Raw genomic sequence first — 135,000 nt, 5'->3', positions numbered from 1 at the left:
ATGTCAACTGTTCATGACAGCCGCGTCGGAGAACTGCATGCACTGTAATGCCGGTTTTGAGTCTGAAAACAAAGCCCATTTTGTAGGTCTTTCAGAATCAATGAATTCTAGTGCACGACGCAGAGCCATTAGTTCTGCCGCCGTTGAGGTTGTGACATGCGATGTCTTGAACTGCAGTGTTATTCCTCGCGTTGGTATAACCACCGCACCACCAGAACTGGACGACGTAGTCGATCCATAGGTATAGATGTGCACGTGGTTGCTGTACTTTTCATGCAAGAGGAGTAAGCTCAGTTGTTTTAGAGCAGGGGCCGGTACATCTGACTTCTTCTGTAGTCCTGGAATCGTTACGTGTACTTGTGGACGGCTCAAACACCACGGAGGAAGCACTGGCTTGGCCGCAGGTGCGTACCCTGAAGTAAACGATGCACGATGTGCACTGACAGTAGCGCTAAATGTCGAGCAGGTCCTTTCAGCAGTGAGGCTCGCCAGGCGGTGGGAAGGAGTCCTAGCATAGTGTCTGAGATGCGTACGCATTGTCCCAACGGTAATGTGTGTCGTGATTGGGTAATCCTGGGCAATGGCAATGGTTTCAGCCGTTGACGCACTGCGTGGTAGGCCAAGACATATCTTAAGGGCTTGGGCTTGAATGCTTTGAACCGTACGGAGGTTAGTCTTGCAGGTGTTGGATATTGCAGGCAGGCTGTACCGCAGGAATCCAACGAACAACACCATGTACAGCTGTAACATACCGTGTATGGATACTCCCCAACTTTTTCCTGCAAGGAACCTGAACAGGTGACAGATAGCAGACAGCCGCTTTTTCACGTAATTCACGTGCGGAGTCCAAGACAGGTCTCTGTCAATTACGACTCCCAGGAACCTGTGACTGCTACCCGGAAATAGGCAAAGAATGCTAACCGCATTAATATCGATTGAAAAGGGTTTCAGGCAAGTAGACACGTTCTCTGCCATGCTATTCACTGCATGCTTAGAAGATGTATTGAAGCTGTTAAACTGGAATGGGGATTAGAAATGATGATCAACGGGGACCATTTCAACAACCTTCGTTTGCAGATGGCACTGTCATAATTATCGACGTTCGGATATGGCATGCAAAAGAATGATTGAGGACCTTATACGTCAAAGTGTACGAGCAGGTCTGAAGATTGAAACAAAAAAGTCTAAGGCAATGTTCAATATCCTGGGAATAGAACGAGATTTGGTGATACGCTGTCAGCCTCTGGAATCGCTGCAAGAGTACGTTTATTTAGATCGGTCAGTTAGTCAAAGGGGATTTCGATCACAAGAAGGAAACGTAGAGAAGATTAAAAATTGACTGGGTCGCATACGGCAAGCATTGCCAAGTCATGACAGGCAGATTACCGTTATCCTTGAGCAGCGCAACTGTCCCCTTGGCATTGTACTGAGACGATCGTTCGCCACTACGCTAGCTCGCCTGGATCACTGACCATTATCCGTTCTAAACATATTAAAATGCCGATCACGTAAGACATCGCAGCACGAGCAACAAAGACACTGCTATATGTTTTTTTTTCTTCAGCACAACAGACCTGCAGGGGCGGTAGTAGCGAGAATATGGGTTCATTGTGTGACATCAGTGCTGTGATTATGTGCAGTGACTTTCTTATTTTCTTACAACTCCCCCTCCACCGTTCCCCAGTGTAGGGTAGTAAACCGCAATTTCCGCTCTGGTTAATCTCCTTGCCTTCCACATTTCTTTTGTTTCTATCTCTTGGACCAGAAAAGTGTAAGATCTTCCGTATACCATGAACATGTGTTATAGCATAGTTTCGCCGTGTTACTCACGCAGCGTAGACCAGAATGCAGGTGTAGAGGAAGACCCTCCGACTCCTCACAAGGTCCAAGCAGCTGGCCTTCTTCGCCGCTTGCTCTTGCTGAAAAGTTGCGCAGCAAAACAAAACCAAGAAAGAGCCAGCTCATCAGGTTTAACGAACGTAAGGCAGCTTCATCTCAATACACCTTGTTATTAGAAAACAAAACGGGAGATAAATTCTGCTTGGCGAGATAGCGAGAGTGAACGGTGTTGGAAAGACAGGGAGGTCAACATGGCCCACGACCAGTTTGCTACCCTACGAAGGGGGGTAGCAAACCCCCTTCGTCTGCTTGCCAGACACCCTTCTTAATCGGTATTAATAGTATTAATAGGCTTTAGGCTTGTTCCGGTACAAGGACAAGCGAGAACACTGGCCTGTCTTCTACAAAGGGCGAGTTCTTTACTGAACCATAATGACCTTCCGTCCTCGTCTGTGCTTCCCTACGAAGGGAAGCGCAGTTGAGGACGGCAAAAAACTAGGTGGGGCTATGAAGTTAAGAAATTTGCAGGCGCAAGTTGGAATCAGCTAGCGCAAGACAGGGGTAATTGGAGATCACAGGGAGAGGCCTTCGTCCTGCAGTGGACATAAATATAGGATGATGATGATGATGATGATGATGATGATGATGATGATGATGATGATGAAGGGGGAAAGTGGTTAATGGGTGGAACGAAAGAAACGGGATACAATACTTATGGTGCTATCACCCGAGAGTGCACATCGAGACAACAGCAGTAACCGAGCTCTATCGACCCCAGGAAGACCGGTATAGAGAGAGGGAGATAAAAGCAAAGACAGGGAGGTTAATCAGAGGATATTTCCGGTTCCCGAAAGAGTGGTATGAATGATAAAAAAAAGGAGGGAGGAATGAATTTTGTAGAACTGTCTGTGCGGGCGGCTGTCACACAGTCTGTGAAGCCGCCACATAGTCATACACAGTGCCAATGCCCCGTTAAGAGAAGGAAGTGCAGTAACGCAGGTATTGTTTTGTGAAGTGGGCAAACTTCAGAAACTTCCCGTGACTCTCACTTCAGGTGTTTTGGCCGATAGCTGACAAAATTTGCAAAAACATTAACCGTACCCGTAACTTTACGCTTCTACAAGGACAAGCGAGAACACTGGCCTGTCTTCTACAAATGGCGAGTTCTTTACTGAACTATCATGACCAAATATTTTGACCTCACTGCTAAATACGAAGAAAAACAATGTATATATAAGCGTTAGATCTTTTGAAGTTATTCGAATCACTCATTGGTCGAGTCACTTGTACGCGCAGTCACTTTACTGGACCGTACTCGCGTAAAACGCGAGTCAGTGTACTGAGCCGTATCAAAGTCGCAGAACAAAGAGAGTGCTGAAGAGTCCTCTTGCGGCTGTAACTACTTGCCTCATGCTCGCCCACCTTCAACTCTATCTTCTGGAACTTTCCTCACCTATTATCTATACCGAATTATGGTTTGGCACAAGAGCATAAAACACCTACAATACTATCTGCAGAGAGAGAAGAGAAACAGAAGAAAGGACGGCAGGGAGGTTAACCAGACGCGCGTCCGGTTTGCTACCCTGTACTGGGGGAAGGGGGTATAGGGATGAAAAGAGAGAGACAGGAGATAGAGAGAGCACAGTTACGCAGCACATTTGAAGTTTCGCACCAGGTCTATACACGGTCGCCTAGACCTGTCGACTTCAGGTACTTCAACAAAGCTTTCATCGCTTTCTGTGCCATCGACACGTACGTTGTGCAAAAGTACAGAAAACTATATACAGGGTGTCCCAGCTATCACGCAGCAACGATTAAAAAAAGAGGAACGGCGTTACGCGAAGCCAACCTATGTGCGTATTGTTTCGAGTACAGTGGAATAGCCGCCAGTAATTTTTCGTTACTGAGATTTAAATAATTATTTCTAATTAATTATCTAACTCGAGAAGTACTGTCCTAATTATCAAAGTGTCAATGAGAAAGTTGTACAGCAACATGAAAAACTCCCGATACAGCTTTCTGTTGCTCAACACGTGCTACATAAATGTGTTTTCCGAGTGTGAAAGAAGCCCGCGAATACACGCACAATTGCCGCACCACTGGCCGCTCGAGGCACTTTGCGTGTATTCGCGGGCTTCTTTCATGCTCGTAAAAACACTTTTATGTAGCACGTATTGAGCAACAGAAAGCTGTATCGGGAGTTTTTCATGTTGCTCTACAACTTTCTCATTAACACTTTGATAATTAGGACAGTACTTCTCGAGGTAGATAATTAATCACAATCATTAATTAATTATCTCAGTAACGAAAAAATACTGGCGGCTATTCTACTGTACTGGAAACAATACGCACTAGGTTTGCTTTGCGCAACATCGTGCTGCGTGATAGCTGGGACACCCTGTATGTAGCTGTGCCACATTTTCAACAGCCTAGGCGTAGTCGGTGTTTTATTTCTGCACCAGCACCTTCTTCTATCACGTCAAAAACATTATGGTTACAGAAACGCAACCTGCAAGATTTTTTTCCTTAGTTGTCCAAGCACCGAGTCGATGTCGTCGATTGGCAGTCCGTTGTCAGCGCAGGCCTTTAGTACGACCTTTCGGGCCGCAGTCATTTTCCCCGTGGCTATCAACCAGCGCGGTGACTCCGGCAAGTACCTGAAATCATTACGCAATTAAATATGTTATAGACAGTTTAGTTTAAAATATGTGCACCCAAACCTAGGGAACCCTTGCGAAGAGCGTCTCGTCACTACGCATGCGTTGAACGCGAACCCCCCATTCTTTGGGTTTCCGCTCATATTAGCGTCGCGCGCATGCAGCGCCCTTACGACAAAAGGAACGAACTCATAAATTATTGTATTACGTGCCCTTGTTACACTCTTTATAACTCTAGTTGAATACCAATCGAGATCGAAACAAAGTAGCTGCGGTCATCAACCAAGGCATTCCAGATTAGAGCACGCCAGCCAAAATCTTTCCATTTTCATCGTTCTAGGCCTCGCATTGAGAACCGGTCATGAAAAGAGCGGTGGTTTATTGCTTAAATATTTGTCATTTAGACCAGGTGAGTGAGAAGCGATAGCCCACATCATCATTTGTTTGTTACGAGCGCGAAGTGTTACTCAGAAATCAGATAAAGATTTGGTGCTAGACGGGAGCCGTTGATTCGATGAGTGCCGTTATGGATGTCACTGTAAAACGCGTCCGCGCCGGGGTACCTAGGAAATGCAAAGATGTTGCTGGGTGGGGGGCACCCTCATCTTGGTGGCCATACTCTAGAGCTCCCTATTACCTTTGAATGTATCACCTCTTATACGCATAGGTTTTCACAACCCTTTTTGTGAGTTAAAAATCACATGCGCATATCTATATATCGTAGTCTATAGCACGTAAAACGCGCGCATATTCTACAGCACGTAGCTGTCCCACCGAAACGTGCATGATCGATGACATAAATTCATTTGAACAACATCAAGAGTTCTTGTGTCTTCCCGAGAGCCAAAAACGTACTTTTCAACCAAGCTTAGTGGCACACTGCTACAATGCATTGAATTAGAAAATGTTTTATATAAATTCTTTAAGCCTGCAGGTGGAACTTTCAGGAGCGTTATTAGTTGCTAATAAGTATTCTGCAAGATTGCATTTTTATGGGGTGCATTGCAGTGGAGCTGCTTAGCGAACTCATTGAGTCAGGGCTGCTGAGTTGTTTATAAAACGTCTTCGAGATGTTCTCGCAAGACACCTAGTATTCCAATATGGCACTGCGTCAGCACATATTGAAAACTCCTATAGGACATTTTCACGTGAAGTTGTTGTTCTTGGTAAGAGAAAACAGACGGAGGTTTCTGTGTTAAACAAGATCTAAACGAAATCTAGGAGGCAATAGCCGTCAATTGCCGAGTGGATGCTAGACGACGCCACCATTACGCGTCGCAGCGAACTCGGATTCTTCAACAACTGCCTAGTATCTTCACCATGACACCTAGTATATTCGCCTCGCTTGCGCAAGTTGATCAACGAGAACCTCAATCGACAATCGGTGAGCAGAAAATTCGGCACAGGCACTTAAAACTGCTTACGTGTGGAAACGCGAAAGCATTATAGTACCTTTGGGACTATCCAGATTGCCGCGACGTAACGTGTGCAATCACGCACGCACTAGGTACACCTTTATTCAACCAGAACCGTGAAGCCGCCGTGACGTCGCGGCCCGGCTTGGATTCCTACCCAGACCGAAATATACCAAATTTTCTTTTTGAAGCCATTAATTTACTTTGTTTTGAGATACCTCCCCGAGAAATGTGACGTCAATCCGAGCATTTTTAGACGTGTTTTTACACTTTGCGGCGTCGGCTATTTTTGGTACCATCGCTCGGTCACGCCGCCGACGACGACAGCAGATTTTCGCGTAATGGGGCATATAATGCTTTCGCATTAAAAACATTAGTGTCAGCTACACCGTGTGCAAGGGCGACCCGACCTTTCTATATATAGCAAGTCCTTTCAGTCGCAGTTTTATGAAATGAGCATTTATATTTACTTTCCTCACCATGACCAAACCACGAAGACCAGGAGGGGCACGCTGATGGCGCCCTGCAGGGACCTCCAGTCTTGCAGCAGCCACGCGAAGCCCGGAAGCATGATGATGCCGATGGCGAAGCCGACGCTGAAAGCCACAGCCGTCGTCGTCCGCTTCTGCGGACCGATCACCTCCATCACTGAAAACGCATAAGTGATGCCCGTTTAACATGACACGCGCACGAGACGACGCTAGGATAATGCGATCGATCATGAGAGAGCTTTACAAAAAACAGTTTCTAATTTTTTCCACCTCTTATCGCTGAAGTCGGAGTAGACGAGCCTACGCTGGCAATAATCGGGTGTTTCTCTATCATTTGTTCGGCGCGATCGGTGCATGTGGGACGATCCGCCTCTGCAGTGTCGCAGTTCCGAAAACACTCAGTACGATATCGATCCCCGTCCAACGGCCTTAAGAGATATGGGCCAGACCCCTCTTTACCAGGACTACGTGTAAAGTGGCTGGATATAGACTTTAAAGGGAGATGGCGCACTCATCACTTCGAATGAGGACCTGTAACAGCGCTCACACGAGGCAAACGAATACCATCCCAAAATGCACCTTTACGACCAGCAGCTATCCTACCAGCAGCTCTTCTTCAGCAACTCTTACTACCGGCTCTTGCTACCAGCAGCTCTTCTTCCGACTCTTCTAGTATGAGGCCAGCTGACGTCCTTTTGTTCATTCTGTTCCAGGTAACATAATTTTTTTACCGTTTGCGATTTGCTTTCATCGCATCACAGGGTAACGCTTGCTGAGTGGATCACTAGCCTACTACAATGCTTAAGTGGCCTCTCGGTGTCGTCAAGCTACAGTCTACGTTGACAAGTGTAGTTCCCTGTAACCGACTTAATTTGCGTGTCTACTGATTAGCTTGTTTGCTCGCTTCATTGGTCAGTCAGTCAGCCAGTCAGTCAAAGTGAACTCAGTCAGTCATTCAGTTAGTTGGCTGACTGACTGGCTGGCTAACTAGCTAGCTTGTTTATTAGATCGCTAGTTAGTTTAGTTCGTTGGCTCTCGAATTGTATACACAACGGAGACGGGGAGCCCGTGTCTATGGTTCTGCTTAAGACAGAACCATAGCGTGAGCCTGCTTGTGTTTTCTTGATTGACAGAGCACGCTTGCTTCTGTAGGTGAAGGAAGCTTAGAAGTTAGCCTCGGAACGTTGGTGAGAGTGGGAAGCAGAAGTTCTGACAATGTTTTCTCGCCTGACCACCGCAGTTGACGGCAACGCAGGAGAAACTTGAAAGTGAACTCACGAAGGCAGAAGCACGCGGTCTGTCCCAGTCCCAAGCCGAGGCCCAGAAGGCCTCTGGAGAGCAGCAGAAGAGAGAACCACGGAGACATAGCGACGCAGACGCTGCCAATGAAGCTGGTCACGTAGCCAGCGACTACCATGGGTCGTCGTCCGAGCCTAGATAATGGCGCAAACCAAAACGCCCCTTAGACAAGAGCACTTTGGTGAATTTCAAGGGCACGTTTCTCAAAGTGCTTGTCCGGGCTGGCTCATATTAATAAGAATTCCAGCAATAGTGGTCGAAACAACGGCAAGGATTCAGTGGGGGTCACGAAAGTGCACATTGTCACCTAAACCATCGCAGTTCTCTCAGTGACGCTATTTATTTATCATTTATTTATTTAGAAAATACTGCAGGCCCAAGATAGGGCCCATGCAGGAGGGGTATCAAAAGGTTTACACAAGCAAAAAAAAAAACATCGAACAAAATTCATTACAGATCATGAAGATAGGAAAAAAATAATATATACATAAACGTACGTTACACATTAATGAGCGGGTACCTATGGCCGTGAAAACAATTATAAAGATTGCAACTTTAGTGAAAACAATGCTATGGTTCACGACAAGGAAGAAAGAAAAAGGAAAGAAAAAGGAAAGGCTATTAGAGTTTGTGGTACGTTACAGGTGAAATAAAAGCACAAGTATTGCGATAGCAAAATGCTCAGTCAGAAAATACAAAACGTTGACAAAACTTCGCAGCTGGAAGCTGAAAAAAGGTCGCAGTTTCGCCCGAAAGGCGAAGCATCGATAGCGATAGCAAATTAGTGGACACCTCTACGAAGTAAGGATAGTAGTTTTATCAGCCGTATTAGCTTATAAACATAGGTATACTAAAGAAATAAACAAGCACGGTGTCACGCGCGCACAAGCAAACATGAACACATCTCACTCGATGACCGCGGAAACTCGCTGTAAAAACGCTGGGGTGAGGAAGCGCGGCTGCCGCAGCGAGCGAATTGACCTTCGTGCTGCGTCTCGCTTCAACGCGAACCAAGTGGTGAAAACACAGCACACGCGAAGCTTTCAGCGCTCGGCGCACTTTGTCCCCATCGAAGATCGCTTTCAAGATCGGGCCCGCGCGGCCATGCCATACGTTGCCGCCACCGGAGTAGAACGACTCCCCTCTCTCCCCTTTCCTCGGTGCCTTGTGCGCGACGGAAGACGTCGTGCTTCCTCCGCACTTTCCTCCCTAGCGCGCGAGATTGAGTCACCATCGTCGGCTCATCCTCGCACAGTCTAACTGGCACATACGGCACACGGCGCGGGGCGAGCATGTTATCGCCCTCGGACTGTTATCGCGACGGCGACGACAGAAACATTTCGTTTTTTTTTTTCTTTACATAAAGGTGTGCGTCTATGTTTTTGTTGGTGATGGCATTCTTGTGTGCGAATCAGTGCGTGCGTTCCCATTGTATCCACGTATGACTGTAAAACTACGATACTTTTGGAATAAGTGCGCGACGATGGGCTAGTATGTTCAGCAGGTATTGTCCCAAAAGGAATCGTGCCAGGAAAACGAAAAAATGAGAGTATCTGGAGGATGTGTTTGCTGTTTTCCCGAGAAACACCCCATATGCTGACTCACTCACCGTACATGCCAGTTAACTTTGATATGGTAAAAATGTTTATTCGTATTACGTTTATTAGTGGATTGTTCGTGCGAGGGCTTCATTCACCCCCGTAAGTGTCTATTGCCCACTTTCGTGGCGTACTGCGCATGTCCATTGTTTTGACAAGCACTAACCTACCTATGCTATTGCGATCTGAGAGGCAGTCTCTGCGCCATTATCTCTCTTCTCTTTACGTAAAGACGTGACACTGGGGGCATATTCTTTGAGGGTCCACCTAGCTTACCCGTTCATTTCGTCTGCTGCTGAAGTGCTGATTGGCTGAAGGCGACTGTTTCGTTCTGACGCGTATCCCAGTCCAGCCAGTCAGAACTTCACCAGCAGACAAAATGGACATGCCCGTCCAAAGACTAACCTGTCTCCCAGTGACGACACCAGCGTGCCGATGAGCATTCCGCTCATCGTAGCCGTCTGCACCAGGCTTCGCGTCCATGCTCGATCACACACCAGGTCCCACTGCATTTAAAAAAGCAAGCCATTACTCAATAGATGCAGTAAGACTCTGTGCACCACGATCAATTCACCCCAACTGAATGGCAAGCTTTAGATCGGACCCACCTCCGATATCTCCATTCAAATACCCGCAAAACGCAGAAATGTTTTATAAGAAACTTGCTGGGCACCATTTGAGTGAAAGTTGTTGAAAATGAGAGAGCATGGTCAATTTTAGTGACTACATAAAGCGAAATTTTTATTTGTGGCTTGAATTTTTTAATTCCCCAAAATTGATCACAATTCATTACAATGCACCTAAGTATTCGTTGAAGCTAACAAAAGTGATATATTATACACCGCTCTGAAATATACCGTTAATTCGTGAGTAGAACTTCTGCAAAGACCTCGTAAGCATTGCAACGTTGTGACTGTCATGTAAACTTAAATAGCTATATCTCACATTTCTCTGCTTGAGATTAACAGATGTAACTTATAAACTTCGTTATCTGTCTTTTGTGCGGAGTTTTGTAAACGTTGCGCAGTTTTTTGTTTACCATACGAATTTTGGACAATTTTTGTAAAGAATTTCAGGCCCGAAGTTAATATTCTGGTACATAGATTCACTAGGATTAATTTTCTTTCTCGAGTACAACAAATTTCCACCAAGTGAGTCCAGCAGTTGTCTCATAACTGCATTTGTGCGTTTTACGGGTATTTCAAGAGGGAAATCAGAATTCGCCCTGAGCTAAAGCTACCGCTACAGAGAAAGTTTAAGCTTCTATCTAAATATATCTATCTAAACGGATAAATCGTTTTTCTCGGCAACCACTGCACCCAATTTGATGAAGGTTGTTGCATTTAAGAGAAAATGATAAAATGTCAGTAGGAATACTCGCCGACGATCACATAATGTATCATCCGATAAATAACAGCGATGATCATCTCGCGCTCCAACGAGACCTTGAACTTGAGTGAATGGTGTAATACGTGGCTCATGACTCTAAACGTACCAAAGTGTAAAAAAAAGTGTCGTTCACTCGTAAACCTATTACATCGCAGTTTTCCTAACACACTAACAGCCTTGTATCCCCTACTACACAGCATAAGTACCTAAGCGTGCTCCTCACAGCGAACTTATCATGGTCTGAGCACATTACGAGCGTCTCTGCAAACGCGTAGAAGTCATTAATATGTTTGCGCCGGAACTTGCGTGGTGTGTATCCTGACTTGCGTAACCTGGCCTATTTAATGTTCGTTCGGCCTCAGTTTGAATACGCCTCTCCTATCTGGTCCCCACATTAGAAATACCTTATTGAAGCCTTGGAAATAATTCAAAATAGGGCAAGTCGTGTTATCACAGTGCTTAGTCAAGCACAGCTCAAATGAAAACCGAACTATCGCTACAGTTGTTGAACACTCGTCGGGATAATTCCTTGCTATCGTTATTACATAAAATTATTCATTCACTCTGATGGTTCATTCCTACGAGGCTTGGAACATCAAGTCTTCAAATCGCGCAGATTAAAGAACAACTTCAGCTGTGCCAGCTTATATGGTGTGACATAGGCATTGAACTTTTCACCCCTGCCACATGCAATCCGCCTCTATAAAACAGCCTCTGATATAATGAAATTGTGAGGTTATACGCAGTGGTGTAGCTAGGTCGTCTGGCACCCGGGGCCCATAGGTCATCTATACTGAGCTCCTAGTGGTCACAAAGACACATAACCTGATAGAATATCGGGAAATATCCTTACAAAATTCACCTTTTTTATAAACTTCCCTACAATTGATACACGACACTGCACTTATAACACGAAGTCACACAACAACAACAACAAAATGATAAAAAGACAGTTAGCTGGAACAAGGAGACAGTGGTTTAATTCAATACCACGAAATTGATACAAAACTAATCGAAACGATAAAACACTGACAAATGAAACAATGTATTGACCCTTTTCGCGGAGCAGTTTGTTTTAGAGAAACGAGATGGCGCTCACGGCGGTGCGCCGTACCTCTCCTCAGCGACCGCGCACGAATATGAAACCATTACCGCTTCTACCTTGCTTCCGTGCGATCAGCTGTCAGAAATGCAACTGAGTTTTCGCTAACACACTGTGCTCCAATCATGCTAGATTGAATCGTGTGGATTGAGGACGTGTGCAGTAGTTGGCTGCAAAAGTAGTGACTGGCATGTTAAGGAATAGAATGAATCTGTGTGGCCAAGTTTGCGGACCGCTGCTGCAACTGCCCGAACGTGTTACCGGCACTTCGTGATGTACGGCTTTCTTCGAGGATACAGAAATTTGCTCATCCGCCAGCCCTGTATCGCTAACCTTCAAAGAAAGGGCTTCATCCCCAGAACGTCGGCAAGAGTGAGTACCGCTCGTTAAACAATTACAAATGGAGTAGCGCCACTTCCTGTCATAGTAAGTTTCGCGCACGTTATTTATACACATCTGTCCCAAATGGCAGGAAAACTTACGCCCACTCTGTCGCCGACGTATCAAGAATAAGTGAATGGGTGCACACTTCAATATATGCACACTGTATACGCACAATAAATGACGGACTACACCGATAGCACACGAATGGTCAACGCTGCATGTTTCGTGACGGTCCACAAGAGTAAGCGATTTACTAGCTGTAATATATATTTGCTACAAGGTATTACAATGTACAAAACAGCTACGTTTCAAGCCTTGTGCGCAGCAAGAACAAATCTATCGGAACTGAGCACACCCGCGAGCAATTAGGCAGCAAATAATCAGATAGTGGCCGCACAGAGGAACTTCACTGAGTCAGAAACTGGCAAGCCACTGCTTCAAAATATTTGCCGAATAAAGAACAAAGAGCAAAACACACTAATCCTGACTGAATTCATGAGCGGAATGTTTGCATAGCTTGGAATACATATTTAGCTCCGCTTTTAGAGCAAGCACCATATACGCTGCTTGCGCCGTTTGGGCATAGCTTAATCAGCTCCGAAAGTGATTTTGCATGTTCTTTGAAGCTGTGATCAAAGCTTCGTGTCGTCCACCTAGTCACCGTCTACGATATCTCAGAAAACAGAGGTTTTCTAAGCCGCGCCGGCGTCATACACTTCCATTGTAAACAAGGAGGGAACGGAGGCAGTTGAGGCAAGCAATGGACGCGTCACCACGTGATCAAACATGGCAGCGCCTACGAGATCGCCGCGAAAAGGGTCAATACGTACTGACGACACACAAACCATGGTGGGACATTGAGCGTATTACACTAAAACGTAATTAGCGGCAAGGACTCATTTTCTTCAGAAGTTCTATCCGATACTTTGCTTCTCCAAATCCATTAATTACGGCAGTAAAGTTTACATTTTTACGTGTTCTTTTTCTATAGTCAGTATCGCCAAGTTTGATAGCCTTTCATCACTCATAGCGGAGCGTGGAGATGTTTTGATCAGCTTTAACTTGGAAAAGTTCCTTTCTGATGATGCAACTGACACACAGATCGTGAGGAACAAGCGAAAGAGAACGGTAAGATTTTGGAGGGACTCAAAGATGTTCCATTTGCCGACAAATTCCAGCAACTGTTGTGCACTCCATATCCTCGTGGCATCAAGGTGCTTTCCGGCGGCCTTGAGGTGCCTTCGCAAGCGGAAGATCACTGTGGCGATTTAATCGCCTGAAAATTTGTCATATATTTCAGTAAGACTCGACCTCGACGTTTGAAGCATTTCCACAGTTTCAAACATCATGGAAACAGGCTCAATGGTGCTTACAACCAATGTCACCGGCCTTCTCCATAGCCTAAGTGCGCGGGTGTCCAGCTCTCTGTGGAAACGATCAAGGCATTCAAACATTACCCTTTCCGTCTGTTCTGTTAAGTTCAGGTCAGTGTCCCCAGCTCTTTCTCCTGCCACCTTCTTGCGATATCTAACCCGTTGTTGTACCGCAATCCCCATTTCCTCACATTTTGCTATGGCTTGGGCGATGGCCTTTTACGCGCAACTTCAACACGCTGCTTTTCCAGGAACATCCTTAACGATTTGGGCTTCAGAGTGCTGTGCTGGGGGCCGATTCCTACAGACTGCAAGTACTTCTGTGTTTCGTTGACTTCCTGTATATAGGACCTCCGACCAGAAATACATAAAACTTAGAAAAGTCGCATACAGCAGCAACCAAACTCAATGCACCCCTCCGTGTTTCCACGTTGAACTTGGCATCCTGCAGTGCTTCCAGCGTCAAGATTATCTGCTCATAGCGCCTTCGTGCTGCGCGCACTGCCTCGTAAAGAGCGCTCCACATCGTCTGGCCGCGCTTGTGATCTTTTCACCGTCGCTCTCGAGACACGCTTATCCGTAAACGCCAGCGCCCACAGGAGAATTTTATCTTGCTGCTGTTTTACAGCGTAAGCTGTGTTGGGCTCATTGCAATAGACGACGAAGTGTCTCTTGGCGGAGTGTTGTTCTTATACCTCTGGCTATTTTTGTGAAATCTCCAGTATATCGATCAGGCGTCGCGCCTTGTTCGGTGGCGATGGACGTGGACCGCCCAGGGCGTCTGCCGGATCCGGCGGCGTCAGCGACGGCCGCCTCCAGGAAGCGGATCGGGCTCCACACTGACAGCGACAGCGAAGGCACCCATATCTACTCGCTCAGCAGCGAGGACCTTTCCGACGACGAAGGCTTCCAACTTGTGCGGAGCCGCAAGGCGAAGAGAAGGAACACCAGGTCCTCTTCATCCTCCAGTACACAAACTGTTGAGCCCATGCGGAACTCCGACGCCAACACCATTCTGTTTATGCCTGTGATACCCAACGGTAACATGAAGCGGCTTAACAGGCAATCTGTCTCGATGCTGCTGGAAACCGTGGTGCCAAATGAAATCACGGACATTAGAGTGAACACCCGCAAAAATGTACTGGCGGTTGATGTTCTGCATGCGGGTGCTCTTAGCGCCCTACGCAAAGTAACAGATCTTGATGGCATGCAGGTGCGCTCTCACATACCACTGGGCTCTGATGTCATCACCGGTGTAATATATGATGTAGACTTGGCCATTCTCAACAATCACTTGCCGATTCTGGTAAAAGCAGCAAGTGATCGTGAAGTCATTGTTCATGTCTACCGCCTGGGCAACTCAAGTTGCGTGAAGATTGTTTTCAAGGGCAACTGCCTCCCGTCTCACGTTAAGGTAGGCCACTTTCGGCATCCGGTCCGGCCTTTCATTCCGAAGCCTCTACAGTGCCGCAACTGCATGAAGATCGGACACGTGAGCAGCGTCTGTGAGAATGCAACAGTGTGCCCCCGCTGCGCTGAACCACACGCCGCGGATGAATGTGCCGCCACTGTTATGAAATGTCCAAACTGCCACGGATCTCATGAGGCCTCATCGAAAGAATGCCCCAAGATTAAGAAGGAAATGGCTATCTTAAAAGAGATGGCAAGAGATCATTCCTCTCACAGAGAAGCCGCCGCTAAAATCAGGAAGCGACGCTCCCGTCGCCAATGTTCTTCAAGAAAAGCTTCTGCGTCGGTGATGCGTATGCCATGTCCCAAGTGACCTCCTCCACTGCCACTCAGGCCATTGACATTAGAAAGGCCTACAAAGGACAAGAGCACTGGGAAAAAAACGGACACCGAAGCCTGGCCTGCCTTGCCAAAGCGGCAGCCACCAGCAGAATCACTGCACACCGATGGAAGTCGGCCATCCCGGGTATCTCCTGCCGGTGAATTGACTGAACAGGATCGGCAAGTGGTTGTAATGGTGTGATCACTAATGAATACGATTCGCATGCTACTGAACAAGCTGCAGACACCATGCAGCTGAAAGCGCATTGCAAATACTGGATGCATTGAATCCAGTACTTGCACGCCTCCTATAAGCACCATGGCTCACCCAGCACTTTCTTTTCGCACTGAAGTTAGAAGTGCGACGATTTTTCAATGGAATGCCAGAGGCTTGAAGTCCCGCATCTCGGATTTGCGCCAATTTGTATTGAAGAATCGGTTCCCTATACTTGTTATTTGTGAACCGAACGTATCAAAGCCCTACAGACTATCTGGTTACGAAGCGTTTGCATCTTCCACATGCGAGGAACGGAGCAACGTTCTCATTTACATCCGCACGGACTTGAACTATGTTTCGCATGCTGTTCAGCCTCATGACTACAACCAATACGTATGCCTCCGCGTCAAAAAGAACAAAATGGCATTTACTCTTATTGGTTGTTACATCACCCCATCACGACGATTTGACCCTGAAAGACTGAAAGACATATTAAAGGAAAATGATGGCCCCTGGGTCATCAGTGGGGACTTCAATGCGCACCACTTGCTTTGGGGAAGCACCAAGATAAACTCCGCGGGAAGGAATGTTGCGTCGCTTGCCTCTGATTATGACCTCTGCATCATGAACGATGGTAGCCCGACGTATCTGCGGGGTTCTAGGTATAGCAGCTGCCTGGACTTGACTTTGGTGTCACGGAACTTCACATCACGTGTTAAATGGTTTTGCGACATCGAGACTCATGGGAGTGATCACATCCCCACCTACTTAACGATTAATGGACTCACTCGATCTTTCTCTCGTGGTATCTTGAAGAGCACTGACTGGACTAGGTTTACGTCGCTTATGGAAGAAGCATGTGGGGCAGATTTCGCCGGCGACATCGCCGACACCATCACAGAAGCACTTAAAGTTTCCAAGTGTTCATCATCGTTGTCATCAAGCCGAACGGATTTCGACATTGAACTTGAAAGACTTCGTGCGATTCGACGGCGTGCAGAACGACGATACAGACGCACTAAATCAATTTATGATCTGAGAGACGCTCGTCGCATTCAAAAGAAAATTCAGCGTCGCATACACAAACTAGAGAGTGAGTGATGGAGGACATTCTGCAAGTCACTGGACCCTCGCAAGCCGCTTTCACATATCTGGAGGACAGTACGTGGTCTTCGTTCATTCCCACAACAACGACACCCATTTGCAGCTTTGGCCCTCCATCTTGGCCAAACAGAGCTTGGTGTGGCGGAGGAATTCTGTGCGAGAGTCACTGGCGAGCCTGTCAGCATCAACGTTGATGTAAGGGACCTCCCAGCGGCTAAGGTACCGGAAATGGACGTGTCCTTTACCATGGAAGAACTCGAAGCTGCCATGGCAGTCTCTAAGTCTCTAAACGATCATCCTGTCCAGGCCCTGATGGCGTCACCTATCCTGCCCTGGGACACCTTGGACAAGAGGCAAGAAGAGCGCTTCTGAACAGCTTTAATAACTCATGGCATAGAGGTACAGTTCCCCAGCAATGGAAGTTAAGTCGGCTGGTACCATTACTAAAGCCGGGAAAATCTCCGTTGGACTTGGCGGCATATCGCCCTATTGCCCTTGCCAGCTGCATCGGCAAGGTTATGGAAAGGATGGTCCTTGCACGTCTAGAGTGGTATCTCGAGCGTTACAATATCTACCCCGCTTCCATGGCAGGCTTTCGTCGAGGTCGTTCTTCAATTGACAGCGTTATTGACCTCACAACGTTTGTGCAGCAGGAGAAAAGCCGTAAGCGCATATCAGTTGCGCTCTTTCTTGACGTGAAAGACGCGTATGACAACGTTGCACATGATGCCATCGTCACCTCCCTGGAGACTATTGGAATCGGCGGCCGCATGCTTCGTTGGTTATCCGACTACACAACTCGCCGGTCGTTTTTTGTGCAAACAGAAGATGGTCCCACAACTGAACATTACACGTACTGCGGCGTGCCTCAGGGAGGAGTATTGAGTCCGACGTTGTTCAATGTGACACTCATTGGACTAACTGACGTTTTACCTAAGACAATCTGTCTCTCGATATACGCATATGACACCTCCCTTTGGACTTGTGCAGTTACTCGGCTTCAGGTGCGTGCGCGTTTGCAATGGGCAGCAACCTTGACATCAGCATATCTTCAAGCACACGGCTTGACTGTGTCAACCGAGAAATGCGCATTGGTTGCATTCACAAGGAAACTTATGACACCATACCCAGTCTATATTAATGGACACACTATTGCCTACCGAAAGACCCATCGATTTTTAGGTGTAATAATCGACCGCAATCTTTCCTGGAGCCCTCATTGCTCGTACCTGAAGAAAAAACTGTCGTCGATAGCCCAGGTACTGAGATTCATGTGCGGGAAAACATGGGGCACATCTGTACGCTCCATGCTTCAGTTGTACAGAGCTCTATTTCTGGGATACCTACGCTACAGCCTTCCAGTGTTGTCCAATACGTACAAGTCAAATGTTCGCTCGTTGGAGAGCTTACAGGGCCAAGCATTGCGCACTTGCTTAGGACTTCCTCGCGCCACGTCAACACCTGCAACAATCGTCCTCGCCAAAGATCATCCGATCCAAACATACGTTGCAGTGGATTGTCTCAGGGCGCATATCCGCCATCTTTCCCGCGTCCCCGATCATCACTTGGCATTCTTGCCTTCGCAGAGACCTCGTTCCACGTTTTCTGAAGTTATCGTCACCAATCCAGATTGCCTTCCATCAGGATACACCCCAGCAGCAAGGCCTTCATTACCCTTGTGGTGCCTGCAACAGCCTCAGGTTCGCCTAAGTATTCCGGGAGTAAAGAAGAAGGCCAATCACCCAAGAATAGCTCTTAAACAGATGACGCTGCTATTAATGAATGAGACCTACTGGGACCGAATACACATCTATACCGATGGTTCCGTCTCATCTACCAGTTCTTCAGGTGCCGTTGTCATTCCGGCTACGAAAACCACACTCAAGTTCAAACTGTCACACGTGACAACATCAACAGCGGCAGAGCTTGCTGCCCTGCGTGCTGCTGTACAATACCTTCTGCAAGAGACACCTCAGAAATGGGTCATATTTTGTGATTCTAAGGCAGCACTTCAGAGTCTGCATTTTGCCATTTATCACAGGACTCATGAGCAGCTGGTATATGAGATAAGAGAAGACCACCATCAAGCTATCACTAAAGGGCATGAAATTATATTTCAGTGGCTACCGGGACATACCAGCATTGCTGGTAATGACCTCGCCGACGAAGCCGCCCGGTCTGCTCATCTGGAAGGCCGACCAGTTCCAAGCCCCTTATCCAGGACCGACGCTGCAGGAAAACTTCATATCGTGGCTAAAGCTATGACATACACATATCGGTCTTCTCTTAACCTCCCGAAGTGTCATCTCCACAAAATTGACCCATCCTTGAAGCTACAAATACCATCAAACATTTCCCGCTCTGAGGCGACAGTCTTCTGCCGCCTCTGGCTCGGGGTGGCATTTACAAAGGCCTACTCATTCCGCATTGGAATTGGGGATACGCCCATGTGCGACTCTTGTGGAACTACAGAAACAATTGAACATGTCTTATGTCTCTGTCCCCAGTTCGACGTCGAGCGTGAAGCTCTCCGGACAGCATTGAACCGGCTGGACTCTCAACCATTTTCTGAAATGAAGATCCTTGGGCCATGGGCGTATGCGTCGATGGCACAGAAAGCCACGAAAGCCTTGTTGCACTACCTCAAGTCGACAGGTCTTGGCGACCGTCTGTAGACTTCGTGCGAAGTTCCTTTGTGCGCGAAACTGTACTCTCTCTATTTCTTTCTCTCTCTCTCTTTTCATCCCTATACCCCCTTTCCCCAGTGCAGGGTAGCAAACCGGACGTGCGTCGGGTTAACCTCCCTGCCTCTCCTCTCTTCTATTTCTCTCTCTCTATTCCAATAGCCGTTTCGGTTCGCGATGGTGTCCGCCGCCGCCGATGCCGGTGTCCCTAACCGCTATCGCCGGAAACGCGAAAAGAAGTACCCGGGCCCCCGGCGGGATCGAACCCGCTGCGCGGGAGTCAGATACTTTACCATTGAGTCACGCAAGCGCTTGCGATCAAGCAGCGGAAAAATGCCCTATAACGCTTCCTAGGCAGGCGCGCCGGCGCAGACGACGAGATGCGGTTCAGACAAGGCGCGCATTCACCGCGATTCCGAACCTCCGCCAGTATGGTGGCACCATCTATTTAAGGCGCCTGCAAACGACATCGTGCACGACATGTAAGTTGCATATAGCAGTTGCATGCTGCATGTAACTGTACCTGGTATTCTGGATACCTCTTCGGTACACGTTATGGCGTCTCCTCGCAAGGTACGAACCACTGCTGAAGAAGCGAATCGTAGAGCTACCTGCGGGGCTACAACCAGGCATCATCGGGCTCAGCAGACTGCTGTGCAGAGAGCATTACAAGCCGCGGCTCGCCGTCGACGCCGGGCGGGCAGTTCAGATTGTTCTCGTCAAAACGAGGCGAAGAGACTGCCGCGAAGACCCTGTTGTGCGTGGTGCCAAAATTGGAGCTACTCTTGAGCCGCTCTACCAGCTTACGCTGTGACTGTGCTGCGTGTGCCGCGCAGGCCTGTGACTTTTTGTTCGTCTTCGCAGTGCGGACTGAACGGAATGGGGACCCAAGAGCCGCATCGCCAGACTGTATGTTTAGCGACGCCCGCTCCGAGCATGAGCGCACCGCACCAGCGCACCGTGCGCACATGAAACGTTCCGCTAATTCGAGTAGTTTAGCGACCACTTAGCGAATTAAATTTTTTAGCCCGCGCGTTCGCGCCATTATTACATAGGATGTTGATAAAGGTGCAGCCGACAATTCTGCAGCACTACACATCTGCTACATGGGTACTGTATACATGAGCTCGGGCTGCTGGTTATCGGGGCATTCTTTACCATTTACGCCCAGTCAAGGTGGCGGAAAGAGGGGGTCTTCAGACATATATTACACTGCCCCTCCCAACTGGCACCTGGCACCCAAGGTCCCCCGCCCCCCCCCCCCCTTTTACTACGCCACTGGTTATACGTGCCAAAACAACGACCTGATTATGAGGCACGCCGTAGTGGGGAACTCCGGAATAATTTGGACCGCCCGGTGTTCTTTAACGTGTACCTAAATCTAAGTACACAGGTGTTTCCCCATTTTGCCTCCATATAAATGCGGCCGCCATGGCCGGGATTTCATCCCGTCCATGTCACGTACTTTTACGTGACAAAACCTTGATCTGATCATGAAGCACACCATAGGAGGGCACTTCTAAGTTATTTTGACCACCTCGAGTTCTCTAACGTTCAACTCGCACCCGAAACTGCACGAGCGTTCTTGCATTTCGCACCCATCGGAATGCGGTCGCCGTGGCCAGAACCGAACCAACGAACTCGTTCTCCGCCGTGCAAGCCACAGCCTCTTAACTATCACGGCAGGTGTCTGGGATGTAGTTCACATTTATTAAAAGAAACGGCGAAGAATGCAGTGCTAATGTGCTTCCGCGATAGTATCTACAAACTGAGCACAATTTGAAAGATAAGCATTTATACAGTTTATTATGAAACACGGAAGATTAAACTTGCGAAGCTTAACGAGAAGTTCTTCGTGAAGGACGCGATCAAATGGGCTTTGCTGACGCCGAAAAAAAAGAATGCCTTTTTTTGCCGAGAGCATCGAGTGTCGAAGCAACATCCGCGCCCTCTTGTTACATCATTAGGTTCGCTGAATGAGTGTACTGCATAGTACGCTTGTACTCCTCATATATATCTGTGCGCGCTCTCCAGCATGAATGTTGACTTCCTTTAAACACATGCCATCGTGAGTTGTCTTCGTGAGTTTATATCCCCTTAACACCGTGAATCGGGTGAGCATTCTTTCATGTCCTCGCGTTTGGCTGACTAGAAATGTATATAACAGGGACCAGGTAGGCTCGGAACGTTTACTGGTACTAATGCCAGCCGTGCAAATTGCGCACAGTACCTTAAGAAGCATTAGTATTGTATAGCCCCGATGATATAGTGTTGTCCTCGTGCAATGCAAAATTAGGATTGTTATTTCTATAAATATTTTTCTCTCTAAACAAGTGCCTTCGTATTTTCGCTAGGCCTGCCGACATTGACATCATCGCATCGCAAATATTCAATTGATTTTTCAAGCTGCCAATAGTCTACGCGCCTCTCCGTCATCTGCAGAGGCGAATGTGACGCGGCGGTCACGAAGCGTAGGTCCGGTTCTCGACGACATGAATAGTCGGTTAGGCATTCGAATATTCACACCAATTGTTGATTGTGGCTGGTTCTTCTTATATTTCTTGTTGCAGGAACGCACTATTACTAAGTAAACAAGATTGATACGTGTACATTGGACATGCCGGTATTATATTTGCAGCTAAAATACCAGTAGGGAACGTAGACAAACACAACTCTGACTCTCTGCTGAAGGTTTTAAAAGGAGCACTCAAGATACTTCACGTCTCTAGCCCTCGTGATCATTTCGTTTTGTAGTGTTGCTCTTGTAAATATTTGCTATATGTAGTTCTACTTTCAAATAACACCGTCACCTTAGAACCAGCCGATGTGTTTTTATGTCTACTTTCTCGTATGGTCTATCTCGCTGGAAAAAAAAAGGCACTACAAACCTCAAATAGAATAGAGTTCGAAAACCTTGACTCAGATCTGTCATTCGTGTTGACAAAGTGAAACACACCAAGTCTTTTCGCACCTACTCACCTCTTGCACCAGAGAACTTCGGTAGTAGCTCCGACCGTACTCCCATTGGTTGCAGCGTACCGTCCCATTACCGAACACTGGAGTGCCGTTGCCGGAGAACTCGAAGTCAAACATCCGGCAACGACCACCGCGAAGTGACGACGAATATGCGTCAGAGGTCGAGTTCGACAGCACCAGCGATTTCCACTGTTCTGACGTCACGTTCGCGGCCAGGCTATCTGGCCTCGCGCACCAGTAATCAACCGCCGGCAGGAAAAAGCTGTAGATGACCAGGTGCAGACCGTTGGGAATTCCTCTGAGAAGACAGAAGAGGTAGACGTTCCTCTGGAACTTGCCGTAATCTCCGATAACAGTTGTGACGTCCATCTCGGTCATATTCTGGCACCGTTGTCTCGCCGACGTCTGTTGATCTACGATTCAACTCTGTATTTAATCGAAATGATTATGCATTGGCACCACTGCCTTGAACAGCAGGCTGTGCAACGTTCACCTTTGAGTTCCTACGCCTCCTGTAAGGTACGTGCTTCGGTTCTTCGCTCACAAGCCACAACAGGGATTGCTCTGTCTTGAAGGCCGAGCCCGCGTTCACACGGAAGCTGCGTGCAGCGAACGGGTCGGGCGCTGAGTTCGGCACGTACAGTCGAGGTGCGTCACACACTTGCCCTAAGCAATCACTCAAGCGCGTTATCGGCACAAGTTACTCAGAGAAGACGTCTAGTCGGCATCTCTTCCTTTGCAGATTTCTTATGTCAATGTTTCCATTCGTTCGAAGAAAAAAACGGAAATATGCACTCGATGCTACAATGCAGCAGCAATCTTCGATTTGTTTTTTTTTTTCCTGAAACACTCAAAGATGAGTAATCTGTTATCATTTCTTTCGGAAACAACAAACAAAAAGACAGCTTTCGTTTCACGTGAGCGTTTTAAACTGGTGTGAACGAGGTGCCTCCTTTTCTTGGCCACAACAAAATGCAAGTGTGACCTATACGGCTTATGGCCCGTCTGTGTTTACCCTAGAAATCTCGCAAACCACACAGTTTTTCTTCCTAAGGTTTTTCGTTCTTCTGTTCTTTCTATATATGTGAGCACCAGCACTTCTTTTACGTCCTTGGTTCCCGGAAGTGCCGAATCATCTCTTTCTTCTGCGCCAGGAAGCGCGAAGCCAAGCAGAACAATGTCAAAAAGGTTCCTCACCAGAAATCGGCGCAGGTGGTTCACTAGCCGGTTCTCCTTCCCTTGTCATGTCAATTACTGTCCTTGGTGAAAAAATTGGTCAGTTGCTCGAATGCAGAAGTTGAGCACGTAGGAACACAGCCGACCACTCTGTTGTCTATCTCTAACAAAACAGCGCCTTCAGAACACCTAGCTTTCAAAAATGAAAAGCTTCCCTCTGAAGTCACAGTCTCATGAGCCAGGCTTGGCTTTTCCTATTGAGAATGACCACAGGTATGAAGAAATCATCTTGTCCCGAGTCCTTTATGGCGTCTCGGTGCTTCTCTCGAGGACTCTACAAAAATTTCTTGGGCAGTCAGCGTCCTTGCCCCCCAGCTAGTCTTTGGGCAATCCTGCAACGCGCAGGCATCGTGTAAGTGCGCGGCCAGCTATATGGCATCGCTGTACCTTATCTCGATTAGGTTATGGCACTGTTCCACAAAGTGATGACGACGGTTCCGTCCATTTACGATGTCCAGGACTGTTATTCGGGTTTCTTCATACACGCTGCCAACGTGTACTTCGAGACGTGCTGCTCGGACATATTTCTGCAAGGAGTTCAAGGCTCTGACCTAGTTTAAGCTTGGCTGTGGTCCACACGAGCGTACCTGTGTGCACGCAGCTAGTGTGTTGGCCGTCAGACCGTATATGGCTGGCCGACTCTTGCCTGCTCGTCTGTAACGTTAACAATCCTTGTGCAGCACAAGGGCGTTGCGGGAGCCATCGATAATCTTTCATTCAGCCATTCGACCGAATCTCCGTTTTTAGACATACCTCGCTTGGGGTCACTGAAATGTTCGGCAGCAAGCTTGCTACTTACATAAGGCAACTGATGTTTGAAAACAAGCGCGGCATTTAAAATATGCCACGTTTATAAATCTCGTACAAATTATGCATTGCAAACGCCAACATACATAACACCACTCACATCGAATTAACACTTCGCGCTGCTTGAAGTATTAATGCATTATATGTCAGATGATCGCTATAAAAGGAGGATCCATAAACTTCTTAGTAATAGATGTACCGTATCTGAACGTAAATAACACGAGCAGGGACTTTCGGTCTGTCAGAAAAAATTATATATATAGTGATTATAACGCAATGTCATGCCTCAAAGAAACGGGTATAACGACGCATACCAGCAGGGCAATATTCAACGTTACTACAAACGGCCTTCTCGAAATAAAGTACAAGAACGAATGTGTGCACAATTCATTTATTGTCACTACTGAAGTATTTATTTGTGAGTGGGAACGAGAACTGCGTCGTCTTCCGTGAATGCAAAGTTATTGGACAGGCGCCACTTAAGAACTTCCCGAGGCACAATCATACATGGCAAAGCCGGGTTCGATTGTGCGTGTTCGAAGATGGCTCCTCAAGCGGTAGCGATTGCTGCCGTGCCAAGTTGTTTAGTTCAGTGTAGCTTGAAGTACCAGTAAAAAAAGCGCATTATATTCGTGTCATGAACCGAAATGTAGCGCAAGGCGCGTTCTGAGGATGGAAAATTCCCCCAGAAATGTACGGAAACAAAAACTGCGTCATATTCTAGCAATTGCGGTATTTTGTGTGACTGTAATTGTGCATACTACATTCTTTGCACTATTGTACATTTGCTGCACATTGATGTTTCTGTTTAGTCACCTATTACTGCTGCATATCTTTGTTCTAAAGTATGTAATTACCGTATAAACCTGAGTATACAGGTAGATCGGCCCGGAATATAGGCAGACTCCTGACCTTGAAGGGGAAAAAAGGGGCGATAAGTTTTTAACCGAAAAATGCCACAATACTCATTTTTATTTACCGCTTCGCCCCTACGTCATCCGAGCTCCAGTCCGCGTGTCCGTGTTCGTACGAACGGCACGGGTCTCATTCGTCGGATCAATCTCCACTTTCACTGGATGATGACGGCTTCTCGCTCTCCGCTTATACGTCGTGATCAGTTCCGTTCATCAGCTCTACTCCGGCCGCGGCTGCGCATGGCGCGGCTGAGCGCGACCGCGTGGGCCCTATCTTGAAAGCGATCTGCGATGAGCACAGAATCTAGGTGCGCCGAGCACTGATAGCTTCGTGTGCTCTGTGTTTTCGCCGCTTAGTTCGCGTTGAAGCGAAATGCAGCACGAAGGTCAATTCGCACACTGCTCAAGGTCGATCCAAATAGGTCGCGAAGCTTCGGACGAAAAGCGGTTTAGAACGAATTGTCACCGACATCAGCAAGGGTGGTTCTGGGAGCAGCGATTCAAGCGCGACTATGTTTGGAGGTAACAAACATTGCGAAAGAAAAAAGCGTTTCTTAATTAAAGCGAGACATTCATCCAACGGAAATAAAATTCCTAATCAATTTTGTATACCTATGGCGAGAAAAAAACAACTCTATTTTACTTGATAATTATCAATAAATACATTTTTTTCAGCGCCCACCGTAAGCGCGGCCACCGATAGCGGCGGGCGTTGACGCCGCTATCACTTGCAATGCATTGTAACTCTTGAAGTGGGCAGAGAGGCACGCTCGTAAAGTTCACCTGTTGCAATACGCCCCCCTCACACGTTGTTTTGCTTCGCTTATCGACGTTTGTCTGAATTTGGTGACGCGGGTAGTTTCGTTGTTTCTTAACCTGTTCAGTCAAAAGTAGTGAAGTGCAACCTCCAGATAATTGTTTACTTTAGTTGTTTTCGTGGGACAGCGCTGGCGGCGGGCTTGTCGTCCGACGAAAGGATGAGCACTCTACTCCCAAAGCTTTCGTCGGCCTCCAAAGAAAGTATGTTCTGTGCAGCGATGCGATTTCGACACCCGTACGGCTGAACTTTTCCTGCATCGCTTTCAGCGCTGAAAGCTCGAAACGCCCATCAAGTCGCATGGCGGTGCATTTAAATATACAGCTCTGACGGCAGGCTTCCGAAAACAAATTTCGCACCTTTGAGAACAAAATGACGTCACTTCTGTTTTTAACCGATATGACGTCAAATTATTTTTTTCCGCCGGAACAGTTCCCTCCTCACACAGATGGCGCTAAGTCCCATGAACCTCCGATGAACCGCCATGTTTTGAACGTATGGGCTTCTATGGAAGCTTCGGCTATACCAGGTATATGTTTTGAACGTATGGGCTTCTATGGAAGCTTCGCTATACCAGGTATATTTACCTTACACTGCTGCAGCCGCTCTTCTTCACGCCAGCGTTTTGACAGCGAGCGTGCGCGGTCATCGAATGAGAAGCGTTTATGTTTTCTGTGTGCGCGTGACACCATGCTTGTTAATTTAGTTAGTACGCGAGTGTTTACAAGTTTATACGGCCGATAAAACTGCTATCCTTACTTCGTATAGCTGTCTACTACTTTGATATCGCGATGGATGCTTCGCCTTTTGGGCAGTACGGCGACTTTCATGCGTGAGCATTCTTTGGCGAATACCCCAGCAAAAATCTGTCTGTCACGCGAAAAGTGTAATGCCTTGAATCTGCAGAAAAATGCGTAATTTGCGAAGTTAACACATTTAGTCGCCATAATAGTGTAAATGTAGGTGATTTGTAGCTTTATGAGTGATGGGGAACAATTTCAAAAAAAAAAGAAAGATTGATGACAGAAAATACCCATATGATCAGATTCATGCCTACCCATAGGGAAAGAGGCGAAACGGCTCGGAGGAGGAGGGTAGGCGGAGGCGCGCTGGGTTGACCTACTCTGGCCGTCGCTACGGGTACGTGCTGTGTGCGGATGGCGCCGCCGCGTGAGCCCTATCTCGAAAGCGATCTGCGATGCGGACAGTCTAGGCGTCTAGGCTCGCCGAGGGCCGATAGATTCGCGTGCGCTATAGCACCCATACGCTTGCGCGTCATCCGCGTTTATGAAGTAAAACGTCACTAACTTTTTTTCTCGTCGTTTATGTTGAGTATGACGTTGACGATGAGGAGACGGCCTGATAACGTACGTGTGATGGTAACGACGTCGTTGGTGTAACTGAAAGGCTTCACAGACGGACGAACACCCCAACCAGATTCGAGCTTCTAACTGTCCATCGCGGTAAAAGACGCGGGACAGACTACTTCGCACGTCTCGCCCAGTTTGAGACCGGGGGGGGGGGGGGGGGGTATTCTGTAAGAGTCTACTTCGGCTGTCGCCATTGGCTGTGCCACTTCACGAGCTTGAAGGTGCCAGCCAGTCTCCTTCGCGCTCGTGAAGCGGCAGCTAATGGGGACAGCCGAAGTGGATAGTACACTAGGTGGACTCTTACAGAATACCCCGCCCCCCCCCCCCCCCCTTTACATTGCGAAAGCGCACATTGGTTGGCAATGCTGATGCACAATACCTTTAAAGCAAAAGAAAAGGCCTAACCTCAATTTTGCTCGATTTGAAGTACAACCTGGTACAACGCTTTATATGCTCCGCGTCTTTTGCTTGCGTACTTCTCTATTCACAGAGGCGCCACAGGACGGAAAACGCTACTTTGTTAACTTCCAAGTTTCTGCCCCATATGTTAGCACCGGTGGAATGCAATGATTGTACACTTTTTTATTATTATACATAATTTAGGGAGGTAGAGGAGGGGGGGGGGGGCGCCCTTAAAGAGGTCCCAAAATAAGGGCAAAGTACTTAAAATTGGACGACTTTACTGCGTCACTTTGCGGACAGGAACGTGCATTATCGGAGGAAACGAGAGGCGGAATACACACGAGTGGCTCACAAGTCACGTGCGCGGGAGGGAAGGCACAGGATTGTATGCAGCAACGACTTCGTTATTTAATTTTCTTTATTGCCTGCTTAGAAAAGTACAAAACAGGAGCGGTAAAACACTTTCCATAATTCTATTATCGGTTTCCAGACAAGAGCTTCTTGAGCGCGATAAAATCGTCAAAGTGTATGCATATTTGAGCGGTTCTCCCTGAGCTTGGCAAACCTCGCGCACGTTACCTGACTATTTCCACAAAGTTTTTCTTTTCTGGCGTGACGATCGTTTACATCGGCGCTTCTTGCAGCCGTTTCATTTCATTCATTTTAAGGCGACAGCAGATGTATATGTTGGCGGTGCCCTCGGTGGTGACCTTGGCGAAACTGGGCCGTGACGAGAAATGGCCGACGCCGTAAAAAAAGCTCGGATTGACGTCACATTTCTCAGGGAGCTGCCTGTAAACAAAGCAAATTAGTGGCTTTTAAAAGAAAAAAAATTGTTTTATTTTGGTCTGGGTGGGAGACGAGCCCGGGCTTCCGGGGTGCGAGACGAGCTGGCTCCCCTGAAGCCACGGCTGCTCCACGGTTCTGGCTTACTAAGGGTGTGCCTAGTGCATGCGTGATTGCACACCTCACGTTGTAGCCATCTCGCTGACTACAGGTGTGGCCTAGTGCGCGAACTAACATGCTGCACTTTAGGTACTACGTTAAGTGTACGTATGTGGCGGTTAGGAGGTCGCCTTAGCGCCACACGTGTACTTCCCATTGCGGTTCGTTACGTCTTGCAAGAAGTCGAGCCACGATTGTATAACTTCATGCATTACCAATATGTGCAGCAGGCTTTCGCCTTCTTGTGCGACAAGAGTGTAACACCTGCCGAGCTTTTATCTCCCTAAAGGTCCCCAATGAGTGCGTATTACGTAAGGGTGGGGCACAAAAGTAATCAAATATGTATAAATAAAGCAAAATTATCTAATGCAAGCGATAAAGGAATACAACAATGCAAGTTAACAACCGCATCATGCAGCAAAATTACAAACTCTTTGGCGCGTTAGTGTCGCAAAATTCTCTTTAGCAAAGGAGAAAATCAATAAAGCCATTCTTTCATTCATTATAGAACGGAAGCCCAGCGCCATCATCAGCAAAATGGCACAAATCGTAAGGCACATGATTATTCTCTATACTGGCAAGTATACAGCACTTTCCCTGTGTTCTTACTGATAGCTTCATTTATTGTAGTTTTTTAAGGCTGTCCCAATGAAAGACATTACTGGACGCCAGCCAGCCTTCAGTAATAATAATGACTATTACTCATTTGCTTGTTCATCAACTCACCTATGCTCTCGCATCAAGGCGTTGTGAGCACTGTCTTCGTGTTCATGTGTGCTCTCTTTTCTTCACGTGTGTGCCCTTGGCTTCTCTACGTCACAGTTGTCTTCTTCAGGGAAATTCATTCTCCTTGGCACACCGGCATATTCGAAATTGACGTCGATCTGCAATGAATTTTTCGAGAGTGATCGAACCCTCAAACCTGAGCGCTCCTGCATCCCTCCTGCAGAAGCGCTCGCCTGCTCCCCCCCACTCCCTTAGCGTGCACTTGATCACGTGACCTCCAACATTTGGTGCGCGGGAAGACGGCGCTCATAAAGCCACCATCCTTCTCGGCTAACACTTGCAGTACAACACGGCGGCCGCAACGACGAAAATTAACCTGTAGTGTCCATGCATTTGCTATCGCAATAAAAACTGCAGATCCAACGCACATTTTGGAGTGTGTAAAAGAAGCGAAGCTTTCGTGAAACGGTTATTCAAATACATACCGGCCCGCACATCCGTGACCCACTCGACCTCGGATTACAGCCTCCGTGACCAGCCCACTTCTCATCATGCCCATCTCTGGGATCAACCCAGTTTACCGTTCCGCTATCTCCGGTACCAGCCCGCCTTACTCGGCCGGAAGCCGATCTAAGAGACGCACCAAACCCCGGGAAAGATATGTAGTAATGCATATATGCTACAGGAAGCTTCGCATTACCACTTCCGCGCTTAAAGGCGTATATCTGTTGCAGTGGATGATATTTAGGTATACCGCCTGTCGTTTCGTGGCGCAATTCTGTAGAGAACAGAGGTGGTGACCCGTACACTGTAAGGGTAGTAGACAGATGGATATTATATAAGCCGATTCGTTATATGAGTGCTGTTCTGTGTATAAACGATCTGTTCACCAAAACAGTGGCAACCACGGTCAAGAAGGTCAGAGATGGTTTGCAGGAAAAGCTGCGTTTTAATAGAGAGACAGAAAGAAGGGAGGAAGGAAAGCAGGGAGGTTAACCAGACTTAGTCCAGTCTGCTACCCTACACATTGGGAGAGGAATGGGGGAATGAAAGAGAGAGAATACACCAGTATTGATCGTACGTTCACGTGCACTAATTAAGCTAGGTGCAGCATGTCTACAGTCGGACACTCAAGTCTGTTGACTTCAGGTACTGAAGAACAGCTCGAATGGCTTTCGAGGCTGATGAGCTGTGAGGCCTGGCTCCGAAGATATTTGCTTCTGTAAATGGATTTAATAATTATACGTACAACATAACGGGCTGAGAACGACTGAATGGAATGCTTTAGCTAGGACACAATAACAACTTTCTCAGTGGAAAAAGAAAAGTAAAAAACGGTTTGATTATTGTTGAGTGATTAGCCAGATGATTATTACAAACAAATTATCCTGGTGGCGGAAGAGGACTGATGACCGAACACCGTAATTCTAACATTTGTGTAATGTACATGCCATCCTTTTTTATGTTTTACTAGAGTTGCTTGGTTATGATGTTAGCCGGGACCCTAGGTATTGGACCTTTGGTTATACCAGATTTCGTTTTTTTTTTCTTTTAGACGATACCGAGTTCTTAGAAATCTTCAGTGGCAGATAGCATATTGCTTGTGATTGAGCTGGATTGTCCAGAAAGGCGGACATTGTACTTGCACGAGAAATGCACAATGTGATAACGAATAAAATTTAACTAATAACCTTTTTAATTTTCTATTCGACACATATTGCAATTTACGAATTGAAGCCGGTCAGTTCGCAAGACGTGTCCACTTGGAATGGATTTTCAGTATGACATCAGTTTAGGGGCATTGATTACCAAAGTGTTCGACGAAATACATGGGCGTTCCGTTTACTTTTGTGCTCCAATGCATGAAAATGGTGGTTTGTTAAAAAAAAGGCGCAGTTTCGCCCGAAAGGCGAAGCATCGATTGCGATGGCAAATTAGTAGAGTAGAGGCGGTGACCGAAGAGCAGAGGCGCTATACGAAGGATGGATAGTAGTTTAATGGGCCGTATAAAGTTGTGAACATTCGCTTACTAACTAAATAGACAAGCACGGTGTCACGCGCGCACAGGTAAACATGAACACATCTCGCTCGATGACCGCGGAAAGTCGCTGTGAAAACGCTGGAGTGAGAAAGCGCTCCAGCAGCATCTGGCAAATTGACCTTCGCGCTGTCTCTCGTCTCGCTTCAACGCGAACTAAACGTCGAAAGCACAGAGCATACGAAGCTACCGGCACTCAGCGCGTCCACTTGGTCCCCATCGCAGAGCGCTTTCAAGATACGGCGCCCGCGCGGTGAGCAGCAGCCGATGGAGCATAACGAACCCCCCACCCACTCCGTCGCCTCGCCCCCGTGCATCGCGCGCGGAAGATCGCGCGCTTCCGGCCTGCCTTCCTCCCGTGCGCTACATCGAGCCGCGATTGCCGGCCGGCTCACCCTCGAGCGCTTTCACTCGCACACACAGGGTACAGCACGCGGCGACGATTTTGTCGCCGTTGGACTTAATACGGAACCTCATGGCGACGGCAGAAATGAGCTTGGAGTGTCCATCTAATTGCTATCGTAATAAAAAGCTGGTTTCACGGCGTATATCAATTGAAATCCGCGCGATCCTTACAAAGTGTTCAGAGTAGATATATATACCTCGGAAACTCACCGACCAGAATTCATAAATTGCAATATATGCCGTAAACTATTTAATTAAAAAGATAATAAGTGTTTTTTTTTTGGTTAATGGACTAATGCATTTAAATTTTTGTGCGAGTGATGTCCGCCGCTTCGAGTAATCCAGCTCAAGGTCTACAATTACGCTATATGCGACAGGTGATTTTATTAAATATATACATGGTGTAAAAAAAAAACACCCCGTGTACGTAGAGTGACTTTAGCATAGGCTTACCAGTCTTCAAAAATATACTCTACCTTAAAAGATTTATGCAACGAATTCCTGACCAGCCTATATAACTTGTAACGGAGAAAGAAAACGCAGTAAGACTAGTTAGTAGTAGTAAACGCAGTTAGTATAAATGCTAGTGCGCTGCATAATAAAAAGAAATGATAATAAATTAAGTGAAGAGGAAGAAAAAAAAAGAACGGGCTCGTCCGGGATTTGAACCCGGGACCTCTCGCACCCTAAGCGAGAATCATACCCCTAGACCAACGAGCCAACTTGCCTAGGCGAGACGTTATTCTTCATTATATTCACAACCGATTTCATTTCAATTTGTGTGTAATTGTTACATTAAAATATATATCATTACATGATTTCAATCTGCACGTCACGTCTTAAACTTGAAATATGAGCGTTCTCACGGGAAATTGGCCAGCGACTGTCGGACGACCCGCTTGGTGGCATGGCCATAGCAAAAATGGCGCCCGCCTGAAAAAAAGAAGCGAGCGACTGGAAAGCGCGACGACAACGGGTGGCCGTTTCGGTTTGTCGTTGATGCGGTCACACGAACGACCATGGAAGTGACTGCAAAAAGTGAGTGCAGTACAACTTGACAAACCCGCGAAACTTCCTGCCGCCGCTCTGATCGCCTTTTCCGAATCTCATTGGCGATACGCCGGCTCTCTGTCCGAACCGCAGATTTCCAGGAGCAATTCGTCGAGCTCAAGGATGCCGTCGAAAATGCATCGTTCGTCGCCGTTGACTGCGAATTTACGGGTAAGTGAGCCGGTTAGAGGCGTAGGGGAGATTTCTCACGGGTTGACGCTGTGATTTTGCGTTTCCTCTCAGGTCTCCAGTTGGAGCGAAGCACTCACGCGTATGACACTCCTGAGGAACGCTACCGAAAGCTAAGAGAGGTTTGTTTGCGTTCGTTGTGTCTGGCATGCCTATCCTGCACGAATTTTGCCCGGATTTTCTCCGCAAACGGCTTAACATCGGCATATACTCGCTTCGAGTAGGTCGTGACAGATGCGTAGAAACCGAAAGCGTGATCATATTGGACGCTTATGTTTACACGATCGATCTGTCTCTCTTTATTACTATTTCTTTTTTGTAGTCATCTTTAGATTTTCTGGTGGTCCAAGTTGGCGTGTGCACGTTCCAGTACGACAAGGAAAAGCGTGGGTGAGTTCACAAACGCGGCTTTACCTTCCCTGTTTGTTGTTGCTGTTTTTGCTAGCTTGTGCCTATTAAAGCTGGACGCATATTATGATGGGCTAGTAATCTAGTTGGCCCGGTAGGTCCAGGCTGAATATTTTTGCCCGAAAATATCGAGTCCTAGTCCCAACGATGGTACTCGGAAGACAAAAAAAAAAAAAAAAAAAAAAGTGCGTCAGTTGAAACGTGTGTCACTGATTCACACGATTGTGAAAAAATTTACTGTGTAGCAACGCTTAACTAGCGAGTCGTCAACATCTGGCCTACTTTGACATGCTGTTGTATGTCGCTCGTTATTGCTTGTTTGCTGTGTGTAACGTGTGCTTCACATGTTTGAGGTGGCGGCAGGTAGGAGCATTGTTTTAAACAAGTGCCCACAGTAACTTTCTGTGATAAATGGCAGCACAAATATGGCTGTACTCATTTACTGATCTGGGCATTCAGCTTGCAGTTCAAGCGGTTGACATAGAATATTGCCTTGTGTGCTGCATGTTTTTTTTTTTTTTTTTGGTTGAATTGCATCCTGTTACTGAATGTAGCATCAACATAAGTTGTAACACGAATGGAATGACATTCATAAGTAACACCTGTTGTGCCTAATTACATGAAAGTGCAATGTCCTGTTGCTCAGTAGTAGGTTTACAATCATGGCATAGTCTCAAATGTTCATTTCAGAGCCTGGATTAAGCCACGCTTACAAATGCAGTCGAACCTGAAAAGGCAACAACGCATTCTAGAAGTTGTTTGCTTGCTTGCATTTGAACTTATGATGGTAGTACATGTGGCTTATATGTAGTTAAATGCAGGTATGACCGTTTGGAAAAGTATATCCACTAGGATCTCAAATACAATCAGCTAGCTCGGAAATATGGCTGTTGTGATTTGCTGTTTGTCATTTTCTAGTTTCTGTATTCTGAAGCTTTACCGCTGGAATGACTGACATATATTGTATGATAGCTAGCGTAATGTACCGACATAAAATAACATAGTATTCCTCTTTAAGCTCCCATGAAATTCATCTTGGTAGCTCAGTGGCTTCTGCTGCAGAGCGTGAAGTTGGGGATTCAATTTGCGCGCACGTCGGCCACATTTCGATGGGGGTGTAATGCAAGAACACATCACGTTACATGTTGGGCGGTGTTTTTTAGAAATGGGAGAGAATTTTACCCTTTTAGTGCACAAAAAACACAAGGAAGGTGTATAAGGTGCTGAGAAAGGGCTCACTTCCAGCACTCATTTATTTTCACAAGTTTCACATATTGTCTTAGTTTTTTCTTTGTGCACTAAAAGGCTAAAATGGAATACCGATATGCCCAAACTTACACTCTTTCAAGGAGAGAGAAAAAGAAAGAAAACAAAGGGGGTGGCTTCACAAGGAGTTAGCTTGTGAAGGCTGGCTGCGTCGTGTAATGCTTCCTCCTAGTTAATTTCCTTCCTCTATGGTTAGGACATAAAAAGATAATTAGAGTTGAGAGTCGACAAGTAGTCTTGACTTTTCTCTTGTTCAGCCCCATCACTTGTGCTAGAAGTGTAGCACTATCGGCAGTGTATAAAACATGAATGCATTTTAAACACTGCTCAGCTTCATAGAATCGGTGCAAAGCTACTGAGCATCTGAGAAGTGAACTGAGCAGAAAGAACTGAAATGTCACCGAGTTGGAGGGACAAATCCGTAAATGTAGGGTGCCAGCCAACAAATGCCAATCCAAAGCCAGTACCTTCCACTGTTCCCACGGCGTTTGAATGACTCTAGCCCCAGGTTGGCCTGTAGCGAGTTTGTGAAAAGCACTGCGGCTTGTCTTGTTCTTCTCATGTGTATCTGCAGTGCGCTGCTTTTTATTATTACTAGATATTAAAGATCTCGTTGTGCCCCCCCCGGTTGTATCTCCCGAAACACAACTCAGACCATTTGGAACCATTTCAGACCAAAAAAGACCATGGCATTTTCGAAGTTAATGATGTCTCCAAACAAAATGTAAGAGCTATCAAATCTGATGTTTTGCAGTCACCCCGGCTTTTTAGAAGATCTCATAGAAGAGGTGCAATGGGCTGCCATCCGTCATTTCAAGGGACACTAAAGGCAAATGTTCAGTCAATGTGGACTGCTAAAATGCCATTCCAGAAGCCTCACCGTGCTTGTTGCATGCCAAGAAAAGGCTTAGATTCAGCGAGAGTCGTACCTGAAGGATCCATCGCATACCTCTAGCGCGATTCAAATCACCCGCCCCCAAGCAGGCAGGCATGATGTTGCATACGCCGTCTTGGCCCTTTAGTGCTGACGCTAAGTAAAATGGCACGCGACAGCTGGCACTATAGTTTCTTGCGCAGAACGCAAAAGTGCGGCCATAAATTGAGCGAAGAGAGAGCTGAATCATGAATACAATCATCGACACTCGTGGCGACTGGCCTCGTTCCCTGCTACTTGCACTTTCTGTGAATTTCGCATACCAGCAGAAACAGTGCAGCACTATGCCATGACATAACTACTGAAACGCGAAAGTGCGGGCGGTGCAGAGTGGAGAGAAAACGAAACCTTTCAACCATTCGCATTGTTGTCAAGGGTAACATCAAAAAGTTATTTTTTCTGAGAAGCGAATAGAAGTAGACAAGTAGCATTTTCTTCTGATATATAATGCAATGCAGTGGTCTTTTTATTATGAGTGATTGAGTACCAGGGAGAGAATTATAATCATGAGTCACTACGTCATCGGGCCAGTATTTGAATGTTCCAAAGAAGTCTCAAATCATGTCCTGCATTTACCTAAATTTCTTGATTACGAAAGCTCTGTTCTCAATAATATTGATGCCTTAGACATTCTTGAGCATTGATCAATCACTTTAGCTTGACTTAATATTTGCCTTTAATGTTCCTTTAACCACTGAGGAAGGAGCCAAGTTTCCACTGAAAAATCAAGTTTAACAGCTGGAGCATTTTGTTTCAAGATGTTATTAACTTCATAAATGGCCAACCAGCTTGTAGACCATGGCATACATTCACAGCGCGCTTTTGTTATGTGATTACCATTTGCAATTAGCTCTTGCCACAAAACTCTTCTCTTTATCACATGATTTGCTATTTAATGTGGTGTACATTCACATGACCAGCTTGGAAAAAAACACAGCTATGTTTAAAAAAATGTTCTTCAACAATGTTTTGTTTTTGGGGGCACACATGGTAGGGATGCAGTTAAGTTTCTCAGCTGCATTTAGGAGTGTGGAGTACTACTTTTCTTGCTGGTAACGTTTGAATTCTGTTGGTTACAGGTACAATTACAAGGCATTCAACTTCTATGTTTGTCCAAAACAAACAGTCAAGGGTGCGCCCGACAGAATGTTTCGATGCCAGGCAAGTCCTCGAGAATGTATCCATGTTGCTTAATTTTCCGTTTACCACTGAACCTTGCAGTAGTGGAGGCACGGATAGGGTTAAAATAGTCTTGAACAGTTCGATGGGTTAGTTTTGGTAGTCATTATTTAATTGTATTTAAAAGGATGAAAAACGGGAAGGAAAGGAAGGTCCTAAAAACCGTGGTCATCGCTACTGTCTCTCTTTTCAGTAAACACCTTTCCCGCTGCTTCCGTGCGAAAGATAGAGAGTGAGAGGACAGAAAGACGAGATGAAAGTTATACAACAAATGAGACGTTAAAAATAAAATAGAAATATACAGTGCTCAGCCATTCAAACTCGATAATCGGCCCACGTGGTGGCCGACGCTTCTTGCACCACCAGTGGGCGCTGGAGACTCCGAGCTGACATAATGTGGTATACAGTGAAAGCAAGGGCCTTTGTGATGCGTGGTGGCTGCATTTGGCCCCAAGTGATCACCCAGTGTTCGCCGGTAGTGCAGAAAGTGTCGGCTGCCATGCATGCCTATTATCGTGATTTAAATCGCTGAACACCGTACATAATAGTGAGTACAGAGGGACATAACTATAGCTACTTAACTGATTGCATCAGGAATTTGTTTAAGCAAAAACTTAAGCTCTCATGTTTTATATTCGAGTGCATGCGAAATGCAGAAATGTTTTAGCGACTGCTGGCTTAACCGATTTGTATTAGAATCACTTGTATTGGAAAGTGGTATCAAAATAAAACACATCAGAAATAAAAGAGAAAGGTAGGACCTAAATAAAGTAAGAACTGCAAACGACCTCCTTAAATTTGTTGCATTTATTAGCAAAAATTTCTCACAAGATTAAATTTGTTGCGTTAAAGGGGAAGTTGAATTCTAGTGACAGTTGCAAGCAGCTTTTTATTTGGTTCTCTTAAACGTTATATTGCATATTAAAGCTCATACACTACAATGTAGATAATCACAATTGCCCTTTATGGACAGAGACGATCAGCTATTTGGGATGCAGAAACGCGGAAGCCTTCACTTAGTATGTACTACTAAGATTTAAGTGATGTTAGAATGGTTGCACATACAACTTTGTTAGGGGAAAGTTCAACTATAAAGCTTTCTAACGAAATGCTTCTTTTGGAATTAACTTCTTTTGCTGCACTTCTACAACAAATTGTGCAACATTAGATGCTGACTTTTGCCATTTCTTACTGTTGCTTCTATGACTTGGTTTTTTTTTTTCCTTTTTTTCGCTGATTGTGTGTGCCTTTACCGCAATGCAGGCTAGCAGCTTACAGTTCCTGAGTCAACATGGCTTTGACTTCAACAAGCTCTTCAGTCAGGGTCTGAGAATCTTTTCTTTTATTTATTTCATGGTGGCATAAGCCTTGATAACAGCTGTAGTGCGGGGTCTGCATTGCAGCATTTGCTAAATTGATAACGTTCTTAATGTTGGTAGCATAAAAGGCGTCCTACCACCTAAAAGGAAAAACAGCCCATTTTCTTGATGACTGTGTAGCAGAGATGATAATGCTATTCTCAGCAACGCATTACTAGATAAGTGTGGGTTAATCGCTAGCTGTATTTCTAAATATGTAGTGAGAAATCAATTTTCTTTCTTTTTTTGCCGAAGCAAGAAATTACTCGTGTGAGCAGTTCTCGCGACATTTGCATATTAGCCTGCTCACTAAGGCTTGATAACATGGAAAGCTGAGCAAGTTGGTAACATTTCTTGATGCGCAGTAAATTTTACAAAGCTCTTTTTCATCTAAAATCCAAAATTAAGTACAGCAAAACCTCGTTAATTCGGATTTCACAGGACTGTAAAAAATGTCTGAATGTCGAATTATCGAGGGTGTCAAGAAAACAATAAACACATGCTTACTACATCAACACGTTTTCATTTACTGAATGAATCGGCAAATCCTGTTTCTATATTGCACAAAAGCAGTGCGGAAGCTGCAATTCTCATCATCTCATGACTGATTAGCGCTCGCAGCGGTGAAGGCTACGCGACTTCCTTCACAGCACGGCCACGGCACGCGTCTTGATCTGTGACATGCTTTTCACTACCGCGCACATATCCTGATAATTTTTTCGCTAGTGAGCTGGTCGCCAACACCATCGTACGTCCATCGCGATGTAGCTGGTGCTCTTCATCTTCGACAGTGTTGCACCGAATCGAAACGAAATTTTTTGCTGCAAACACTGCGGATGAAACCATGGCCGCTGGTCGACGCGATCGTGGACGGTGGCCTTGCGTCTCTGAAGGCACGCGGCCGACGCAAGCACAGTGTCATATCGAAACTACTGTTTCTTGCAACGACTGCAGACGAAGCCGTGGTTGCTATCGGCGCGAGCATGGGTATCAACTATGAAGGCTATGAAGGCACACGTCTGATGTGGTGTTCGTTACACGGCGGTAAATGCAAGAAAAGGCTTTATAAGCACAAATAGGGACGAAGCGTTCCAGCGTTGCCGTCATTCACGTACGATTTTAGTTCATGACTGTGGTGATGAGGACTCCGCCGCTTCGTTTTGGTTTAACGCTACTGCCATTTTTGCTCTGTTGCATCACACATTTGTGGCGTTCGCCGAGCTCCAAGAATTGTCCGATTGAACCGATGTGTGGCCAAATACGTCCAAATTAACGAGATTTTGATTGCATTAAATAATGCATACGCCTTCCAGGACCAGGCAACGAGTCTGAATTACCCGATTTCCCAAACTAATGCGGGTTCAATTAACGAGGCTTTACTGTATTTGCGATAATGATCATTGCCTTTATTACCTTTGCTGTCTCTGAGCTGTCTTCCTTTTCCCTACGTCCTGTTGCTTATGTGCTGCTCTAATGGATGGCTTACTGTTACATTTACACAGTATTACAAACATTTTAAATTATGAACAAACCTCCTCAGCTGGCAAAGAGTGGTCAGGCAGTATTTAGTCACATTGTCATTGGCGCCATTTGCTTGATATAAAATCTGGACTTGAAGCAGCATACTCAAGGTGACGAGATACGGTACCTTGAAAGACTGGACACTGGGTTCGTACAGCTCCTTTAAATCCTTGAAAACTCTTGAGAACCCTTGAACTTGGAAAAAAGACATTCAAGGGCCCTTGAAACTCTTTGAAAATAGATGCGCTCCTTGATTTTCTTGAAAACTGGGTTTGGGAGCGACTTTTAAAGATTCAAAGTAACGAACTCCTCATTTATGCTATTCTGTGGACACGGTCAATCGGGAAACGATCCTGTATGTTCTCTTTTGAGAGTTTCCCTAAGCGATTGCAGTCTGGCACGTCCGCGTGCAGCCGCTTATGACAGGCTTGTTCGAGTCGCCATTGCCATCGTTGTGTTACAACCATTTGTTCTTTTTCAAGTTGGTTTACATTGCAGCCATCATGGCTGTTGAAGTCATTTCTTGTGCTTGCATGGCAGGATGCATTACGTGCTACCCATGCCTAGCTTGTTCTTGGGAACACCTCCAGAAATTTCATCATGGTACTACTGAAACTGGTGTTTTTGGCACAGAACAGCAAAAACAGATGACACATACACATGCCTCTAGTATTTCGCTCTCCACCATATCTTGGAAGTTTTGTTTGCTTGAAAAGTGGCGAACATTTAGTACTTCTTGTACAATGGCCAAAGGGGAGTCTTTCACTTTCAACCTGTGCTTGTAGTCTTTTTCATTATGTAACATTTGCCCCTTTAGCACTTTCACATGCTTATAAACAAGACAAAAGATGCAGAAAAATGAGCAGATGACAGAAGCTCTGTGTGGACTATTATTGCACAGAACAAGCTTTGCAGAGAGTTTGACACGTAACTTCGCCAGAGAGCTTAAGCCAGCCTAACCCAATTAAGAACGAGAATAATAAATAAACTGGTCAGCATGCCACGCATAAAATAATCGCCGATGGCAGTGCTTGCGATGTGCATCCAGTCTTCTCGATTCTCTTACATGTAACAAAACTTTTCTTCGCGTTGCTGACAAGCGTAAAATGCGCTAACTTAGCCTAAACCAGAGAGCTTAACCCAAGCTAACACGTACTAACTCATCGTAGTGAACAGGAACCATTGAACAGACACTTACACAACAAAGAAAGGAGTAGACAGGCCAGGCACTGCACTTGCAACTTCATTCTTGAAGCTTTCACCGAAAAAACTCCAATTGGGGCACGCATATATAACAACAACAAAGTTGTATCAGACTGACCCATTATCAAGATAGTTACTCTCTTTTCATGTCGGAAACGATGATGGCGTGCTTACACATCTTTTGTGGCTCAATTTTTTTATGTTGTATGCTGCTTCAGTCTCGCACTCGAGCTGCATTAAAACCTTGTCCAGTGACAACAGCATCACTGAGAATGGGACTGCAACCTTTCGTTTTTTTTTTGTACGTAGACATTGTCTGTAACAGAGCATGAAATAAAGTGAAATGGAAATGAAATGAAAAAGCACGCTCTTTACAATGCAGCAGCGAACTTCCGCCTGTGCCTGACAGGATCAAGTTTCAATGCTCACACTATCTGTCACTAATACACCATCCCGTCTGACCCACATAAAGCTCATCATGAGTCAATGGGGTCTTGTAGACAACACATGTGTAACGTTTAATGTGTTTTGTGGCGCCTTGTCGCATCAGATTTTCTTTTTCCATTCTGCGGACACACGGGAGCACAGACTCGAAAGTTAGCATTGTGCAGTAAAAACTAACTTCGCGTTGTTTTGCGCAGCCATCCTCTTTAAATTGCATAAAACACCATGCAAGGAACTTTATGTACTGAACCCTTCTCACAGTCGATGTATCGCGCTTCATGATTCCTTTTAACATTGTTTCCTGCCGAAAGCCCGAAAGCACCAGGTGTTCCGAGCCTAGATCCTCTCCTGGTACCAGTTTTGTCAGGCGTGTCGTATCGTGCAAGCCTCCCCCATGTCGCAGGTGTCTCGTACCTGAGAGCCGAAGAAGCCGCACAGCTGAGCGAGGCGCTGAATGAACGGCAAGCCCTGCAGCTCAGGGAGGTCGGCTCCCCCAACAATGGCCCGGCCAAGATGTCTAAGGTGGACATTCCCAAGGACACCCAAGGCTTTGTCGACGAAGTCCTGTGAGTTTGACTCCTCGATGGAACCACCCTTGTCGGGGTCACTACAATCTCTTTGCCCTTACAGTGGCAGTTGGGGGGGTTCCTTAAGCCCTTGACATGAGCGCAAGCAAGCCGTGAGCCACACTTTCCAAATTTTCCAGACTTTCTGATTTATTATCGAAATGCATGTCATACATTGCGTATAATGCAAAATGCAGAAGGTCTCAAAGTCGCGAGAATGAGAGTGGGACCTCTTATTAGTCCTTAGATCCGATAATTACGTCTTGGTGAACAGTGGTAAACACGGAAAAATAAATTGTGCAAAATATTGATGGAAGCCGAATATAAACATACATGACAATATAAAACACGGAACAGTGGTTATCACGAATAACATGACAAGTAATGAGTTTAACAGATATAAACGCAAGTTATTTTTACATATAGTTCGATAAACGCCATCTTTATGCCTGCAGGAAAAGAATGACAAAATCATACTGATGAAAAATTTGCAGTCGACTTGCAATAATTAGTCCTGGGCTTAGGTAAGGGGAAGTTATTTCATGACACGAAGTCGGTCAATGGTACATTAGGCACAAAAAAAAAAGAATTACCTCACACAACCACTGTAGTTGCTTCAGGTACAGTCATGGACATTGTAAAAGTGAAGAAATGACAAAATGTAACGACTTTCGCAAGTAATATCTCGAGAACATGATCTCGCACCAATGCTTATCCGGTTGCCAAAGGTGGTATAGGCCTCGCACTAAGTGTACAAGCCAAAATTATGCTGATATGTGTAAATATTTACAAAAGCTGAAAAGAAAGAATGCGCTCATGTTTTCGATTGTCCATCACTTCTTGCATTAAGGTTGTCTTAAGAACTGTCAGAGTGGAAAAAAAAGGTTATGCTTGCTGTATGAGTGTTCTATGTTTGGTGGCTGTTCTTGTAAAAGAGAAGAACATCGTGCATCATAGCATGGGCATGTGGTTGATACACACTCTTCTAGTGGGAGGTTCGGTCAGGTGCCTAGAGGGCTGGTGCGAGAACCAGTCTGGAGCAAAGAGAAAGTCATGGTAAAGGCAAAGTAGGGATATTTGACATGTCTCGACATGGCATTAGACAAACTGGCTTTGACTTTTTACCATATGGCTTGTAATATATGCGAGTATCCTAAGAATACAAACCTGATATAAGATCGATTGTTTTAGTGGTTCATAGATGGTATGCAAGTTTGGATATATTGGAGGGCTTTACTAAGGTCAGCGTGGTTTAATTCCAATAAGTTAGCAGGCAAGCATACTCTAGTTAAAGTGTTTGCAGGGTTGCATAGGCTAGTAGTTAATAGCAGAAACCGAACTAGGGGTGGGTGGATGCATTAAAAAGCTAAAGGTAGTGCAGTTATGATCTTTATTAATGTTGATTGTGTGTAGTTGACTAGCTTAAATCAAGGAAAGTGGTGATACAGTTAAACCTGCTTATAACGAACCTCCATGTAACGAATTCCTGGATATAACGAAGTTTTTCTATTCCCCGCCATTACTCCATAGAAGCACATATATTTGAGACCTCTACGTAACGAAGTGGCAGCAGGAGACCCCCTCGATATAACGAATTTCCCCCTCCGACAACCTAGAGATTTCGCCCCAAATATTGTCATTTTTGCACGAGCGGCAACCGGAAGCACCTTGTCCGCCGCGACGGAATGCGAAGCGAGCGGATGTGTGCGTGCGTGCGTGTGCGAGGCAGGCCTGCATTCCTCGACCCGGCGATCTTGCCGCCGCGGGCGTGACCTTTCCCCCTCACTTCATTCAAACCTGATCCTGCCGATTCCTGCAGCTGGCCTAGCCCGCCAAGCCGGCACTCTCTCCTTTTCCAGTTGATGATGCCGACACGCTGGTACACGCTGTGACACATCACACTCGATGAGCGCGGACATGCACTGTCAAACGCTGGCGGCATGTGGAAGCGCCGCTGGAGAAGCGAGCGAAGTGACCTTCGTGCTGTTGTCTATCGCTCGCTTCAACGCAAACTGAGCGCCGAGAACACACAGCACGCACAAAGCTGCTAGACTCTGCCGACGCACCTACACTGCTAGACTCTGCCCCAACGCAGATCACTTTGAAGATACAGCCCGCGCGACCGCGCGCCGCCGCGCAGAACGCAGTTTATGCCAGAGTACAGTACAACGCCGCCCCGCTATCCCTCCCCCCTCGCTCGCTCGCTGGTGCCTCGAGCGCAACGGAAGAAGGCGCGCTTCCTCCCTGCTTCTCTTGCGTTCGCGAGATTAGACGCGGTCGTCGGCTCCCCTCGCACGTTTTCACTCGCACATACCGCATACGGCGCGCGGCGACTGCGTTATCGCCCTTGGACTTTATACGAGATATCTATGAGCCAAAACCAATTTTAGTGCCACAACGCGTCATAGACACCATCTTTGTATAGCAAATACGGATTTCAAGGGCCATACTTTTTCTGGCGGAAACCGAAAATACGTCATAATTGTCGCCCCCGGCACTTTGGGAGGCCAATGCCATCGTCAAGCCACCAAGCCAAGCGACATGAAAAGTCAAAATGCCACTCGGGCCGGCATGAGGTGGCAGTTCGCAACGTGTGATGCGGGAACGGTCCCACAGTTGCGACGCAACAGCGGGGTTACCAATGCATTGGGTTCTATGGGAGCTGTGCCGGGACCGGCCGAAAACGAACAGCCGGGAAAACGCAGCCCCTGGGAACGTAACAGCGGGGTTCTACTGTAACACTATACGACGCTACAACGCCATCGTGACGCTCGCTCTTCGTTTGCGATGCCTCACGCTTGTGCGAAACGACACGCGTCCACGCTTCCGGTACCTGGTGTGACATTCCAAGGATGAGTGCTTCGACGAAAACAGAAAACGGGTGCGCGTTACAATTGAGGGCGCGTTAGAATCGAGTAAATACGGTAAGCGTTTCTTTTTTCGAATTTTCGTGCCGAACCTGCATATAACGAAATCCTCTTTATAACGATGTTTTTCGGGAATTTGTCAATTTCGTTATATCCAGGTTTAACTGTACTTTAATATTTTGACTTATTTAGCTAAGATATAGCAGAACTGTGGGGAACATGTGAGCCTGTTATAAAGAAACTGTCGATGTTTTACAAAGAGGGAGTTCTAGAAATGGGGGACCAAAAGTTAGATTAGGTTAGAATGCAAGGAAACTGTAAAAGAACAGAAGCAAAATTTGGGTTTTTAACAGCGAAGATGTTTAAGCCAGCCTTAATTTGTGATTCGTTGTGCGTATCAAGAAACTACCAAGAAATAAAAGAAAATAACTTTCTTGCCGAGGCGGGAATCGAACCCGCGTATACACGGTCTCAAGGCGAGCGTCGTAACCACTAGGCTATACAGCCACGATTGCAAAACGTGTATTTATGCAAACCATATCATTGCGTTCAAGCGTCATCTTCATCTACAGCTGGTACGTTCTCACGCTCTGCGAGGTGAAGAAGTTTTGTGCGCTATGAGAAAGAGAAAGACGCAGTCATGGAGCAGGTCTGCTGGAACGCGTTGTCGGCATTGCAACGCGGAGTCGGTGTTGCAAGCTGCGCTATGCAATGCGTAGTGACAGCCGTAAGGCCGAGACGCGCGAAAAGAAATTATCATGATCATGAGTAATAAGATGAAAAGTTCGCGCGCACTTCCGGAAAATGCTGGGCTACGATCGCCCAGCTTCGCTGTTTCAAGCGTTGTGCGACCGAGTGCAAGGTTAAGAGTTTTTTTTTTCATATGCTGAGCCACCCGAGTGCACTATTTCCGAAATTTCGTATTGTCTAACACAATCACATGAGTCCTCAATTCTTGGACAGTTCATCATTCACCTTGGTGTCATTGTTATCAACACGTTGAGGATACAATCATCTTTGAGATTTTGCAGGACTAACACTAGATGTTTTTGCGTCTGCAGGTGACAGCGTCCTTGACACAATGCCAAGAATGCTGTCAAACGTACTTGTCGGGTGTGCTACATACTTGCAGACAGCTTTCTGTGGCAGCGAAAGAAAAGCTGCTGGGGCAGAGCTTCTGTACATTTGTTGATGGGCATAGTAGTCAGGCAGAGTTTGATGGCGCTTTTGGTTTCTTGGAACAGATACTGAAACAGTGTAGCTTACACATGCAGTAGTTTCGCATTTGCCGAAATGCCGAAGAGAAAAGCTGGAAAATAAGTCAGATTTTGCACTCAGTGATGTATTTTGTCTTTTTCTGTTATTGTAAATAAAGATGCGCATCTTTCTTTTGCCCCAGACGAAACTAACGCGAATGAGAATGTGGGATTCTTTCAGGAGTACTCTCACTCGTGTGCACTTTGCCTCCGTAGCTCTCCCTTCATTACCACAGGAAGTTGTCCGCAAGTATAGTCGCACGAAACCTCACAAACATTCTCGGAAGTGAACGACTGAGAACAATGCCTCTGAATTTTCGTTGGTCAACAGGGACAAGGTGCAGGAGTTCTTGGACAAAGGGTCCAGCGTAGACGTCGACATGGATGAGGACGGTGAAGACGTTGGGAACACCTCGAAGGACTCATCCAAAGACTCCGTCAAGGATAGCAGGGTCCTGCACCTGCCCGAGTGCACTAGCTTCAGACGCAAGCTCATCTACCAGGAGGTGTATGCGCGCTTCGGCGACAAGGTCCAGCTGAACACGGAGACGGACAAAGATGGGGTCCACATAGCCGTGCGCATGGCTGGCTCGCCGGAAGAACAGCGGGCAAATCTCGAGCTGAAGCATAAGAAAGAAAGGGTGAGGCCCTCCTTTCGTCCTTTTAAAGTGGAGCTTTCATAGCCTCTTCTGCACTTTGGATGTATACTCTAACCGCTAATGACTGCACGGGTGCACACTGATGTTAAAACGCAGCGCTCCCAGAACCCGTGGAAATAGTGCCACAAGCAATGGACCGTATTTCCTGGCGTATAAATCGAGTTTTTTCTTTTTCAAATATTTTTCTCCAGTGCGTTTTACACAATGGTGTGATTTATATATGCATAAAACCATGCTTGCTGGCACAACCAATATGTGAGCTTTCTTTCTTTTCTTTTTGCAAGTACAAGAAACGGTGCACGGCAGCATTCTAAAAGAAATTGAATCTTGTATTAACAGTTGAGCAATTGTTAGTACAGATGTTAGCTCCTAGGGAACCAGTAGGGTATCATGGCCTCCGTGATACTATAGGTGCCTCTGTGATTCGTGGTCTCACTGTAGTTGGTCATTATAGTTTGGTTTTTTTCTTTGAAAAAAAGTTTAAACCAACGAACTGGCACAATAATTTCAATAACTAAAGGGGGCCACAATATTTTATTGTTACGTTGTGGCTTCTGAGATATACCCGTTACAGAAAACCACCTCTTCATTATCATCATCAGTTGCTTGTGTGAGAAGTCGCAGTGATTTTGGCTTCCGGTCTCCATTTTCATATTTATATGCATGTGTTCAGGCGGGCTTGGGCATGTTGTGATTGTTCATGTGTTCACCCCATGCATTCTATGCCACAAAGGCAGTGCAGCGGTGGAACAGCTGTGCCTATTGCGCCAAGCTGCGCCGAGAGTGGAGCTTTGCGCCATCCTGCGCCAAAACGGCATTTTAGCGGAAAATTGCGCCGAGCTTGCGCCAAAGCATGCATAAGAACGAAACCCTCCTTTTGTCGATGTTTCGCAGCTAGCAAAACTGAAATCAATATCAACAGCACGTTATGATCATCATAGAAGGAAGTGGAGGCCCGTCGAAGTCGTCTGCTTCGTCAGTCGCGCATTTTTCTCTGACATACAGACAGTGTAGTGCGGGCTGTACCGTCTTGCTGGTGCTTTGGTGTTCATCAAACCCGCATGGTACCGCGGAGTTTGCTGAAGGAGGATGTCACATTCTAGGATTAAAAATGAGCCTTTTTGATGTTTATGGGTGATAGCAGGGCTTTGCAAAAGAGCCGTTGTGTGTGGTGCAGATTCGCACGTGTTCCATAATTTAGAATGGTATTAGCGAGTACATGTCGGTTTCCGCATGTCTTAGTTAGGGCATAGATTAAGATTTATAATAGTACCACCAGTTCTACTGCTCGCATGGATATGGGCCAGGTTGTTAATTTTGACATTGTAACCATTCAGCGTGAACCCATGGGGGCTGTTGAAAAAGAAAACAAGAACTGTGCGAGTATTCGACGCTGGCCTAATTGCGTTCCACAGTTACGTTTTGTATGTATTCTTGAGCTTATTTCCCATGACCATATATTGCGACCGATTTTCGCAGCGCTGAAACACTTGCGAATTAGCTATCTGTGCGCACCGAAGTTCATACATGACCCATCGGGGTAGCCTACAATGGCTGTGGCATTGCACTGCTGAGCTCGAGATTGCGGGTTCGCTTGCAGCTGCGGCGGCCGCATATTAATGAGGGAGAGATGCAAGAACGCTCTTAATGCGAAAATTGCAAAGGTTCCAAAAATAAAATTTGTTTGCACAACTATTTCACGCTGTGTCATTCTTTATTGAATCAAATGAGTCTTTTGAATCAAATGAGAGAAAGCAAAAACCTATGACTGTTTATTGCTTTTGATGGCCGTAGATTAACTAGGGTGGAGATTGAATGTGGTACACGGCGAGAGCTGCCAGTTCGATGGATACCGCCATGTGGCGCCTGTTGGCGCAGAACTGTTTCGTTGAGTTTAGGTCGTTGCGTTATGTCGGCGAAATAGTGTCGCCGATGCAAACGCAAAACCCTCTCTGCGTCTCGCGCATGCGCTGTTGCACTGACGCTATTTCCTTGCGGTTTTGCATGATGTCATGTTCAGTGCAGGTGCGCGTACTCGATCGGTCTTGCAGTAAGCCTTTGCCCATAAGCCATGAATGTCGCTCTGTATTGCGTCCTGGGTTAATAAACCCGCGTTTGTTGACGATTTATCCGTGGTGCATTCTCTGCGCCGTATCGGAGAGTCGACGAACCCGGCCGTAAGCGCCCTTTGTGCGTAGCGGTGTGAAGGAGCGACACATCCTTTCCTGACCGTGCTCGCAGGGTAAGCCTTGCGCAAACCCATTTCCACAACATATCGACTATATCGTTAAAATTTGCATGGTATATGGTAAGCATACGTGCGTTGGACCGTGCGCCAAAAGTGCTTGCTGCTGCGCCAAATCAGCTTTTTGCCTGTGCCAGGACCTGCACCGAAAGGTGAAATGGCTGTTCCACCACTGGCAGTGCCAGCAACATGCTTACAATGTTGCATAAATGTTATGCTGACGATAGTTGCCCTGCGATGCTGCCAGCCAAAGTGGCTGAAGTTCTTGACAGTGCGTCGGAATACGAAGCCTTTGATGGCTTCGAGTGAAGTACAATGAATATTGGTTTACTGGCATCTGAGAGGAGTGTTGGTTCGGTATTTTTTCTTCTAGAATTTGCAGCTCATAAAAATTTCGTTTACGAAACTTTAGTGCCCTGAAATGGGTAAGTTTGTCATTTTGCGATGAGTGTACGTGCACGCATTCCCAGTTCTTTCAATCTCGCGATAAAAACTGCACAAACCAGAGAATACGTGCAAATCTCGGGCCTACCGCTGGCCGATACGTACGTGCGAAAGCAAACCGTGCTTGTGCCACACACATTGACCCCGCAAAGCTCACCTCATTTTGCTGCGCATCAGTGCTGCTAGACTGCTGTACGGATCAACTGCGATGTAAAGAACTTGCCGTATTTATTCGATTATAAGGCAGTCATGATTGTAAGACAAGGGTGGGGGGTATCCAAGAAAAAAAGAACTTCAGTATGCACACCAATATAAGTGATGCAGAGTAGCCGACGGATTATCGAGACTTGGCGGGGATCGCCTGAAATACTGATTTACTAACACAGCAAAAATGCAAAATGGTGACTATGAAATAGGGGAGGAAGGGAGCTTTAGCATGCAGAGTGCGGCTTATATGCGAATTTTGCCTTTAGGTGTGGCTTCACGGTAGCACTGCGCATGCTGCTGTAAAGCCACACTGTAAGGCAATTCGCGAATAAGGCGGGAGGTGACTTGAAGCCTAAAAATTCTGGGAAAAAGACGCCTTATATTCGAATAAATACGCTAAATACACATTTTCTCCTATACCCAGTGAGCTCAAATTTTAACACCTTGCTGTGAGTCGTGTATGGTTTAGCATGTAAGGCATAATTCAAGCTCGAAAATTTGGTGTCCTGGCCCCTTTAGTAGACAAGCTGCTGGGCATGACTAACTGAAAGCTGGCATCACTGCCATCGCACCATCACATTCAATGCAATAAAAAAAATTATTCCGACAAACTGAGGGTGCATTCACACTGGCGTTCGACAGAGGTCGTGCGACTGACCGCAACTGGCAGCTAAGGTGTGACTTGCGGCAATTGATGCTCACACCGGCAAGGGCGACCTGCCCATCACCATAACGAAATGTCTCGCTGTTGATGTCATTCACGTCTGCTCGCTTTGTCATCAACAATGAAATAAGCATTAGGAAGCACTGACGTTCTGCTTCTGTGCCACTGATTGGTTCAGCAGCTTTGCGGCTACGGTCAGGCAGCGAGCAACTGAGCCGAAACATTTGCTTTTTGACTAAAGCAACCATTTGGGACCAACTTGGCCGCTTGGCCTCTGCAAATTGTCCTTGTGAATGCCATCTAATGGTGCATTCATGCTGGCAAATTAAAGAAGAGACCTTGCTATATGCCCGCACGCTAGCATCACAAACAAATGTTGAGACACCTGGGGGGCCCATCTCTTTTCAGAAGTTTCACAGGTTCATTGAGAAGTTTATTAACTTGTAGGCAGTGCATTTTAAAAGTCAATAGTAGTTTGATTAGTTGTGCCAATTTCAAGGCATTGTCACGGCAACAGTACGCACAGTACACCCGCCAATGGCCTTGGCATTGCGCTGCTCAGCTTGAGGTTGTGGTTTGATCCCAGCCGTGGCAGCCGCATTTCGATGGGGGCAATATGCATGAACACTCGTGTACTTAGATTTAGGTGTACGTTAAGGAACCCCAGGGGGTCAAAACTAATCCGGACTCCCCCACTACGGTGTGCCTCATAATCATCGTGGTTTTGGCACATAACACGCCAGAATTTTGATTTAGTACGCGCAGCACCAGGAGGGGCTTACTGTAGCGTTCATTCTACGATAAGGCTGCATTTGGCATCATTATTGACTGTACCGTCTCAACCACGCTGTATCGTCAAGAGCTTTTTTTTCCTAGACAACAGGCCGGCAACCCAACGTTGCGGTCTCGCGTCAAGTCGGTCGAGACGTCACAGCGGCCGAACAACGCTCGGGAGACCGACAAACCACCCGTCCGAGGAAAACGCGCCAGCAGGTGACAATTTTAATGGCAACAACTTCATTCGCAGCTGCAACATACCGTATTTACTCATGTGAGGCCTGCACTGTTTTTCTTAATGTTTAAAGGGTGCGGGCCTTACACGAGGCAGGCTTAAACCTCAAACTGCGCTCAGACTGGTATGCATAATAATGCACCCCCTGGCAACCAACAAGGAACGTTTGTATTCAGCTGTCCTTGTTGCTTCGGGTGCCCTCGTCATTCGACGACCTCGCCCGATTGTTGCCCTGCCAAAGCTGGTTGTCCTCAGTGCCGTCCATGCCATTTGAGATCCTTGTCACCTTGAAGATCTGATGACAGCCTCAAATGAAATTGCACACGTATGCAATCACCTGGAGCTTGAAGGTCAAAGTACATGCGGTCAGGTGCTTTCCGATCATCACCTGCAGAACATGCCGGATAGCATAGTGAAGCTATACAATGCACCACAACACAGGTGGTACCATTGAAGTGTGCTGGATGAGTGCCGCTACACCACGTGATTCGGTGCGATATGTGCGGACGATAATGAAGCCATCGTGGACACTTAACTAGTACTATCAAGTAGCGACTTGTGGAAATTCATGAGCACGCCAATATGTGCGCGATGCTTAGTGAAACGCTTTTCCAAATCTTCACGCTCCGAAGTTGGAGTGTAGGTCTTCAATGAAGGCAGGCCTTGCTCAAGTAAATAGAGTAAAACCTCGTTAATTCGGGTTTCACGGGACCGAAAAGAATGTCCAAATTAACTGAATATCGAATTAGTGAGGTTATCCCTAAAACAATAAGCAAATGCTTACTATGTCAACATGCTTTTATTTAATGAAAGAATGAGCAAATCTTGTTTCTATTTTGCACAAAAGCAGTGCAGAAGCTGCAATTCTCGTCATCTCGTGACACATTGGTTCTCGCAGCGCGCGCCTTCATTTGTGACAGGCTTTGCACTAACGTGCGCACATCCAGATTATTTTTTCGGCTGTGAGCTGATCGCCAGCAGATGTCCGTCCATCGAAATGTAGCCGGTGCTCTTAATCCTCGACAGCTTTGCACCGAGTCAAAACGAAACAATTGTTTGCCACAACCACTCGGAGGAAACCGCGGCCGCTGTCGATGCAATTATGAACGGCGACTTTGCGGTGCTGAAAGTGCGTGGCTGCCGCACGGACCAAGTCAGAACGAAACTACCGTTTGCTGCAACAACTGTGGACGAAACCGCGGTCGCTATCAACGCTATCAGGGATGGTAACTACGCAGTTTTTTAGTTACACGGCCGATGCGCGTATGAAGTCAACACGACACTACTGTTTGCTGCAACCGCTGCGGAAAAAACCTTGGCTGCTATCGACACAATCATGCATGGTGACTGCGCAATTATAAAAGCACGCTTCCAACGCAGTGTTATGTGCGGCGGTAAACGCAAGAATAAAGGCTTTAAAGGCACAAATAGGCACGGAGCGCTCCAGCATTGCTGTTATTCATGTACGATTTCCGCTGATGGCTGGTGATGCAGACTCCGCCGCTTCGTTTCATTCGGACGCTAGCGCCGTTTTTGCTCTTTTTTAGCACACCTCGCACATCTAGCTCCGAAAGTTGTCCGAATTAGCGAGAGTTTGATTACATTGAATAATGCATACGCCTGCCGGGAGAGAAGGAGTCCGAATTATCTGATTTTCTGAATTAATGAGGTTTTACTGGTGGCTTGCATGCTGGCCGTCTCTTGCCAGACATGATATATATTCTACAATACACGACATCATGTTCACAGTGACATGAAAAAAAAAAATTCTTAGGATAGTGTGTTGGCGTCTGACTTTTCGTTCACCGTATACGTGGAAGACAGCGTTGTCGCAGAATAGTAAAAAAAAATCTAGCAGGTCAGTTCAATTGGTCAGTGACTTTTACATGTTCAATTTGGCATCAGTCGCAGGTAATTCAGAACGGTTACTCCAACTCTGTGCAGCGGCTAAAATGCAGGTCATCTTTGTAGTGTGTGAGTGCTATCTTCTTTAGGTATAATACACTTGGTTGCTGCTGTATTAGCCGTGTTTGTCTGTTTGAGGTCTGCGCCACCAGGTGGCTGCACTGTGCAGGCCATTCACGTTTGCGCCTCCGCTCATCCGGTAAAACGCCCAGTCCACTTACACTTACCGAAAAGCAAACACGCTAAAACACACTTATACAACAAGACGCAGTACAATTTAATTGCAAAACTGATGTGTTGTTGTAGATAGGAAGCATGAATTGGCAAAGACATAGCCTCTATAAAGCACTTAATTTCTTGTGAGCCATGCCGAGAACAGTGCAGCACCTTTGTTAGGCCAAAGAAGGCACTTTAATATACTATCTGCCACATTGAGCATTAAAAATTATGTTAGCTGCCTGTTGCCTCAGTTTGCCTAATTTCATTGCATTCAGCAGTGGTGCTTATGGATCAGTTTATTCCATTATGTGTCTTCACGCTGACAGCCTAGAAAGTGGGCATTCTTACTTTAACTCTTTCTGGTCCAGATTTTATCACTGAAGTCAGAAATTTAAGTCTGGTGCATCCAAATGATAGGCGATACTAAAGAAAAATTTGTCAGTGCAGTTATTGCAGCATGTCAAAGGCTTTTCTCATGAAATGCTAAAATATCAAGATATTGGAGGCAGCCTATGGTCCTTCAAATTTTTTATTCCACAGGCGTAGGAATCTCGTGCACCGGGCATTGGGTGCACGTTAAAGAACCCCAGGTGGTCAAAATTAATCTGAAGTCCCCCACTACAGTGAGCCTCATAATCATAACGCGGTTTTGGTACGTAAAACCCCAGAAATCTTTTTCCACATGAATAACGGTGCGAAGTATATGGCCACAGATTATTTGAAGACCATGTTTATCCAAGACACTAAATTGACAAGTTAACGTAATTATAGTTGCCGATATAAACATTTGTAAGATTAGGTAGCTTTGGTGTTCATTTTTCTCCATGTCAGATATTTGTTAAACATCACGATTCTTACAGGAATCATTAGACAAGAAATGCCTCAAAGTTTTTGCTCACTATTTATCTAAATGCAGCTTTGAGGACCTTGTATATAGACATACATGGTAGGCTCAGCTGTATGTGTTGGCATTGTGTCTCCCTGTCGTTGAGTGCTTGTCTGTCAAAATTCATATAAACTCCTCTTCCATCCATGGCTACCCGTGAGCTGCCTTTCTGTTTTCTTCTTGTGCCTATCTCTTTAATTACCTTTCTATCTCTGTATTCTCTTGCTTTTCTGCTTTTGAGTTTCTATTTATCTTTCCATTTCCCTGTACTCTGTCTCCTCCTCTTTACGTCTGTTTTATCTGATACTATCTATGATGGCTTTGTATCATGTCGGTAGTCCACCAATAAACACCATGACTGCAGTCAGGGCAGGGCACATGTAATGTAAGCTTACACATCTGCCGACTTTTACAATTTTATCGTAAAGTGCCACATTTATAAAGCTTGTTTACGACTGTGGTATTGAGAAGGGTAAATTTACGCTTTTTCATTTCCGTCCAGTTTAGGGTAAAATTTATTTTAAGAAAAAAACAAGACAGAGTCGTCAACCGATTTTACAGCCTGATTAATCGGACCTACCCACCATCCACGTGTTACCGTAATGGAAATGAAAATATTGGCTTCATGAATTAATATGAACTTTTTTCGTTTCTCCATAGTGCAGATGATTTTTGCTGTGAAAATGCCTGTTTACAGCATCTCTGCAAAACACAGTTTCCAAATTTCTTAAATAAACAGTCAGCATCTTCAGTAATAAAACAAGTTTGAGCGATGATATTCACCAAATACTAGTGTTTTCTGGTTTCAAGCGCAGTATTTTTTTGAGCGACTAGAACTGGCAGGTCTAAAGCTTATGAGTGCTGATCTCTCGTACACAGAACAGTGACAACCAGCTCATGGCCTTCTCGTGATGCGCTCGCACTTTTGCAGGAGGACCTCGAACTGGCACGCGGCTTCAGCAGAGTCCTCGAGCTGCTGGCTTCGAGCGGCAAGCTGGTCGTGGGGCATAACATGCTGCTCGACATTATGCACCTCCTCTCACAGTTCGTGGATGACCTGCCCAAGGTAGGTAGAAGAATACAGTTGCCGACCGATAATTCGTTGACGGAGACCTCCTAAAAGTCAGAATAGTCGCAAGTGTGCAACATCAGATTCACCATAAAATTAGCGGCTTTGATCCGCAAGTGGAAAAACAAAAACTTGCAAATACGTTGCTGCGCATGCTACACTTCCCTACCACGTGGTCAGTTCGTATTTCGACCATTGTATCACTGTCACTACAAATAGACAAATGTACAGGGAACGCATACGTCGAATCTCCATCCTCTGGCAGCCTAAACAAGTTGGCCATGCTCCAATTGCCGAATGGTTCCGGATTTCTTGGCAACACTCATCGACCAGCACTTCCCTTACTTAATTGCCACCCTTGTCGGCGCAGACATTGAGAATGGAGTTGGCGCCACTTGACGCTGCTTGATTACCCTGACAAAAATTCACAATAGCAAACAAAGAAGCCATCCTAGATTTTGTTGCTATTTAACACATAAAGGAACAAACACTGGTCGGGTGGAACTGGCACCACTAATTGCAAATGCGGCCTTTACCACTTCGCTGCTTTGCATGACTTGTCCTGTGGCTTTAGTGCAGTTGACGACTTACTGCTTTGAATAGGCTTTGCTCGTTTAGCTAAGTTCAGAGACGCACCGCGGTGACCCTGCTCTTTCTGCTCGGTTCGATGGTCGAATTAGTATGCGATTGTGCAGGTGAAGTCCAAGTTAACGAACTGCACATGTAAGGTGTCCAAAATTTCATTCATGCTTATAGAATAAGTCTGTGGAGCCAGTGGCTGGGCTACAGAACATTCCTAATAATCAAGAATGTCCAAATTATCAGTTGGCCCATGCAATGTCTACAGACATTTTCTACAAGATAGTTGTAAACTTTTGGCATCGTGCTTCTCGCATGAGCGAGAAACTTTGGCCATAATTTTGCACTCAGGCCCATCGTTTCTCATTTTTAAGTTACAAACATGACATCAAAGCACATACGCACATGAACGGTGGAGCAAAGCTATGGTGCAGGCCACGTGTAGCTCTGTAACCTGCCTTCTGATGCTGCCGCATGCATTATCTGGCATCTCGTTGCTGGCAGCCAACACTGGGTTTCCATCTTTTTCTATGTTTACAATGCCATGGTGAAGTTCTAGTACTACACTCTACACTTGATTTCATGCATAGCAAGCAGAACTATGAAGGCTAGAGAGATTTCGCATTCACTGCTTGCATTCCGCAACAAAAATAGTGTGGCACATGTGAACGAAAGTTATAGGTATGTGTCCTGTAATTCTGTGCGAAATTAAGTCTCGCACTTTTATATTGCAAAGAATGCAAAGACATTCCCATACCATGCTTTCACTGCATGAAACATCAGGTAGACAAGATTAATTTGGATAGCCTATGTGTTGCTTTGGTATGTTAAACATGATCAGTCAATCACATTATCACGACACTTCACGCGCTACATGTCATTTCATAATGGCACTTCTTTTTTTCACCGCTGCTTCGTTCACAGACCCGAGAGCAGAGTTGCACTATGGGCAAATCGAATTTATTGCTGACTCACTGTTCGTTTGCAGGACTACAATGAGTTCAAGAGCATGGTGAGGGCCGCCTTCCCATGCCTGGTTGATACCAAGGTACTTGCCAGTGACAGCGCCATCAAGGTGAGATGAGGGCCATTGCAGGAGCACTGCAGTGATGGCGTTGTGACGACAATGAGGAGTGACATAATAGCATTAAGACAATTGCGATTATGCAGCGGCACTGCATCATTGTTCAAGGGGGGACGCGGCTTCTAGAATGGTAAAAAACCGCCCAAAAATTGATTTTTGGAAAAACGCATTTTAGGACTGTTTGGGCCTTCAAGCAGCTGCCCTCAAATTATTAACCCTGAATTCGATCGGTAAATAGGAAAAAATCGGCTTTCAAAACGCCACGGGAGACGCGAAACGACCTGCGGCAGGCAAAATTTCTTCAAACTTCCCGCGCGCGCCGCGGGCGCAGCCGCCAACCGACCGCCGCCATCTTGGGCTTGTTTTGTAGCTGTTTTCTTTGTGAGCATTTTGCGCCAGCTCAAAATGGCGCCGCTCAAACTGAACGACCGCTCTCGCCACTTTTCCGAAAGGTGGTTCCGGGCCTCTGATTGGGCAGAGCGCGCGCGCGCAAGGCGAGCCCCCCGTCTCGCGCCTCCCATTGGCTGGCGCGCCCACCGAGGCGGCCATTTTGCTTTTTTTTGTTTGTTTTGCGTGTGCCGCCGTGTCTCCGTTGCTCCCGGTTTCTCGCGGTCGTCTGCTACGCTTGTGTTCACGCGGCTCGCGCACCGTCTTTTCGTCTTGCGCTGGTCTGAAGATAACGCGTTAATCTTACGGAAAGAAACGAAAGCATCCATCGAACGCACGGCTGAAGATCGCGGACGAAGGCGCGCTACCCGAATGGCTGGAACCACCGCGTCCTAAGCGGCGCATCTAACGTGGCCGTTCATTCTACTGGGCGTATTCTACGGCCCATCTAATGTCATCGGATCGTCAGCCAGCGCATCCAGCGGCACCCAATACTGTGTTGATATGGCATACCATTCAGCGCAAGACCGCGTTGATACGGCTTACTATTCAGCGCGGTGCGCGAACGGTCGGCACGAGCGGAACGGCCGGAACCACCTGTTGCGTCCGAAGCGGCAGATTAACGTCGCCGTTGATTCTACTGGGCATAGCTACGGCCCATCTGATGTCATTGGATCGTCAGCCAACGCGTCCAGCGCAGCGGCATCCAAGACCGCGTTGAGTGGGCGAGTCGGCTGAGCGCGCGAGAAGTGCGGCGATCTTGAAGGAGTCTCTGGCATCATAGTGCGCAACGGACCGGAAATTCAAGTTGCTAGTCGCAAAAGCTTCGGAAGTCGCAAAATGAGCATCTAGACAGTAGTGATACCAAGGTTAGGCTTTCAAAACGGCACAAGCCAGCAAAGAACCCTGCATATACAGCCCTGGCATGCTGTAGAGCAAAGTGTTGTTGAATGACAATAATCAATTTTTGTCATTCAATAAATATTCCATAAATGCGTGATTTTGACTTGAACATTGTGTAAGTTTATTTGTCTAAGGAAAGGCTACTTTATTATACAATTTTTGTATTCATTTAGCTTGCAGGCCACTGGAACAGGCACACGAAGTGGTAAATGTAGTTTCTCATGCAGGTTTAGGGGCAGTACATGGCTTTATCACAAGCTTTTCCCAGTTTTCTGGCAGGGTACAGTCATATATTTAGTATAGTCATTCTCGTGAAGAATAGAGCTACAAAATGATGTCATTAATATTGCTGTAGCTGGATTCTAGAAAAAGTTTCAGCTGTCTAAACTTCAAATGCATTTTTCTCAGTTCGATGTTTTTACACACCGCACTCAGCCTTACGGGGCTTTTTTCTATGATGTTGTGGAGTGACAATAACAAGTTTGGTATCAGTGTATTCGTAATGAAATGATCTAGGGGGTGATGCTATTTATGTTACTCTAGCATCATTTTATAAATTACAATCAAAAGTAACAATGGAGTGAAAATAAGAAAAATACATTCACAGTCAATGTTGGTCTCCTTTGTTACCTTTATAATGCTTTCAAACAAATAAAAATAGCATCACCCCCTAGAGCAAGTCTTTGGCATTAAAGTCATGCTCTTACTTTTTGTCTTTGACAAGGATAAATTGCCAAAAAGCCCCGTAAGAAGTACTCATAAAATTTATTTCCAGATTTTGATACTTTCTGAACTAGAGTAGCTATCAAAAAACTAATTATAGATTTGAAATCAGTGTGAAAAATTGATCTAAGCAGGGAAGTTTAGTTAAGATAGAACCAAAACTAAAGAAAAAGTTTTTAGAACCCACGTCCCCCCTCAAGCCATTTTCCCTGGACACTTCATCAGTCATTATGGAGGCATCAATTTTCTCTACAGCGATATCGGCTAAATGTTCTTCCCCTCTTCAGGGATGGCTACTAATTGTACTTCAATTCTAAAGTGATAGTTGCTAAAAGTACTTCAGTCCTACAGGGATATCTGCAGAGGGTACTGCTAAATTTACGTTGCAAATACCAAAGCATTAATGTCCAAATGAGTGCTGCTGAGCGGTCTTTCAAGTTATGAACTCATAGGTGCAAGCGAGTGCGTTGATATGCTTAGTGTGTTTTGATTTGGCCTTACCGAGGTGCAGTTAGAATGCGGGCAAGAACTTGAGCGGACAAGGAACACGCGGATAACACTAGCAACCAGAGAACAGCATTTGCATGCGACGTCATGGCGATGTCCTCTCCCCTCACGCAACACCTGGCGTGCTACTGCAGCAGCAGGTGTTCTGATTCACTCGCTCTGCTTCATTGAGGTGCGCTCGTGACGTGGCGTCGCAGCCAATGGGAATTTAGGTGCCATTTCGGTGCTACAGACGCCGGCTTTTTTGCTCAATGGGTCATTGCATGCTTGCACATGAAAAATCAGTCATGCCATTGCCGTGGCCATCACACTATCGTAGTCGCCGTTGTAGCAGCCTTGCCGCTGTCTTCACACATGCTCACGCAACATACCCAGTTGCTCTCCTTACACAAACACGTTGGTCTATCTGATAAATGCCTAGCAGAAACCCAAACTATGGAGGTTAGCCAGGTACCTGCAAAATGCCTTGTCTTACATAGATTCCCACAGTGCGTGGGAGCTGCGTAATTTTTTCTTGTTTCCTTACTCTCTTCTTGTTCCTTGCAAAAGAGTGAAGAATGCCAGTGTTGGCTGTGTTGTATGCATCGTTACCTTGTCTTTTTTACCACTCCCCTGCCCCCCCTCTTTTAAGGATACTTTCGCGTGCACTGCCCTGGAGTTGCTGCTCAAGCAACTTCGCAGCAGGCCATCGTGTGTGCCACCTGTGGGTGAGTTGCGTGATTGAGCCTATAAGCCAGTACCATAGCATTCTTTTTTTCTTTTTTTACTAATATTTCCTCATAGTACTAAGACATCATGAGTCATTGACATTGTTGGGAGTCTGTTGCTTCAGAGAAAAGAGCAACAGAGGGTGCAGAATAGCCTACTTTAAGTGGAAGCTTTACAATGCGGAGGCTCCTAAGTACATGGGAAAAGAGAAATTGTTTTTTGCTTGGCAACTATTGTACCATATTCGATGAGGTTTGTCATGATTAAAAGAAAATGTTATAAACTCTGCCGACTTTTGGTTCTAACTACAAAGTTGATTTTTAATGTTGAAATTTGCCACATAAAAAAAACATCAAGATAACAACTCCATAACTGAGCAATATAAAAATGCTGTACAGTAGACTTCCCTTAATTCAACTCCCGTTAAATCGATTTACGCCGTTCTACGTTACTTCTGTCGAGTTGGTGGCGGTGCTTGAGGAATATTTAATAATCGAGCAAATCTGAAAATTTTGTCGGCGACTTACTTTGTCGATGTTTTTTTTTCTGCGTTACTTCGTTTGCTTTATGCGAAGACCACGAATGCTCGAACGTTAACCTTTCATCATTCGCAAATCTAAATGGATGCAAACATCCCAGTCACATGCTTTGATTCTCACGTATACATGGCTGCTTAGTCTACATGTTTTGCACATGTGCAGCCTTTGAAAAATGCTGTTTTAGTTATGGTGCGGTACCACTTATAGAGCGCATATTCGCGACTCCGGCCACCTATGCCATAAGCGGTCTATGCTGTAATGTATTTCATTACACCAACTAAGCTATGGTGTTTTTAAGGCATGTACGCATGGAGTTAATTTGGTGGGCCGGGCCCAATCATGGAGGTTCAGGCCTGGGCTTGGAGCCAAGGGCCCAGGCTGAAAATTTGAAGGACACTTTGTAAATTCCAAAGTGTGTTTGGCGAAAGCCTATGGCCATTCGACTGACTATGCCATGTCTTTTTTGTGATTGCTGAGTGAGTGTGAGGGGGAGAGGCCACAGCTGGCACCATTCCAGGGCACGGACAGACGGTCAGATGCCGCAAGTATGAGCCGTTAAAGGCTTTCGCCTTAAACATCAGGATAGCGCAGAGCTGTGTGTTGATCAGCTCGAGGATCGCGCATTGTGCACTTGTGAGCCTGGCGGCATCTGCGCAGCTAATGGTGCCACCAACTGCTTTGGCTGCTCCCCCTTGCCCCAGAGTCCAAGCCTGGCTATGGCTACAACCAGGACAAGGCCAAGTACCATGAGGCTGGCTACGACGCATTCGTCACAGGCATGTGCTTCTTGGGCCTCTGCCAGCAACTCGGTAAGTTTCACATGACTGCTATGTGCGCAGAATATCCCAGCTAACATGGGCCAAGCTACTAAAAAGGTGTTACAAGATACACAGGATATCCCAGCTAACATGGGCCAATCTGCTAAAAAGCAAGATGCTACAAGATACACAAGATATCCCAGCTAACATTGGTCATGGCTAAGGTGCTACAAGATGGGACCAACTGTGTTTCGTCAGCAGTGATCTTCCGGGAACTGGGATCCTTACTTAGCCAATTAGCAACAATTAATTAGCTATATTATTATTTTTCTGGTCTATTGGCATTGGGTCAAATGCCAAATTGTGCTCCGCATTTGATAACATTGAATAATCTCCAGCCCAAAATATTTTTCTTTAGTTATTGCTTCCATATGTGAGCCAGTCATCTATCATCCTAACAAAGCATAAATTTATGTTAACTTGATCACTTAACGGCACCTTGTCCCATGTCGCATTATTTTGCTTTTTTTGTCAGTTTTATAGCACTTTTTTGCTTTATTGCCAGTTTCGGTTTCAATTATTTATGTTTTTCTATTCGCCATTTCATCTGCCCACATTGTACTTGCCAATGGTGCTAGTGTTCTCCTATATATAAACCTCATCATTAAACTCTTGCTTTTCATCCGAATCCACTTTGGCCTCCTTTTTGGGGAGGTAGGGGGAGGGGGGTGAGCGGGTGAGTCTTTCTAGTTTCTTTATGCGTTTCATCCTGTATATAATTGTAACATGTTTCCAATGAATTCTTATTTCTTGACTCTACTATTTGTTTTCAGATCTTTTTGCACTGTACATTAGTGATTATTGTAAGCCAGGCCATGTCTATTGATCTATGTTGCCCCCCCAAAAAATTCAGGCAAATACAGTCTGTCACATTGGTGTTTTCCTGCATGAAATGTGGCAGCAATGCTGCTGTATCTTTGTGACATCACACTACGAATTTTGCCGATAGGTGGTGTCCACATTGCACTTTCAGGGCAAGGTCTCCCCTCTGATTCAATGGAAGCCAACGGGACATTCCAGCGAATGGGGGAGTGTGGGAATTGATAATGTTGATAATAGTAGCAAGGCTGGGCGAGTAGGTTCTGGTTCATATTCAGAAAGGGAACTTGAAAAGGGGATTAATGTATAGTCATCACTGCATTGCACTGCTGCTTGCTCATGGCATGAGAAGAAGGAGACACCATCCTCAGGCAGTGCATTACGGAAACATTGATCTCATATTCACCCTGCATGCCGTATTCACCCGTATAAGACCCGCAAACTTTACCTTTGTGGACAAAATTGTGAGGAAGAAGTTTCACCGAAGATTGGGCTTCGAATTGCATGACATTCGGTATCAGTTGATATTGTCGCATTTAGCTTTTAAGATGCTGAAACATTTAACAGCATGGACGGTGCTGTGAGTGATCATCTTTGGATGTGTGCTGACGAGGTAGTAAGCTGCTTTGACGACGGCAGTGCCGTCGAGAACAATGAAAAAGAAGCGCCACCTCATCAATAGGTTTAAATCTTGAGCAAATGGGCGTGTAGATTGAAGCCAGTTTACTTTATTGTCTACAACATTCGCAACGTCATCCGTAGTTTTAGCAGGTAGCCATGTACCCTGCTTGTGTAAACCACACCCTGCCAACACTCCGCAAAAGAGAAAGTGAATACGGTAACACAAGCGAATACGGTATGCATTACGGAAACATTGCATTGTGTGGTTTGTGACGACGCTCGTTGACCTGTATCGTTTTGCTTGCACAGGTAAAATCAAGGACCACAGTGTCGAGCTGAAGGAGAGCAGCCCAGTCCTGAAGCCGTATCTCAACAGGTACCTATTTTTCTGGGGGTTATATTATCATAGGCAAGATTGTGGGGTGGCATCAAATTAAAGGTGTTAGTCAGCGGCACTTCAAGGAACACTGAATGCAAACAGAGGAAGTTTAACTTGGGACCAACTCTGATTTCCCTATTCAATTATACAGTCGACTTGAGTGAAGTCGGTACTGACGGGTCCGACGAAATTGATTTAAATTATATCCCGCAGGTCAAATTAAACAGAAGGCAGAAAAAAAAAACAACGAAACACACCACCCATCCATTTGGCAGTATTTGCCTGACTCTTAATATGCTCCGAATAGAATGCTTTCTATGCGTTGAAAGCAGCAAACTTAATGTAGAAATGACGCTAGGAGCTTCTAAACAAAGTAGAGCACCCAATTTTGTAGCATGAAAAATGTATCATGCCTCCATACAGCAAACTTTGCTTTCACCGAACAGAAATTTATTTACTCCTAATGTCCATTGTCATCACTCTCAGACAGCACATTATCGCTGTTTATGAACCACAACATGTGCTCTGATGGCTGTGATGACAGGTTCTTTTATTTCAATGTTTCAGACGGTTCTCGTAGGCGGAGCCTCCGAGAACCCAATTTAGGATAAAGACATTTGTTGGAAAACACACAGAAACTTTTAATAAAACTAGAAACTAAAGGAAAACCCATAAAATAAACACTCAGGAACTCGTAGTACAAAACACATGTAGCTAGAACGCTAACGACAACAGGCAAGTTCAGGCAGGCCGCGAGTGTGTGGGCGCACAACAGTCTCGACGTGGAAAAGCGGATGTGAGACGACGAGAGAAGCGGCGTCAATCTCACCAATGGTCAGGGTGTCGGATCGTTGACCAGGTGACCAGAGCGTGGCAGCTCTGGCTTGGAGGGAGAAGGCAGGCGGCTTGGTGGCACAGGCAGATGGCGGTGGAGTTCTGGCCGGGCAGCTGGTCGTCGAACTCGGGCCCGTAGCCCGACAGCTCGCGTTCTGCCCACGGGCACAGACGCTCGCCGGCCTCGGGCAGCAGTTGACGATCGGGCATAGTGGCGATGCCCAGGAATGGGCTGGCAGGAGGCCCCAGTCAGGTGAAGTCCTGGTGGCTCGGGTCCGGAACCCGACAGCCTGTCTTCAACCCCCGGTCTGGTGGCCGACCTTCTCCTGGTGCCGCTTCTGGAACTCTCCCCCTCTTCTGCCAGCAAGGCTCGCTTTTCTGCTGCTCTGGCCGATTCGTCGTTTGCTCATTCGCCGCTCGAAGCTTCGTGGTTTCTTCGGATTGGATGCCTTTTCTTTTATTTTTTTCTTCTTGTGCCGCACGTTCATGTGCCGGATGCTCTTCGACGTTGTCATCTTCCATCCAGCACGGAATTCGCCTTGGCGCGCACACTCCTTGTCGTCTGCTACTTCTCTCCAACCACCGCACCGTATCGTGCACTACACATCACAACGGCCCAATGTGCATTTAATATTCTGCATTTATCAAATGACTCAGCAACTATCTCAAACGTGATGGTGGCCCGCACCTAGACTATAACCGCGTTGCTAGTTCATCTTGCGATCTGTAGAATGCCAAAAACACCTGACGCGACTTGTTCCCACTGGCCGTTGGCGTAGTATATAAAATAACCTATCTTTTGAATGAGATTTCATAGTCGAAAGCTGAAAGTGGAATGTCGTCACGCTACGTGAAAAACCTTGAAAACTACTTCTGTTGCCATCTTGTGATGGCAATGGTGATGATGCTGGCTACGCTGGCTCTGATGGTAGGCTGTTGCGAACACCGCTACATGGTTTTGGTTTCATATCCAATTGCACTGCACAGACAATTTGCAGACCAGTTTTCATGGGGATAAAAAAAAAAACTGCCCATTAGAATCGGGTACACACTGTAGTCGTTCATTGTGAGCTACCATTTTTCATTTAAATCTTCATAGAACAGGGAGAAAGCAAGCATTTTCAGCTGAGCGCACACACACATTTTGCTGTGTGTGTGCTTGATGCATTCACTGTCCCCTAAGCTCAGCTAAGACGGATGCTGTTGCTAATGAGGTCGCTATTGGGGTCACAATTGAGGCCGAGCAGTGTGCGTGCTGACCAGTCAAGTTCAAATGATTCAGCGAAGGCCAACTTTAGGATCAAAATAACTTAAGTTTGGGCTCATAGAAACGTATAGGCGCCAGCCGGCACCATTAGTCAAGATCAGTGTAGCCCGAGTCGAATTAACAGAAGTACAACAAATTAACGGATATAAAACTCAGAAATGCTTTTATGAGACCACCACTAGACTGATTTGAATGAAATCAATTGCATTTGAGAAAGAAATTGAAAATCTAGTGACTCTAGGGGGAAGCATAATTTTGATTTAAAGCCTGGAATTTTCTTCAAAAATTTTCAAAATTGGCATGTAAAAGAAAAATAGAAGCACAGAGTTTATAAATCTGTAACTCTGCACGAAAAACAGGTATGACAGTTCCGTACACTGCATCTATTACAGCATCTCAAGTGGACAAATTTCATGTATGAATTGAGTTTATGCAAAATTGTTACAATGTTTATGAGTGTTTTGCAAAAGTCCTACTCACAAGTTGGTGGTATATTTCAGTGCCATGTAATATATCAATTTGGTCTGCTTTAAATGTATTATTGGTTGCAGTTTACAGAATTATGATATAGTTCTTGTTTTGTTTCTGAATTACACAAGTGTAAATTTGATAATTGATTTTTTAATTTGGCAATTTTTAACAAGTTTGTAAAAAACAATTGATGGCCCAAAATAGAAAATCTGCTGCCTTACAGTCACTACGTTTGAACTTTTTATAACTGCGACAAACCTCACCAAATCGGCGCAGTGGCTGCTGAAAAAACCAATCTCTGTGGGAGATGGGAATGCCTTAAGTAAAGCTTCCTCTCAATCCCTTCGCTTCCGAGTACTCTCTGCAGAAAGGACCTGAACATACCAATTGTTTTTATTCATTGAAAGAAACATATACCGCAAAGGAAGAGCCAGAAATACACTGAACATTTTTGTTTTAGGAGCAGGCTTGAAAAACAAATATATTAAACAAAAAAATGAACTGAAAGTTTGCTTAACTGCAGGACTAATAAAAACTTGACTGCGGAGCTTCAAAGTTCTAAGGTTAGCTGAAAAGGTATGTTCTTATTACGAAAATAAAGGGGTGCTATCACTTTGACGAATGCCCGTTAACCTTGGCTTTGACCGTTCTAAAAGTTGGCCTCTATTGTGGTACACATCAAAGCAAGCAATAATGCACAACACCATGTGTCAGTCTTCGCACCAGATGCTGGTTTCCTTTCGGGTGCTTCTCTTCTGATCACTTGAGGACTGCTTTCAGCACACAAAACATCTCCGTGTTGGCTTTTCACTTCTAGCGGTTAGCGGAATGTACTTGGGGAAGTGACGAGCGACAAGCCATGATATTTCAGCAGCTGAGGATTTGCATCCTTTAATTGTGGCGAGGTCGAAGTTGGGAGTTCTCGTCAATCAGAGCCTGTACAAGACAATGACATTATTTTTTAAAGCTCGTTGCAAGTACAGAAACAAGCTGCTCTGTGGTGTCACCTGTAGTGGAACATCAAAAAAACACATGCTGTGAATCCGAACTACTTACGCGCGGTGAAGCCGAACTTGTGTTGGCAGGTTTTAGTTCGGAGGGGTCCTTGGTAGGGAAATTGCTTAAGGCTTTCTTTAGATGTTTACTGGAATGCACTACAGAAGTGACAGAAGGTACAAAATAAAGTTCACAGTGTACGTACATGTATGCATCAGTTTACTACTCTTCGTTTTATAGTTTCACAGTAATCATCCAAAGCTTTATTGGATCATGCTTGGTGACCCTAAATATGTTCCCAGTGTAAGAGCAAAATAATAACGATAAAATGCAAGTGTCACTTGGTGTCATGCGCTCACAGGTAAACATGAACACATCTCGCTAGATGACTGTGGAAACTTGCTGTCAGAAGGTTGGAGTGAGGAAGCGCGGCAGCAGCAGCGAGCGAATTGACCTTCATGCTGCCTCTCACTTCAACGCCAACTAATCGTTGAAAGCACAACGCATGCAAAGCTACCAGCACTCGGCGCACTTTGTCCGTATCACAGATCGCTTTGAAGATGAGGCACATGCAACCACGCACTTTGTCCACATCGCAGATCGCTTTCAAGATAGCGTGGTGGCGCCATACACAGCAGCCGCCGAAGTAGACCCCCCCTGTCTCTCCCCTCTCTCTGGTGCCTCGCAGCCAACAGAAGAAGACTGTGCACTTCCTCCGCACCTTCCTCCCTTGTGCACACCCGATTGAGCCGCGATTGTCAGCTGACCCTCGAAAGCTTTCACTCGCACATACCGCGGAAAATCGCTGTCAGAACACAGGTGTGAGAAAGCGCTCCAGCAGCAGCGGGCAAATTTACCTTCGCGCTCTCTCGCTTCAACGCCAACTAGTCATCGAAAGCACAGCGCATACAAAGCTACCAGCACTCGGCGCACTTTGGCCGTATCACAGATCGCTGTGGAAATGAGGCCCGTGCGACCACGCACTTTGTCCACATCGCAGATCATTACGATGTGGACAATAAAAATATAATCCTTGCATGGCGACGATGTTATCGTGCTTGGACTTTATACGGAACATCACGGCGATCGCAGAAATGTGCCTGGAGTGTCCATAAAATTGCTATCGCAATAAAAAAGAAAAAAAAAGACAAGAAGCGAGCTGCGCCTGCACTCCCTTTCTACAATTTCCCTCTCTCTCTGTCTCAGCGAGCGCGGTAATACGCCGCGGAAGCAGCTGTAGGTGTGCCGACAAAAGGCAAAGCTGTGTCGCTTGAGATGAAGCTGCAAATTTTGCAAGACTCAAAGAAGTACGGGCTCACGCAGTCGGTGATATCGACGATTCTGAAAATCGGGAGCGCTACAATCATGAAGGCTAGAAGCAGTGGCCATGTCGATCAACAGAAAAGGCGGGTGGGCTTTGTGCACCAATGTGAAACCCCCCATGGGTGAAACTAGCACAGTGGAAGCTGCTCACATTACTGAACTCTGGGAGCACGTCGCTACAGACGATGAAATAGGTGATGCTTCGATGGTGGAGTTTCTGATTGCAGATAGTGCTGCCTTGCTCTGTGAAGAGATCTCCGACGAAGCGATCGTTGTCACGACAGACGGTGGCGTTGTGCGACAGGAGGCGACGACAGCAGCGGCAGTGACGACGAGATTGACAATGGGCCCTCTTTGACACCGACCCCATTGTTCACCAAAAGTGCACTGTCGTCCATCAAGTCGCTCATAGATTTCATGCACGCTTAATTATAGCCGCCAGTGTTGGCACAGCAGCGGGACGTGGTGCACACCTCGGTTGTGAACCTGAAACTTTCGCGAAAGAAAGTGCAGATTTCTGACAATTTCAGCTTGCCTAACGCTTGACACGCCATTTAGAGGTATAAATAAACATTTTATTTTTTACGGCCTACTTTCTACAACGTAGATTTTTAATCGCAAGTGGCAAATTTGGTTTCGAAGCTGCAAAGGTATGTTCTGCAGCTTTTTTTTTTTTTACGGCAGTCCAGATATAGCGATCATTGGCTATAACAATCGGATTTTTCATTCTTGATATCGTTATAAGTGGACTGCACTGTACTTACATTTAGGTGCGCCCAGGCGGTCGAGTAATCTGGAGACCCCCGCTAAGGACATCTCTCATAGCACCACTGTTGCTCTGGGGCATTGAATTCCATGAATCCATCATCTAGTCTGTTGTCAATCATTCAGTCACTCATAAAGTCATTCAATTAATCAGTAATTTTTCTTGTTCCCTGTCAGGGTCCACATGATGCAGTCACCAGACATTCCCTCTCTAAACATGGCTGGAAACGAAGGTACGTGAATAAGTCCGGCCGTGGTGGTGTCTTGCAGTGTTGGGTGCAGAAAGTGCTTTTGAAAGACGAGACAGCAGTATGTCATCTCCTCTTGCCCGTTCAAAAGTGCTGTTTTTCTTGGCTAAGTATGTACCAGCCGGCCCAAATTAGCGCAGTTTTGATGTACAGTCTTTGTCAAAAGTATATGGGCTGCATTGCTTGCGGCCACTCACTACAGGCTGTTTAAAGGACTCTCTGCAGAATGGCAAAATTTTGAACATATTGAGGAATGAAGAAAAAAAAAACGTATTCACTATTTAGAGGTCCAGAGCATCAGGAGCGCCACGGAAACCGCAGCACACAGCCAAATGACATGTATGGTGAAGGCCAGAGTAGTCTGTGTTACTTTTGACAAACGCTGTACTGCATCTATTGTTCTTGTGCGACTTGCTGTTGTGGGTGGCTTCCAATAGCACTACAATGCCAAAACCCCCATGGACTGAGTATTTGATGGGTGTGCAACAGTCCTTGACCACTGTCTCTCCCACAGCCTAGGGGCGTTATACTTGCGAACTTCAGTGCTCAAAGAAAGCCATCTCTAGAGACGAAAGGAAGACTACATGGAGAGAGTGGTCCTTGACAGAGAAATATTTATTAATACTGCGGAAATGAGTACAATGCTAAAGCACATCTAGCATAGAAATCACAAGATCATAATCTTATCCCCTTCAAGTGCCATGTGCACAATTTGGGCACGCTAACATAAGTGCATCAAAAGCAACAGCACCAATGAAAATAATGATATTCAAAATCAGTCGCATATATCTTGAAACACTTCTGATTGGACCACTGCTGTATGATTGAGTAATGCTACGTTTAAAATGTTTTAGTATGAATTAGAAGGTAAATGGCTGTGTGTTTGCTCCCGGTGTCGGTATGTCGTCATGCAGCGGGTTTGCTTCTTTCATTGTTTTTCACGATGCTATTCAAGCGTGGCATAGTTTTTGAGTGGCTGGTTGGGTTATTTCCAAGTATGCTGATTGTTAAATACCGATGTTAAAGTCAAGGACAAATGTATGTCGACCTCTATGTATTGAACCCTCTAAGAAATGAAACATAATAATTTGAATACAGGGCAAGCCATATCACTTTAGAAAAAGCTTTGAACATGACACTTTTATTTATCGTAAGCTCGGCTACTAAATCTCGCTAGACGACGGCACGTGCTGCGTCTTCGTCAGAACTGCCAGAGAAGTCGTTCTTGGCACCCCGAATGACATTGTCCTCAGGGCTGTCGGGTGCATTTGATATGCAGCATTTATTGAAGCCATTCTGGATAATCCTCAATAACAGATCTGCTGGGCGAGATGGAGAAACTTCGTTAGCTCGGTACTTTTGCAAGCTTTGTTTATGAATACGAGGTGTCTTCAGAAAGAAACCAAACTTTTGAAATAGCAGCACCAACTGGCAGAGGGAGTGCGCTGCGGCTACTGAGCGCACATGACTGGCAGGTTTAGACAACAAACTGCCATTTGCCGCGCTTTGTTTTGACCGTTAGTTGGTGAGCTGCAGCTGCTGAAGTGAGCACGTGCACAGTTCGTTGGATTAGTGCCAAAGGGGCAATGAAAGAGGTTGAAGAACAACGTGTGTGTGAAAGTTTGCCTACAATCTTGGCAAAACTTTCATAGAGACATTTCCATTGCTTAGCCAAGCATACGGGGAGGACTGTATGCGTCGCACACAGTGCTATGAGTGGTTTAATCATTTTCAACACGGCAGAATGTCGGTCGGTGATGATTCGAAGCCCGGACAACCTTCCACATCAACAGAAGATGACCATGCCGAGACAATTCGTGCTGTGGTTCCTGGAAATCGTCGTTTAACTGTTCCAGAAGTTGCTGAGGAAGTGGGCATCAGCGTATGATCATGCCATCAAATTTTGAGTGACAAACTTGAAATGCGTCTTCTCAGTGCAAAATTCGTGCCACAGTTGTTGCTGGCGATGAGAAACACTTGTGTTGAAAAGCCAGGAACTGCTTGCCAATGACAGTGAAAACTTGATAGGCAATGAGGATTGGGTTTATGGCTATGAAATTGAAACGAAAGTGCAGTCATCGCAGTGGCTGGGCAAAGGGTCTCCTCGTCCAAAAAAACGCGCATGTCGGTAAAAGATCAAGGTGACGTTTGTGTTTTTTGACTGCGAAGGCATTGTCCATCAGGAATTTGTACCACGCGGTCAGATGGCAAACAAGGAAGTCTACCAGGGAATGCTAGCATGTTTGAGGGATGCTGTGTGCATAAGAGGTCTGAATTGTAGGAAAACCAGACTTGGACGTTGCATCATGACAATGCGCCGGCTCATGCGTCGTTCCTTGTATGCAGCTACCTAGCAGAACATCACACTCCCGTTCTGCCCCATCGGCCGTATTTTCCGGACCTAGCCCCAGCAGACTCTCTCCTGTTTCCCAAACTTAAATCCACGTTGAAAGGGCGTCATTTCCAAACCATAGATTAGATTCAGGAGAATGCGACAAGAGACCTGCGTGCCATCCAAGAAAGTGCGTTCCAGGAGGCTTTCCAAAAATGGAAGGAACGATGGGAACAGTGTACTGCCGGTAGAGGGGAATACATTGAGGGGGACAATGCTTAAAATGCTGTACAATAAGCAATAAAGATGTTATAGCAGAAGTTCAGTTTCTTTTTCAACACACCTCGTGTAGGTGGAGATTTTTCGCTCACGAATATTGGTCGGTCTCTCACTTTATCCTGGATAACGTTTTCAAAAAAGATGTGTTGACCTATATTCGAATCAATACGGTATTGATGTCCTCCTATCTGACATTACTGTAGAAAGTTCTTGCATTGAGTTCATATTCTGTATGCTTGACATAATTCTCTGAAGAATTGAAAATTTCTAATCCATCTGCAGCTGCATGCTTTTCATGATCCTGTAGATTGGGAAACTAAGCTTTCAATTGACAGAATTAACTGGTACCTGAAGGGCTTACATACACGTCCAGTTAATTATTTTCGTGACTATTCAGGGTTGCTAATAATTGATGCTAGTTTGCTGGTACCGCTGCTAATAATCACATTAACTACTTCAACATTTACTATGTGCAGGAGGTTTCAGTTCAGTTTAGGACTCGGGAAACCTCTTGTATTTAACAACCTGTAGTGACAGCATGGGGTGATTTGATTCCGATTCCAAGAGATGATCTCACAATACATGCCATACCCGACTTGTAGCGCAATCATTCTTTATTCACAAGTCCCATAGTACATGTATCGCAAGAGCTTCTCTCATACTGAATAGTTGTGGATATTATTATCTGGATGCAAATTTGTACAGATATTATCTTGAGCTTTTAGTGTCACATGTGCTTTAGTGACATGTTTATTCGTGTGGCAATAATAAAAGTTTTCCTGCTGTAAATTAGCACTCCTTCTGCGTAGCCTTTCTTTCGACCGTTGTGTTTATTATTATTATCTTTTTGTTTTCTCTACGGTTTACAAGTGCGGTGCAGCATACTATTCTTGCATCGGGGCATCTAAGTTTTTGAACCCCTTTTGTCAGTGCGGTAGCTGACTAAATTTTCAGGCTCCAGGGCCCGTATTTACAACAGCCGAATTGAATTCTTGCTATATCGGGCAACAGGAAAAAAATCATTTGCTGTGGCAGCCAGGAAAAAAAGAGACCTGCGGAGCTTACTTTCACAGAATAGAAATTTATTTACGCTTAATTTTCATCACTGTCACTTTTGGCCAGTTCTTTATTCTTTGAGCCTCTTGTATTTCCTGCGGTCCACTGCATTTGATATTATGCGGTTCTTGAACTCCGCAACTATCACAAATGGGATGGTGGCCCAAGCCTGCTCGAACCGCTTCGCCAAGTCATCCTGTGATGCTGTCACGTCTCCGAAGTACTGGAAACATGTGATGCAACTCTGTTGTCGCTAGCCTAGCACGTAAAACAGCTTATCGTTTGAATTAAAGATCCGTCATTGAAATTTCATGGCAGAGTGCATTGATGTTTTTTGTTCACGCCTTGGAAAAAGATGGACTGGCACAAGTTCGGAATGGTTTTGCCTCGGATATGATCAAATGGTATAGACAGCTGATTGAAGAATTGATTTCAAGCTCAATTTCATTTGTGACTTCTTCGGTGTCGCGAACTGCAGATGGAAGCTTAATTCAGTGCCTTTGTCTTTTGTTTGTCACAGTGATACCTTCTCGGAGCCACGTTTTGCACATGACATTTCCTGCGGAATGGCGTGCCAATGACCTCTACCAGGTGTTCAACAGCTTTGGTGAGTCGGGGAATGGTTGGGTAGAGTAGGAACCGCAAAGCCAAGACATCCCCCACCCCCTTTTTTTTCTGGCAATTTTTGATGTCAATATTTCCGACAACAGAGACCATAAAGCCAGTGAGAATGCTAGACTACCAGGTCTCACACTTTTTTGTTTGACGTATAAAAAAATACAAAAAAGAAAAACGCAGAATGAACAGTAACAAAAACCTTTGCAGGTGGGTGCTAATTGCTAACTGCGGCACCAAACGCGTATCTTGCAACAGGGTGCAAGGGTAACTGGCGACGCAATCTCCCACGCGAAAGGAGCAAAGCGGGAAGGCAGCGTGGGAGGGTGGGGGGGGGGGGGGCTTCTACTTTGCCAACAAATGCGTTCTTGTACTTGGCGCCTGTGCCGGCTGTCGGTGTTGTCACGCACACCGTATCTTGAAAGCGGCCTCCACATGGCTCTGACCTTTGTATGCGCTGTGCTTACGCCACTCAGTTTCCGTTGAAACGATAGACCGCATGAACCTTCACTCGCTGCGGCGGCCACGCTTCCCCACGCCTGCGTGGGGAAAAGCACAAAACCAACAAAAGCGCCACCGCTTCAAACTTTTCGCGCCCAGTCGCAGCCTCCGCGCTGTCCGGCTCTGCTTCCGTGCCTCCGCACCAAAAGAGAAAGGGAGAAAGCACGGGGCTGCGCGCTGTTCTCTTTCGCAGCCGTCGGTTGGGAGGCATTTATTCGTATCAACCAGCGCGGGTTGAAAATCGATTCGTAATAACCGTTCTCTAGCACATTGCAAAGTAATGGGGCTCGGCCAGGACCACAGAAAAATTCGTATCATCCGGAAATTCGTATTAGCCGTGATCGTATCATTGAGATTCCACTGTAATTACTAGAGCTGTAAACAAAGCAAGTTAAATAACATGTTCTGGTTAGCCCTAACTTGTTCACGTGTGATTTGTCCTCATGGTACTCATCTGAAAGGGGAGCATTGCATTACCCATGATAACAAGAACGGAGCCACATGAGCATTCTAGCGTCACTCTGTCCTCATACATAACCAGTTCCCATTCGGTTATGTGCTAAACTTTATTGTTCACCTGTGCTAACCATTGTGTCCTTCCCAGCAAGTACAGTGGAATCTCGTTGATACAATCTTCACGGGAACCGGAAAATAAAGCGTATCATCCGAAAACCGTATCATCCAACGTATTATCCAACCAAATTGTATTATCGGGAAACAAAAAAATAAACATATTATACAGAATCGTATCAACGAGATTCCGCTGTTATGGGCGAGTTCTCTGTCTCTCCCAACTGACTGTGGCGATAAAATAATCTTGAATATGCTATGCGTGTTCACTTTAATTGAGTGTAACTTATTGAAATGTTTCGTGATTCTGAACACCTTGTGAAATTCGCATTTCAGACATTGGTAAGTAGCTGAATTAGAGCATGCTTTGACATACCCCAATTCTTAGCTGGAATAAAGATAGATATAAAATCTGAACCGGACCTGGGGTGTTGTCGCATTAGTAGCATGCACCGGACCTGTACCACCCGGACTGCTGCAAAGTGATATCCTTATCACCCTTCCCAACCCTTATCACACTTACAGGCATTACATGTTCAACATCACCAGGAAGTGGAAATATGATCGGTATTATCGAGCCATCACTTGAAAGGGGTCTTAAACCACCCCTCCAGCTTGGTGAAAAAACAGTTGCTTTGAACATCTCAGCCAAGTTTTGCAGTCGTGCGCGACGCGTGGAGCTCGCAAGTGGAGCGCAAAGTCTCTTTGCTCTCAAACTCTCTCTTTTCAACAGAAGCCTGCTCGTCACTCTTTTCTGGACGCTTTATTTCGTAATAAAGCAGATTCCCATCTGCAAGCGCTATTGGCCAATAGCTGACGTCAATAAAGAAGGGTGTTTGAATCAGTGTGCTTCTTCCTACTGTTACTGTGTACAGTGGAATCTCGATGATACGAATCTCACGGGGTCACGAAAACAATTCGTATTAGCTGAAATTCGTATCATCGAAACACAATTAAAACTAGCTAAATTAAAGAGTCGAGAGGTGAATTCACTCAGGCACACGTACGTAAAAAGCATTTACAGTATAGACCACTTATAACGTAACCGTTTAAAGTGCAGAACTGGCTACAATGTGGCCTTTTCCGACTCCCGTTTACCCTCCCATAGAACTCCATGTATACGCATACCGCTTACACTGCAGTCGCATGAGACGAAATTGCGGCTTTCGCGGGAAAATCTCGCCGACAAGGGCGGTAGCGAGCACGAGGTACGCCCACCGATGGGAGAGGAGATCAACGAGGGCGATGCGGAGGAGGAGCATGACACGTGGAGCACGAGTCGTCACTGCGCGCCGTATGTGCGAGTGAAAGCGCGCGAGAGATGCGCGCCTTCACGGACAGCGAACGCACAGTGGAGAGCAAACGGGACTTCCGTTGCGTGAAAGGCCGTGGGGGTATGGGAGGGGAGGGAGGAGGGGGGGGGCAACGCTGTGCTGCGGCGCCAAATGCATATCTTGCAACCAAGCGCAAGGGTAACTGACGACGCAATCTCCCCACGCGCAAGGAGCAAAGCGGGAAGGTAGCGCGCGAGGGAGGAAGTTGGGGGGGAGGGGGGGGCGGCTTCTACTTTGCCAACAAATGCGTTCTTGTACTTTGCGCCTGTGCCGGCTGTCGGTGTTGTCGCGCGCACCATATCTTGAAAGCGATCTCCACACGGCTCTGACCTTTGTATGCGCTGTGCTTACGCCACTCAGTTTTCGTTGAAGCAATAGACCGCACGAACCTTCGCTTGCTGCGGCAGCCACGCGTGGGGAAGCGCGTCCGCCGCAGCAAGCGAAGAGACAAGAAGAAAAGCACAAAAGCAACAAAAGCACCACCGCTTCAAACTCTTTGCGCCCAGTCGCGGCTACCGCGCTGTCCGGCGCCGCGTCCGCGCCTCCGCACCAAAAGACAAAGGGAAAACGCGCATGACTGCGCGCTGTTCTCTATCGCGGCGATAGGTGGGGCGCGTTTATTCGTATCAACCGACGCGGGTTGAAAATTGATTCGTAACAACCGTTCTCTAGCACGTTGCAAAGTAATGGGGCTCGGCCGGGACCTCAGAAAAATTCGTATCATCCGGAAAGTCGTATTAGCTGTGATCGTATCATCGAGATTCCACTGTATATTTATTGACGAAGTTTAATAAACAGGCTCAAGTAAGTGAAAATTTGCTTTCAAATTTCGATTATAATTACGTACTTCTGGAAGAAGCCGACTATCATCTGCTCACACTCGGCCGCCTGTGTAGGAGTTAAACTTTGGCCACCTGGCTTATCGGTGTCATAGCCGTCGGGTCTCGCTAATTTCGATTAGTTTTGAATGCTCAATTAGCCTCGAACCACGTGAAACTTAAGGTCAGACCATACGCACGCTTGCCAGCGCGGGGTCACTCCTGGCCGCTCTTGGTTAGACGCCTTGGAAAACTTTGCTTCATACTGAACTATTCATAGTGTTTCAAAATGCACAAGTTGGATGTGGCTGCTATCCATCAGTCAAGCTGCTGAAGGACAACACCAGTCCGCACCACGTAGCACGGTAAGACTGGAGCAAATCAGTGCGAGCACACACTCAAGCCGTGTCATGCACAAAGCAAACGCTGCGCATATGCACTACAGTTGCATGTAGCTGCGGTCTGCTATGTAGCATAGCTACCGCGGTTGCCGCGGGGTGCCACCACGAGTTTACTGGCTAAGCGCACTGCGCCTCGCTGAGGACAACTGCATTTGGCTTAGGTTTAGCACATCGTAGGCACCAATCTGAAGTTGTGGCATCTGCGTTAGCATCCAAAATGAAATCTGAACTGCGCGCCACAATGTCATTTAGAAGGCAGAAGGTTGTGGTCATGCCCCACTGCACCGCAGCCTTCACAGTGCAAGGCATTGAAGAAGGAACGGGAGCACAGCGGAGGCCGTGTTTGAGTGCTTACCTGTCTATTTAGCCATCTGTGGCAGGTATTAGAACACAGCCTTAGAGTTGGACAGCGGGTATATTTGCCACGGTATATGAGCTGGGCAGGCCACGTAATGCGTAGGATGGATAACCGGTGGACCATTAGAGTTACAGAATGAATACCAAGAGAAGGGAAGCGCAGTCGGGGACGGCAGAAAAGTAGGTGGGGTGATAAAGTTACGAAATTTGCAGGTGCAAGTTGGAATCAGCTAGTGCAAGACAGGGGTAATTGGAGATCGCAGGGAGAGGCCTTCGTCTTGCAGTGGACATAAATATAGGCTGATGATGATGATATTTGCCACTGAATGCTTAGGTTGTCGCCAGCTATAGAGTTAAATAACAGGTGCCAAGGCAAAGGAAGCGCAGTCGAGGATGACAGTACTAGGTGCTATGGTGAGATTAGAAAGTTCGCAGGCACCTCACACGGATATACCCTGCAGTACACAAAGAAGAGGCATGCAAGATATGCAAACAGGCAACAGCTACACTCAAACACATGCTATGGGAATGTAACACCCTACACAAAAACGAATTAAACTCCGAGACCCTGTCGCTGAGGTGGGCCGCCGCTCTGCGCAGCTCCGACCTCGGCGACCAACTCTGGACTGTCCAGCAGACCTGCGAGGCGGCGCTGAGACAAGATCTCGACGTCCCGCCGTGGGATACCTGAGCCCGGGTCGCCAAAACTGCAGGACAATTCAGTAAAGCTATTACCAACCAATGGGACGGATGGGGTCTGCTAGTGGAAGACAGAAATAATTGGAGGTCGCTGGAGGCCTTCGTCTTGCAGTAGGCATAACATAAGGTGACGATGACGAAGACGAAAAACATTGGAAGCATGTTCTTTCTTTGTGTCTTACGTTATTTTGGTTTGCTTGTTATATCTGTCATGTCGTCCTTTAAATTTTGACCTTACATGATTCTTACAGTTATAGATGAACCGGTGGGCACACAAAGTAACTTTTTCCTATTCAATGTCATGACTAACACAATTCCACCACTGCAGTGGTTTTCAGTATATGATACTATGTTACTTTGTAGTACTGATGTTATTCTGTCTTCCTTTCTTCTCTCTTGATTCTGCCCCCCCCCCCCCTTATATTTCTCAGGTCAAATAGCCATCCATTGGATCAGCTCAACGCAGGCATTTGTGGCCATGGCTAGCAGCCCTCTTGCAACTCAGGGTAAGCTTTTGCTTCATCACACATGCAATATCTTCATAACTGTCTACACATCATTAGGACAATTGTAATAACCCACCACTGGGAAAGAAGAACATGAAGCTTATAGCAAATTTAACCATCATTCATAATTCCACATTCGCATTCTTTCTTTAATCTGTTAATTTCCTCTGCGCTTTCCTTGGCTTCATTGTGTGGTTTCGTGTGGTTGTAACTAAAAAAAAATTTGAGCCTGTCGAATTCACTTTCTTCTTTCTCAATGCATAGCGAGGGTTTCTGCTTTGAGCCTTGATGCCGTGAGGTAGAATTCCAGGGTCTGTTTGCCAATTGCCTGCTCCCATGTTTAAGTACAGTCGCCGACTGATAATTCGGGCACCTCCGCAGCACCGCCACTAGCCCCATAAACTTAATGTATAAGGACGACTGAAATTTTGGACATCTTGCAGCACCTATCTGTAGGCGCTGTATCAACAGCATGACAATGGTCAAGATAGTCTTGTCTATTTGTAGTAACAGCATGGCAATGGTCGAGATACAGGCCGCAATTTTGTAGAGACATCTTCCGCTTGATTCTGTGCCACTCTTGTCCACTGTTCATGGCTGGCTGATCACGTTGATAACGCGTGTGAAACGTCGTTCTCACTACTGACAAAGTGCAAAAAAGAATAGCATAAAAGGCATTGCTAAGAAATGACGGCTGCGGACTGTCTAGGCCAAAGGCAAGCCTATGTGCACGCAGCATCGCGTTGAGAAACTATGGCCGTATTTTCGGACTATCACTTTCAAGATACTTTTAATTTTCTCAACATTTTGCGTGGCTACTACTGGACACGTCGACGGATGGCAGTGTTTCTGCACTGGGATAAGATAGCGTGCTTGGCCCTGTGCCAAGAGTGCTGTCGCACATAGGCACCGATGCGTCATGGTATCCCTGAGTGGTATCCCCAAAAGTGACAGTCTGCGAATACGGCACACCTTTTTCGACCACTTGTGAAATGGCTTAATTTTGTGGTTAACCTGGTATTTCAGACTCCCAATTATTTGGACATTCAGGCGATCTCTGTCAAGTCCGAATTATCAGTCAGTGACTGGTACTACTTGCAGCCTGTGCTTAAAAGGATGTTCTATCTTCCACCATTGCTCTGAGTGGTGGTGCTGGCTAACACTCCCAGGGCTAGATCTTGCACATGCACACAGATAACTAAGAAACTGAACGGGAGGGTGGCCACCGCAGTATCTCAATTGGTAGACCATTGCACACTTAATGCGGAAGCTGTAGGGTCAACTCCCACTTGTGGCAAGTTCTCTTTTCACCCAGTTTCATTTCCTTTACCTTATTAGTATTTTCTATATTTCAATTAAATATAACGCTTAATTTCACCCTGTATGCTTTTCGCTAGCTTTGTTGTTTGTCAGCTTCGTGCGATAGTAACTAAAAGTAGAGCGCCTCGATTTCCCGGATTTTCCCTCATTCATAAGTCTATGCATGATGGCAGAGGGTAGTAGCAGATCCACTATTGAGCCAAATTCAAAAGTTATGGGACCAAAGAAGGGCACAAGCTATGACGCATGGATTTTGGGGTCTACATATCGAAGTTGCTTAGGCCATGGAGTAACGTGTCATTGCAACAATCGGCTCCAAGAGCCTTAATAAAACCTTCTCTAAAGAGATACTAAAGAGAAAAATAATGAGCTTTATTAGTGAATTACCCTTTTACAGTACCAAAAAAAGCTACTCTTAGCAGCGTGAAAAGACGCCTGGTGATCCAGAAAAGGCACAAAAAGAAAGATGTGTAGTGATGCAGCCTTCAAGTTCCCTGCATCAGCTTGCCATGACGCCATGGATATTCACGGTGCCTGCTCAGGCCTTCTTAAATTTTAATTTCGATAGCAATTATATGGACACTCCAAGCAGATTTCTGCCATCGGCGTCGCCGTCGCCTTGAGGTTCCGTATGACGTCAAACGCCGATGAAATCATCGCCGCGCACCGTATGCTGTATGAGCGAGTGAAAGCGCACGAGGGACGTGTGCTTTCACGGCGAACGAACGCACGGTGGAAAGCAAACGCACGTTCTGCGCTGTGCTCCCTGAAGGGCTGCAGAATTGAGTGTCTCTTTCCTCCTTTACAATCACCATATATATAGAGCAAACACGACTTCTTCCGTCGTGCGAAAGGCCGTGGGGGGATGGGAGGGAGGGGAGGCGACATTTAGCTGCGGCACCAAATGCGTATTTATATAAAAACGTTGCGAGGCGAGAAGGTGGTAAAGACTTCCGACGCTGCTCGACGAGTGTCCCATTCTGATCTTGTCGAAAACCTCCGAGCCGCCCCCAGAGGCACCGGCAACAGTCACCAAGCCGCACGCGTTCGGTGCGAACGCGGGCAAAATGCCGACGGCATCGACAACAGTTCTGCGCGTTGCTGGTGCTGCTGCATGTCCAAGTTTATACAGCTGATAAAACTACTATCCTTACTCTGTATAGCTCTCTACTAATTTGCTATCGCAATTAATGCTTCGCCTTTCGGGTGAAACTGCGACATTTATTTATTGGTAAAGACATACTATATTGTATAAAGCAGCCAAATACCTAACTTGGCAATGTTTCAGCACATTTACTGTGCTGCAACTGTCTAAACAAAAAAAAAAGACGACTTTGAAATCTGTGATGTATTGCATACCAAAATCAAGAAGGGGGCCAACAGATGGAAGGGCACACTGCGGTATAAAAGTTACCAACAGGGATAAGGCTCCTTAGTACTGATGTGCCAGCACTTTCAATGGGAAATTCGAAAAATTGAACTTTGACCTTCATTTTCTCTTTTAATGTTCAACCTATTGCTGCAAAAGAGACACAAATAGAGTCCTGAGTCTAACCTGATTTAGTGTATCTCGTTTGTGTCTCTTTAATGAGGCCCGCCCCCCCCCTTTTTCTTTTCCCTGACGACGATGCCCTTTGAAATGCCGACACTCTGAAACTGCAGCTCTGAAGAAACTCGGCTCGAGCAAGACCTCGACCCACGAGCCCTACCGCCTAGAGAGCTACACCACTTACATGACAAGGTTGTCGCGTCAAGCTGCAGCAGCAACGACGACGACAGCAGCAGTGCACAGAGTGACCTCGACGCGTGACTCTGAGGCAACAACGGAAGACTCGAGCGCGGCACGCAAGCGGAAAAGGTTCGTTTCCTGTCTTCCTTTTGTACAGCGGTAGCTCTTAGTATTCTTTAAGCTCTGAACGTATCCATATGTCTATCCATCCGTAAGCTGCTCTATAAAACTGCCTACCTTGCATGTTCTCAGGTAGTTGCTTTGCACTCTTGCATGAAGGGTGCCCGAGTTCTCCAACACTCGGTAACAGTTGCATGCCTGCGAACTCTTTCGAATTTTATGTAAAGTTTACAAATTTGGGGTTGTTCTGGGGTTTTTACGAATGTTTCTGTTCTGCGTTCTAGGGTTTTATGAAAAAGTATGTTTGCAAAAAAGGTTCACTTGTTTGTCTCTGAAGATATTCTTGGAAGTGAAAGAACAGCAGAGGGTATAGTTGCTTCGGGCAGGTTTATTCGGACAAGTTTCTTTAGCAGGCAAAATTGGCAACATCAAAGTCACTGCCAAAGTCACTTTTATCTCAAAAACAATGCGGTGGTTGTCAGTTTATGCTGTTCCACATTTGTTGCGGTTTGTTTGCTGCACCTAAAAGTTAATAAAATGTGTTTGTATCCCACAACAGCTATGCTCTCAAGGAAAACTAAGAAAAAATTTATATCCTCCATCCCTCTCCTCCCCTGGGGTCGTGTCTGCAGGATTTTTATGAATTTTAAGGTTTTTATTAATTTTAACGTAGGTAGGCAGTTGCAAAGCAAGAACAGTGTTGATAAAAAGATTCTAATGCATCCGTATTTTTGTTAATCCAACATTGTTGCAGATGAACCTGATTATAACGAAGTCACATACAGCACTAAAATGTCTTTCTGATATCTAGTTGTAAATGTACAGTGCTCATGGAATGAAATGCATCAATTTAGGGCTAGCTAATGTGCGTAGTTTCATTTCCACTGTGTGCAATTTGTGTGACATCAGCGTAATTTTGGCTTGTTCACTTGGATCGGAGTCTGCAACATCTTTAGTGACCATATTTGCACTGACATGACCTGAACTCTCAGGTAATTGCACATATGGAGTGTTCCACTTAAACCCACAGTGTCCAACATATTATTTTTGATAAGCTGAATTTTATGCCTAAAAACTCTGATTTAAGTGCTGGAAACCGATTGTAGAGCCCATACTAGCATTTTTGATATGCTGGAGGGAGTTTTCAGTGGTAGATAGTTCAGCAAACCAATTACTAAGTAATTACTGTACTATTTAATTTTTACTGAAATATAATTTCGTTTTTCTTCAAACCAATGTACTCTGCATGGTCAGAAGTAAGTGTGAACAAGTTGTTTTAAATTTCTTTGATGTGATATGGCGTTCAGACTTTGTGAGGTTAACGTGGATTCCATGAGCACTTTCAATATCGGGTGAAGAAAACAAAGTTTGTGATTGGGTCCACACGAAAGAAATACAAGTACATGTGATGCCTCCAAAGGGCCAGCAAAGGGTCTCCTGTCAATTTTGATAGCTCGTTGTTGCTGTGCTTAGATGTGGCATGTGAACAACATCAAATTAAAAACGTGCTTTGCACTATTAATAACATGCAACCGCGTGATCACGCCTGATTGGCCCATTGGCTTGCCAGCGGCTGGTCAGCCAAGCCAGGCTTTTGCTCAAAATGCACACGCACGTCCAGGGTGTGCTGTTTCTCAAGTTGCTGCTGTTGATTACTTCATATTTTTGCTATCATAATACGAACTTTGAACTGCCATGTGAACATATATTCGCTTCGCTGTATCCAACATTATCTTGGATCTTGCATGTTTGCTTTCATTACAGCTGCAGTATACCAGCTGAAATAGAACAAGGAACATTTTAGATTCACTTCATTATATATGTATATGTTGTGGAGGCATGCCATAGTCCTCCAGTATGGTGTGCCTCTTGGTCGTGTCATGGGTCTAGCATGTAAGAACCCCAGAATACAATTTGAATTTTAATCTGCCTAACTGTCAGGTTTTGTACACCTTCTTGAAATCCTTGAGGACCCTTGAATTTGCAAAAAAAGATTCAAGGGCTCTTAAAACCTTTTAAAAATGAATGTGCTCCTTGTATTCCTTGAAAACTGAGATTTGGGGCAACTCTGGAACATTCAAAGTAACAAACTCTGCATAAGGGCTATGCCATAGACACTCTTTATAAGGAAACAATCCCTAGGCATTTTTGTTAGTGTCGCTAAATGATTGCAATGTAACGTGCCCACAGCCATTAACGACAGGCCCGTTTAATCCCCATTGCGATCATGGAGCTAGACAAAGCCGAAGTGAACAATCTTGCCACTATTTTATCGTTTTGCTCATTGGTTCACACCCCAGCCATGATGGCTCGATTTTCAAGCCCCAGACTCTAGAAATGCCCGGAGGAAAGTAAGTTTCAGTCGACTTTAACATAGCGGGTATCTTTGGCCGAAACCGGACGCTATGCCATACGTGTCAACCTGTGGACATCAAAATTCGTAAAAATTTCACGGACAGACAGGGAGGGGGAGATAAAAGCAAGCATTTTATTCATGTTTACTCTGAGCAAACACCTTTTACGGGATACATGCGCACTTTATTAACAGTGATTTACCTTTAGGCTGAGAAGCAGCAGGCAATGTTTGTTGTTGGCAATTTCACCTGATTCAGAAACTTCTCTGAATAACCTTGCTTGAAGCAAGAACCCCTCTAATATAAGGTAGCGTTGACTATTGCTACCACAAGAGGGTGACAAAAATACTACCACAATTTTTTTCTTGTATGCATTTTTTTGTCTTCTGGTGCCAACACCATCCTTCAACATCTTGAAAACTTTTTTGCCAACTGAACCCATTTTTCGTAAAAATTGACGCAACATTCGTAAAATCGTAAAACGAGCTCAAGTTCATAAACATAACACCACGAAAAATTGGGGAGAGTTGCATAGGTATGGCTGTACTAACCATCATGCCAGAAGGCGATTGACATTATTGCAATGGGAAAGTCGACTTTGAAAAAACCCTACTTGAATTTTGGCTTTCGGAATCCTTGACATCCTTGAATGTTGAATTGAACGTTCTGTACGAAACATGCTCCCAAGTAACCAAACTGGAGCTGGTTTGTAGAAACAAGTATTATACTATTAAATTATTGAGGGTGCTCTGACACTTGTCAATGTTATTTTTTCTAGGGCTTGAGAGCTTGGATCTTCATTTAACAAAAACAAAATTGCAAATCAGAAATGTCATGCCCTTGACCTTTAATGGTGGCGCCGAGCTTCCGGTTGGGTGGCCTTTCGCAATTGTTTATTTTCAAAGCTGTGGCATTGCTTGTGCATCTGTTGAGCATGAATTGTACAATGGTTATTCTGCATAGATTCCCATTAATTAGTCAGAACTATTGTTGTAAACTATTGCGTGTACAGGACAGACAGATTCTATGTGAGACCTCACATTTGCAATGTGAGTCAATATATGATCCTCCAATGTGTCGTACAGCATCCACTTTGGTGTAATGTTAAAAGAAACAAAAAAAAAACAGAAACTAGGTCTGCTCTACCAACTGAGCTAATGAGGGCTTACAGACGGTAAAGTGACAAATTAATTGACAAACTGAAGTGCTGGAACATTAATTAAAGGCCAGCTGCAACAAAATTTCACTTTGCCTGAATTGGTAATAAATGATGAGTACATACTACTGAAGCAATCTTAGCAAAGCTGCTAGGCCGGTAATGGATTAATTTTCTTATTCGCACTTTCTAAATAGCGCCTAAGCAGATAAAGTGTGCAGCTGGTGGTTAACGGATATGACGGCAACTCCCAGCACGTCGGTTCCGAAATTTTTAGTGCAGTGCGGGCACCGCCCAATCTTGGAGGTCGTGCTGACGAGCCGTGTGTTCTAAATCACTTGTCACTTCTAGCAGTGGTAATGGCTTCTTCCAGTTTCAGTGTCAAAAAGTAAAGTTTTGCAAGTGGCTGCTCTGTATATCTACACTATCTGAAATTAGGTTTCTTGCGTGGCCCGAAATTTTGTTACCATTTGACCTTTAAATGATTCTGGCAAATTTCAGAGAGAAAGCTCAGCAGTTGATGAAAAATTTATCTTGGCTCCTTCATTTTGCAGATTGCTCCATGTAAAACAAGTATTGGTTGCTCTTAGCAATATTAAATTAGATTCACAGCTGTGAGAATCAAAGAGAATTTGTAGACCTTTCACAGTGAAGCGCCATCCCCAAGGGCACTGCCATATTTGGTCGTGTGACAGCGCCTGCCATTGAGCGCCTTCTGATTGACAATTGCTCGCTTGTTTAGTATGGCCACAGCGGCCACAGGCACAGGCTCAGACAGCCGTCATTTCCACCACCGCAGCGAGCATTGAGTGGGTAGACAACACAAAACTTTGGTTAAAGCTACATAGGCAGTGTGAATATACGTCCCATGTTCATTGCAATGGTAGTTTGTACAAGCTTACTGTCTGAAGGTGATTAAAGAAGCTGCCTGATGTTTGCTTTACTCTGTGCATATATTGTAGTCCTTACAGCAGTATATTTATAATTGATACGACCAGCGTGAAAACAGCCACGAAACACAAAAAGAGGCGATGAGGACAAGCACCGACTTCCAACTGACGTTTATTACAAAGAAACATGAATATATAACCTCGCGCACGTGATCACAACCACACATACCTGTGCAAGTAAACAAGACTGCCACACAAGTATGAGTGGTTGTGATCACGTGCGCGAAGTTATATACAGTCGCCGACCGATTTTCCGGACTTCGCGAGGACCGAAAAATAGTCCGAAAAATCGAACAGTCCAGAAAACTCATTCACCCTAAAAAATAAAATTTATTAGGCTTAGAGTGCCATAAAAAAAATGTCATAGTTTCGCCCTAAGGGCGAAGCAATGAATGCGATAGCAACACAGCAATGTCATACGAAGTAAGGTGAGCGGCTTTGATAGCAATATGAATTGTAGTAAACATGAGCTGATTAAGTAAGCAGGTGTGCTGCGGCGTAAGTAGACCGATATGAAGAGAGACTCGATGACCACGAGAAGGCGCGTGTGAAACGGTGGTGTTGATGAGAAGCGCTTCCCGTGGGCAGCGTGTGCGAAGGGACACACCTGTAGCGTTGCACTGCCGATCCGGGCAGCATTGCATGTGTAGCGTACGTTGGAAAATGTGGCCCGACTATTACTAACTGAATGAACAAGCGTGGTGTGAGCGCGCACAAACAAACATGAAAAGATCACACTGAATGACTGCAGACAACGACTGTCAAAACGCTGGCAGCAAGCCCATACGCTGCAGCGGGCGAAGGTACGTGCGGTCTATTGCTGCAACAGAAACTGAGCGGCGAATGCACAGTGCATAAAGGTCAGAGCCGTGTGGAGATAAGAGACGGTGCGGCGAGCGACGAGCGCGGTTGTTGGCAGAGTAGAAATGCCCCCCCCCCCCCCCCCCCCCCCGCTCCCTCCGGCGCTGGCTTCCCGCTTCCTTGCTTGTGCGTGGGAGAGATAAGAGACGGTGCGGTGGAGCGACAATAATTCCCTGCCTCATACTACGCTTGGAGGCGATCAGATTTGCTTGGATTTGCGCAAGACTGACATTGTCTCCAAATACGGCCAACAAGAGTGCCACAGCAGTCACCGCGTTGGCGATCTCTGTTAGCGGAGATCGCCATGGAGATTGAAGAAACGAGCCCTGTTACTTCGCACCACTTGACTCTCTCGAAGGCACAGGAGGTGGCGCCGATCACACAAATACGAAGCCGCACAAACAAACAAAGATGCGGCGTCTCCGAGGCACACACACCACGTGCAAGATAGCAACTGATCTCGCAACATGATTATAACGATAGTGCTGACCGAAAAAAAGAAAGAAAAAGTGCCGTCCCCTGGAGCGTTCTTTCAGCTAAGGAAGAGCGGGCATGGCCTCGGAGACGGGAGAATGGCGTGCGCCTCCCAATCTTGGAGGCTTATAGAGCGGGCCACTGGAAGCCAAGCCAGCAGAAAATCCAACATGGCAGCCTAAGGTCAGGTAGCGTCGCTCAGAACGAGCGATTTAGTCCGGAAAATCGAACTTTGGGGCCTCAATTCGTCCAAAAAATCTGTCGCAAAAGTGCATAAGCTCTATGGGAATCCTGACGATGCATTTGTGACGTACGCAATATCCAGTAAGTCCGAATTTTTGTATTCCGAAAAATCATTCGGCGACTGTATTCATGTTTCTTTGTAACGAACGCCAGTTGGAAGACAGCGCTTGCCCTCGTCGCCTCTTTTTGTTTTTCGTGTCTGTTTTTGTGCTGGTAGTATCAATATGGAATAACAACTAGCCCGGTCTCACACCTTACATCAGTATAATTGTAAGCCTGTTACGGCTATGCACCCATTGTCATAACTTTATGTGCAACAACTTCGTTCCGGAATAGGTGTGTGGGCTCGCACAGAAAATGCCTGTCTGTTTGCGACCTGCTCCAGCCATGGTGGTTGGTTCTGACCACGCGATTCTTATCGCCAGAACTTATCAGATAAACTTAGGAGTGGTTTTCTGATTACTGACAGCACAGATTAAAATGTATTTGTGTACGCTAGACAAAAAGTTTCGGAAGTGTCCTTAGCCATCGCCTAAGAGACGCAAAAGCAAAAGCCTTGTGAAGCCTACTGTAATTCATCCTTAATCTACTCTAATCCTCTTTAATCCACCCAAATCCTCTTTAATGCACCCTAATCCACCTTAATCCAATCACTAATCAATCATTAATTAACTTTGCTAATCATTAACCATCTCTTATACACGGCTGAACATGCTTTGGTTCGCTTCTGGCCTTTCTGTACCTCACAATGCGACCTTGAAACAGATCTCAGGCTTTCACTTTAAAATGTTCCAAGTGAGAGAGCATTCACTTGCCCGTTGTTTAATTCCCGGTGCAGAAAGAAAACACGTGGGGCCTGCCTGTGATTGCACATTTGACTTCACTGCCATGGAAAGTTAAGTTGCTCGAACATGTCAGTCGTGCTTACGCGGGGGGGGGGGGGGGGGGGACGTAGCGCCCACTTGCATGCTTTTCGAAGTTCAACATTATTGTGATATTTTGTGCCACCGGTCGTGGTAATGCTGTGTTGTTGCTACAGGCGATGTTAGCTTGGCAGGCATTGCCTGCATTTGTCTCTCCAGTGCAGGCGGTTCAGTTTGTTGTGCTCGCCTTGTGAAAAAATGTGCATGACGAAATGTCGCAAAACGGGTGCTCTTTCTGCAATTGAGGCGGATAAAGCTCGCAAACAGTCTCATCCCACACCGTCAAGTCTCTGAAGCAGTTCTTGTAGTTCATGACCGAGCATATCTTCCTTCTGGTTTTTCACATTTTAATGAAATAATACTCGGCGATCTCCGGCCTCTCGACAGAATGTTACTGGAGTGGCCGGAGGCGGCTGATGCCTGCTTGCTCCTAATTCAGAAGGTGCGCCTGTGCCAACCCCTGGTGTGCTTTGCACAGACTGCTTGCTGTGAAAGGTCTATAAGTAGTGCGTCTACAAGTAACCTGGTCCACTTTGCTAGATGCATGTATCTAATATCAGTTGATTCATTTCAGCAGAATACCAAGGAAAGTGTTTGTCTTTATTAATTCAAAATATTTTTTATATATTTTCTTTATCTTTGTTGTGTGAAAGTGCTGGATATTTACTTTGTGCTAGTGTACATATTCTGTTTATTCTGTTTAGTGTTTATTTTCCTCATGCTTGCTCCAGCCTCTTGCACCATGCTTTGTTTTCAGTCATATTTTTGCTGTTCTTTCTTTATCTTTGCTCTATGAATGTCGTGTCTTCCGACTGCCAAACTGTGTCCACAGAAGAGGCCTGCCAGGTCTAATATAACCATTAGCATCCTCTTCACTTTTCTGTATTGAGAATTTTTTGACGGAAAAGGCGAATAAATGAAATGAAATCGCTGTTGCATCCAGTGTTAACCTCCTTCCCGCTTCTGACGCATCTGTACAATTCATCCTTTCTCTGTTTACCTGCAGATCCGCCTCATTTAGTTCTTCAGCACCCAGCAGCCCCCCTCGAATGTCTAAAGACGAAAGCGGTGAGCACATCTTTGTTGCAATTTTGGACGTTTGAAAGCAGGAAAGAACAGAGAGTGACTTGAGAATTGCTTTTGAGGACGTTGATTGAATTGACTGTCAGGCACAGCAATAGTTTATAAGGCATATTTGCCGATGTTTGTATTTGCAAAGTTTGTCATTTCATTTGGTAGCTTTCGATACTAAGTGCTGTTAATTCTTAAAGGGATTGCCTCGAAACAATTATTGAATGGGCTGTATTGAACTGTCCAATCTGCTAGGCCATGCTCTCTTGAACAACTGAGCCAATTAACATTCCTATAGTATGTGGAATATGATGCCTACCATTTTGCTGTAAAAGAACACCTGCTCTTTCCTTCAACTTCCCAGAATCCCCTCCACATTCTTGTGTTTATTGTGACACGTCGATAAACGTAATGGCTGTCGGCTGAATTTCTGTAGACAGTACAACTAAGTGGTGCCTCTGGCAGGGCTACAAATAGAGAAATATGATGATGAATATGGCAGTGGTGCCATCGCGTGGCAGATAGCGAGACTGCTTTGCCAACCCCAGTATGGCCTCCGAGATTGGATGGCGTAGCAGACCCATCTCGGGGACCATGCCGATACCAAAGTTGCATATCATCAGGGTGGATGTAACGGCACTGGTATCAGTCCATGACTGCACATTGCCGGTGTGGAAGAAGGTGCAACGACAATTTATTTCCCCACATGGCCTGGAGACAGTTACCTAGAAACTCATGCTTGCCTAAGGACTTCTGATAAGTGAACATTGAATAAATTATATTTGCTAATGAGGTAATTGGATATTGCCTTTGGTTATGGGAGCAATACCCCACCTCTTTACGTAATACAGATGACGCAGAGGAATTGTGCCACCTGCGACAAGCGATTTTTTTTAGTCCACGCAGCCTAAAAGAAAGCACCATGTGTACCTTTCTGGCTGGTCAACACATTAGGAATGTTTTACTAGCTTACGAGAGAACTTCGGTCGTTTCATTAGTCACAGCTTTTACCGTGCCATCCTAGTAATCATAGAAGCTGTGCATCACCGAATTCAAGAATGTAGATGCAGGTAAATGCACATAAGCACTATAAACACAAACAGCACTTGTACGTGTTTACTAGAGTATGTGTTTAATTGTATGTGTTTACTGGAGTCTGCATGGAAATAAAGGTTTGTTCACATTATTTGGTAGATGTGATGCCGTTACCAACTAGATGTCAGGTCAATTGAGAAGCTTGTAATTGAGAAACAAAGAAAATTATGTTCTTATCTATATCACAATTAATAAGGACAGTTATGACAAGAAGCGATAGAACATCCCAGATGCAGGTAATAAATTGTAGTGCTCGTTTATGGAGCTAAGGACAATACTACAGCTCCACACATCATATTGAAGGAATCTAATTATGGTGAGAATGGCCAAATAATAAATTGTATTGTCTAAATAGAGACAGTGAAATTGTAGGCTGCCTAAGGCAAGACATGCTTAAGCATACTCAAATTCTGGTAACTGCTGTGCATATGTGGCCTTGTCCGTGTGTTTATTAAGGAACTGGATCATCTGCACAACAACCACGGTTCTGCACCAAAATCATTTAGACAAGTTTTTATTTCCATCGGTCTTCTTGAAGACTGCAACAACTGACAGTCGGTTGTTGTTTCTTACAGTATTCAAATGAAACGAATACTATTAGACAACTTCGAATAGTGAATTCTCGAACTGGAATACAAAACAAGTAGCGAAGACCTATTAAAAATTTCAAATATTCGCATGGCCCTAGTCTTTAGTGCTGCGTAAGACATCCTGTAAGATTCTCTGTACGTGTGGCTCAAGAAAAACCATCAATAGCTTCATCATAACTACTTCTCTTCTGTAATACCTAATGACTTTCACATTCACTCCTTCCCCCAGCCAAACTGAAGAAGGTAAGCTGGTGGCGTTGTCTGCTGTCTCGCTTATGTCTCGAAGACTAAAAACAAAAACCCCGTCGCCTGTTCCAGGTGGGCCAAAGCCGAAGCTGGTGAAAAAGACGACGACGGCCGTGCAGATTGCCGTCACCGAAAAATTCTTTGAAGAAAATGACGACTGGAGCTAGGACAACAGCAAGAGCTTCCGTCCTCCGCCCGTCACCTCACTCATCCGCATGCCCTCGTCAGCATTATAAAACACATTCTCTCAGACGTGCAGTGTCGCACTGATATTATTTCGCTGTTTATTAATTCTCTCAAGGCCATGAGGCTTTGCAAGAGAGGAGTGGGAAAGACATTACAAATTCAAAATGCGGAGACACAATATATATATATATATATATATATATATATATATATATATACCAGAAAAACTACAAACCAGAAAAAGCTACAAGTCTTTTTCTGGTTTCCTTTTCATTTGCTCCTTTCTGTTTCTTGTCTGTGACAGGAAATTGACCTTCTGTCAGAGACTATCATTGACTTTGTCTTTTTCTTCCTCATGGATTTTTCTGCCTTCCTTTCCATCTGCTGGCATTCTGCCATGCAACAAAAGTGCAGCAAATTTCACAGAGGTTTCCATAATGTGGCCTCGTGACAACTACGGTTTACTAGTCATCAGCTTTATTGGTGCAAATTCTGGTGACTATACTCATCAGCAATAGAAAATGGGTTAAGGACACAAAGAGACAAATAAATTGTATTAGTTAATCAAATTAGCCTTCTACAATGCCTAAGAAGCTGCTGTTATTGTGATGAAAGGCTCGATCAGCCGAAAAGATGCAAAAGCAAGAGACAGCTGTGGATGCTGCCTTGAAGTGTCCCCACCTCAGTTCGCTGTGATGTCATTGATCTTGAAATTTTTACTCAGGACTAGTTGCATAGTTGTTTATCAGTAAAGGTGGACTGTATGTGATTCTGAAGTAGCCAGAAACTGAACTGTAAAGGGTTCGAGAACATTTACCGTGACACAACGACCCAAATACGATAAAATCCTTTGACATCTGACCCTTCACTCTGGTCTACCGGCACTAGGATTTCGGTGCGGAGTGAAAGAATTAATGCTTTGCCTTCATTTTCTCTTTTATTAATCAACCACTTACCATGAAATTAACAAAAAAATTCGGTTTTGAAAGAATACTTTATATGAACCAAGTTTCCCTTTTAAGTGTCCCTTTAGAGACTAACTGTAACAAAATTTTAGGTTGTGGAAATATAAAAAGCAGCCTCTGTACAAATACAATACAACCTCGTCCATATATTATGATAAAGATACGCAAGATAAAACGTACTACCTAGAAAAGTATACTATCCAAAGTCAATAAAAAGTTTAGTGAGTCAACTGCAGTTGACATCTACGTAATTCGAAATGCTGCAGCACGAGACGCTCACGCGCAGTGAGCATATTGGTCCCAAGCAGCCCGAAACACGCGTTGCCGTTTGTGCGGCATTAGCAAGCTATGCGTTTGCACTCCACGGCAAGTGGGAAGAGATGACCGAAGCCCACAAGGCCAGCCAACTGGAGCGCCTCAAACTTGTCCCCACCAGCCGAGCAGTTCTTCGCTACCTGCACTACAGCGAAACCTACATCCTGGACACCGACCACAAATCAAGACTACCGACCAACCTCCGAGAAACAGGCAGTGACGCGAAAAAGGTATGGAGATCCAATGCACATGTGGGAATCTATGTGAAACAAAGTTTTCATGAAGCGGTCAGTAAAACACTATAAATTTGCCCATTTCGGTTGTTCATCTTTGGGGAAACTGGCATGTGCATATGATCTCGCCCACCCCTGCTATGCAATGTTGCAAGTCTTAATTGGTCTATATTTTCTAATTTCATCTTATTTATTTTAAATATGCTGGCTGCTTCTCGGCCAATCGCTCATTGGGGGTATGCGCCTTAGTATGGAATTCATAATCATCATCAACGCGTTGCGATCTTCTCAAAGAGCTATTTTGTGGCTCGATATGTACTGCCCACCTCTTGTGGGCATATGGCATAATATCGAAATCATCATCAACACGTTGGCACACTCTTTGCCTGATAGATACCTCTTGTGGGTATGTACCATAGTATAGACATCATCATCAACACCCGTAGACCATTTGAAAGAGCTAGTTTATGTTGGCATGAGAGAAATATACATGCATTTGTTCATTCGTCAACTGGTTAACCGTTTTCTCTTTATTCGTGGCGGTCGCAACCCATTCGTGCACACTATCATTCAATTGAGACTGAGCAAAGCCCTACCTAATCTCGTATTTTCCCCAGATTATAAGCATGAAGGCAGTTATGGTTATTTAAAGGAAATTGTCAGCTCGTGTCAATTTCTGTCAACGCGGTTTTCATTTGGATACCTGAAGGAAGTGACTTGGAATGAAGCATACAAAGACGTCTGTGATTTAGTCCTCCCAGTACCTACATAAGTACCAAACAAATTGCAGCATACGCTCGGGCAAGGACATATTAAAGAGGGTGAAAAACGTGCCTATAACTCTGAGGTTGAAGACATTCTTCAATCTTCCGGGTACTTCATTGGTCAAAAATGCGAATCCAAGAGAAATGACTGTTCTTTCCTCAGGGTGTCAACTACTTCTTACGTAAAAAAGAGGAGACTGTAGAATATGTATTTCTGGATTGTTGGGATGGGTTTTCTTCTGGGGTGTCCTTCAGAGGACTATCAAAAAAGATTTCCCGCTTGACCCAAACTGCATTATACATCTCTGAATCGAAAATGAGAGTCTGCTCCCATACAATGTAATGGTGCTCAGTCTAGACAGCATTTGTCGCCTCTATAATGAACTTTTTGTAATACATTTCCTGTGACCCGACTCATGTATATCCTTCAGGTATTGCATTGTTCACATCTGCTGTTGCAAGACATACATTGAGCTTTTGCTACTTTCATTTGGAGCTCGTGATATGAATCTATGAGGCCGGATAAGCTTTTCATTCCGCTTGAACGCAGTGGCCTGGGACCTACTCTTTTTGTTAGGCAACTTGTTGCTTGCTTGTTTTGCTTTCGTGAAGTCCAAAAGCTATTTTTAATGCTTCAAATACTGCAACTTTGTTTAGCTGAGTACCTTCCAAACATTGTGGTGTCATCGACACTCGGAGAGCTGCCTACAGAACCTTGGGGTTTTCTCAAGGAAATGGTTGAAACCATTTATTTTTTGAAGGTGCGATTTAGCCTAGGATTTATTTTTGTTGTTTCCCACAAAGCAATCTCTAATGCATTGATGGAAGTGCTCTTTCCGGTTCTCTTATATCGTTCACCTAATGTTCAATGATGGTATCAGGATGTTCCTTAGCAAGTCCGACGGATGCGCATTCCTCCTGGGACAAAAACATTCTTTAAACTACATTCAGCAACACTTCCAGTTAAAGTGTGGTTACAAGCGAAGAGCTGCTTTGTTCTGTGGTCAACAAAATGCTGCCTGTGTCCTTGGCAAGAAACGATTGAACACTGTTTTGTAGATCGTTGGGACGCTGTGTTCTATTTGGGACATCCTACAGAGAACACTATTGAAAGCTATAGAATCCTTTATTTAGGAATCCCAGTGACTTGTCTTACGATATATTTGTACTCCTGGGCTTACATAGCCTCTCGCGAAGCAGGATGTGAGACAGACATGCTGAAAGCCCAAGATCTACAAGATCTTTTTTCGGGGTGTCTGCAGCTCATGTAAGAAGTGTGTATGCTGCTCAAAAGCAGCTGCAAGACTTGGTGGAGATGCTGAATGCATGCGTTTACTTGCCTAATGTTTAGGTATTTTGTGAAAATGTACTGATTTTAATTTCTGTTCGTGCTGTTCCCATGTCTGGTTTCTCACGTATTCAAACAAAAAAAGTTAGTGGAGTTTCACTTCGTGAACGCGAGTTACGCGCAAGCGTATGGACGTCGCGTGCATGCGCAGTGAGAACCGCGATGTCGAAGCACAAACTGAAAGGGCACGAACGTGGCGATGCTCTTTTCCACCTCCAGACGTCTTCCTCCTCTGGCGCTATAGTTTCCCTCGCAGCGACAAGCAATTGTCTCGCAGATTTGACAGACTGCGTTTGCGCATAGCATCTTCTTTGAGTTGGAATGTTTTGAAAAGTCACGGAGAGCAGCATATGAAAAGCCTGGCACGAGCGAAATTATACTGCTCCCCCGGGAAAATCAGTGATGTTATTTTGAAGGTAGAGCGCAGTAAGGCGCGAGAAGGGTATAATCCGGCCAGACTGATGTAGCATGAGCGCCGCAAGCGCGAAAAAGTCCATCCGACGCACCGCGCCCGTGCGAGAACAGGTGACGCCAACGAGGAATCTACCACATGGGATGAGTTAGCGGTTCTAAAGTTCCGCATTCAGACTTTTTTTTTTTTTTTTTGCGGATCTCGATCGGCGCTGCACAGAAACAATATATATAGCACTGAGTAAGCTCGAAAGTTTGCAGAAAAGCAGTACGATGCGACCAAACTCAGTATTGCGGGAGTACAATTAACGGATCGCCAATTGCCGATTGATGTTACCGTTGCCGCAAACAATGTACAATGCCTGGCATTCGATTACGCGCAGACACGACGACACGCTAGTCGAAAAGGTTGCAGGGCAGAGAAACACTGGCTCCATAAACTGTCACTTACCTCCTGATAGGCGTAAGACGCACAGGCGCCGCGGAGGTGGAGCCCACGAAACGTTCACGTGGAGCTGACAAACGTTCACGCAGGAACTGATGAGCGCATAACACAACCACCACGTTCAGAGAAAACGCGCGAACTGAGCACGGAGCGCACTAACCTTCAGGCATTCGAAGCCTACTGGGTCTTTTATTGGGTCTCTTCGAAGGAAAGAGACCCAATAAAATGGCGCCGTTTAGTCATGTGACCGACTACGCAGCAAAGCAGCGCAAGGCGTACATGCAACAGGCAGGGCCGAATGGCGGCGATTCGACTGGGTAAAGGCAGTCACTGCTCTGTTCTACGGCAGGGGTTGCAGTACTCAGCTTTCTCGACATGTTCGAAGAGCGTAGGACACGTTTGATTCGGTTACGCCTTGCGGAAGGTGGTAATGCGCAGTTGTTGCAGTGCTCTACCTACGTGATATTTCCTCCCGATTTGCTCGTGTAGGTTGGGTCGTTCATTGCAACTTCTTCATTTATCGCCTTCATTGGAAGTTTTATCTGAGTGTGGCAGCTTCATGTTGCTGTCTGATGACATGTCTTTTCGGATGAGGGTGCACTGAGGGCAGCCGTGAAAGAGACGAACATGCAGCGATAAGATCGCGTACGTAGTACCACAGCCTCCAATATATAGCAGGCTGTGGTAGTACGTACATGTTGGATTGTGTGTGTTGGTCCCACATATGTCCGGTATGAGACATCCCGTTGAAAACATCCGTCAGACATCCATAAGATAAAGTTCTGGGAGCTGTTTAGATCCGAGAACTTCAATCCTGTGGATGTCCGAAGGATGTTTTAAATAGGACGTCCCGAAATTAATGTCCTCGTGTTATCTACTGGACGTCCTAACTAGGACTGGGACTTTCGGATCTAATCGGGACGTACAGAGGATATTCGTGGTCCAATGGGTTGTTGGTGGCACCATGTGGCATGGTGGCTCCACGAATCATTCGAATGCGTTGTTACATCCTATTGTTTTCTCCCACCAAAGCTGGTACGACTACCGCCACAGGTCGTAGGTTCGAGTGCCTTCCTTAATTATGCCTTAATTAACTTTTCCTTAAGTAGCACCAAAGCTCGTGGGTTCGACTTCCACCAATGGTCCTGGGTTCGAGTGCATTAATTAACTATGTCTTAATTAACGTAGAGTTAATAAAGGCACTTCAACCCATGACCTTTGTTGGTGGCACCATGCATTTTGGTGCCATAACACAGGGCATCGGATTTTTCGACCCGTCAGCCGTATCACGCGCCTTAATAAAAAAAGATCCTTTAAAATTTACATGACGTTGAGCGGAATGCAAGCCGTGTCATATAGTATATTCAGAAAATCTTCTCTGAATATATATTCACACACACGCCTCACGCGGACTTCGCGGCGGCGGCACTAGATGGCGCAGCATGTCCAGCGTGGAAGCGCGAAGAGGAGAGCCTGGCTGCACACATGCTTAATACATGAGTTTCGCGATGGCAATGCGGTGGGATGCTATATTGCTTCAATGCTCATCGCATTAACCTCGACATTCATCGTGAGATGGGTTCTATCGATCTTTTTTTTTTTTAACAGCGGAGCTGTTTAGGTCGACCGTTAGTCCGTGCAGAGCGAACAGAAAATGTGGGCCGATCCTGGTGGTAGTGCAGAAGGAGTCCACGCGCAATGGCAGATACACCTGTGAACTAGCGAAGGTGTTTAAGCTCAAGTTCCAAGTGCTCGGCCTGTGGCTGGAAGAGAACGGTGCCAACCGCGAGCAGGTTGCCCGACTGCAGAAGAAAGTGGCCGCCGCCACGCACCTCGTGCGGCGGGTCGCGAACAAGAGGAATGAAGGAACACAACGTGACGAGGCTGATACGGGTGTGCGCGCTGAGCCACATATCGTACGTCGCCGCGTATGCCGACTGGAACAGGAGCGAAACCGACAAGCTGAACGTGGCGATCCGCAGGGCGCTCAAGACCGCCCTGGGGGTACCGCAATACACGCCAACCCACAGGCTCCTCGATCTGGGTGTACACAACACGCTCGAGGAGGTCGCCGAGGCGCAGAGCGCAGCTGGAGAGGCTGTCGGGCACCAGAACGGGAAGACGAATCCTCGACCTGCTTCGGTATTCGATATCATGAGGCGCGGGGACTGAAGGAAACACTGCTACCGGAAGTCAGGGACGCCATACAGACAGAAAACATGCCTAAGAACATGCACCCAGTGCATGACGTGCAAATACGTAAATGCAGGACGGTAGCAATTCTCGAGGAGCACGGAAGATGAGAAGGCGTCCTCTTCGTCGATGCAGCCAGGTTCCCGCGGCCCGCCGGTAACGTTGATGGCGACGAGGGACGACGACCACCACCGCCACTACAACGAAATGTGCGAGACGGACCGGGGATGCTAACACCACCATCACTACTACTACTACTACGACAAAAACGGCAGCAGCAACAGCGGCAACATCAACGACACGGCCGGCCGACGGCGGCGGCGCCCGCCTTCTCCATGGCGGTCGTAGATTCGAAGGGAAGGATCCGACTCACGGCATCAGCGAGGCTGCCGTCGGCCGAAGCAGCGGAGGAGATGGCCATAGCCCTCGCGGTACTCCACGGAGCTACGGAGGATAGTCTGATCATCATCATCAGCCTATATTTTATGTCCACTGCAGGACGAAGGCCCCTCCCTGCGATCTCCAATTACCCATGTCTTGCGCTAGCGTATTCCAACTTGCGCCTGCAAATTTCCTAACTTCATCACCCATCTGGTTTTCTGCCGACCTCGACTGCGCTTCCCTTCTCTTGGTATCCATTCTGTAACCCTAATGGTCCACCGGTTATCCATCCTACGCATTACATGGCCTGCCCAGCTCCATTTCTTCCGCTTAATGTCAACCAGAATATCGGCTATCCCCGTTTGTTCTCTGATCCACACCGCTCTCTTCCTGTCTCTTAACGTTAGTCCTAAGATTTTTCGTTCCATCGCTCTTTGTGCTGTCCTTAACTTGAACTCGAGCTTCTTTGTTAACCTCCAAGTTTCTGCCCCATATGTTAGCACCGGTAGAATGCAATGATTGTACACTTTTCTTTTCAACGACAGCGGTAAGCTCCCAGTCAGGATTTGGCAATGCCTGCCGTATGCACTTCAACCCAATTTTATTCTTCTGTAAATTTCTTTCTCATGATCAGGGTCCCCTGTGAGCAATTGACCTAGATAAACGTACTCCTTTACAGATTCTAGAGGCTGACTGGCGATCCTGAATTCTTGTTCCCTTGCCAGGCTATTGAACATTATCTTTGTCTTCTGCATATTCATCTTCAACCCAATTCTTACACTTTCTCGATTAAGGTCCTCAATCATTTGCTGTAATTCGTCTCCATTGTTGCTGAATAGGACAATGTCATCTGCAAACCGAAGGTTGCTGAGATATTCGCCGTTGATCCTCACTCCTAAGCGTTCCCAGTCTAAGAGCCTGATCATAAGCGACTCCAAATCAGCGATCCGGAACTACACCAAAGGTTGAGTGTCCGCGGATGTGGCGCGCATGCTCAACGCCGGAACCGGGGACTTCGTGTCCGGCACGATTACGAACAAGTCCCTCAAATGGTTCCCCGCGCACGTCGGGAGCTTGGCACTAACAAAGACAACAGCCGCGACAACAATGACAACAACAATACTAACGGCCGAAAACACACCGGCATCCCGCCCAACCACAACGAGCGCGCCCATCTCGTCGCGAAGCAGCTTACCCGCCGCGACGCGATCGCCCAGAGGGCAGCCACCGCCATTGTTGTGCGGGACCCCAGCGGAGGAGTTACCAACACAACCCAAATCGCGGCGGACGGAGCTGAGGGCCACGGGGACGCCGACCGCGATATCGAGGAGTTTCCGGCCTCGTACCGAGAGGTTCTTGGTCACTACAGGAAAGAACATAACAAATATCCACAACGCCACGGGCGGCTGGACAGGTCCCAGGCAGTCGACCTGAGGCGGTTGCAGACGGGCACTTTCACCAACCCCTACCACCTGCACCGCCTGTGGACCGCGCTGCAGCCGTCGCCCGGCTACCCGTGGTGCGAGCGCGAACAGGCTGATATGTCTCATATGCTTTGGGAATGCCAACGCCATGAGGAAGAAGGACCAAGAGGAAGGGGGAAGACAACAGCAGGACCCTCTGAAGCGGGGCGCCTCGCTGAGAGATGGCAAGCCACCCTCCTCAGCGAGGCACCCGAGGACCAGGAGTGGGCCGTCCAGCGGGCCAGGGCCATTGCCGAGGATCTCGGAAGATTTTTCTCCGGCGATGGACCCCTGGCAGCCTAGCCCCGGGCACCAACAGCCATACCTGTTGGACAAATAAAGTTTATTCCTATCGTTTAAGCTCAATGATGGTATGACTTGGTAGTGCTTAGACTAGCCGAAATACGTGGTCAATACCTTGCAATAGCCAATCGATAGCCAACCAATAGCAAATCAGTAATCGATCAATAATAAATAAATTCCGGAAAATGCTGGGGATGACTTGGTAGTGCTAGGTGCCGATTAGCTCCGCTGTTTCTATATAGCCTTGCGCTCTAGTGCAAGCTAAGCTAATTTTTGTTTGTCATTGAAGAGCGGCGCGTATCCAGTCGCACATACCCAGCGACCCAAGTTGGCGTCAAACAGGTTAATGGAAATGCGGCACACATCCAGTGTCCCGTACCCAGTCATCCAAGTTGTCGTCAAAGTGTTTTATTATAGAAGGACGGCACATACCCAACGATCCAAGTTGATGTCAAAGAGGCTCATTGCAGAGCGGCACACGCCCAGTGTCCCATACTCAAGTGACCCAATTTGGTCCAACGGTTGGTTTTGAACATGCATGGTTACCTCAGCACTGCCGCACGAACCTCTACCGATTAAACTATGGACTTCCCGGTGACTTAGGTTGGCGGTAAAACTGTTAGAGGCATAGAAACATACCGAAAGTGCGTGTACTACTTTAAGAATGCTAATCGAAAGCAGGCGATTGTGGAGAAAGAACTGAACAGAGTGGGACCACTGCTGCTAGATTTCGCAGGAGTGTGATTATGCAGGCAGTGTCAGGCTCTACTCTAACTAATTCATTGGAATGCAGACATCTTCTATACCCTTGGCACAGAGACTTTTGCCAAAGCCGGAAAATTGAAGTGGCCATCACGAGGCTGCGCTGCCGTATCCCTACGTTAAACTCTTACTTACACAGGTCTGGTCTGGTCCCCTCACTGTTATGCTCATTCTGTGGCGAAGCGGAGACAATAGACCATTTCTTGTTGTCTTGTAGGCGCTTTTCTGCAATAGGGAAAAGACTACTGGAAATCCCGCTTCGCAATATTGGCCTAGATTTATCTGAACCTGTAATTCTATCTTTTGGAGCCTCTATTATTGGGTTCAGCCACAGAAATGCTTGCTTTGCAATCCAAAATTATCTAATTGAATTAAATCGATTACCATGCTAAACTTATTGTCACCTTTCCCACCATAGTTTTCTTTTATTCATTTATTCCTTTTTTAACCTATTATTAATTAGTTTTTTTCTTCTCCTCTCACAAAATCTTCCTTTCTAAACTCCAGTATTAATTCTATTCGTTAATTCCCTTATTTTTATGCACCGAATATAACCACCCGATTCATGGCCAATCCCCCACTGTGGGTATGCGCCACAACCACTCAGGTCAAGAACAACAACAACAAAACCAGAGCGTGAATTGAATCGAGGAGCGCCTAGCTACAGAGAAGTAAATAATTTGGCAATACGGTGTGCCGCTGCATTACTTCAATGATAATCGTATTAATGTCGACATTCGTCGTGAGATACAGGTGCTTTCGGAAGTTTTTGTTTTCCTTCATAATAGACGGACAGCTAAACAACACGTTTTTCTTTCTACCTATATTCGTAAGGAAATATTCATGCAAATGTTAATAATAATGTCAAGTATTTCTAGTTTTATTATTCTCATTATTGATATTACTACTATACCCACCACTCTCTTTTAGTCTTAAGTTCTAGCGTCCACACTTCTCGGCCAATCCGCCATCGTGTGTATGTGCCACTGTGTGGGGTCATCATCATCATAACCATCATCAGTTGAGTTCAGCAGCAGCAGCAGGACAAGAAAGAAGACGGCGGGGGTTCGGGGCTTGTCCTCCACGGTGCCTGAGGGGTGTCGGGGTACTAAAGACCTCGATCGCCATGGACAAGGGAGGCGGGGCCGGCGGCGAGGACGCCGCTGAGAAAAAGAAGCCGGCGGGGGTTGAGGACGCCGGTGAGACGAAGAAGCCCGCCGACGACAAGGCACCACCGCCACCCAGCATGGACCCCGAGTACGTGGAGTTCACCTCCTCGCTCCAGAGCGCCTCGGCGCGAAGCAGTTCGACCGTGCCCCCCGATTCCGCCAGCGAAAGCGGAACTGCACTGCACGTAAGTACCGCTTATATGTGCCCTCGCTTGCGTCAACTCGACGCGACACGGTCGAGTCAGCAGACGAGCCGGATTAGACCCGACTTGACCGCGTTTACGCGTGCATCCCGTCAAGCGGGTTGGGTGAGTCAACCCAACCCTTATAGACTGGTTGAAGAAGCCACGTCCGACGCTTGCTTGGCTAGACCCCTTGAGGCTCATTCACAGTAGGCCTATATACGACACCGATATTGGCCTGCCGACTGTTGGCGACAGCAGTTCGAAGAACAGGAAACGCTGTGGCCAACGGTTGAAAGGGAGGAAAACGCTGTCGCCAACAGTCGGCAGACCAAAATAGGAGTCGTGTCGGCCTAGTGGGAATGAGCGAGCCTTTAGCGTTGAAACGAACCAGACGGCCGGTTTTATGCCCGAAGAGCCGGCTCCACGCGACTCCATGGCGACACGAGCATTGATGAAGTATATTATTTCACCATCATCATCTCAGCGACAGACATACTTGCATAATAGCAAGAGAATGAAACTAATGTTCTTACAGCAGGCAATAAAAAAAGGAAAGTGTGTAATCACAATGAAACGCGAAAGCATTTTGATAGTGTATTCCTTAAAGTGAGGTTAATCAGGGTATCTTGGATATATATATGCCTCTTTATCAGGGTTCTAGAGACGTGAGAACGCGGCTATGCAAATCTCAGCAGCGTGCTGGAAAAAAAAATATCAACATCAGCCAGGGCTCGGGCCTGAATGCGCTACATCGGGCGCAAACTTTCTCCCATGAATGTCATACCGCAGCTCGTAATTTCCCGCACAAGTTTGTATAGCTGTAGTACTGACTTCGCCTCAGAATTGTGAGGCTAAGGTTCTAACAGACATTACTAATAGGACATGCTCGACTTGTTTTCTGCGTCAAGTGAAGGTCCAAACCCTATAACTCTTAGAAAAAATATCTTGCAATTGTTAGAGCGCCCTACATAAATAACTGAAATACTTGTTTGTTCGCACCGGCCTCGGTTTCGGTGCCCAGGACGTGGCTGTGTCATGACGTCATGATACACTAGCGCACTTTATTCCTGCGATCGCTCCGGCTACGACAGTTAAGCGCACCCTGAAGAAACGCACGCTGCACTTTTTAAAGTGCAGCTCTAAAAAGTGCGGCGCCGGTGTTGTCCCTTGGTATAACCGAGCGAATGAGCACAGCGGAGGATGAAAGACTGCGATAGCGAAGAGAGCGCGAGGAGGAAAACGGAGGAGGAGGGTGCAGCGGAACCATGAGGCGGAAACCGGAGGAGGAGGGTATGAGGAAAGCGTTAGATGAAACGCGTAGCGCCGATACGAGATGGCGACGACCGCTACGAGATGGCGCCAGTGTAGCGCGCCGTCGTCCTGTTCACCGATGACGTGCGGGGAGCGCGTCCATGATGCCATATATGGAAACAAAGCGCTGCATGAGCGGAAATCTGTCTGCGGCGGCTGCTGTGAATCGCGCCCACGCGTCACTCAGGCGCTGTTTCTTGCGATTTACCGATTAGCGAGGCAGTCGCGCCACACTTCGCTCCGTCTGCAACGTGCCTCACGAGACAGGTTGTCCGCGCTAGCCGATATATCGCTAAATGAAAACACGTACAGAGCTGCACTCAAATTTCTCATTAGGGAGTATCGTAATCGTCAGTGAATGTTTTACATCGAAGCTTTTAGCCTCTAGTTGATCGGGATTTTCCGTGTCCGCGTGCGCGACCTTTGCTCATGCAAAAATCTGGGCCGATCCCGGAGACGGCGGAATGAGGTGGGAAGTGCACAGTGTGCTGCTACGCCAACAGGAATCACATGACGTCATCAGGTGACATCATCGCTTGACAATGCCGTCATCGCGTGATGTCACGTTTTACGTGATGACGTCATCAGGCGATATCGTGACGTGACGATGCCATTATCACGTGACGTAACGTTTGACCTGATGCTGTCATCACGTGACCTTTGGTGTGGTGACGTCATCAATTGAAGTGACGACGCAATCATATTTTGTCATCATGACAAACGTGATGTCACCCCTTGGTCACATAGGTTTTGGTGCCATCGGATGCTAACGCCGGATTTCTCGCTTCATGGGCCATATAATGATTTCGTATTTATAAAGGATATCTCTCAGCAGTTGTAGGGCGGTTTCTCACAGCTTCGCTGGACATCCACATTCGCAAGGCAGGGATGGCGAGTAATTTTTTATGAGCAACGCAATCCTGCTCTGTTTCATAAAGTCACGAGAATATTTTAATTCCATCTTTGAACTATGTGTTTTTCTCTTTCTTCCTCTCGAGTAGCGTTCATGGCGCCAATTGTGGGCTTAGTGTTGACAAACGCTCACTGCGAGAATTTGTCACGTGTTCCGTTTCAGACTCGGCTGGCGGAGGTGCTGAACGAGAAGCTGCTGGACCCGCTCTTGGACACTTACCGCCAAGGAACCGAGATGATGCAGACGAACGTCGTCGCTCCGGTCAGCTACGCGTACTCACAGATGACTGCCGACAACGCTGCTGGACTCGTGCAGGTGAGCCAGACTATATGCTGAAGCTGCTTGGACCATTATTTTCAGAACACAGTCATATGGGTTGCAATGCCACATTCAACCGGTTCCTTCCAGGGTAGCTCAAACTTATTTTCAAGCTGTTTGCGGAGCTGTCTCGAGATTGGGAGCCGGTAGAAAGGTTGCCCGATCTTAACGTACGGCTGCTACATTCACGTGGCGATTTTGACCTTTTTGACCATTGTCAAATGTAAAGCGTGCCGCCTGAGGGCTCTAGAGCTTTTAAAAGCGACCAGTCAAATGTATACATGAGTATACATTGTTGTCATCATCATCAGGAGCAGCAGGCCATTTTTATGTCCACTGCAGGACGAAGACCTCTCCCAGTGATCTCCACTTACCTCTGTCTTGCGCTAGCTGATTTCAAATTGCACCCGCAAATTTCCAAATTTCATCATCCCACTTAATTTTCGGCCGTCCTCAACTGTGCTTCCCTTCCCTTGGTATCCATTCTGTTACTCTAATGGTCTACCGGCAATCTGCCTCACGCATTACGTCGCCCTGTGATCCACACCACTCTATTCCTGTCTCATAACGTCACGCCTACCATTTTTCTTCCATTGCTCTTTGTGCGGTCCTTAACTTGTTCTCGAGCTTCTTTGTTATTTTCCAGGTTTCTGCCCCATATGTTAGCATGGGTATATACTGGAATGATCGTACACTTTTTTTTTTTCAACGACAGTGGTAAGCTCCCAGTCAGGATTTGGTGATGCCTGCCGTATGCACTCCAACCGATTTTTACTCTTCTGTAAATTTCCTTCTCATGATCAGGGTCCCCTTATGAGTATTGGACCTAGATAAACGTACTCCTGCGCAGACTCTAGAGGATGACTGGCGATCACAAATTATAGTTCCCTTTCGAGGCTGTTGAACATTATACCTTTGTCTTCTGCATATTATTCTTCAACCCTTCTCTTACACTTTCTCGGTTGTGGTATACGTTGGCATACAAATGGTATATAATTGTATAGACTGCATAGATGTCATCGTGGCAGCCATGTTAAGGTAGCACGTGGAGAAGCTGCGGAAACAAGAAACGTGACAGGGCGAAAGGCGCGTCTTGCACTGAGCAACAAATCGACAACAGTCGTATAACCCGGTGAAAAACGGTCACCTTGAAAAAGCAAAACGATGTACGCTGCGTGATCATATGACGCAATGACGTCATCGTAGCCACCACGTATGGGTACTAGCACGGTGAAAAGTCTGTGTCCGTGGCGTGAGCGTGCAAACTGTCTATACATCGGTAATGGCATTGTATAAGAGGTCGGTGGGAACCGGACTCTTCGTCTTAAGCGCAACAAATTTAATTCAAATTGGTCAAGCGCTTGTCCAATGGGGTTATTTTTACGGTCGATCTATGCTTTTTAAAGGGACACTAAAGTCAAATAAAAAAGTCAAGCTAAAGTGATAGAGCAATGCTCTAGAACGTCTAAGGCGTCAATATGATCGCGAACAGAGCTTTAGTAATCGAGAAATTGAGGTAAATGCAGGACATAAGAGACTCCCAGGGACATTCCGGTACTTACCCGATGACGAAAGCACCCCTCAAAAAAATTATGTCACTAGTACTGAACCACTCGGATCAAAAACATCATTTCGTTGGATCATAAGACGGAAGAAAATGCTAATTGTCTACTTCTATTAGATTCTTTGAAAAAAAAATACCTTTTTATCGTTACACTTGATAATGACGCGGGCGGTCAAAATGTTTCGTTTTCGCTCGACTCTGCGCCGCGCTCGCTTTCGAGTTTCAGAAGTTTCGTTATCGCGTAGTACTGCGCTCATGGGGAAAAAAATCTTTTCGTTCCTCCATGACTGCGCTGGTGTTGCTGGCTCGCTAAACTCGCACTTCAATTTGCTAGCAGCTTGAGAGTCGCGACGGCACGTAAAGACGGTGACCAGCTTCGTCGCATTGCAGGAGTCCTCGCTGCTTTCGCGCTCGGAAGAACCGGTGTCGAGGCCGCCGTCATAGTAGGCAACGACGCCGGCAGCGCGAGCCCTCAGCAGCAGGTCACGCTCATCGGAGCTTAAATCACTAAAATCGAGCCCAGCATTGCGAGCCAATGTGTCGTTGTCAGGGTCGTCAACTAGGTCCATTACGACGAGCGTCGACGATCCCCGTGTTCACAGTTCGGCGCGCGCTTTACCTTCCGCTATGGTTGGCTAGTCACCATACTTCCGCTTTCGCACTGCCGTCGGCTCTGTTTCTGGCCGCGCGTTTGCGCTTTTCGCAAGCCGTAGCGTCATCTGCGGGCGCCGTTTTACTCACCAGCGGCACAACGTCACAATATGGCCATGACGTCACCACTCGCTCGGGCGCGCGATTTGAATTGCGTTAGAGGTACGCGGACGCTTCAGACGCAATTTTCTCTTAAAATAAGTCTTTTCTTGGCACGAAACAAGCGTTTCGAGGTTTCTGGTATCATATTTTAACAGTCCACGTTGAAATAATATTTGCCTTTAGTGTCCCTTTAATCAGGACTGGTCTCTAGCTAATGGCTCCACTTAATTAACAAGTCGCAAGAGCTTGGAGCGTCGCGTGAATATCATGACAGAAATTATAACTGTACTTACATTCATTGAAAACAGGCAGCATCAGACGGTCAGCTAGAACGTACCATCTTCAAAGAGCTAAAAAGGAATAAGCGTTGGGCTAGCATTGCCTTTCATTGTGACTACAAGAGAAGTTTAACTAAAACACGCACGAAGCAGACAAGATTGCCTAGCGAACTCAGCTGAATAACGCCGAGTCCAATGTCTGCGCCGTATGCTGTATGTGCTATCGAAAGCTTGCGAAGGTGAGCCGAGAAGTATGGTGGCTTGAAGCGACAGCGTCTGCTCGCGCTCGCAAGTGAAGAAGGCGGGGAAAGTGCACACCGCTTCTCACGCACGCAAGGGGGGGGGGGGGGGGGGGGGAGGAGTGGAAGGTTAGTGCGCATCTCCTCTTGTACTGTGCAGTCTGTTTAATTAACACTTAGGGGAAATCTCGGAGCGCATTGCATCGCGATGCGGCGAGCTCTGGAGTCAGATGCCGGAGGCAGCTCGCGCAGGCGCAGACGCTCGAGGTGTGTTATCTTGAACAGCGTCGACTGCTCGACGCTGCTGGCCGCCAACCGCGTCGACAGCTCGACGCAAGATAACGCGCCCCTCGAGCGTCTGCGCCTGCGCGAGCTTCTTCTGGCGCCCGACTCCAGCACTCGCCGCATCGCGATGCAATGCGCTCCGAGATTTCCCTTAATGTGTGAAACAGACCGTATGTAGCTGATGGCTGCGTGTACGCTGTGTTATCGCGCACCTAGTTCGCATTACAGCGAGAGGCAGCACAACCCCAGGAATTCGCTCTCCGCTGCTGCCGCTCTGCATCACGCCAGCGTTGATGGCGAGTGTCTGCCGTCATCGGGTGAGATATATGTGTTCCCGTTTTCCTGTGCGCGCGTGACAACGTGCTTGTTTTTAACGCGACAGCGTTTAGGGCCCTGTGTCGCAGAAAATCGGGCGTCGGCATTGGCGCCCGCGGCCGAGAAAATCATCCCTAACCACGTTTAGGTATGCCACACCATTCTATCATTAATGTTGCTTATACCTTGTCTTGCATTCTTGGCAAAGCTATTCCTCGGAATTTTGAGAATGACATGAAACAGAACACCCACAGCGCATGCCTTTTATGTTAAATCTTCTCAGACTGAAATATTAAAAGTGCGAAACAAACACGGAAACCTGAAAATGATGTAATTTCTTTGGCGCCGTTGTGCACTATCTCCGGGATCGGCCCACGCAAGAGGCCGCGTTTTCACCAGAAAGCTCGCCTACGTGCATAGCGTCCACCGCCAGTGTTTGCCAGCAACCATTACGGTTGCATAAGCTGCAGTCGTCGGGAACCATGAGTAGCGGTCAGAGATCTTTGAATGTTATCGCGTTCCACTCTTAAAAGCGAAGCTTAAGCGTCCTACCAATTTTTCTTCTTTTTTTTTTACTCATACTGTTGGCCTGTCGGCCGATACAGGGTGGGATCAAAAGCAGCACTTCAACAATTAGCACAATACATGAATATTCAAATATTACACAGAACACGAAAAGCAGGTCAATAGAAGAATTTCGACAGTTAGTACAGTACATGAATACGGCAATAAGGTAAGCGCATACTCGCAGCAGTTTATACAGCTGATAAAACGACGAACCTTACTTCGTATAGCTGTCCAATAATTTGATATCGCAGTCAATGCTACGATTGTCGGGTCAAACAGTTACTTGATTTCTAAGTCGTAGTATATAGATTTTGGGCTGTGGCAAAACGTGGCATCTAAGGCTTCCGACTTCACGTGTGAGAACGCTTTTATACAGCTTCGCTGCCTTTGGTGTATTAACTGCTCAGATTTGCATGCATTTTCTTTCGTTTTCGATATTTAATTGATTTGTCTTGTTTTCTTTTGCCTAGTTCGTGTACCTGCGTGACAATCTGAAGGTATGCCATATGCGTGTCTTCTCGCAGACACACGTCGTGGACCCTGTGAACCAGGCGTACCAGGACATGTCAGCCAAGGCGACGGAACTAGTGCAGACGCACGTGATGGACCCGGTGAACCAGGTGTACGAAGGAGCACCGGCTTACTTTCAGGTAAACCTTGAAGCTACCCTGAAAAGGTTCTGATGATTTTGTACAAACGTACTGAGTCTTTAGGGTAGCTCATTCTGATCATTAAGTGACACATTTACGCGCTCCGCGTAAAGCGCCTACTTTATTATAACGTTTTAAAAAATGTGCGTCGCTACCGACCGCAGCGGCGCCCCTCCCCTTAGTTCCCAGCCGCCTCCTCCCAATTGACGTAGTTAGCCCAGTTGACGTCAGTTGGGCGAGCTATCCGATTGGCTACCCAGGTCGCGTGATCGATCATTTTTCCAACCTTATGGTGAACAAGTATTGTTCGTAATAGTTGGAATGTCGGTTAATCTGTTTTTATGAAAAAAGAGTAACACAAGGACAATTTATCGGCAACAACGACAAAAACAACAACGACAATTTATCACTAAACGCAAGCACTTCCGGCACAGAGCACCTGTCGTCTGCTTGTGCTACACCGTTTTCCGTGTTGACGCGAGCTGCGCGGTTAGTGTTGGTCTCGAGCTTTCTTTTAGCGAGCACCATGGATCGGCCCTGTTACGCTGCGGGCTGCAAATCTAGTGATCGGCGACATGTCAAGCTCCGACATCGTGTCCCTCTTCAAAGCAACCTGCGAGCGGTGTGGCTGCAGCGCATCGGGCTGGCGGTATCCGATCGGCACCAGCATCTACGCGCTTGCGGCCGTGACGTCACGCCGAAAGATTGCTACCACAATAGAGTATATGCGTAGAGTGTCCAGTATTCGGGTAAACGCAAGCACAAATGGACTGGGCGTTTTACAGGATCAGCGGAGGCGCAGACGTAAACGGTCTGCACGGTGCAATCACCTGTTGGCGCAGAGCTCAATCAGCCAAACACGTAGCTAATATTGCACGACGTCCCATCATGACTCAGAGCCACTGAAAGCGGAGCTTAGTCCCGATCATTCGGTGAACGAGTTGAGGAGAAAAAGCATGGCGAGAAAAGAGGGGAACTTGTAATCGTCCGTAGATCTCTTAATTTGGGGCGATTCACTTTAATAATGGCGCTAACGTTTTACTGTAGCTGTTACTTTATGGGTCTACAAAATTTGTCCAAACCATTTCAGGGAGTCTTTAACAAGCTTAAAAACAATAATGGAGTGGCGGTGCAACTCCTTTCATAAGTGGAACACTATACTTCTACAATGTATGAAAAATTTGCACTATTTGGGGCTTATCTTGTTCCCTAACCGTAATCGTCATATCTAGCGGCGCCCTTTTGTTCTGCGCCGTGCTCGGGCTCCTGGATCCACGTGCTCTTGTGAATAAATTCATTCGCTTCTTTTTGGCTTGGCCGGCCGTCTACGCTTACTATCTATCTATCTATCTATCTATCTATCTATCTATCTATCTATCTATCTATCTATCTATCTATCTATCTATCTATCTATCTATCTATCTATCTATCTATCTATCTATCTATCTATCTATCTATCTATCTATCTATCTATCTATCTATCTATCTATCTATCTATCTATCTATCTATCTATCTATCTATCTATCTATCTATCTATCTATCTGTGTCTTCGCGTTATTATTCTTCTTGGTCTTGTTCATGTTCTTCTTGATCTTGGGCTCCATTTTCTTCTCTGTCCTCGTGTTATTGCTGTTATAATTCTTGTTGATCTTGCTATTTTTGGTCTTCTTTGCCTTCATGTTGATGTTGTTCTTCCTAATCTCACTGTTCTTGTTTTTCTCTGTCATCGTGTTATGCTTCTTTTTGTTTGTTTTGATCTTGTTCTTCTTGATGTTGTTGCTATTCTCCTTCAGAACACCGTGGTGGACCCAATCAAGGATGCATACAACCGCGCAGCCGACATGTATGACGCGAACGTGATCAAGCCTGCTGCTAAAGCTGCCGGAAGCTTCACCGACTTCCTGAAGAGCTACGGCGTCTGGCAGGACGACAAAGGTGCAGGAAGGACAGGTGAGAGATTATTCACGCTTGTACGGCTTAGAAGTGGTAAACCGCATGTGCGTGCAAAAACAATCCGACCTGTCTTGTGACGCATTACAGAAAACTTTGTTCTTGCTTTTATTTCTTCACAGTAATAGCTGTTGACCAAGTATTTAGGTTACGGAGCCTCAGTTCCTCGTGAGTTCAGTAGGCAAATAATTACGTAACATTTCATTGCGACAAGTTGTGGGATCTCACACGTGCTCTTGGGACAAAGGAACGACATCACAGCAGTGCAAACAATCAAGATAGTATTTATTGCACCTTTCATACACTAATGCCTGCTAGCCGAATTACTACGCCGATGGGCACGTGACAAATCGAAGAAGTCCCACTGACGGCGACCGGATAGCGAACGAATATGTTCGCCAGCATGCTAGACACCAACGCCTAGTCGTTCACTTGTACGGTCACGCGAACGGTAGCGCGTTCGAACGATCCGTCTTCGTCCATTCCGGTGTCGTGCTCCTAAGCCTTCTCAGGACAGTCCCGCGAAGCGGGTCGGCGCACGCGCGAAGCGCCCGCGCTACCTGCCGACCCCACGCCCAAGAGGAAGCGCCTTCTCCGTTTCGCGCCTAAGTAACCCCGCCGTTAGGTGGCGTTGGCCGCGCAACACTAGCGCCATCTCTCGCAATACGCCGCAACCACACCAACTGCCGCCGCCGTAAAGCCACGCGGCGAAGCCGTATAACAGAAGTTGGGAGCCATGCGGGGAAAACAACATTAGGGGACGCGGGAGAGTCGCGCATCCCCACAAAGTTCAAAACGCGCGCGAAGCGCGACGTTGTTTCAGACGTCAAAAAGCATGCTGAAACAGTTGAAAGTAAGCGCTCGTGTCTTCCAGCGCTATGACCCCCTCTGATGTATCCACGGTGTAAGAAGATAGGTGTTCCGACGGCGCGCCCGCGCTGGGGCGAGAGAGCGGCCACTTCGTGTAACCGGAAGTGAGCACCGCCGCTAGGGGCAGCACGTGTTCAGGAGGCCATGGAGCAGCGGCACAAGAGTAGATAATTTACGACCTCCGTCAGCATTTAAACACCCATACCTAAAGATATGCAATTTTTCGTTATTTAGCCACCAAATTTTGAGCAGGTAGAAGGTTTCATGCCACTTACTGTCAAAATACCGTCATTTCCAACACGAGAGAGACGCGTCGTCTGTTCGAGCAGACTGCGCGCTGCGCTTGCCACTGCTCGCCGCATCGGAGTCAATCGGAATGTCGGCAGAAATATAAAGGGACGTTGCTCCAACCAAATAGCGTCGTTTTAAGCAGGTAAACGTCATATATGCATCGAAATAAAGCACCTCTACCGCGCGTGCCCATACAAGCGCCAGCAAAGCGAGCGAAAAAGTGGCCTCCAGAACAGGTGCTGCCCCTTGCGGCAGCAGCGTGCGTAGAGTCACACTAAGGGCCGCGCCTCGCGCCGCCGTCGGATCACCTACCTTCTTGCACCGTGGTTGTATCTAACCAACTAGCCCAAAAAGCCATACTTCTAAACGTCAAAAAAGGAGAATATATATACGTCACCTAAACCCGATACGATGGTCTCGTGGTACCAGACAACAATAAAGTTTATGTACACTCCAAAGTTGCGGAGTAGTAACTACGGAGTTTAATTGATTCCGGAACCATACCACATTTTAAGCACCCGGAATGGAACGGGAATTGGAGCGATGGTACGAGTCAGACAGATGGAATGGAAATGGAATGAGAGCCCGAGATTCCGTAGTGGAGTTGAAATGGAATGGGCCCATAGTCCTAGATCGCTAAATGTTGATTTTCAACCAAATGTTCGAAACTGCCATTTAGAGTATAGGTGGTCTTCACCAACATACTGTATTTCTCCTACCGGTTCTTTAAGTATCTACCTATCGATGACTACCTCCTGTCTCGGTAATTATGAACAACACAGTATATTCTGCACATTTTACACTTCTAAAAACATAGGAACATTTCTTCGTTGCAAGAATGTGGTGCCTTTAAAGACAGCAGCTTCTAGTTGTCAGGAAGTATGATTCGCTTGAGCAAAACTACACTTGACCTACCCCGCAAGGATGGAGGCGAATAACAACGTCGCTAACACTTTTACCCTTTACGAGTCGACGTGGATTTATAACTCGCGCCATATTTTTGGCACACTGTCTAGTATCCAGAAGAAACGATAAGAGGAACTCAGAGAGGTGTGCCTGGAAAAATTGGTGCCCTTTAATATGCCAGTAGATATGGTTTATCATGTATGTTCGTAAGTCTTATTGCCTTCTGTATTATTGCGATATCAATTATATGGACACTCAAGCGCATTTCTGCCGCCGTCGTCACCGTCGCCGCGCGCTGTATGCTGTATGTTCGAGGGAAAGTGCGCGAGGGGCGGAGACGATCGCGGCTCAATCTCGAACGCGCAAGAAAGGGAAGCTGACCAGAAACGCGCTGTCTTCCGTCGCGCGAAAGGCCGTGGGGTGATGGGACAGAGTGAGGGGGCCGGTGTTGTTCTCCGACAGCAACTGTGTATTTCGCGACCGCGCGCATATGTGGAACCGACGATCGCAGCTCAATCTCACGCAAGCAGGCAGGGAAACGGGGAGGTAGCGAGGGAGGAAGGGAGGGAGGGGGGGGGGGGGCGGCGTTCTACTCTGGCACTAACTGCGTACTTTGCGCGGCCGCGCGTGATCGCGCGCGCGCTTCATGTTGAAAACCATCTGCAAGCGGCTCATACCTTTGCGCATGCGGTGTTCTCGTCGTTCAGTTTGCGTTGAAGCGATAGCCAGCACGAATGTCATTTCGCTCGCTGCTGCTTCCCGCGCTTCCTCACGCCGGCGTTTTGACAGCGAGTGTCCGCGTCGTCGAGTGTGATGTGTTCATGTATGTCTGTGCGCGCTGACATCATGCTTGTTAATTTAGTTAGTAAGCGAATATTTCCAAGTTTGTACGGCCGATAAAACTGCTATCCTTACTTTGTATAACTCTCTACTAATTTGCCATCACAATCGATGCTTCGCCTGTCGGGCGAAACTGCGGCTCTCTCTTTTTTTTTTAGAAAAGTACAGATTGCTTTGAAATTCAGGCCAATAAAGGCAGAGAAGAGCAAAGTAAACAAAGCGACAAGAACGTTTAAAGCCGCCATGCACGAAAATCAGACAAATTCACGAACGTCCCATCACTCCCATGGTGACGGAACGATCGCATGCGCCAAAGTTCCCTCTAGTGGTTATTGTAGGAAGCTCTATGCACTCGGCATCTCGACAGGACAAGAGGCGATAGGCCGGCTTGCCTTGGCAGCTTTCGGCGACATGGTCATTGTATGGCCTTCAACCAGCACACCCGGCTGACTGGCGCGCTCTTGAGTTGTTTGAGATACCACGTGACCCCTACCGCCACTGTTGGTGACGCGGGTAATATCTTTTTTCACGCCCGAGGCCCCCACGCGCGAGACACCCGTTTTGAACGAATAAATGGTTGCATGTAGGTGGCTAGTTGGTTCTTGAACATGAAAGCCAAGTGGCGCTCCGGCTCCATAGTTCATACGAAACACGTACGAAGAAAAAGACGAAGACGCACTTGCGCATCAGCTTGTGTTGTCTCCGTGTCTTTCTTCGTGTGTGTTCCGTATCAACTGTCCAGTGCAACTTGGCTTCGATGCATTGAACGGATCCCATAAAAAAAAGGTGCTGTGATTAATTGGTGGCACACTTGAGGAGTTAACGCACCTCGTTTTATAATTTGGCAGTCGGCGGCTACTCGAAAAAGAGAACAGCTGGATGCAGTTGCGGATTCGTATACCTCGAGTTTGCATTTTTTTGAAGCTTAGTGATATTCGGCAATGTTTGTAAAAAATTCGAGGCGGCAAATAAAAAATTCTGCTTTCTACATTTGCTACATTGAAATTTTATTCCTGAACTGCAACAAATTTTGTTGAGATAGATCCAGTGGTTGTGTAACGAGAGCATTTCTGTGTTTTACATGTATTTGAGTGGTGAAATCGTAGTTCGCCGTGTTCTGAAGCTATCTCTCAGGCAGCGTTTTCGACGGTGACGTTGGTCGGCCACGCGATGACAACGGAGGTAAAGCAGATCAAAGTTTGTCTTATGACAATCGATTAAAGTGGATGATCTGCAATTTGGCGTGTCCGTTCCAATCACGATTATAGCCTGAGCATTGCGCGGTCTTAGTAATCCCTCAACTGCTACGACATATTTCGAAAAAAAAAAATTGGCCGCATGTCTGCTTGCTTCGTTGCAAATGACGTCGAAAGACGACAGTCTTCTTCCGCCCCTGATACGTAACACCCTGTCTTCTCCCCCCTCCCAGCCCTCACGCTCTTCCCCTCCCCTCTCACTCCTCCCATGATTGATGCAATGGAGGTTTTGCTGAATTCAATTCAAATTTCCCGCGTTCGCCCTGCTCTCCACTTATTCCACTTACTTGTCCGCATATACAGTTACCAGCATTCGCTAATCCGCGCTGCAGTCTTGCTTTGAATGTTCCTAAACATGACGCTGCAGTGTCTGGCGCCGGGCTCAGCTGCTCCGCCGATACGAGGCAGACGCTATAACCCTCGCCGCCCTACATTCTTGGCCTCTGTGATTGGGCAGCGTGTACGGTTGCCGCACCATGCCCGACACTGACAGAAAGACCGACGGACGGAGAGAGAGAGAGAGAGAGCATTATTTTGAAAGCGTAGGCATTCTAGGGCTACTTCCCTCGAAAATCTGTCCGTACGTCTGTCTGTAACACATGACATCGATGCGCTTCGTAGGTATATACGTGGGGTCTTAGGGACGTGTGTATGAGGATGCCTTGTGACTACGTATGACTGCGGAGATTTATGATTGTGGCTATATAAGTGAGTGGTGAAGATGATTTGGGATTTTAGTGGCGCATCAGCCGTGCTGGCTATGATGCTCCAAGCACAATAAGTGAGTGGTGCAAAGGTATTGAGAGTAATTAAGGTTAATAAAATAATGGTACGTAAGAATAATTACGACGAAATAATTGAGCCCGAATAAGATCCCTTAAGACTAATTAAGGGGAAGAAAGCTGACGGAGATCAATAATTTATAATTAACTAATTAGTAAAATCCGAACGATTTTTGACAATTTTAATGGTTCGTGTAGAGCCATCGTGCGATGGGAGGATTGACCTGCTGCGTTACTGGGTGCTACAACAACCACAAAACGGACAAAGGCTTCGGATTCTACGTGTTTTCTAAAGAGCGAAAGCTTCGAGAGACGTGGATCCAACGGATTAATAGGTGGTACTTCTAATACACAGCGCGAGAAGAAACACGGGGACGAATAGCGGCCGCATTTCGATGGGGGCAAAATGCGAAAACACCCGTGTACTTAGATTTCCCGTAATTTATAGATTATTTGTCGATTATCGATTAGCTACTCATTGGTTATCGATTGGCTATCGCAGGGTATTGGCCACGTATTTGGGCTAGCCTAAGCCCTACCAAGTCACCCCCATTTAGCCCAATTTATTGATTATTGATCGATAATTGATTAGCTATTGATTAGCTATCGATTGGCTATCGCAAGGTATTGGCCACGTATTTGGGCTAGGCTAAAACTACCAAGTCGTCCCCAGCATTTCCCGAAATTTATTGATAATTGATCGATTAGCTATTGATTGGCTATCGATTAGCTATCGCAAGGTATTGGCCACGTATTTGGGCTAGGCTAAGAAGCACGGGCCTGATTTTTCGGCCCGAGCCGGGCCCGCTTTAAGAGGCCCGAGCCCAGCCCGGGTCCGTAATACAAAGCCCGAGCCCGGCCCGGGCCCGGGCGTACATGACCCCCCGACCGGGCCGACCGCCCCGACCCGGGCCCGGCCCGGGCCCGGGCGGTAATTACTAAGCTTAGCTAGGGCCCGCGTGTGCATGACCAGGCCCGGCCTGTAAGAAAAAAAAATTTTTTTTTTTACTTACAGATTGTACCGTATCTGTCAGCCTCACCTTCTCTAGGTTTAAGCAGCTGCAGTATATAAGCAATAAAAGGCCGACATCTTTGTTTCTCCCACGGGAACATCAGTAATCCGGCCCATTGCCTGTGCTACTATTTTTCTGGTGGTGCACATGCACTTACCTTGATTTGTACGATATGGTGCTATGATGTTATTTAGCATGCAAACATACCGGGTGTTTCATGTTAGCTGAACCAAATTTTTAAAGATTGCCTGTGGCAGATAGCACAGTTATAATCCTTGATCTAAACTACTCGATGAGGCGGCCATTACTTCCACGAGAAATCAAAACGCCTACTTGAAGAATTAACATAATTACGCTAATTAGTGTTTTAATTAATGATTTCATGGCACATCTCTCAATCTACGAATTATAGCCGCCGAGTTCGCAAGGCGTATCCACTTGGAACGAATTCTCAGGACTAAACCAGTTTCGAGATAATAATTTTTAAAGTGTCCGACAACATAGCATGAAACTGAATTTTACAAGATCAACATTTGCTCAGAAAACGAAACAGGATTTACAATATATACTCAGAACCACACACAAAGGCTGCATAATAATCACATCAGATACATTACAAGCGACCAAAGTGTCAGCTGAGTTCTTTCTTACTGAAATTACCGCCATTTTTGTATCTGTTCAAAGTGAATGGTAGGTAATGTATTAACGACTGATGCTTATAGAGAGTTCTGAAGTATGGAATTGATCATATCTCAGGATTTCTTGTGTTCGTATTAATGCGACGACGCTCTAAGGAGGCTAATTGTTTTATGTAGTTCCAAGCTAATTCTGACATGGACGGCCTAATGGATGGTCAAAACGCCTAATTGAATATTTAACGTAATTACGCAAATTAACTTTTTAATTAATTATTTTACGGCACATCTTTCAATCTGCGAATTCTAGCCGCCGAGTTCGCAAGGCGTATCCACTTGGAACGACTTCTCAGGAATGAACCAGTTTCGAGATATTAATTTTCAAAGTGTCTGACGAAATGCATGGGCGTTCCAGTTAACTTTTTGAGGAAAACGCTGTTTTATGCATTGAAGCACAAAAGTAACTGGCCTTAGCGCTAAAATAATGCCATAGTATCGACACTGGTAATAGTGTGATCGCAAAAGCGGTAACATGGAAATGGTTTCAGGAGTGGTTCTTTGTACAATTTATTTTTACTTACGCTGAAACAGTGTTCGTTTTTGCGGAAAAGAAAAAAAAATTTCGTAGCTTGCACTGGCAACGCAATGCTAAAAAGACAGCGGAGATGATGGGCACCCTGGCTTATTGGCTAGGCTAAGCACTACCAAGTCATCCCCAGCATTTTCGGGAATTTATTGATTATTGATCGATTATCGACTAGCTATTGATTGGCTATCAATTGCCTATCAATAGGCAATTAGTCCCCACCATTCTCAGCTAGACTTATCCAGGCTCAGCTTCGCTAGTTCACAGGTGTATGTGCCATTGCGCTTGGACCGTTTCTGCACTGCTGCCAGGATCGGCCCACATTTTTAGATTCAGCGGAGACGTTAGGCCCGGCTGAAACAGCTCCGCTGTTAAAAATGACAACTTCATCTGTTTTACTATTTTCTTTGATAAGATATAGTCATCTGATAAGATATACAGTCAAGAGAGTGGTGTGGATCTGAGAACGAACGGGGATAACCGATATTCTAGTTGACATTAAGCGGAAAAAAATGGAGCTGGGCATGCTATGTAATGCGTAGGATGGATAACCGATGGACCATTAGAGCTACAGAATGGATTCCAAGAGAAGGGAAGCGCAGTCCGGGATGGCAGAAAACTAGGTGGGGTGATGAAGTTAGGAGATTCGCAGGCGCAAATTGGAATCAGGTAGCGCAAGACAGGGTTAATTGGAGATCGCAGGGAGAGGTCTTTGTCCTGCAGTGGACATAAATATAGGCTGATGATGATGATGACAGTCATCTTGCACGTGTCACTTCAACTTGGCACAGCATGCATTGAACCATGCAATGCATAACGGTCGCGTGTGCTCGAAGGCCTACTTAGGCCCTTCAATGAGCGGGCCCGAGTCTGGCCCGGGCCCGTGGCTTCAAGCCCGAGTCCGGCCCGGGCCCGCGGCCTCAAGCCCGAGCCCGGCTCGGGCCCGCGGCTTTAAGCCCGGGCCCGGCCCGAGCCCGCCGACAAACGCTTCGGACGGCCCGGCCCGGGCCCGTGCAGTGCTCTACTAAGAACTACCATGTCATCCCTAGCATTTCCCCGGAATTTATTGATTATTGATCGGTTATCGATTAGCTAATGATTGGCTATCGCAAGGTATTGGCCACGTATTTGGGCTAGGCTAAAAACTACCAAGTCATCCCCAGCATTTCCCGAATTTTATTGATTATTGATTGATTATCGATTAGCTATTGATTGGCTATCGACGACTTGGCGATGTTTGGCTATCGGCGTTTTTATGTTAAAAACGCCGCCTAGCTTACCTAAGAACTTCTAGATACCGCTGTTACCGAAGTCTGCAAGTCGAAACCCATGTAGGTAAGCATCATTAGGGCACGAAAGTTTCGGCGCCGCATTTCCAACCTGTCTCCAACAGGTATACAAATCCTATTATGTCCGTCGCTAAGGAAACATAACGTTGCAGTCACCGAGATGCACGTGTGCAAAAATAGTAATGCAACACGACCGCGTACATCAGCATGTACTACATACAAAGCTCGACCAAATACGATACTCAACGCGTAATCAGCGGGTAAATACCGAAATGAAAGAGCAGCAGGCACTTTTCAACGTTCGCCTCGCATGCTGCAATGAACAGCCGATGTAACTTCTTAAAATACATGAAAATTGTTTCTCGGTGGTCTATTATCGGTCTATTAGCATATTCATGTGTAATTAAATGAAATTGGTAAGACTTGTTCCTACTTCAGATTAATTAGGATTACAAAAAGTCGCAGTGTCGCCTGAAAGGCGAAGCATCGATTGCGATATCAAATTAGTATACAGCTATACGAAGCCAGGATAGTAGTTTTATCGGCCGTATAAGGTTGTAAATATTCGCTTACTAAGCTAAATAAACAAGCACGGTGTCACGCGCGCACAGGTAAACATGAACACATCTCGCTCGATGACCGTGGAAACTCGTCAAAACGCTGGACTGAGAAATCGCGCCAGCGGCAGTGAGCAAATTGACCTTCGCGCTGGCTCTCGCTTCAACGCGAACTAAACGTCGAAAGCACAGCGTATACACGTAGCTACCGGCACTCGGCGCATGCACTTTGTACTTATCGCAGATCGCTTTTAAGATGAGGCCCTCGCGGGCGCACACTTCGGCCACATCGCAGATCGCTTTCAAGATTCGGCGCCCGCGCGGCAGCTCCGTGAGCAGCAGCCGCAAGAGCAGAACGCATCCCCCCCACCGTCTCCGTCGCCTCCTCCCCGTGCCTCGCGCGCGAATGAAGACCGCGCGCTTCCGGCCGCCTTCCTCACTCGCGTGCCGCGATATGAAGCTGCTGTTATCGGCTCAGCCTCGCACGCTTTCACTCGCACACACAGCGTACGGTGCGCGGCGACGGTTTTATCGCCGTTGGACTTCATACGGAACCTCACGGCGACGATGACGGCGACGGCGAAAATGCGTTTGGAGTGTCCATATAATTGCTATCGCAATAACAATTGCGCCAAATAATATTAATCCCGACTACTTAGGTTCACCAATTAGATGATTACAATACTTGCAGCACATTTCCCTATCCTTGACACAGTGAGCCGGGGTGCGTAACCAGCCTACTCAATCAATCATTCGTTGTATGAGGGCAAGTTGAGAGACTGGAAATAATGCTTACGCATTTCTGACAAGTCTCACTAGTTAGTCAGCTTCTGTAGAAATTGTCCCCTTGATTTTTCCAACTGGCGGCTGCCGGCGCGTGTGTTTTCAAAGGGCAGCTGCAAAGACTCGCGTTTGAAAGTACGAGCACTTGGCCTTTCTTTGTGGCGCAAAATTCACCGCGAACACAAAACCTGTGCTAATGAAAAACATTCATATGGGTGATTTGCATAAATGATATATGCTGCTTGAGAAGTTTGTTAGTGACACACTAAGAAAAGTTTATTTCAAGTAAAATGAATTGACGATTTGGCTGACACACCGAAAAATAACCGTGTGTCAGTTGTAAGCTGAATTTTGTAGAGGTGGATATGTCGGCATCGTGGGCTAACGGTAACAAATATGTTTTTTATTGACCCAGATGCTCGCCAACTTCTTATTGCGGCAGCAATTTTATGTACACTCCAATCGGATTTCTGCCGTCGTCGTCCCCGTGATGTTTCGTATAAAGTCCAAAGGCGATGAAATCGTCGCCGCGCGCCGTATGCTGTATGTGCGAGTGAAAGCGCGCGAGGGACGCACGCTTTCACGGGGAGCGAACGCACGGCGGAGAGCAAACGCGACTTCTTCCGTCGCGAGAAAGGCCGTGGGGGGACGGGAGGGAGGGAGTGGAGGCGACGTTTAGCTGCGGCACCAAATGCCTATATATATATATATATATATATATATATATATATATATATATATATAAAACGTTACGAGGCGAGAAGGTGGTAAAGCCTTCCGACGCTGCTCGACGAGAGCTCCCGGTCTCGAGCCCCCTCCAAAGTCTTCCGCGGGGGGGCAGCGATGCCGAAGCCCCCCCCCCCCCCCCCCTCCCGCTCCTAAAATGTCACTACCAGGATCCTGTTACCCAAACCGTTTATGGTTTCTTTTGAGTTGCCTCTACATTTCCCCTTAAAATGTTATTGTGACTAAAAGCAAACTGCACCATTGTTGACGCGGACGTGCACTGCCTTTATTCATACTTTCGCTTTCTTTCTGAAAATCCTGGAAATAGGAAAACAAGCGCATTAGAAGCACCAACGGCGCCTCCCTCATCCGTATTTTTTCGCTTCGACATGTTATTTTAATTTCCAGTCTGAACATCATGCACATTATATTTCAATGTGTACACATTGACAAAATTTTATATATTGAAAGAGAAAGAGGTAGCCAACTAACAATTATTTCTAATGATATGGATAACCTATGTCTAGAGAATCAATATGTTGCTGTATGTTCAACTCGCTACAGATTGCTTTGCACACTTTTTTATTGCGATAGCAATTATATGGACACTCCAAAGCAGATTTCTGCCGTCGGCGTCGCCGTCACGGTCGCCGTGAGGTTCCTGCGAAACCTTTTGCGGGAAATGACCAAGCTAAAAAAATTGCGTTGGCCCTACCGGTCTCATCGACCACAACCAAGAGGCCCTTTTCTTGCCTTCGGCGACTGAAAATGTACTTGCGGTCGACGACTGGACAAGCACGTTTGAACCATCTGGCATTTTTTTCACGCCCACAAAGAACTCTACCGCAAAATCAATTTGAGTAAGATTGCCGACGAGTTTATTTCCAGGTCAAGTGCCCGAGCGAACACTTTTTCAATGATGGTGAAATCATTACATCAGACAACAAACTGATGTCTTTAATAGGAGATAGAAAGGCACCAACTTACAAGTCAAAGCAAACCACCTGGCTTAGAAAACAACGCAAAAAGTTATACAAAGGAACGAAAATGGGGTCCATAACAGCGCAAGCAGACTGAGGGCATTTGGGTAAGAAAAGACGCGTGGTTGCGCTATATGTAAAACTCCCTAGTCTATCTGTGCATTTTCCTTATTAATTTTTATTCGTCGTATGCTACATTTGCCTTCAATAACACAATCCACGTTGTTCCTATAAGTTGCTATCGAGGCCTTTCGCGCTTTTGAGATATCGCTGTCTTATTTATTTATTTGTTATGTAGCGAGGAGAGACGCTAGGCGCTCCGAAATCTGCGCATCCTTTCACGCCGATCCACAGTGCGCACATGCGGGAGTTTTCAAAACCTACCAGCGCCTTCGACAGCGCTATACTGTATACTGGCGAGGAATGTACAAGTACGTTCAACAGTTCGTTCGCTCCTGCCCCGACTGTCAGCGCCGGAAATCTTCACCCCAGCTCTCGCCGGCGGGTCTGCAGCCTCTACCTTGCCCTACCCGGCCGTTTGGACGCGTTGGAATTGATATGTATGGGCCACTACCCTTAACGTCGGCTGGTAACCGCTGGGCCATTGTGGCAGTAGATCACCTCACACGATACGCCGAAACCGCCGCTATCCCAGCAGCTACAGCGCGCGATGTTGCCTCATTCCTGCTTCGCCGATTCATCCTGCGGCATGGTCCACCCCAGGAATTGCTCCGTGATCGCGGACGTGTCTTCCTGTCGGAAGTGGTTGAAGCCATTCTTAAAGAGTGTCACGTTATTCATCGCACAACTACGACGCACCACCCCCAAACCAATGGCCTCACAGAACGCTTCAACCGCACGCTCGGCGACATGCTTTCCATGTACGTCGCCTCCGACCACACGAACTGGGACGCCATTCTGCCCTTCGTCACCTACGCGTACAACACCGCTACTCAGAGCACCACTGGCTTTTCGCCCTTTTTCTTACTACACGGTCGGCACCCGTCGCACACCATCGACACAATTTTACCTTACCGGCCGGATGCATCCGAGGGCTCGCCTATTTCTGCCACAGCAAGGCATGCTGAAGAATGCCGTGACCTCGCACGTGCGTTTACTTCCAACGACCAAGAGCGCTAGAAGAGCACTCGCGGCGACTCCACTTCCATCGGTCACCTTGCTTCCTGGCGCGCTTGTGTGGCTCTCTGTCCCGTTCACCGCCCCTGGCCTCTCATCGAAACTACTCCCGAAGTATGAAGGCCCTTACCGCATCGTCGAACGCGCATCTCCCGTGAATTTTGTCATCCAACCAGTTGAACCGTCTTCGGACCAGCGCCGTCGTGGACGAGACATTGTCCACGTCGACCGCCTCAAGCCATACTACAATCCTGTCATCCTCACCAGCTGTTAGGTCGCCAGACGGCTCCCAATTATCACCCCCGGGGTAATTGTAGCGAAGAGAGACGCTAGTGGGTCCGGCTCTAGTGGGCCTAGACGCTAGTGGGTCTAGCGCTTTTGCTCGCAATGGCGCTCGTGCTTGAAAGCTGTGTCTCGTTTGACTGTCGACGCTGCGCTGCTCCGATCTCTAATAAACCCTTTACAGTTAATACGTTTATTTATTTGGGCACCTGATAATTTTTACTCTATAATCCTTTGTTCTGTCTCCGGAATTTAAACGAAACCAGTGGCATAAGGCATGCTTTGACATGTAATAAACCTATGGCGTTATGGAATCACATTATACTTGTGCAAATAATTCTAGTCATAAGATGTGTTCAGAAATTGTTATGTATCCTTTAATGTTTCTATGTTGTCTTATCTTCTCAATAACTGACCTTTCGTCAGGAAAAGAGTTCTTGATTGTATATTTTGTATTAAGTCTTTTACAAGGCATCACATTGCTTTTTTATAAATGTGTGCTTGTGCTACTTAATGCACACAAAACACATGTATCTCCTTAACGTGCTTAATTGAATCCGCTTGTCGCATGTCTCAACCAAGAGACGCCAGTCTCTTGGCGGTGCGAGGGGACTCGGGCTGTAAAACTGAATTGTCTCCTACTCTGAGGTCTTGCAAATACTCATAGAAGCTCGTCACTCAAGTGAACAGTCTTTGGAGGTCACACGAAGTTTCCAGTGTAACTGTTATTAAAGGTAATATATATGTTAATAAAGGTATATATATATATATATATATATATATATATATATATATATATGCCTCTATGAGAGATACCAGCAGTCTTAGAGGCATTGCGTAATCAAGGAGTACAAGAGGCAAACATCTACAAGGACTCCACAGCGACCTTGGTTCTCCACAAGAAAAGTAGAAAGTTACCTATCAAGAAATGGGTCAGGCAAGGAGACACAATCTCTCCGCTGCTATTCACTGCATGCCTAGAAGAAGTATTCAAGCTCTTAGACTGGGAAAGCTTAGGAGTGAGGATCAACGGTGAATATCTCAGCAACCTCCGATTTGCTGATGACATTGTCCTATTCAGCAACAATGGAGACGAATTACAGCAAATGATTGAGGACCTTAACCGAGAAAGTGTAAGAGTGGGGTTGAAGATTAATATGCAGAAAACAAAGGTAATTTTCAATAGCCTGGCAAGGGAACAAGAATTCAGGATCGCCAGTCAGCCTCTAGAGTCTGTAAAGGAGTACGTTTATCTAGGTCAATTACTCACAGGGGATCCTGATCACGAGAAAGAAATTTACAGAAGAATAAAATTGGGTTGGAGTGCATACGGCAGGTATTGCCAAATGCTAACTGGGAGCTTACCACTGTCATTGAAAAGAAAAGTGTACAATCATTGCATTCTACCGGTGCTAACATATGGGGCAGGAACTTGGAGGTTAACAAAGAAGCTGGAGAACAAGTTAAGGACCGCACAAAGAGCGATGGAACGAAAAATCTTAGGACTAACGCTAAGAGACAGGAAGAGAGCGGTGTGGATCAGAGAACAAACGGGAATAGCCGATATTCTAGTTGACATTAAGCGGAAGAAATGGAGCTGGGCAGGCCATGTAATGCGTAGGATCGATAACCGGTGGACTATTAGGGTTACAGAGTGGATACCAAGAGAAGGGAAGCGCAGTCGAGGTCGGCAGAAAACCAGATGGGATGATGAAGTTAGGAAATTTGCAGGCGCAAGTTGGAATACGCTAGCGCAAGACAGGGGCAATTGGAGATCACAGGGAGAGGCCTTCGTCCTGCAGTGGACATAAATATAGGCTGCTGCTGATGATGATGGTGATGATGATATATATATATATATATATATATATATATATATATATAAGCTGCAGTGGACATGAATAGGCTGATGATGATGATGATGGGTGAGGTTCGGAAAGCTGGTCAAGCCCCAGCCCCCCCCCCCCCCCCCCCCTTCCCCCGGAAAAATGAAAACTTTCCGCCTATGACGAGTGTCCCGTTCTGATATCGTCTCCGAGCCGCCGCCAGAGGCACCGGCAACAGTCACCAACGCCACGCGCGTTCGGTGCGAACGCGGGCAAAACGCCGCTGGCGTCGACAACAGTTTTGCGCGTTGCTGGTGCTGCTACCTGTCCAAGCTCATACAGCTGATAAAACTACTATATTACACCGTATAGCTCTCTACTGATTTGCTATCGCAATTGATGCATCGCGTTTCGGGTGAAACTGCGACATCTTTACAGCGAAGCTGTTAAAGGGATACGGACACAAAAGTTGGCGGGTGGTTTTTTGTGTCGGAACAAAAGTTGAACTGTTGAAAATGACGAATACAACAAGCTGCTTTGAAAAAAAAAAGAACGAGAAACATCTTTTTTTGCGATTTTCTGTTGCACCTTGCCTCCAAGCGGTCACCGGTAGAAGTTGAAATTTGACGTCATAACACCCACCCGCGCTCGCGCGCGTGGCCAAGGTCGGCCACAGCCGTCGCAGTATTTCCGGGGGTGTCGGTCCCTTGCAGAGTTCCACCCATTTCGGCGATCTTCGCACGTGGTCCGTCTGAAACATTATCCTCGTCGGCGCTCCACGCAAATGGTGCGTCTTACATGAGCCATCCCGCGGTCGTCGCTTGGTATTGACGCGTTCGTCGCGGCGGAAGGAAATGCCCAGACATTGCTGTTATAACAGCATCGTCGGCCGTGACACGCCGTCGCGCACGTTTCCCAGAGACGAGAAGGTGCGTAAACTTTGGATACCTGCCTGTCAGCCATCACGCCCAGCCTGGAGACCTCTACAAAATGACTATATTTGCGCGGACCACTTCCTCGACGATGATTATGTGACCAGCCCGGCTGTGCTTTTCTGAAAAGCCTCGGCATGCCGCTCAAAAGGCAATGCCCAAAGCCTGACGCTGTGTCATCGGTCTTCTCACGAAAACGCAAGGCAGAAATGATCAGCGGCGCGTTTGAAAAGAGGAGGCGAAAAGATGTCGGTACTGTTTTCGTTCACTTGCAGCCTTCTTGAGCAGTGTGTGGACGAGGCTGGGGCGAGATGCCCGAGGCTGTGAACGAAGGCAGTAATGTGTTTAAAAATGTTGGCAAAGCATAGTAAAAAAAAATGTCACAGTTTCGCCCCAAGGGCGAAGCAATGAATGCGATAGCAACACAGCGATGTCATACGAAGTAAGGTGAGCGGCCTTGGTAGCAATATGAATTGTAGTAAACATGAGCTGATTAAGTAAGCAGGTGTGCTGCGACGTAAGTAGACCGACATGAAGAGAGACTCGATGACCACGAGAAGGCGCGTGTGAAACGGTGGTGTTGATGAGAAGCGCTTCCCGTGGGCAGCGCGTGCGAAGGGACACACCTGTAGTGCTGCACTGCCGATCTGGGCAGCATTGCATGTGTAGCGTGCGTTGGAAAATGTGGCCCGACTATTACTAACTGAATGAACAAGTGTGGTGTGAGCGCGCACAAACAAACATGAATAGATCACACTGAATGACTGCAGCCAACGACTGTCAAAACGCTGGCAGCGAGCGCAAGGTACAGTCGGGCGCGATATGAAGGTTATCGCGCGAGCGTCGACCGGCCAAGCGTACCAGGGCCCTAGCGGCACGTTTAGGAAATATAAAAATCAAGATTTCACGCTCTTCTCTCCTTCGTTAGCTGTTCCATGCTGCGACAATCACTCCCATAGCGAACTCACCGCTCTTTCTCTCTATTTTTACCTTCCCAGTTGTTGCGATCAATCATAACTTTGTGGGCTCTTATCTTTCAGGATGATAACAACGTTGGTGGGAAAGTTCTACTAAAGGCGATCCTTGGCTTCGCTTCATTTATTTGATGTGCGATGTTTTACAAAAAATAGGCATTGCGTCATTTCACTGATTTCTACAACCAATGAAATTTCGTAAAGGGTTTACGCTGAAGAGTATAACTGCTGCGATGCTGATGCGACCCCGAATCTCATTTCGCGAGAAAATGGTCCCCGCCTCCGTCCCCGCCTTTGCTTGAAGCCAGTAAAGAAAAAAAAAAAAATCACTGAAAAAGCACTTTCCTCGGGCGGGAGTGACCGCTGCTTAAGGAACAGCAAAAAGAGTGAGGGAGACATGCCTAGTACTTCCCTCTCCTCAAAACTGAATTCTGGGCCTTGGCGCTGTTCTCGCTCTTGGTCGACGCTCGCGCGATCACCTTCATATCGCGCCCGACTGTACGTGCGGTCTATCGCTTCAACGGAAACTCAGCGGCGAATGCACGGCGCATAAAGGTCAGAGCCGTGTGGAGATAAGAGACGCACGGTGCGGTCGAACGAACGACGAGCGCGGTTGTTGGCAGCGTAGAAGTGCCCCTGCCCCCCCCCCCCCCCCCGCTCCCTCCGGCGCTGGCTTCCCGCTTCCTTGCTTGCGCGTGGGAGAGATAAGAGACTGTGCCGACGAGCGACGAGCGCGGTTGTTGGCAGAGAAGTGCCCCCCCCCCCCCCCCCCCCCCTGCTCCCTCCGGCGCTGGCGCGCTTTCCGCTTCTTTGCTTGCGCGTGGGAGATTGAGTGCGTTCGCTCTCCGTGATAGCGCGCGTCCCCGCACGCTTCCGCTTGGGCATACGGCGCGCGGCGAAGATTTTATCTATATGGAACCTCACGGCGATGGCGATGGCGGCGGCGACGCCGACGGCAGAAATCCGGTTGAAGTGTCCATATAATTGCTATCGCAATAAAATACAAGGGCTCCCAAAGTATTCGTTTTTTTAAATGCGAAGCACTTCTTGCCGGCGGCTCTGTCCGTCCCTCCCGCGTCCCACACCCCCACAGCGCATGCGCGTCCCCTCCCCCTCGCTCTCCTCTCATACGCTCCCCTTTTCTCTCCTCTAGGAATCCTGTATAGAGCGGCGCCCGCGTGCCACACCCCCACAGCGCTTGCGCGTCCCCTCCCCCCTCTCTCCTCTTCTATGCCCCTCCTTTCTCTCCTCTAGGAATCCGGAGCGGCGCGCATGACAGGTGGTGCGACAGCTGCATACTCCGCTGGGGGCGCCGCGGTAGTTCCGCGGTATGAACATGACGGAGCGCGCGCGCCTCATTCTCTCTCCTGTGCAGCGTCGCGATGAGCGCTCGGCCGGGCCGCTGCCGCGAAACCATCTCCTGCTCAAGCTACCTAACCATCTCCCCGCTGATTCGCATCCACGCATGGTTCCTTTTAGCGGGAGATGGAGTAATTTTTTTCTTTAACAGAGGAGCTGTTTAATCCGAGCGTTAGTCCGTAACGTGCGAACAGAAAATATGGGCCGATCATCGCGGTAGTGCAGAAAAGGGTCCAAGCGCAATGGCACATACCCGTGTGAACTAGCGAAGCTGAGCCTGACAAAGCCTAGCTATGTATGGTTGGGACTACTTAAGCAGTCAGTCATCAATAGCCAATCGATAGCCAATGAATAGCTAATTGATGATCTATCAATAATCAATAAATTCCGAAAAATGTTGGGGATGACTTCTTAGTGCTTAGCCTAGCCCAAATAAGTGGCCAATACCTTGCGATAACCAATCGATAGCCAATCAATAGCTAATTGGTAATCGATCAATAATCAATAAATTCCGGAAAAGGCTGGAGATGACTTGGTAAGGCTTAGCATAGCCCAAATACGTGGCCAGTGCCTTGCTATAGCCAATCAATAGCTCATGGATAATCGATCAATAATAAATAAATCCCGGAAAATGCTGGGAGTGACTTGGTATAGTGCTTACCCTAGCAAGCCAGGACTAGCTAGGTGCCCATCAGCTCCGCTGTCTCTTTAGCATTGCGCCTTCAGTGCAAGCTACGCAATTTTTTTTTTCTTAGAGTGTTCAAGCAAGCCCGCTTTGGTCACCTATGGCGTAGCCAACGATGCTATTAGAGAAGCTTTCAGAGGCGTTTCAAAAGAAAACAAACAGTGCTTCGCGGCAATATTCTTATTTTCATCGCATCCTTCCCTCAGTAGCTTGACACGAGGTATGAAACGCATTTCGAAAACCGCAGCCCTGTTTGGATAAGTTTGTTGAGGTACGAATGAAATCTAGTTTATACCTTGTGAGCTTTTGTTATTTTTTGTCAGCAACTAAAGCTTCGCCACAACACAGTGTCATGTCTCTGCAAAGGATCTGTGACAGCGCACAGCGACGTTACATGCAGCTGTAGCATGCTTATCGGCACTAATTATCTTGCACTATGGCTGGCACTTACCAGAACACTTAATCTAACAGAATATCTCACTTTGCGACGCGCGGAAACTAATGCATACGTTTTCCGCACACGAAAATGCGTCGCCTTCATTGCGACCATGATACCGCGAAACTTTAGAAAAGTCAAGCGTGCCCTCAAACCGAAGCGTGTTTTACTGCGTTCGTCATGCGTACATAATGCAGAAGTGAAAGGAGCATGCACTTAGAAATTTTAAGTGTTAGCGGTCCGCTTGAAGAACAATTCATTGCCACCGCTCCTAGTTTACGGCCGTTCGCCGACATTCACCATCGACGCCGCTTTCTTCAATGCCCCAACTAACACCTTGGCCAGTATACCCCAACAGTTCGTCTCGAGACTTGACGAATGTCGTCAACGTGCTCGCTTCAACACAGAAGTCAGTCAGCTAGATCGCAAGCAACGTTACAACGCGTCGAGACGTCTTCTTTCGTCCTGGAGAGGAAGTGCTCCTTTGGATGCCCATTCGAACACCCGGTTGGTGCGAGAATTTTGAGAAAAAGAAATATTACGGGGTTTTACGTGCCAAAACCGCAATCTGATTATGAGACACGCCGTAGTGGGGGACTCCGGAATAATTTGGACAACCTGGGGTTCTTTAACGTGCACCTGAATCTAAGTACATGGGTGTTTTCGCATTCCGCCCCCATCGAAATGCGGCCGCCGTGGCCGGGATTCGATCCCTTGACCTCGTGCTTAGCAGCCCAACACCATAGCCACTAAGAAGTTTGAATCCCGCTTCCTTGGACCCTTCATTATTAATGAACAAACATCCCCCGTGAACATCCCCCGTTACTCCCGTCGAGGTTTCTTCGGACCATCGTTATCGTGGTTCGGAGATCGTTCACGTTGCGCGTCTCAAGCGATTCGTTCGGCGTTTCCCTCCTGGCTAAGTCGCGGCCTGGCTGGCCGCTTGCGCGCGCGGGGAAATTAGTGTGAGCATTATTCATACGCCTCATATTATCATCTGTACATATACCGTTTTGGGGCCTGGTGGCGGGGCTCTCGCTCGGGATAATGAAGAATAGTCTGACTGCCTAAACCTTGTCGGACAATATATATATATTTATCACGCGCCATTACACTGCTGTGAATGTGGATTACTAGCGAAGCAGTTTAGCACACGACATAGAGGAGACAAAGAATTTAGATAAAAGGTGGTAAGCAATTTTTATTTCTCTTAAGCGGCGACGGCGGTAATCCCGAAGAAAGACACACGAACACAAACTTTTATTTTGATCGGCGGCTGACACTCGCGTGGGAGACTACCGCCCACCTCGGACAACCGGAGGAAAGTAGGCACGCGCGACGGACCGCCACAACGGGAGAGCGGAAGGAAACTAGGCACGCGAGCGCTTGGAACGACGACAAAGGGAGGGCGGTGTGAGCGTACACATGGCCGACGTGGGTCGCACAGCGGCAAATGTTTGAGAAACCCTTATTATCTACCTGAGAGTCTACTGATATTGAAAATGGTGCCTATTAATAACTAATCTACTGAAGATGCATATCCAGGTGATGAGACATACAAGCTTTTGCATAGAATGAAGCGATTGTTGCACCAAATTCAGGAGCTGAGCTTTTGCACACGCAAAACTGTTCACGGACAAGAAAAATGCAGAGAACCCTAGTGATAAACAGCTTGGGTGTAAAAACAAAAAGAAAACAGAAAAAGAAGAGATTCATAAGAATACAGCCGCATGAAACACCTGCATAAATTTGCGAATGCTGTAAAAGAAACACACTGTCGCGTCACTAGCACAAATAAATTGGTGGAAGTGTATCATGAAGCAGAAGTTATCAATCATGTAGCCGAGGAAAGCACGGAAATTACTTTCCGAGACGTGCTAATTGTGTTTTCGCTCACGCCGTATTACACAGCGTTAACGTTTAGTTCAGTGTTGATCGAGGGCTGTCAAACTTTGCATGCGATGCTGCATCGCATCTGCAAGTGTAAAAATATGATGAAAATGCCGGTGTTTGCACACGTCTGATGAAACGCAGTACCAGTTAAAGAATTTTTTTGCACTTTGCAACCGAACGGCAAAAGCGACTCGGTAGGCATCCGATTCCGGACGATGTGCCTTCGCTGCGTTCCGTTTATCGAGAAACGGTTGCAGACTCCGACAAGAGATTTGTACAGCGTCAAAGGAAACCCGAGAAAGATCAAAATAATCACACCAACCGCGGTGGCGTAGCGGCTATGGTGTGGCGCTGCTAAGCACGTGATCGCGGGATCAAATCCTGGCCGCGGTGGCCGAATTTCGATAGGGGCGACATGCAAAGACTGCCGTCCCCCGCGCATTGGGGGCACGTTCAAGATCCCCTGGTGGTGAAAGTTATTCCGGAGTCTCCCTCTGCGGCGTGCCTGATAATCAAATCGGGGTTTTGGCACGTATACAACCTAACAATTAAATTCAAAATAATTGGTTACCTTTCCTAATCTATACTTATTCTGCCTTTGAGGAATACAAAGAAAAAGACAACAGATACGGGGCCGGGGGTGAGAAAAATACGGGGATACAGCGACTGTGTGAGGTCTGGTGCTGGAAAAAAAAGCCTCCCTTTTCACCTTTATTTCAGAGGGCCACAAGGATGGGGCCCATAAAGGCGAACATAAAGGTGAAGGACACAAAGGCGGTGAGCCCAAAGGTGTGGATCACAAAGGTGGGGACCACAAAGGCGGCGACTCGAAGCCACCAAAAACTGGTAAGAATCAATCAATCAATCAATCAATCAATCAACCAATCAATTCATTGCTACCACTCCTTGTTTGACTGAAAGATCACTCTATTTCCACTGTGAACTTACGTCGGCAAACTCACTCATGAGTCTACTCACTCAGGTTCACTCGGGCCCGGAACCACCTTTGAGGTCGAGCCTTAGTAAGCGGAAATGAGTTGGAATGGGGCGTAATTCCTTGAGTTTGGATGAGTCGGTCAGTTCTCATAAGTGTGAGTCTGAATCGGGAGTGACTCGATATGAGTCTAAATGTACGCCGAGAAGCCGCCGGAAAATGACGAGAATCAATGAGTCAATTAGCCAGTGTATTTATACTCCTCCTCGTTTCAGCTTTGATGATCTTTGGATTGATTCGATGGTTGACGATTTAAATTGGCAGACTATCACGAATCGATTGAACTCAGACTCAGAACCACCTTTGCGCCAGACTCTTAGTGAGTCGAAGTGAGTCCTCGTAAATGCGAGTCGGAATCGGGAATGAGCCGAGGGGAATCGAAGTGGGCGTGAGTCAACGAAACTGACTGGCTATGAATCGAAGCTTGTCTGTGTCTGAATGCGTCCAAGTAAACCTAAACCACACGTTATTAAACTTATCTTTAAGTACACGATATCATGGGAGACATAGTCCACATGATACCGAGCGCAGTCCCATGGCTCTAAGTCTTAGTGAATCGGTGACTTCGTGAATGTGAGCGCTGTTGTATACGCAATATCC

General features: G+C 46.5%; 3 protein-coding genes and 1 non-coding gene across 6 annotated transcripts in view; 2 read left to right on the top strand and 2 right to left on the bottom strand.

Annotated features, from left to right (window-relative positions):
* LOC125939645 (organic cation transporter protein-like) overlaps nucleotides 1-23,837 on the bottom strand; it is a 92,788-nt gene extending 68,951 nt beyond the window's left edge. For both annotated transcript variants that reach the window (XR_007467099.1, XM_037715433.2), the window contains exons 1-6: nucleotides 22,323-23,837; nucleotides 9,705-9,805; nucleotides 7,681-7,835; nucleotides 6,391-6,559; nucleotides 4,349-4,496; nucleotides 1,831-1,919 (exon numbers count right to left, since the gene is read on the bottom strand). Coding sequence is in view for 1 of the 2 variants with exons in the window: in XM_037715433.2 (XP_037571361.1) it covers nucleotides 1,831-1,919; nucleotides 4,349-4,496; nucleotides 6,391-6,559; nucleotides 7,681-7,835; nucleotides 9,705-9,805; nucleotides 22,323-22,697 (1,037 nt within the window). In the remaining variant the exon portion in view is untranslated. The remainder of the gene's footprint in view (nucleotides 1-1,830; nucleotides 1,920-4,348; nucleotides 4,497-6,390; nucleotides 6,560-7,680; nucleotides 7,836-9,704; nucleotides 9,806-22,322) is intronic.
* An 8,790-nt stretch (nucleotides 23,838-32,627) lies between these two features.
* On the bottom strand, nucleotides 32,628-32,699 carry Trnap-agg (transfer RNA proline (anticodon AGG)). The gene has a single exon. It is a non-coding gene; the product is annotated as a tRNA-Pro (tRNA).
* A 188-nt stretch (nucleotides 32,700-32,887) lies between these two features.
* LOC119453389 (poly(A)-specific ribonuclease PARN-like) lies at nucleotides 32,888-92,353 on the top strand. 2 transcript variants are annotated; one of them, XR_007467098.1, is made up of 20 exons: nucleotides 32,931-33,017; nucleotides 33,123-33,200; nucleotides 33,273-33,340; nucleotides 33,541-33,608; nucleotides 36,906-36,987; nucleotides 38,269-38,329; nucleotides 41,935-42,097; nucleotides 46,552-46,861; nucleotides 55,393-55,527; nucleotides 57,098-57,184; nucleotides 60,345-60,420; nucleotides 61,662-61,769; nucleotides 63,528-63,594; nucleotides 69,431-69,486; nucleotides 73,689-73,775; nucleotides 78,895-78,969; nucleotides 81,952-82,147; nucleotides 89,015-89,072; nucleotides 90,106-90,167; nucleotides 92,174-92,248. XR_007467098.1 is itself a non-coding variant. In XM_037715429.2 (19 exons), the coding sequence occupies exons 1-19, from the start codon at nucleotides 32,999-33,001 to the stop codon at nucleotides 92,266-92,268; spliced, it is 1,893 nt and encodes a 630-aa protein (XP_037571357.1). In that variant the 5' UTR covers nucleotides 32,888-32,998; the 3' UTR covers nucleotides 92,269-92,353. The 2 variants fall into 2 exon arrangements, 1 of the variants encoding a protein (XP_037571357.1); XM_037715429.2 differs by lacking the exon at nucleotides 89,015-89,072 and having other exon boundaries at nucleotides 32,888-33,017; nucleotides 92,174-92,353.
* Nucleotides 92,354-102,937: 10,584 nt separating this feature from the next.
* Nucleotides 102,938-135,000, top strand: part of LOC125945633 (uncharacterized) — a 42,555-nt gene continuing 10,492 nt past the window's right edge. Inside the window, exons 1-5 of the mRNA XM_049667838.1 lie at nucleotides 102,938-103,224; nucleotides 105,611-105,763; nucleotides 110,292-110,417; nucleotides 112,212-112,368; nucleotides 134,127-134,252. Of these exons, the coding sequence (XP_049523795.1) occupies nucleotides 102,997-103,224; nucleotides 105,611-105,763; nucleotides 110,292-110,417; nucleotides 112,212-112,368; nucleotides 134,127-134,252 (790 nt within the window). The 5' untranslated portion in view covers nucleotides 102,938-102,996. The remainder of the gene's footprint in view (nucleotides 103,225-105,610; nucleotides 105,764-110,291; nucleotides 110,418-112,211; nucleotides 112,369-134,126; nucleotides 134,253-135,000) is intronic.

This window comes from Dermacentor silvarum, chromosome 5 (genome assembly GCF_013339745.2).
Source record: "Dermacentor silvarum isolate Dsil-2018 chromosome 5, BIME_Dsil_1.4, whole genome shotgun sequence".
NCBI classification, from domain to species: Eukaryota; Metazoa; Arthropoda; class Arachnida; order Ixodida; family Ixodidae; genus Dermacentor; species Dermacentor silvarum.
Note: the sequence above shows the minus strand (reverse complement) of the source record. Positions and strands in the feature narration are given on the sequence as shown.

What these genes read in the sequence shown, in the direction of transcription:
- LOC119453389 (XM_037715429.2), top strand. An exon ending in CGTTGACTGCGAATTTACGG is followed by an intron (nt 33,201 to 33,272) that starts GTAAGTGAGCCG and finishes GTTTCCTCTCAG; the next exon opens with GTCTCCAGTTGGAGCGAAGC. An exon ending in GGCTTTGTCGACGAAGTCCT is followed by an intron (nt 42,098 to 46,551) that starts GTGAGTTTGACT and finishes GTTGGTCAACAG; the next exon opens with GGACAAGGTGCAGGAGTTCT.